The sequence below is a fragment of the Populus nigra genome, chromosome 3, assembly GCF_951802175.1.
Source record: "Populus nigra chromosome 3, ddPopNigr1.1, whole genome shotgun sequence".
NCBI lineage: Eukaryota > Viridiplantae > Streptophyta > Magnoliopsida > Malpighiales > Salicaceae > Populus > Populus nigra.
The window spans coordinates 14,024,413-14,168,591 of NC_084854.1; the positions used below are offsets into that span (position 1 = coordinate 14,024,413).

The 144,179-nt window shown below is 31.9% G+C and overlaps 9 protein-coding genes across 14 annotated transcripts; 4 read left to right on the top strand and 5 right to left on the bottom strand.

Annotated features, from left to right (window-relative positions):
* Nucleotides 1-8,573: 8,573 nt before the first annotated feature.
* On the top strand, nucleotides 8,574-12,060 carry LOC133689372 (protein EFFECTOR OF TRANSCRIPTION 2). Its single transcript, XM_062109213.1, has 3 exons — nucleotides 8,574-8,728; nucleotides 8,938-9,309; nucleotides 9,902-12,060. Exons 1-3 carry the CDS (start codon nucleotides 8,654-8,656, stop codon nucleotides 11,609-11,611), a joined length of 2,157 nt encoding a protein of 718 aa, XP_061965197.1. The 5' UTR covers nucleotides 8,574-8,653; the 3' UTR covers nucleotides 11,612-12,060.
* A 6,135-nt stretch (nucleotides 12,061-18,195) lies between these two features.
* LOC133689138 (RNA-binding protein involved in heterochromatin assembly dri1) lies at nucleotides 18,196-20,240 on the top strand. 2 transcript variants are annotated; one of them, XM_062108907.1, is made up of 5 exons: nucleotides 18,216-18,312; nucleotides 18,433-18,779; nucleotides 19,144-19,480; nucleotides 19,821-19,891; nucleotides 19,994-20,240. In XM_062108907.1, the coding sequence occupies exons 2-5, from the start codon at nucleotides 18,776-18,778 to the stop codon at nucleotides 20,005-20,007; spliced, it is 426 nt and encodes a 141-aa protein (XP_061964891.1). In that variant the 5' UTR covers nucleotides 18,216-18,312; nucleotides 18,433-18,775; the 3' UTR covers nucleotides 20,008-20,240. The 2 variants fall into 2 exon arrangements, with proteins under 2 accessions (XP_061964892.1, XP_061964891.1); XM_062108908.1 differs by lacking the exon at nucleotides 18,433-18,779 and having other exon boundaries at nucleotides 18,196-18,312.
* A 21,220-nt stretch (nucleotides 20,241-41,460) lies between these two features.
* On the bottom strand, nucleotides 41,461-46,395 carry LOC133689023 (uncharacterized). Of its 2 annotated transcripts, XM_062108725.1 has the most exons (7): nucleotides 46,092-46,395; nucleotides 45,781-45,913; nucleotides 45,558-45,661; nucleotides 44,982-45,153; nucleotides 44,747-44,887; nucleotides 44,418-44,619; nucleotides 41,461-44,317 (listed from the first exon to the last, which is right to left on the bottom strand). In XM_062108725.1, the coding sequence occupies exons 1-7, from the start codon at nucleotides 46,121-46,123 to the stop codon at nucleotides 41,745-41,747; spliced, it is 3,357 nt and encodes a 1,118-aa protein (XP_061964709.1). In that variant the 5' UTR covers nucleotides 46,124-46,395; the 3' UTR covers nucleotides 41,461-41,744. The 2 variants fall into 2 exon arrangements, with proteins under 2 accessions (XP_061964709.1, XP_061964710.1); XM_062108726.1 differs by lacking the exons at nucleotides 45,558-45,661; nucleotides 45,781-45,913; nucleotides 46,092-46,395 and adding an exon at nucleotides 45,438-45,552.
* A 2,262-nt stretch (nucleotides 46,396-48,657) lies between these two features.
* Nucleotides 48,658-50,809, bottom strand: LOC133688411 (probable phospholipase A2 homolog 1). Its single transcript, XM_062107889.1, has 4 exons — nucleotides 50,651-50,809; nucleotides 50,522-50,561; nucleotides 50,314-50,433; nucleotides 48,658-49,406 (listed from the first exon to the last, which is right to left on the bottom strand). The coding sequence occupies exons 1-4, from the start codon at nucleotides 50,759-50,761 to the stop codon at nucleotides 49,228-49,230; spliced, it is 450 nt and encodes a 149-aa protein (XP_061963873.1). The 5' UTR covers nucleotides 50,762-50,809; the 3' UTR covers nucleotides 48,658-49,227.
* A 4,543-nt stretch (nucleotides 50,810-55,352) lies between these two features.
* LOC133690357 (1-aminocyclopropane-1-carboxylate synthase 7-like) lies at nucleotides 55,353-57,429 on the bottom strand. The gene is made up of 4 exons (XM_062110626.1): nucleotides 57,132-57,429; nucleotides 56,892-57,020; nucleotides 56,611-56,771; nucleotides 55,353-56,522 (listed from the first exon to the last, which is right to left on the bottom strand). Exons 1-4 carry the CDS (start codon nucleotides 57,300-57,302, stop codon nucleotides 55,661-55,663), a joined length of 1,323 nt encoding a protein of 440 aa, XP_061966610.1. The 5' UTR covers nucleotides 57,303-57,429; the 3' UTR covers nucleotides 55,353-55,660.
* A 16,450-nt stretch (nucleotides 57,430-73,879) lies between these two features.
* On the bottom strand, nucleotides 73,880-85,996 carry LOC133689838 (uncharacterized). Of its 2 annotated transcripts, XM_062109905.1 has the most exons (17): nucleotides 85,724-85,996; nucleotides 85,579-85,628; nucleotides 85,424-85,484; nucleotides 84,866-84,961; nucleotides 84,638-84,787; nucleotides 84,385-84,516; nucleotides 83,873-84,000; nucleotides 82,692-82,734; nucleotides 76,950-77,033; nucleotides 76,138-76,179; nucleotides 75,958-76,028; nucleotides 75,273-75,326; nucleotides 75,067-75,172; nucleotides 74,900-74,968; nucleotides 74,593-74,736; nucleotides 74,179-74,281; nucleotides 73,880-74,071 (listed from the first exon to the last, which is right to left on the bottom strand). In XM_062109905.1, the coding sequence occupies exons 1-16, from the start codon at nucleotides 85,859-85,861 to the stop codon at nucleotides 74,183-74,185; spliced, it is 1,467 nt and encodes a 488-aa protein (XP_061965889.1). In that variant the 5' UTR covers nucleotides 85,862-85,996; the 3' UTR covers nucleotides 73,880-74,071; nucleotides 74,179-74,182. The 2 variants fall into 2 exon arrangements, with proteins under 2 accessions (XP_061965889.1, XP_061965888.1); XM_062109904.1 differs by having other exon boundaries at nucleotides 73,880-74,281; nucleotides 85,724-85,995.
* A 12,010-nt stretch (nucleotides 85,997-98,006) lies between these two features.
* LOC133687956 (protein arginine N-methyltransferase 1.1) lies at nucleotides 98,007-102,004 on the top strand. Its single transcript, XM_062107313.1, has 9 exons — nucleotides 98,007-98,417; nucleotides 98,604-98,614; nucleotides 99,097-99,252; nucleotides 99,341-99,404; nucleotides 99,514-99,656; nucleotides 100,349-100,436; nucleotides 100,684-100,799; nucleotides 100,938-101,088; nucleotides 101,504-102,004. Exons 1-9 carry the CDS (start codon nucleotides 98,171-98,173, stop codon nucleotides 101,707-101,709), a joined length of 1,182 nt encoding a protein of 393 aa, XP_061963297.1. The 5' UTR covers nucleotides 98,007-98,170; the 3' UTR covers nucleotides 101,710-102,004.
* Nucleotides 102,005-103,908: 1,904 nt separating this feature from the next.
* On the bottom strand, nucleotides 103,909-105,748 carry LOC133688796 (AP-4 complex subunit sigma). Of its 3 annotated transcripts, none has more exons than XM_062108409.1 (5): nucleotides 105,591-105,748; nucleotides 105,233-105,379; nucleotides 104,865-104,951; nucleotides 104,399-104,467; nucleotides 103,909-104,214 (listed from the first exon to the last, which is right to left on the bottom strand). In XM_062108409.1, exons 2-5 carry the CDS (start codon nucleotides 105,371-105,373, stop codon nucleotides 104,080-104,082), a joined length of 432 nt encoding a protein of 143 aa, XP_061964393.1. In that variant the 5' UTR covers nucleotides 105,374-105,379; nucleotides 105,591-105,748; the 3' UTR covers nucleotides 103,909-104,079. The 3 variants fall into 3 exon arrangements, with proteins under 3 accessions (XP_061964393.1, XP_061964394.1, XP_061964395.1); XM_062108410.1 differs by having other exon boundaries at nucleotides 105,233-105,376; nucleotides 105,591-105,711; XM_062108411.1 differs by having other exon boundaries at nucleotides 105,233-105,449; nucleotides 105,591-105,709.
* Nucleotides 105,749-115,850: 10,102 nt separating this feature from the next.
* LOC133690033 (CRM-domain containing factor CFM3, chloroplastic/mitochondrial) lies at nucleotides 115,851-121,325 on the top strand. The gene is made up of 9 exons (XM_062110176.1): nucleotides 115,851-117,185; nucleotides 117,501-117,981; nucleotides 118,062-118,192; nucleotides 119,051-119,401; nucleotides 119,495-119,651; nucleotides 119,731-120,023; nucleotides 120,118-120,177; nucleotides 120,289-120,378; nucleotides 120,868-121,325. Exons 1-9 carry the CDS (start codon nucleotides 115,923-115,925, stop codon nucleotides 120,904-120,906), a joined length of 2,865 nt encoding a protein of 954 aa, XP_061966160.1. The 5' UTR covers nucleotides 115,851-115,922; the 3' UTR covers nucleotides 120,907-121,325.
* Nucleotides 121,326-144,179: the final 22,854 nt, after the last annotated feature.

The following is a 144,179-nucleotide window of genomic DNA, read 5'->3' on the forward strand; positions in this document are numbered from 1 at the left end:
CAATTACATATAAAATATGGACATAATATTTTTGTATTTGTGTTTTAGCTTGATTTAATGATCATGACTTGTATTTTTAACAAAACAATGGTTTTATTCACTCAATATTTGGTTTAAATCAATATATTTTATTATTATTTATTGACACACATAATTTTCAAGATATTATTGAAAACACATTATCAACCTTTTATTTTTCAATGAAATATTTTTAATGAAACAAAAATCTTAAAACCGATCACATTTTCAAGTTTAGTTACAATGTCAAATAATTTCTCGCGACCTACATATTTTTTATGTTAAAAAAAACTTTGGTCTTCTCCTAATATAGTGCAAGCATGCAAATTAGTTTAAGTTTTCTTTACTAATGTAACATCATGTAACCTTTGCACTATCGTAGTGCAAGACATTTACACTATCTTCTACTAGCATATTCATTTTTCTTCATGTTTGTATGGGGTTACAGCCCAAACAAAGGTTGGTCAAACTTTAAAAACAAAATTGCTTAATTTTTTTATGTTTTTAAATCGTTTTAATGTGTTGAAGTCAAAAATAAATTTTAAAAAATGAAAAAAAATATTTTGGTTCATTTCTTATCGAAAAACATTTTAAAAAGCAACTGCTACCACACTCCCAAACACCTCATCCTTTCTGAAAAAACTCTTGTTTTCCAATCATTTTTTATATACCTAAGTACACATGTATCATTTTGGATCCAATTTTTTCCCATATATTTTTGAAAGCTAGACATGAGAGACTCACTATAAGCGTATGAGCCTAGATAAAAGCAGAAGGACTTATTGACCATTGGTTGGCCAAGGTTACCTAGCTGGAGCATTCAGAAAAATATAAAATATAATATTCTATTTATAGAAAAAAGCTAATAACCCTATTAATGATAAAATATCACTTTGTCCCCTAAAAAAATATCACATATATTATTTCATGATAATTTAAAAAATTTATGCAATCTAGCCTTTGATTCTTCTATTTTTAAAATCATAATCCTTTGTATAAATTAAATTTCAGTCCTTAATTTCTAAAATTTATTTACAATTAAGTTATACTTGATTATTCATCCAAGTTTAATTTCTTACCAAAGATTCTTAATGTGTATGACCTATTAGGTTTCTTATATATTGACCAAAATATAAATCATAATTTTAAATGAAATAGGATTAGATAAATTAAATAATATAACTTATTATCAATTTGACAAATTAATTAATTTATATTTGAAGAACAAATGCAGCATCTAGTAATATGTCATAATTCTTCAAATATTAGGAAAGTCATATGTAATTTGACTTAACATTTTAATGATCAATTTCTTAGCATAATTATTATCCCTCCATCAAGAGTGTTTTGATTTGTACATTTGAGCATAAAATGTGTTTGCTATGCCAAATTATGTTTATTCTCAACACTATATTAATTGATTCTTTGAATAAAATTGAAACCCTTTTCAAATATCATTCCACTTTAGGTAATGATTTTTCAATCACTAATATTTGAGAACAGGTGGAATATTTTTCCTAATTTACATATGATGATGAATCCTTATCACTCAAATGATTTTATATAGTTTATATTATATCCAATATTTGCTCGTTTGTTTTTACCTTTGATTAAGACAATGTATAGTTAGGATTAAAGCAATCCTCAAATAAGATAACTTGATGTCATCAAGTTTAAGGATCACTTACAACACTATTACGTGAGTTTTTCCATAAATACAAGTGATTTTTCTATATGAAACCCTTATGCGGGTTAGTTACTTAGTTTAGTATACATGTCATATGACAAACACCTATATATTAGTTTCAAGTACTCTTCACATCTCAACTTATGAGAACAACAAATTTTTTTCATAAAAAAAAACATAATATATATTAATCTCAAAGGTTCTATAGAATACAAAGTCTTAATAAAGCATTGATAAAGAATATTTAAGTATAATTTTTTGATGCAATATGAATCCTCGTAATTATAAGCATTTTATAATTTCTTTAAAATTTTTTTATTTTAATAAATTTATCTTTACTTTATTAATCAAACAAAAATAAATTTAAAGATAAAGCATGTCTCTATTAATGATAAATATATTCTGCATAAACAAAGTCAATATCACATATAGCAAACTAATTTACTTTAGAGCATATACACTATTAAATAAGTCATCCGATTACTAGAAAAGATGACAAGCCCTATACTTGGCTAACCTTCAAGTTCTCGATATGTATTGTGTGCCTTCAAACTAACTAACTACTAGTGAGGGTGAGTAATTGATATAACCAGCCAAACCAATCAGTGAAACCCATACTTTGTCACCATAACTCATAAGATAAGACAAATTGCCCATCTAAGAAGCTTTCCAATTAAATTACTCTAACAGAGTGTTTGACATTTTTCACCTATGTCTTCTCATCTTGGTCATTCCATTCTTCGCTTAAAATCAGCCAGAGAGGTCTCATGTTGAACAATAAAAAATTATTAAAAACTTTTCTTGATATCTCCAAGTGACTAACTATCCACATAAATAGCAGAGAAACACAACATCACATCACTTCTTTTCCATGTAGTCTACAATGGTTTAAGGATAAGAATGTTTTAGCTAAGATAGCTGAGGTATGGCTATTTTTTATTCGTTAATATTCAACAAAGGCATTGGCAGCTTCTAAAGGAAACAAAACTAACCCAAAGATAGGGAAAACAATTGCCTAGTATTTCTCTTCTCTTAGCTATCCCTTTTCTTTATCCATCTTCATCTTATTCTCAATCAACTTCCATTTAAATCCTCCATTCAACATCCTATACTGATCAACTTGGTCTAGATGCAATAATTTTACAACTCCAACAACACTATTCTTTGTTTGAAATATGCTTTATGAGGGTCATTTGGGAAATTTAAAATCTAGGTACACTCGTCAATGATGGGGGTCATGTCAACGTCTCCAAAAATGAAACATCTATAATCTAGATTCCAGAAGTGCATTAAGGCATTGATTGATGAAATTTGAACTAAAATCCTTATTAAGTGGGCAATTCTCCCATACTTTCTCTTAAATAAAGTTTCATTTACATACCCCAACATTGATATAAGCTTCTTTTATGTTTTTCATGGAGTAATATAATTTGGTCATATGTAATAATTCCCCAACCTCGATCCTTGATCAAATCCCTTTCAACTAATTGTATTATCTCGGATCTTTTCCCGAACTCAGAAAAGGTCATAAAAGTTATGGTTTTAGATTAAGAACCTTGTAGAGTTCAAGATTTTAATCAGGTTTACCTTAATGCAAAATGAATTATTAAGGAGTTTATGCTCTAAAAGTAGGTTTTAGGTTACTACATGAGGGGTAAGCTTTTCACCTAGTCTTAAAAAAGGTCTATAATCTACCCAATAATCACCTTTTATAAAGTTAGTATAAGGATTTACAAGGAATGGTTGGGGTACAATGTGATCACCATTTCCTAGTAAATGCTCAGCTTGGATGTTTCAATAAAATCTGAACCCCGATTGAAAGTCATGAGGCAAACTATTACTCTCTACTTAACCTAGAATTTGATTTATTCAAAAATTAAGATGCATGAAGTTATTATTCCATACCAGATGCATGAGGAGTATATAAAATACATGTTAGAGTAGAAAAATATACTAAAATTAAATAGACAAAATAAACAAATAGCAAATAAGTAAAGCTCAATCCAATCAAACAAGGTTTCCCTAGTGGAGTCATCATCCTATTGAAACGTGCATGATGTCGAATGACAGGGTTATATCCTTGAATTGAAATGGGGGTTTTGAGTTTAACTATAAAGTTATGATTATAGGATTCATGAGTCGTCATCTAATATTATGGTCACTAGAAAACTTAATGGTTTATAAGAATCTGGGTAAGGAGACTAGTTGTGCAAGAAGAAGACGCATTATCCCAATACACCTTATCTAAGATAAGCTGCATTGTTATTTGATTGTTTTTCTAGGTCATGTTTCTATCCTTTGGTCTTATCTAAGATTCAAGACAAATATTCTTCTGTGAGGAAGTCTCTATATTATTGAGTTAAATCCTAACTGTTCTCAGGCCCAGATTTATCATCGAATTTATTTCCTAAGTATAGCTAATTCATAACATTTTGAATAACAAACTAATTGTTATGGGATATTTGGTATTTTGACCAAACCTTAATGAATAATCATAAACCGGTTACGATATCTATTTTTACACTTCTTAAAACATGATAAAAATATGATTTTATCTTTTTTAGAAAATATGCATAAAAAACCTTTAAAATATTTTTTTGTTGTTTTTTTAAATAAAGTTTATTTTTGAATTTTTTGGATTTTTTTTTAAATTTTAGAGAAAAATTAGATATTTTTTATACTGAGTCTAGATCTTATAATGTAAGTCTATGGTTTGATATTCAAAACAATTGTTAAAAAATACACACGATGGACCCACAATAAATTTTCAAGAAAGGTTTTAAAAAAAATTTAAAATTTTCCTTTTAAAAAATAGGCCGGACCCGACCTAGTAGTGTGGGTTGGGCTGAAATGGTCCAACCCGTCCATGTCATATGGACGCTAGCCCAACCCAGTGACCATGCGAATTATTCTATTACAGAATGTAAATTCATGTTCTACATGCAGATGGTATAAGCAATAGAAGATTTATGGGGAGAGGAAGAGAGAAGAAGGTTACCTGACATGAAGGGGTGTAGCTGCTGTGGATGAGAGGTTTGGCGTAAGGATGATGGAGGTTGATGTGATTAAGAAGAAAAGAAGAAGCTGGTGTTGGTAAGATTACTCCTGTTGCCGGTGAGAAGAAAAAGTTGGAAGGGTGTTGGGTCGCTGTTAGTCACGGCGTAGAGGTTGAAGATGCTGGGATTCACGATAGAGAAGATGGCTGAAACAGTGGTAGAGAGGAAGAACAATGCTGAAAATGCTAAAAAAGACGTTTTTTTTTGCTCAATTTGCACTTTTCTTTCTTCCCTCTCAATGCTCGAAATCCACTTCCATTTATAAGGGTGAAAGAGGGACATCTTGTTATTATTAGGAACAAATCTTGGCCCTTGATTAAAACGGGAATGATCTTAACCATTGGTTCTAAGTCATCATCATGAGTTGCAAAAACTTGGTTGCTAAAAGTTGATAAGGTTAGCCTCTTTGGGCAGCGTCACAATTACTGTAGGGGCAACCAACAGGCAAGAATCATGCTGGGGTGTAGTATAATACCAAACCATCATGGTGGTGTATTATTTGTCCGATTTGGTGGAGATACAAAGCATTAAATGCTCTAGAAAAGTAGCCACCCGAGTAGCCTTCTGGGTACAAAAGCTTGAAGATTATAAACATTAGTCAGATGACAAGTCGTCTGACATCTTTTTTTTTATGTCGGTCAAAACGACATCGTTTTGTACCAAAACTAACCATTTTGGTCAAAACACATCGTTTCATTTAAATAAAACGAAACTATTTTGACTTTCTTAAGGTTTTAATTAGGGATTTGACTAAAGTTCAATTTAGTCCTTTGACTTTTGATTTCTTTTAATTGCATCCCTAATTGACTTCAAACTTTTAATTTTATGTGATTTTACCCTTGCCGAACTCCAATATCAACCCTGAATTTTAACGCCTTTTTCATTTTGATATTTGGTTTTGGATTTATGCAAATTGACCCTTAATTGACCATTAAACTTTTAACTTGCTTCAATTTTACCCTTGTTTTCAACCAAATTGAGTTGTCAGAATTTAGCGTTTTTTTCTCTTTCTAGAAAGGTCTTTGAATTTCTTCAATTTAACCCTTAATTGACCCTAAACTTTGATTTTCTTGAAATTTCATCCCTGATTTCAATCAATTGACTTTGTGAAAATTGAGTTTTGGTCATCTAAAATCCCAATTTCTCGATTAAGCCCAAATTGAGCTTTTAAACTTAATTTTCATCAATTAAGTTCCTAATAGAACTAATTTGACCAATTAAAAGTGTAATTAAATCGTTGCACCTAATTAAATCTTTTAATTTCAAATTAATTATTAAACATAATTAAAATTTTAATTTGGCTCATGATTAAATCAAATTAGCTTATTAAAAGTCTAGTTAAGTTCCTAAACTTAATTTTTATGCGGATTCATCTAATAATAATTTAATTTGACATTGAATCTGCATTATCTCTTAAATCTTAAGTATAATAGGGTATGATTAGGCTTATAATTCCATTCAAAATTTTAGCTTAATTCTTTTACATATTTAAAACCCTTCTCAACTTGTTTTTGTCAAGTTGTTAGTCTTCTTGTTATTATTACTTTTATTTTTGATTTTTATTTTGAAAGAAAAAAAGGTAAATTTGAGGAAGAACCCAAAAATGGGTTATGACAATATATAAGAAAAAATTAATGATATGCTATTAATTACTCTTCCAACCCACTTTAAAAAAAGAGATAGACATATGAAAAAGAAAAAGAAAAATCAAATTTAGAATCAATCAAAATTAATAAGAATATTTCTATCTAGGTTCTCTCTCTCATCTTGTATTTATTTCTTTGTTAAAATGAGTTAGAGTGTGCTTGTTTTTAGGTAACTTTTGTGGTTGTGATTTAAAAAAGTAAGTTTAAAGAAAGTGTGGTTAGTTGGATTTAGATACGTGTTTGGTAAAAATTATGGTTGAGGTTTATGTGGAGCAAAAAACTTGTATAAAATGTTTGGTTGTGGTTTCTTTTCAAAAGTGTTTTTTACTTGAAAATAAATCAAAATATTTTTTTTATTTTTAAAAAATTATTTTTGATATTAGCGCATCAAAATGATCTGAATATATATATATATAATTTGAAGTAAAGAAAAAAATAAAAATTTTTCAAATTTTGGAAAAAATGCTTTTGAAACGCAAAAACAAACAGAGTTTTATGAAACTCAGTTAAAAAACATGTAAAAACTTCTTCACAAAAACTGCATTTCAAACTCAATTTTTTAAGAGGCCCCATAGTATAAAATGTAATTTAGTATATTACCAAACACATAACTATATTTTTTACACTGTAAATATAAAAGCTACAACTAAATAAACGGACAAAGACTAGCAAATAGGAATAGATAATTTCTTAGCATTATAAATTTTTTTGAATCCAATTCCGCAGTATATATCCCCTCACAACCTCCTCTCAAGGGTTAGTGTGCTCAAATAATTTCTATGGTAGGCTAGAGTCATCCTTTAGAATTTTGTATTAATAATTGAGTGGGTGTTTGTTCCCAAAAATAATATGTATTTACGAAAACATTTTGCAAGGAAAACATTTTTTATTTTTAATAAATGAGTTATTTCTCAATATTTAGGTATTTAAATGAAAATCATTTATTGGTTGTTTTCTGTGCATTGGAAAATAAAAATCATTTATGGAAAGAGCTAAAAACTTCTTGTGAAATAGTGTTTTTTAAACTTATTTATTGATGTGGATCTCAATTGAGTGTTAGCATTAGGTGATTTTACAAGTATTTTTTTTTAATTTGTCATTGATATGGGCCTCTTTTAAAATATTTTCCTCTTTTCAAGAATTGTAAGTAATTTTTCAAAGTTCAAAGATGTGCGAAGGTCTCTTAGCATAATTATAATTATAATTAACCTAATTTTGTTTATCTTACTTAAAGTCTTTAATATTTATATTACATTCAAGTTCATAAGTTTAAATAGTATATAATCAATTAGACATTCTCATGGGTTGTGCAAGCAAAATATCTAATATATTAATAAGAAAATAAATAGATTAGCAAGCAATTGTTGCTTCTCGTAGAGACTATTGAGTATTATATTAATTTTTGTTTTTTTTGGCAATCATATAAATCTTTTGCACTAAGAGGGTGTTTAGCAGTGTGGTAGCAGTTGTTTTTCAAATAATTTTTTGTATAGAAATGCATGCCAATAATTTTTTTTTAAAAAAATTATTTTTGACATCAGCACATCAAAACGATCCAAAAGGTACAAATCATATTAAATTTTAACAAAAAAATTAAATTTTTTAGAAACGCGGTTTGCATCATATTCCCAAACATGTTCTAAATCTTTACACACAATTGCATTGCATATCATGGCTAGGCAAAAGCTAAAATAACCTGTTTTTTAATTATGAAGAAATGCTTTTATTTATTTTACATATAAAAATTTATTTCAAACTAGTTTTAATTAAATATATATATATATATATATATATATATATTTTAAATTTATCTTTTTAAAATCATAATATATATAAAGTGTTTTCCAATCACACATAAACACACACATATGTATACATAAATAAAGTGTTTTCCAATAAAGTTTAATATATATTTTGTTTAGAAAGTGAACTTAAAAAATTAATAAAAATAGTATGCACCAGTTTGAGATAAGAAATATTTTAAATATCATTTTAAGAATATTTTGTTCTTGATTAATATACAAATTAGTATCTTTTATTAGAGAATGGACATTTTACATGGATATTTTTTACCTCCTAATATGATTTAATTATTTGTTTTTCTTATTTAGGCCTTCCCCGACACAACCCAACCAATTCAGCAGGCTCGGAATCATGGGTTGGGCTCCGCTGTTACTTAAACAGAAAGGAAGCAGCGTATTAAATGTCATCTTCTTCACACAGAAATATGACGGGGACAGGAGGGCATGGATGTCGGTGCCAGATTGAAGAGGGAAGACTGTAAGCGAACCAAACACGACTCCAGCTTCTCCAAATGGCAGGTTTGATCAGTTCTTCCTTTACAATTTTGTTACTTTTTTAGTTTCTTGCTTGCCGTTGAAAATTGGCTGCGAAAAAACAAGTGTTTTAAACTGCTTAATATATATAATATGCCTTCCAAATGGAATCTGGGGTCTTCATAATTTTTTTTCCGGATCGGTTTCTCACGCTTTCAGTTTGTATACATTGATTCTTTGTATACATGATTCAGCTTCTCATTGGCCCTTCTGACTGGCAAGACTATTCCTTGGGGAAGGAAGGAGCTTCTCGATATAGGATCCACAATCTCCCAACTACTTCTGGCCCGGGACTATATGAGCTTGGTATTGCTGTTCCTCGCTCTGGGCTGTCGCGGCGTGATGGTGGCAAGCTTGTCCGAGATGACATAGTGGTGGTTTACCTTGGACAAGCTGACAATGTTAGAACCCGACTCCAGCAATACGGTCGTTCAGGTGCCCATTTGGGTAATACATACTCAATTGGCCATGTGAATGATTCTAAAGATGATTCTCTTAAAAAAGGGCTAGGTTTATTTGAAGAGATATTCTCAAGAGGCCTGTCCATTGTGTATAGATGGGCTCCTGTAAGTATTGCCTTTCACTGCAAGAAAAGTTTATATTAAATTTTCTCATTTAGATGTCAATGATAAGTACATTTATAGTGGCAGCTGAAATTATGCTCTGAATAATCATTTAGGTTTTAAACTTTTGTGAAATTATTGGGATAAACATGTTTTTCTAGGATCAAACATGTTTTTCTAGGATCAAACATGTTTTTCTAGGATCAAACATGGTGTTTGTTTAAAGAATTTCCAGTCTTCTATTCAATAATAGCATTATTGAATTAGATGTCTAATATTTCCTTAGTTTCCATTCTTTTGTGTGCATGGTAGTTATAAGAGCACAAAGGAGGCAGGGAGGTAGTACTCAATATCCTCCCTCTTTTAGAGTTCTAGGCTTCAAAGTTGACTTAGGGGATGAAATTATGCATGTCAACAGTTCTGCCAGATACTTGTAAATACATATAAGATAAATCCATATTCACCACCTGCAATTCTAGTGGTGCCTGCATTATAAATTCTTGGGCATATAAGAGGGAAACGTGCAAATCTTTTGGCATGTAAATTTGGAAATGTATTTCATCCTTCTACACTGTTTTTCCTGAATGTCGAACAGATGAAAGATAAGAGGTATGCTGAGGAAACGGAAGGTAAGCTGCTTGGCACTTTTGATTACGCATGGAATAAAGGTAGTAATGGTACACGCCGTCCCAGTGATGTCCTTCAGAAACTCAATTCAAGTACAACTAGACCTCCAGATATTTTTCAATGGCTTCCATTTTCCAGTCACAAACTAGGAGGTATTAAAATCAAAGCAAGCAAGCCTCTTTCACCAGAAAAGCATGCTGGTTTTGGTGATGAGGATAGCAAAAAATTATTCTTTGGAATTTTTAAGCTCAGGAGATCACAGCCTAGGCTAGTTACAGATAAATATGGCATTAATGAGGACTTCGATTGTATATGTGGATTCATCATGGTTGATGGTATGCCATGTAGAAGGCCACCAGTTCCAGGGGGAAAGAGATGCGAGGAACACAAAGGGAGGAGAGTTTATGGATCCAGTTACAAATCCATCACACAAGGAAATTTACATTATCCACATGGAGCAAATCTAGATTTCACAACTCACAATGACCGAGAACATGAAACCACATGTGGGGTAAATTTAGGTGATGGGACTTTTTGTAGGAAGCGAGCTGTGGCAGGGAGGAAAAGATGCGAAGAGCACAAGGGGATGCGGGTTAACACCTCCGTCTTAGAGCCAGCAGCAGAAGACAAAATCCGTATGTCTGCCCCCAGTTCGGTATTCAATTCTTTTGCTGACGGTGTAAACAACAATGCCTCATCTAAACATAAAGCAGATAGTACCTGGCAATGTGGATCTTCAAATAATCCTGTCAAGGAACATTTTCCCAATACTTGTGGAGTAATGTTGGGAAATGGTTCATTCTGCAGAAGGCAACCCATTCAGGGAAACAAAAGATGCTGGCAGCATAAAGGCCAGAGGGTTGAATGTAACTTGTCTGGGGTAGACAGTCTAGAGCCAGCAGCAGAAGAAAAAATCTGTATGTCTGCCCCCAGTTTGGTATTCAATTCTTTTGCTGACAGCGTAAACAACAATGCCTCATCTAAACATAATGCAGACATTACCTGGCAATGTGGATCTTCAAATAATCCTGTCAAGGAACATTTTCCCAATACTTGTGGAGTAATGTTGGGAAATGGTTCATTCTGCAGAAGGCAACCCATTCAGGGAAACAAAAGATGCTGGCAGCATAAAGGCCAGAGGGTTGAATGTAACTTGTCTGGGGTAGACAGTTCAGAGCCAGCAGCAGAAGAAAAAATCCGTATGTCTGCCCCCAGTTCAGTGTTCAATTCTTTTGCTGACAGCGTAAACAACAATGCCTCATCTAAACATAATGCATATAGTACCTGGCAATGTGGATCTTCAAATAATCCTGTCAAGGAACATTTTCCCAATACTTGTGGAGTAATGTTGGGAAATGGTTCATTCTGCAGAAGGCAACCCATTCAGGGAAACAAAAGATGCTGGCAGCATAAAGGCCAGAGGGTTGAATGTAACTTGTCTGGGGTAGACAGTTCAGAGCCAGCAGCAGAAGAAAAAATCCGTATGTCTGCCCCCAGTTCAGTATTCAATTCTTTTGCTGACAGCGTAAACAACAATGCCTCATCTAAACATAATGCATATAGTACCTGGCAATGTGGATCTTCAAATAATCCTGTCAAGGAACTTTTTTCCAATACTTGTGGAGTAATGTTGGGAAATGGTTCATTCTGCAGAAGGCAACCCATTCAGGGAAACTAAAGATGCTGGCAGCATAAAGGCCAGAGGGTTGAATGTAACTTGTCTGGGGTAGACAGTTCCTTGCTGAGGTTCGATGCACCAATTTGTGAGGTTACATTACGTGACGGTTCTGTCTGTTTGAGAGCCCCTGTTCAGGGGAGGAAGAGATGTGACCAGCACACGGGGATGAGAGTCTCCACATCCTATCACTACTGAGAGGTATTTGCCGAAATTAGTAGCCCCCTGAATAATGTAATTTGTAGCATGTTGTCCTTGATATGGTTGTGCGCTATGGCACAGAAGGAACCGTAATAGCCAATTTCAGCTAATATGAGTTTGGGGCATAGTTGTTGTAGCATGTTGTCCTTAAGAGATTAGGACAATGGTTGTATATTTTCAATTGCTTGACACTGTGCCTTTGTACTGCTGTTGTTAAATGTGAAGACTTTGCTGCACTGCCATTATCACCACCGGTTCTCAATACTCTTTGGTTCCACCTTTATTTCAATCTGTTTACCACCAGGTTCACATTTTTTGTCCTCAGAAAAGATTCATTCTACAGCAGCTTCAATGTCAAATGTGACAACCAAATCCCCTAAACCATGTATGTAGCCTTGTGATCTTGCGATCTGGTGTTCTCTCTCTGTTCTCGTCATTCCTTAAGCCTTCTCGCCTTTTCACTTCTACCATTGTGCCATTCAAACTGCCGTATCAGAATACCACAAATCTCTTAAACCAAAACCTCAACCGATGTGCCCAGCAACCAAAAAAGAAAATGTCGTTTTTTACCGGAGATTTATCAATCTCTAACATGAAAGCCAAAATCTCATATCATATCCATCATATTTTTGCTAGATAACTAGTACTTTTGACAACTCTAGAGCTTGTGGTGGAAATTTATGACTTTGTATTCAACTAGCCATTTAAGTTTAACATAACATGCTTATAATTTCCTTCATGTATTATAGTCTTGATTAATCTTAAAAATAAATAAATAATAAATGAATTTCAAAATTAGTTTCATCTTTATATTATATTTCACTAGTAAGAGCTAATATGATCTACTTGCATCTTTATAATAGTGTTGTGCATTTATGTAATATTCAAGCAATATTAAGCCTACATCTATCATGGATCAAACCTTTGGTAATGCTATTAAAACCATTCAAGAGCAACTAAAGCTCATAGAAACATATATCATCAACATGTGTGAAAGATTTAAGTCTCTGGATATTTTAAAAATATGTCACCTTAATGTCAATGAAAATTACAAAAATAACTATTATATACATGTTCACCATGAATATCATCAATATAACTAGTTTGTACAGTTCATGCAATGTTAGTTCACTTTTCAGCTTTAGTTTTTTTTTTTTTTCAATTCATACAATACCCAAGGCTTTTTCATGTGTATTAACCTCATTCTATCATAAAAACATTCATTTAATCATTCATTCATTAAAACATAATGCATATGACATTCTCATATGTAAAATACACTAATTTTCCTTAATAATTCAATATGATAGCTAATCAAGGTTCCTTAATTTTTAAACACATTAAATTCAGAAGACAAGAACAAGAAAGAAAAGTTTTCTACTCACTTCTTTCCCTTCTCCTGATCTTCTTCAAAATCGACCTCCCATAACAAAACAACCCTTGAAAATCTTCAATTTCCTTACTTAATTCTTTTCTAATCCCTCTTTGATCCTTTTATTAATCTCTCTTTGATATTTTTTAGCAAGAATTTCCCATAAATTTGCTTCAATATTTCTCTCTTTTTCTCCCACAAATGGTCGGCTAACTTTTTTTCTATTTATATTTTTCTTATTCTCTTAATTACAATTATGCTCTTGCTCTTTAGTTCAACTATATATTTTTTTTTGTTTTACCGAGCATTCCTTCCTAGTTTATAGGTTAGACTTCTACTATTTTTTTAATATCATAATATTTTAATTGGAATTTTACAAGTTAATTTAAAGACATTGAAAAATTTTCAACATAAAAAAAGGGACCTCGATTTCTCTCATGTAATTAGCAAGAACTAATTGAGGAGGGGAATTCATTGTTCCCCTCCTCACATATCAATGTTTATAAGAACAATGATCTATCTTTTATTTTATTTTATTTATTTTTATTTTTATTTTTTTAACAATTGGTTTATTGGTGTACAACTCTAGTTAAAAATATTATTGTGTTATAAAATATTGAAAAATTTACCCAAAAATATAATGGAATAATATATATATATATATAAAGTTTTTATGGATTAAAACTTCAAGGCAAGAGAAGTAGTAAAAAAATCATTGAGAGAGGATAATAGCTTTCTTGGAAGCCAAGAGCTTTCTCCTAGTTAGGGAAGAAAGGAAAGAAAATTTTCATGATTTCTTTTGTTTTTTTTTTTAATTAAAACACTTAAGAGAGGAAAATTCAAATATTTAAAGAAGTTTTAAAGGGTTAATAAAAAAAATATTTCAAGTTTTGGGAAGGGTTATAAGCTTAGATTTAAAGGTGCTAGAAGTTAGGCAGATAAAGAGAAAAAAAAGTGAAAAAACGCTTGGATTTCTCGTCAATTACTTTGTAATTTTTTGTTATTAGAAGGTATCAATCACTTTTACCATGATTAATTTTAGCTTTGGTATGTTTTGAAGCTTAGAAAGAATTATGTATATTATGGAAAGTTGAATTTTCGATAACGAATGAATTGTGGAAAAATAAAGAAAAATTATGCTCCCTTTTGAATGAATATTTTAGCCAAATTATTATAAATAATTTAGAAATTTTTATCTAAATTGACATGAAATTGATGTCTAATTATGTTATATGATGAAATAAATGATTTAGTGAAGAATTAATAAAAAAATAAAACTAAATTGACATCTAATATGCTGCATAAACCAGTCAAATATTTATAATCAAGTAGACCAATTGACTAGAGGAGCAATGAAATTGGTCTTTTTCAAATTCAATCGATCAAACTGGTTAATCATTTGGGATACCAATGAAATTAAGTAGAATTTAGTTGATTGATTAGTTGTGCCAATGTGAATCAGTCAATTGTTTTAACCGACAATGAACTATTACAATTTCAAAAGAATAACTATTTCAAAAGTGTGTGAGTACAAAAAAAAAAAATTTCATTATTTCATGTTATCTATGATCTTGAATGTGTTCATTTATGTCTTAAATATGAGGTCGTTACAACTAGTGATGAAGTTTTATAATTTCTTTTAATTTTATTTTTTATTGGGTTATCCTATCATTATGACCAGAGTCACGAGTTTAATGGGTTAACCCAGCTAATTTGAGGTTTTTTTTCTTTTTTTAATTGGTTTTCTTTTTTCTATTTCATCCTTTAACGATTGATTGAGAATTATGTTTTATAATTTTTTTATTTGTTTTTTATATGGTTATTTTAGTTTCATGATCCAAGTCATGGATATAGCGGACTAATCCGATTGACTTGGGTTATTGTTTTGGTTTTTTTTTTAATTTTATCCTTCAACATTGAGTGGATTAGAAAATAGACTTCATAATTTATTTCAATTTACTTTTTTATGAGGTTATTATAGTCTAATGACATAGATCACATGATCCAAGTCGTGGATATGGCGGGTTAATACGGTTGACTTAGGTTATTATTTTGGTTCCTTGTTTTATTTTGTTTTTCAATTTTATCCTTCAACACTAGGTGGATTAGAAATTAGACTTTATTATTTATTTCAATTTACTTTCTATAAGGTTATTCTAGTATAATGACATGGATCACGAGTTTGGCTAGTTAATTCAAGTTGACTTCAGTTTTTTTTTTTTTTGTCTCTTTTAAACTTTTTAAAATTTCATTATTCAATATTTGGTTGATTGAGAATTGAGATTCATAATTTGATTTGATTTATTTTTTATAGGAATGTCTCAATTTCATGATCTGAGTTGTGAGTTTGAGAAATTTGACATCTTAATATTTTAAAAATAGATACCGTCTTGAATTCTTTCAAATTAAACTATGTTTTTATTTGTTATTCATGTTTATTTAGATTTGTAAAGTTGATCAAGTCATATTAAATCAACCCTATATAATTTTAAAAAATTTCTATTAGAAAATACATTGATAGTACTTAAATATTTTTTTAAATACATTGAAAAAAAATGATATAACCCTAGCATACCACGGTCAATAATCTAGTATATATCTATCTATGAAAGTGGATTCTCAAAGTATTATTGAAGCGACAGGACCCATTTCCATTTCTAAAAGCATTCTAGGGAATAAAGTGTGGGGGCGTTGTATAAGGTTTTATTTTTTATTTATTTATTTTATTTTATTTTATTTCATGAGTGGAATATTCACAATGTCTGGTAGAAAATGGTGATTAGGATTCCTACTTATCGAACCCTAGCTAGGTCAACAAGCAAGCATCAAATGGAGTCTCTCTGTCTGCTTGCCATTGCAGCATACGTTTGCCATATCTGCTTAATTAAATTAAGAAACCTGCACTTTGGAGGGCATCCTAATCGTTCTTCATGCATCTATATATATTACTAGTCTGGAAGTCGTATAATAATAATAATAATATTATTATTATATAATAATAATAATAAAGTGTTGAAAGCATAACAAGTAGCTGTGTGTATTTATTATTTATTTGGCAATAAAATCTTCATCTCAATATCCATATTAAACACGTTCCTATTTGCTACAGTATTTCTTTATATTTGTTTTTTTTTTGTTTTGCTAGAGCATTTTTTTCCTTTTTCTTTTATTTTTCTATGAATTTTTTTTAATTAAATTGTTAGGAAACAAAATGCATGATTAATTTTTATTTGTTTTCTATAGAGATAAATATTATCTTGAATAAGTGTTTATTTTTAGATTAATACTTAATTTTATGAGCATATATTTTTATCATATAATTAAATAAAAATAATTTATAATAAAAGATTATTAACCTCGATAGAATCTATGACTCAGGTCATAGGGGACCAATGTTGATTTAAACTATCATTGTTTTCATATTTTAAAAAATATTGTCTTTTTATAGTTTTTTTAAAAGTTAAGTCATGTTTTTACTGACCATCAAGGTTGCATTTGAACCCATAAAATCAATCGATTTAAATCGAGTTACCTCTCACGTGATTTCATTAAAAAACCAAGTTAAACAAATAGCTGAGTCAGGAGATTATTAAATGGATTCACTTAGTAAAGTCTAATAACAGTATAAAACAAAAAATTACTGCACTCTTAATATTTTTTTATATTTTTTTTAAAATTAATTCAATCTGCTAGAGCATGATGATCAAATATACTAATAATTTATGTACACTATTCGACCCATCCAACTCAGCTGCCCCCTCTCTCCTGCGTCGGTCCGCCGCAATCCAAATGCTAGCAAAAAAAAAAAAAAAAAAAATTTGTTTGGAACATTCCCTTTTCATGATAATCAAAGGGGATTTTGCTAGCCAGCCATGTCGGAATGTAAATATGATAGAAGTGGCGGGATGCTTCAAAGCATAGCGGGATTGACTTGGTAATTAAAGATATTTGTTTTTTTTATCTTTATTTTTTTTTTACAGTTCAGATTTTATAATAAATGTCTAAGAAAATTTATTAATTTTTTAAAGAAATATACTAAGTAAATATTAAGAGTGATCTCTTAAAAGATTTATTAATGTATTTCTTTTTTTTTAAAAAAAAAGAAGCAAATGAGCACATCATATGTGTATAGATAGACACATGTCAAGCTTGCAAGCTCTCAATCATGGATGCCAGTACCACCGATGCTCAGTAGTAGTCGTGTAGTGTTGAATCTAGACATGTATATACGCTAAGTTAATGGACGCGCGGATAGACAAAGGTTGGCATTAGATATGAATCTTCCCTGTTGCTTTTGCATTATTGCAGAGAAGGAATCAAAATACAAGGAAGAGAATTTGGCATTAGATGTGCACTGTCAGGAACCGATTCCTGATGCAAAATCTCACATTTATGTTCATCCTTTTTACTCAACCAAGTGTGCCTGGACTACATAAAACCTACTCGAGTAAAGGTTTCTTTGCAACTTGGATCATTTATGATCAGTTCTAGCTAGCTAGCGTGTGATCCGCGATGCATGCATCCACATTCTATAATGATATATATATGCCACATAACTAATTATAATATTCTTGGTTTTAATCTCTTTTTTTATAGTAATGGAGGGAGAATATTAATAGGATTTAGCCAAAATGGCTTGTAAAAGAATCAAGTGGGGCTGGTAAAAACTTCGAGCTTGAGGAATTAGTACCATGGGAGCAATGAAGCTTAAGATTTGTTAGCCATGTCAACAACAACCGGCCTCTTTAAGCCAGGCCATGGCGTTACATCAGCCTTTCAAATAACATCTCCCCCTCATAATGCCATGCATATATAGTAGAGAAGTGGATATGTGGAGAAGGAATAATAGCTGAAGAATAATTGAATAGGCATAGCTAGGTAAGAGCAGGCTTATCTCTAAACCTCTCATCCCCTTTTGGAATACTATCTGAAGAAAAGGAAAATAATGATAAGGGGAGAAAATACCATCAATGGCCCCACTCGTGCTGTCAGGGAAGAACAAGTATATAATGCCTCCCAACCCATGCACCAAAATCACCAGCTATATTGATACTCTCGCACAACTATTGTATTAACCTCGCTGCTCTTCAGCTAATTGCTCTTCAAGGCTCAGGCCTTCAGTTCACATAAGGTTAGCTTCTTCTTTTTTTTCCTGCTTCCCATTTTTATAAACGTTTAAGCAACCGCTTGTACCATTTCACAACGTGTGTCCTCTGTGTGTGTGTGTGTGTGTGTGTGTATTTCTGTGCAGCTGCAATCCGGGTTGAGCCCAATGGTCTGGCATTCTTGCTGTATATGGTGCATGTCATAGGATCAAATGTTGTAGAAAAGAAGCTAGAGTCCCGTAATTAATCAAAACGCGTGTTCATATAGCTGATCTGTTCGTAGCTAGCTTAGCGGAAGGAGCTTAGTAGTATATTATGACCTGAGAATACTGCAATTCTATATAGCATGTTTACCATCAGATTTCAATGCCCTTGATTAGTAGCAGCTAGAACCAAGTATAAGTCGAGGAAACTGATGATCAAGGTCTAATTGTCAGCATGCATGCTCATTCAGTCTTAGGCTTCGAGGACCGATGAACACACAAAGGGATGGGTAAGCGTGTAATGTTTCATATATTGTTGGAACAACATTTTAGGTCCATGAGGTCATTACTCATGAAACGCATGAAATCAAGTAGAGTTGGTCGTTCAATTGTAGTAATAATTCATAAATTAAGCGGTATTGTGTGAATTATCCCCTCATCGTCGTAAAAAGAAGTGACATCGTAAAGTAGTTTTCTTTCACCACAACTAATAATTAAGTTGCATTGTAAATGGTTGTTAATTTGTTTCGCGAATGGATTTTTCATCATTAATGGTTGTTTGTGTCGTACATAATTGTTTGTACTATAATGTTTTATAATTTTTATTTCGCGCTGTAATGCATGTCTGATTGTAACTTGTGTTTTGTCCTGTAGGAGATAAAATGAGCTGGACAGCTGGAGGAGATTGGATGTGCAGCGCATGCCAGCACCAGAATTTCAAGAAAAGGGAAATGTGCCAACGTTGCGGGTACCCTAAGTACGGCGGCCCTGATCCGGCAACCTACATATGCAATGCAACAAAGGTTTTGGCTGGGGACTGGTATTGTTCCGCCATGAACTGTCAAGCTCACAACTATGCTAGCCGGTCAAGCTGCTATAATTGTGGTGCATTAAGAAATGATCATGCTGCAGGTGGGTATGGAAGCAACACTTATGGATCTGATGGAAGTGATCCTCCTGGATGGAAAACTGGTGATTGGATTTGCACCAGGTGAGTTCACATTGTGAATCTGATTCTGGTCTAGAACACAAATAACATTACATTCCGCTGGTATCATATGTTCTTGAAAATATTATTGTGATTTTCCTGCATTTCGCACAGACGATTGTTTTCGAAACAAGGGTTGTTTTGTTTTCCACTGAAAACAGAAATGATTGTTTGAAGCGGCACAGTCACTATTGCATGGTTTTACTTTTCTAAAAGGAATTAATTATAACTGGGAGAAGTAATAGCACGCAATTAGCACTCAATGTTTGTTGGCGACAAATTATTGCTATAATTTCATGGTACCCTACTGCTTTTCTTTGATTAATAATAATCTATTGGACAGATTGGGATGTGGAGTCCATAATTATGCTAGCAGGATGGAATGCTTTAAATGCAGAACACCGAGGGAATACAGTACGCAAATTTAACTCGCTGCTTCATTTGATTTCTTTGCATATGAAAATGGTTGGCTTGACGTTTCAGTCATGTTGAGAATTTTATTGTTCATCTTTCTAGGTGGTGGATATTGACAGAAAGTTGTAATTACAAAGACAACGTGGATCTTGACTTCCTACGACCCTGGCTTCTCCTCAAACACTTTCTCTTGGTTTCAGTTTTGAGTTAACAATAAGCTTTAGGCTGACATTGATCCAAGGACCTTTCCCAGAAGCACAGGCATGTATTGGAGCTGAGAAATACTCTCTGGCTTCCTTAATTGTGTTCTTGAAATCTATGAAGCTTAAGAATTTTTCCCTCCCTTTAATCGGGCACCTGCAACCAAAATCTGTATCACTTGGGTGTGCGTGTGCGTGTTTGGGTGTTCGTGTGATTGTTGTAACACCTGCTTTTATGAGGTGGTCCAAGGAATGCGTAGGAGTAGTAGTGGTTGCTAAGATTAAGTGAGAAATCCATGTCTTAATCAAGGACCGCCACTACAGGTTTGGATTCTACCAAGGTAGAAAATAACCCAAATTGATTTTCCAAAAAAAAAGAAAATAACCCAAATCAGACAACGATATTGAAGGAAAACAAAACTCAGACATGCATAAGATTCTAGGAATCCCTATGACATAATTTACTATGGAAGACAGGCTTTATCTCAAAGCAATAATTTACGGCCCCTTTAAGCATCAAATCTCCAAGAACTACATAATTATATATGCAGATAAGAACCTGATGCTCATTCTTTAAGAGCATAAAAGCAACACCAAGTTCAAAGTGAGTCCAGTCCAACTTTAATTTCCTTGCTTTTGCCTTTCTTTTTCATGGCTCATCACAGTTTACGAAAGTGCAGCCACAAGCTCACTTGCATGCGTCCTTACCAACTAAGTCCCTCAAATTTGCGCTATATATAACTCTGCTAAAATGGGAAAAGGTCTCAACTAAGCTTAGAACTTCATCAACTCATTTTAGGTTCCCCCTTTTGACTTAAGGAGCAAGTTGACTCTATCTCTCTCTGTTGCTGACGTTTAGAAAATGCCCCATTTCATGTGAACAAGTTCTCTTACCGTATGATTTGGGTCCATTCTCCAGGACCGGTTGCAAATATTGAATTATGCTCCTCTTACGTTTCTGTAGTTTTTCCTATCTAAATCGAGAAAAGATGTCTGATCAAGGAGCATATGATGTAAACGATACACGAGCTCAAAGATAATGAACGTAAAAGAGAGATTCAGCAGGCCGTTCTTCACTGATTCTGTAAACTTTGTCCTTCGCTACGCGGAAAAAAATGCCTGCTCTAGGAGTCCGTTTATTTTGCTTTACGTTGCTCAGACTCGGAATCCAAGCATATTCATATCTGATATTGGGCCGTTTTTTCTTCTTCTTTTTTTCATGTAATTAAAGTGTCCAAGTTATATTCATATCCATGTCCAAGTGTGTAATGTCACAAGTACTCTTAAGGAAAAATGAAGGATTGAAGCAACATTCTTTTGCTTTTAAAACATGAAACTAGAAATATTTTATGAAAACAATTCTTCATATATTTGCATGTTGAGCAATTAATAATATGAAAAGCTTGGTGGTGATGAAAATGATGTTGATGAAGCTGGTAAGGTGATGTAGCTAGGGTTTAATTCAGGGTTAAGGTCATTGGCCTACAAATTATTGGAACCCTTGAGAGAAGATGTTATTGAAGATGCTCCTCTCTGTTCTGAACTTTCAGGGTGTCAACACTATGCGGTGCAAAACTCAAGCAAATTAAATAATAATACAAAATAAAAAGGACTTGAAATATAAAATGGTTCAGCAAAGCCTACTGGAGCAATCTCTTTACTTATTAACCAATCAATTCAAGCCACCTTATTATTCATTTTAAGCCATAAGTGCCAACAAATCGTCTTAAATTGGGACAAATCATCTTCTAGTTAGGGCTTGTTTTTTAGAAGTATGCAACTTTACTCTTCTTCACCCACATTTTCTTGTTCCTCGCAAATTTCTTCGTACAAAAATCTTCATTACCACTATCCATCATAGCAATATTCACTCTCTTCTAAAGAGCTCTCAGTCAAAGAGAGAGAATCTAGAGAGAGATGCTCTCCTCCTACATGGAGTGGTTTCCCTCTTGTCCGCTGGCGACTCTTGCTGGTTGATTTTTCCTTGGCCTTCCTTGTTCTGTTCCTCCTCCTCTCTCCGATCACTGTCTCCTCTTCTTTGATTTTTCCCACATCTCGGTTCCCCCCCTTTTTTTTCCCGCCCATTGCTTTCCCATATGGCAAAGAGTAAAAGAAAGGCTACATCTACTGTAGCTCGTAGACAAGACACTTTGCCTGCTCCTAGTTCTGGTCCCAAGAATCATGATCACGATGAAGATGGTTCAGGGGTCCTTGCCATCCCGGTCGTCCCTGCTGCCTCACCCGATGCTGCTGTCTGTGCTCCCTGCACCAACCCTCTTCCCTTGCCTTCTTCACAGCCTCGGGATGAGGGTCCTAGTGCGCTCCACCCTGCTTCTGTGATGGGGGTTGCTTCTGTGATGGGGGTTGCTTCTGTGATGGGGGTTGCTTCTGGCTCTACGTCTTTGGATGTGGTTCTGGGGGAAGCTTGCTCTGTAGCTTCTGATGAAGAGATCCTAGATGAGGATCAGCTGGATTTCAACTTTTCCGATGAAGAGTGTGAGGACTCCCCTCAAGCCCCTGATTTGCACCCTACTGTGATTTTGGCTTCCCCACCTGCTCTGCGCCCTGCTGAGACAGTGCCTCCCCCCCCATTTTGCTCTCCTGCACCTCCTCCATCCACTGTAACAGGTAACCCTCTCTCCGTGCCTGGCAGTAGCAAATGGCGAGATCTTTTCTTTTCCAATAGATCTTCTGTTTCCTGTACCAAACTTCAAAACTTTTCGCTTAATCATCTTTCAAAAACTTGTGCCATATCTCCTGAGGATATTCAACCAAAATTTGAAGTTTGGAACCTTTGTGCTGTGGGTTATGTATCTGGAAAACGCCCTGGCTTTCGGGCTCTGAATAGCATTATTTCAAATGTTTGGAAGTGTGAGGCAACTCTTACCATTCATGATTCTGGGTGGCTCGTTTATAGATTTCAAACAGAGGAGGATAAGCTTACTATTCTTCGTGGTGGACCTTATCTTGTGTATGGCAGACCCCTTATTCTGCGGCCTATGACAAAATTTTTTGATTTCTCTAATGAAGAAATGTCACGGGTGCCGGTATGGGTAAAGTTCCCAAATCTTCCTCTTTGCTGTTGGTCCCCTGTTTGTCTATCAAAGATTGCTAGTGTCCTGGGGAAACCTATTCAGTGTGACCAGCTTACCTCCAATCTTGCTCGTATGTCTTATGCCCGAGTGTTAGTTGAAAATGATCTTAAGGAGGAGCTTCGACACTCAGTCGAGATCTCTCTGCCTGAGGCCTCTACCCTCCATCAGAAGGTGGCTTATGAAAACTTGCCAAAGTATTGCAATTTCTGTCATGCTCTTGGCCATTCTCGTTTTCTCTGTTCCAAAGCTGCAGCTGCTAACACTAAGGTGCCTAGCAGCCAACCACAGGCTGCGCCAGTAGAGAAAGGGAATGTTTTTTCCAGAGTGGGCCCTCAGCTCCAGAACCAAGGATCCCCCTCTCCCCCGGTGCTAGGTTCATCTTCTCCTGATCAAGGCACGCCCGTGGGTCCTGGGGCGGACACAGTACCTGTAGCTCATATCAGTGCCTTTGAAGGTTGGGTCTCTGTGGAGTCTAGGCGTATGGCCAGACAAAAGGCTTGTCACAATTCCAAGGGGAAGGAAGTGCTTGTAGCAGAGCCAGTGCTGGTTGTCGCCACTGGTAAAACCGCTCCCCCTCTCACCAGTGCAGGAGAGGTGCCTCCTGCCCCTTCTCTTCCCACTGAAGTATTGGTTGACACTCCCTGTGTGACAGAGGTTCAGCTCTCTTCACCTCTCCTCCCTGCCCTACCGTCAGCTCAAATTGGAGATAGTGCTCCTCCTGTCACTGCTTCTCTCTTGGGTGTTCCAACCAGGAGTGGTGTTCGAACCCGTAGCCAGAAACAGCGTGGTAGTAGTGGAAGGGTCCCCCCTTCCCCTGCAATCTTATGATTATATATAGCTGGAATATCAGGGGACTCAATAATCCCCTGAAACAGCATGAGGTTGTTAGCCTCATGAAGAAGCGTAGGATGGATGTGTGTGGTTTACTGGAAACTAAATTATCCTCCTGCAGAGTTGCCGGTATGCATAGACTTCGGCTTAGGCGCTGGAAGTACTTTACAAATGCAGATGCATCAAGCACTGCTAGAATTGTGGTGTTTTGGAATCCAGCTACGGTCATTGTTGAAATGATTGAATCCTCTGCACAGGCTCTCCATCTTTCTGTTAGTAGTTTGATCTCTTAGTACAGTTTTATGATATCCTTTGTATATGGGTTTAATACAATCTCTGCGAGACGTGCTCTATGGGGGGATCTCAAGAGATGGAACTCTAGCTGCCCCTGGATGATACTTGGGGACTTTAACTCTGTCCTTTCATCAACTGATAAGCACAATGGTGGGGCTATTTCTCTCTATGAAACCTCTGATTTTCGTGACTGTTGCTTTGATCTTGGTCTCCATGATGTCAACTTTACTGGCTGCCATTTTAGTTGGACAATTGGGCCTGTCTGGAGTAAGCTTGATCGGGTGCTGGTTAACCATTCTTGGCCTTCTTTGCAGCGCCTCACTCGTGTCCACTTTGGCAACCCTGGTGCCTTTACTGACCATTCCCCTGCAGAGGTTCGTCTGGATCCATTTGTGCAGGGTAAAAGGAATTTTAAATTCCTTAACATGTGGGCTTCCCATGATAGGTTTTTTAAGGTGGTTTCCTCTCATTGGTTCTCTCCAGTATATGGCACCTCTATGTTCATTTTATGTCGTAGGCTTAAACTCCTGAAAGGGCATTTGAAGGAGGTAAATCGTCTTCATTATAGCCATATATCTGAACGGGTATTGCAGCTGGAATCCGAGCTGGAGCACCATCAAACTGTATTGCAACAAGACATGGACAACCAACTCTTATTGGCTCAAGACAGGTCTCTTCGTGCAAAGTTGTCTACTATTAAGCTTGCAGAGAAACAATTTTTCAGTCAAAAGATAAAATGCAACTTTCTCAAGCACAGTGATAAAGGCTCCAAGTTCTTCCATGCTCTCCTGGGCCAAAATCATCGGAGGAACTTTATTCCAGCCATCATGTGCAGCCATGGCAGCCTTAGCACATCTTTACAGGAAGTTGGCAATGAATTCGTGTCTTTCTACCAACGGTTGCTTGGCTCATCCAAGGACATCATTCCACTTGACAGTGCAGTTATTCACTGTGGTCCATGTCTTCCAGCTAGCTCTCATGCCCTTCTCCTTGCTCCGGTTTCTCCAGAGGATATACGAAAGGCAGTGTTTAGCATCGGAAATGAGAAAGCCCCTGGACCTGATGGCTACTCTTCTTTTTTCTACAAACAAGCATGGGATGTCATAGGAGGGGATGTATGTGCGGCAGTATAGAATTTTTTCCATTCGGGCAGCCTCCTCAAACAGGTCAACCACTCAATTATTGCTTTGGTTCCTAAATCAGCACATGCTTCTTCTCCTTCTGATTACAGGCCAATTTCATGTTGTAATGTTATTTACAAAGTTATTGCAAAGATTTTAGCAGGTCGCCTTGCTCATGCATTAAAGGATATAGTCAGCCCCATGCAGAATGCATTTCTCGGTGGGAGATATATGTGTGATAACATCAACCTTGTCCAGGAACTCCTTCGCCAATATAGAAGGAAGCGCTCATCTCCCCGTTGTATGTTGAAAGTTGATTTTAAAAAAGCATTCGACTCTGTTCAGTGGAACTTCTTGGATAGCCTTCTCCGTCACCTTGGCTTTCCAGCTCACTTTGTTCAGCTTGTTATGGAATGTGTATCCACTGCATCATTCTCTGTTGTAGTTAATGGGGATATTCATGGGTTTTTCTTGGGGCAGAGTGGAGTAAGACAAGGAGACCCTTTGTCTCCGTATCTTTTTATATGTTGTATGTAGTATTTCTCTAGGCTTCTCAAGCTTGCCTCCCAGCAGGAAGGATTTCGGTTCCACCCGAAGTGTGAAGTGCATGGCATCAGCCACCTTGCCTTTGCAGATGATGTTTTACTTCTCTCACGTGGAGACCCATCTCCAGTCCGTTGTCTTCTACAACAGGTTGCTCTCTTTGGACAGACTTCTGGCTTGTCCATCAACCCGCAAAAATCATCCATTTTCTTTGGAGGTGTTGGTGCTTCTCAAAAGCAGTCTATTCTCACTGAATCCGGTTTCAGCGAAGGGAGCTTTCCCTTTACATATCTTGGGGTTCCTCTAAGTCGCCATAGGTTGCTTGCCAGTCAATTCTCACCACTTTTGCAGGACTTGAAATCTTCAGTCCAAGGATGGATTGGCAAACACCTTACATATGCTGGCCGTTTGGAACTCATCCGTTCTGTTCTGTTTGGGAAAGTCCAATTCTGGCTCAATATTTTCCCTATTCCTGATGTTGTGTCGAGGACTATAATTAGCATTTGCAGAAATTTTCTTTGGACAGGTGACATCCACAGAAGTACCTCAGCTTTGGTTGCATGGAACACTATTTGTTTACCTAAGACAGAAGGTGGTCTCGGCTTGTATGATCTTCGGGCCCGTAACCGAAGCTTTCTTGGCAAGCAATTATGGAATATTCATCTTAAAACGGATTCGGTTTGGATTCGTTGGATTCATCATTTTTATCTGAACTCTGGCACCATTTGGTCTGTTCAAGCACATCATTCTTCTTCTCCGCTGTGGAAAGCTATCATTTCTGTTAAAGACCTCCTCTTGCAGCGCTGTGGGGACTCTGAGTCGAGTATTACTCTACTGAGTGGTTGGTCTACTGGTGCAGGTCTATTCCTTTCCCATGCATATGAGTTTTTCAGACTTGTTGGTTTAGCTGTCTCATGGAGCCGAGTGGTTTGGGAACAATGGTCATTGCCTAAATACAGTTTTATCCTCTGGCTGGCTGTTCTGGGAAAGCTTAAGACTCGGGACAGGTTGAGGTTCTTCCCTACTGATCCCAATTGTTTGTTTTGTAGGCAAGTGGAAGAGTCCCATAGTCATTTGTTTTTTGCTTGTGACTGGACATGTCGTCTGTGGGATAGGATAAAATCTTGGCTGCGGATTGGGAGGACCATGCAGACTTTGGCCAGTGCTATTCGTGGGTTCCATTTTCAGAGGAATAATCTGGAGGCTCGAATGAAAAGGGTTTCCCTGGGTATCACAGTATATCTCATTTGGGAGGAAAGAAATAAGGGGGTTTTTGATGGGCGGTCTAGGGATGTTGCTACAATGTTCAGACGCTTTCAAATCCTTTTCTATATTGTCTTCCACTTCTATGAAAAGGATCATTTGCTTCTGAATGTGGGTTGATAGTTTCAGCATGGGTGGCCTTTGTTTTCTGGGAACCGTGGCTGCGTGTGTGCATGGTTCATGCAAAATGGTTATATGTGTCACAACTCTGCTGTGGGACCCCTCAGGCTTTGTATTTGTATTCGGGTGGCTTTGCTCTTTTATTTATTAGTGCTGGAATCCTGTAACACGAGCTCCACGTCATGTATATCTCCTTTATGATTTCTGCTGCGTGAATGCATGGTTCATGCATCCTGGCTTCACGTGAAACATTATGCTGATAGGTCCTCCTTCGTCCTCACGTGGTTCGTGGTCCCTTGCTTTGTCTTCTGGAGTTTTATGTAATGTGTGATTGGAGTGCCTTTATGGCTTGTGATCTCCTGATGTTTTCCTCGGTTATTTTTGGCACCTATTCATATGGGTTCCTAATATAACCGATGGTCTTTGTTTCTCTCGGTTGTTTTCTTCTTTTGTGCTTGCTGGGAGCCTGTTCCCACTGGCTTGTTATGTATACTTGTATATTTGGCTTGCTGGATTTCCAGCTAGTCTAATTTTTTGATCTATTAAATTCTAACATTTGATCAAAAAAAAAAAAATATTCACTCTCTTCTTGGATGCAATTGATGTTTTTTTAATACTTCAATGAACACTTCAATGCACGCTAGCTCCATATTAAACTACACTTGTGATCAGATTATTACCACTAGAAAAATAAAAAATATTGACGGAATATTTTACTTACCGATGTAATCAACAATAAAAACCTATCATCAAAAAGTGTCTCATCGAGGATTTTTGTTTTGTCAACATTTCCCTCGTAAATTGAAAATGGTAATGGAATAGGCATTAAAATAGTCCCATAAAAAAATTAGATTTTGCCGTCTATTTTTCCTCGACAACTTATTTGCCGCATAACCTTTTCCGCCTATTCCATCAGAAATCCCAAAACATTATATATGGTGATATCAAAAGTTTCAGAATGGGTGTGAAGATTCCAGTTAAATTGCCAACAGATATTCCAAAAAATTTGCCTTTCTGTTTATGAAACCGTTGGCCTTTTATAATTTTTTTGGTTTGTTGTTATAATTTTCAAGCCTACATTTATCGTATAAATACACAACAACAATAACAACCAATCAATAAACCATAACCATAATTCACAATAAACCATAACAAAAATGCATATTCAAAACAAAATGTACCTATACAAAACTCACATTTGTTATGTAAAAAGACTAGATTAGATTCCTTATATATTAAATATCTTATATAAGAATAGTTATCATGGGTAGTATATTCCACTCTTATATTGTACACAACCCTAAATGTATAAATATAAAGGATGGTTGCAGTTCCTAAAGAAGAATAAGTTTGCAATATTTTTTGCTCTGATACCAAGTTAAGTTAAGAGATTGATTGTATGTGAATTTCAATGATGGCTAATGGCTACAACCATCCTTTGTATTTATACCTTTAGGGTTGTGTACAATACAAGAGTAGTGGAATATACTACATATAATAACTATTAGATTATTAATGAGACATTGTATAACATTCAACATTTAATATAAAATTATAGTGGTGTAATCGTGTTAATAGTACTAAATGTTGGATCGATAAAATTGAATTAATGAAAACCTGATCCTCACGAAGGATGGAGACAGTTTATATTAGCTAGGAAGAATGTATGGAATGATGGATAAACTGATAAATTCAAGCTGTGAAATGAAAGATGGCCTTCATGACAAAAGGATAATGGTACAATACAAAAGTTGGATTAAAAATTATAATAATAAAATTTCAATGACTGTTGGAATACAGTATAAACAAAGGGTATTGGTGACCATGGTCACTGTATGACTTTGGTTGAGCAGAAGATCAGATTGTGGACCTTAACATCTTTTACATATGCTTGTCATCTACAACTGATCAAATCCGTTCTCTTTTCCATCCAGGTATATTGGTCTATTATGTTTATCCTTCCATCTTTTATTATCAGGAAGATTGAGGGCTTGTTAGCTGCTTTCTTATAGAAGGGTTCATTTATTTCCTCTTTAGGGTCAAAGGTGGTTTGGGCTTTGGTTTGCTATCCTCTATAGAAAGGTAGACTTAGAATTAAAAGAGTCAAAAGTTGGAATAGAGCAGCCATTATTAAGCATGTTTAGAGGCTTCTTTTAGACAGATCCTCTGTTTGGTTAGCTTGGGTACATTCAATACTGCTCAAAGGTAGATCATTTTGGCATGTCACGCTACCTTCAGTATCTTCTTGGTCATGATGGAAGATTCTTCAGAGTCAGGATTGGTGAAGGGGTTTGTTTGTCTCTTGCATTGGTTATGACTCTCGATCTTCTTTATGACTGAATTATTGGTTTTCAGATGGATAATGTTTTTGTAACCTTTTTCCCTTTAGGACTCTATCATCTACTAGATTGTCTTAGGATGCAAAGGTTACAGACATTATTGAGGATGGTGGTTAGGCCTTTTCTTCAGGTAATAAAAAAACCCCAACAAATCTAGGACTGCATTAGATTTCACCCCCAGTTTAGCTCCTAGGTCATTATGTCTGGATAGGTCATTCTACGGGGCGGTTCATCATTAATTCAACTTGGGAGGCACTTCGAGATACCATGCCCAAGAATACTATGCACCATCTTCCCTGGTTTCCAGGACATGTCCCACGATACTCTTTCATCTTATGGCTTGCCTTTTTGGGTCAGCTATACATTATGGATAGACTACAAACTTTTCATATCATTGACTCTGTGGTATGTATCATATGTGGTTCACATGTGAAGACCTATAATCATATATTTTTTGAAGGCTTCTTCTCAGCTTCAGTATAAAGAGAGATTTTAGACAGGACTTTATTATCATGGCTTTCTATATCATGACACCATTTTCTTTAGTGGTCTTTCTTTTGGTTTCGGGGGATGAAGGACTCCACGCATATTCTAGCACGATTGTCACTCTCTGCCACAGTTTACTTCATATGGTATGAGAGGAATACTTATGTCTTCAACCAACACTACTGATCACCACATGATGTGGTGGAAGAGATCTTTAGCTTGTTGAGATTGCGACTTCTAGACACATAAGTCCAATACTAGATATCTACAAAGATCAGATCTACTTGGCATGCTTGATTTTTTGTATTTAATTATATTGTTTCATTTGGGTTTGATGTTGTTTAGCTTTTTTAGTGTTCAAATACTGATTCATGACTTTTGAATCCAAATAACATACTCTTTGTATTTCTTGGGGTATGCCCCTCGTATTCCTGTTCATATTTTTTCCTTGTATGCATCTTGACTTACTCTAAAAAAGGGTATATTGTATTTCAAATTATTTTGATAAAATGTAATTGATATAATATGAGAACCATTTATTGTATAATGTAGAATGTCATATTAGTTGTTTTGTTTAATGTAATTATGTCAAAAGAGGGGTTGTATGATTGTTGAAATGTTATGAATTTGGTGGCAATTATAATAGTAGAATGAAATTCTACTAACAATGATGATGTCTATGTATGGTTAGTGGTTGATAATTGTTTTGTTCAATGTAAACAAAATAAGAAATTCAGCTACAATATTGGTTGTGTAAGGGAAAATTTGCTATGATATATTAATTCTATGGTAAATGAACTACCAATGTTAGAAATTAAATATGTACTAATTATGTGGAATTTAGTAGCAAGTAAACTTATTGAAGTTTAAATATTTATGTAATTATATAAGGTAATCATAGAACAACGATGTTAATGTGTTTGACCTAAATTGCTATGAAAGTATTGGGATGATATCCTAAAGTCAAGCATATCTAATTGTAATACATGGATATCTTATATTTTTTTCTTCGATTAAATTTAATTATTGATGACCAAAATTCTATATTAAGCACATCAAATGTTTTTTGTTTTTAAATCTATAGGTAGTAATTAGTTTATGATGGATTCTTGACTAATTAACTTAATTAGTAGGAGTATCTAATTTTCAAATCCTTGTTTGATTATTTTTTACTTGGAAAACATAAATATTGACTACATTAACTCCCTATGCTTGTTTAAATATCATGAATCAATTGCACATATCTTGATCTTGATTATATCATGTTACTAAATCTTTCATGTTTAATAAAAGTTATTATATAATTAAGGTTAATTGATGCACGGATGCTAGGTTAACTAAAAAATAAGGATAGGTAGAAAAATGCTTGTTTTTTCCATGGTTAATTTATTTATTATCACTAATTATATTAGAAAATACATCTAAATTCAATGATTGATATTTAATTATCCTTGAAAAATACTTCGTATAATAAATGTTTTTCTTTCTATTTTTTTTTTTACATTTTGTTAATTTTCCTCTTATTTTTTTGGAATTGATTTCTTTTTTTTCTTAGCTTTCTAAATTATTTTAGTTAGTTTAAATCATAAACAAAACTCTAATTTTAGTTACTTTCAAAATTGACGTGTGTTTGGATTTAAAATTTGCATCTTTATTTGGTTTGCTTTAATCTAAATATAAAAACTTGTCTTGATTAATTAAGTAATTAAGTTCTAATACTTGTTTCTACGTAGAATGATATCCTTACTTTCTATATTATAAATCATTAATTTTAAGTGTTCAAATTTACATGACTTTAATACTTGTCAAATTTTTAGCGTTGTTGTCATATATACTAACTTGAATCAATCTTGTATTTTTTTAGTTTAGCTTACTTAGTACTTTATCATATGGTAGAATATCTTTTAGTCTATGCACTGAACCAACTACTTTTTAAAGATAAATGATCAGAATATTTTTTTATAATATGTAGAAAGAATCACATAGACTAATATGTATTTTTCTTAGGCAAAACTAACTCCTTACTCAAATCAATTAGACTAATATGTATTTTAAGATTCCTAGTTTTTTTTAATTACTAGGTGGTGACTCTAATTTTTCACTTTTCCTTTTTAATTTAGGAGGTTGCAATAGTCATGTCGAATGTGTCTCTCTCTCTCACACACACACACACATAAGTAATGTTTAACTTCAAACTATAAATTCCAACACACATTGTCCTATAAAATCACGACTTCATTCACAATTAGAGTATAGCTTCTTTATATTGGTTTTCTCCTTTAGAATCTACTTCTAGACTTTAGACTTCACCTGTAATTATAGGAAACAACAAGACTAGCAGTTCATCTAATGTAAAAGTATCTTCAAAAGAAGAAACTTTTGTTAGAGAAAGTCATTACTAAAAACCAAAGAAAAAAGAAGTAAATTAGCAAAAAAGGCTTAACTTATGACTATAGGTATGAATGGTCATGCTTAGTTGAATAGTTGCTAACACTTCTTCTTCTTAGTGAGCTGATACTTTAATTCAAGAGTGTCCTCTATATAATTCCATACCAAGAAAAAAAAAAGAGGATCACTTTCAGCCTTATCCTTTGAAGGATTTTTTTTATCTAGTTTTTTATTTTTAGGGTTCGACATTGAATTCTTTGAATAAAAATAAAAATAAAAATAAAAATAAAAATATTGATTGTAAATAAGCTTAGAGAATTAGTAGGATATTTTTATGGCAATTAAAAGATAAATTTATAGAATAAAAAATATGGTAAATTTAACATTTCATTTAAAAGAATACACTAAGGGCCATGTTAATTTTTTCTTAGGCATAGCTAACCCTTTACTAAAATTACTTAGACTAGTAGTTATTTTAAGATTCCTTGTTTTCTTTAATTACTAAGTACTGACTTCATTTTTTTCTCCTTTTCCTTTTAATTTAAGAGGTCCCAATAGTCATGCCAGATGTGTCATATATATATATATATATCAAAATCATCTTTCAAAAGTTCTTATCTAATTATAAAATAAGTTCCAAGCCAAAGTCCTCATCTTATTCTAATTATATTAAGGTTATTCTAATTATATTAAGGTTCTCTTTTGTTTGGAGTAATGCATTTTTACTTTATTTAATTAAGTCAATCAATTCAAGCCATCTCATTATTCAATTTAAGCCATAAATTCCAACACACCTTGTCCTATAAAATCAAGACTTCCTTGAGAACTAGAATAGAGCTTCTCTATGTTGGTTCTCTCATTTAGAATCTATTTCTAGACGTCAGACCTCACATATAGTTATAGGAAGCAACCAGGTTAGCAATTCATTTAAAGTTATAGTACCTTTAAAAGAAGAAACTTTTGTTAGAGGAAGTCATTACTCAAAACTAAATAAAAAAGAAGTAAATTAAAAAAAGAGGGCTTAACTTATGATTAAAGATAGGAGTATCCATGCTTAGTTAAACCAAGCTCACAACTGACTCCTACTTGAACACCATTATAAAGTAAGTACTTGAAACTCTAGTAAAAATTTTAGTTGCTAACACTTCTTTCTTTTTGTGAGTTGCTATTTTAATTCAAAAGTGTCCTCCATGTAATACCATGCCATGAAAAAAAATAAAAGGCTCGCTTTATGCCTCATCCCTTCAGTATAATAGCATTGGTGCTAGTTTCTCCCACCTATCCCTTATTAACTTTCTTTGTTTTTCATAAATTATAGTAGAAAATACACTCAGAAGGATAGTATTAATATTTTCATTACAGTAATCTAATTGCAATTGTTATATTATAAATGGCTCTATAAGATTATACCAATAGATAATGAATGATTTAAGAGAATCACTCAAAGATGGAGATGAAGATTCATCTTGAGCATTTTTTAGAGTAGATAGAATTATAAATGATGTAACTTTGGGGATTGATACTTGAAAACAAAGAAGGATAAGGATAAGTGTTGCATTATGTTGTCGTATTCGGACATAAATACGATTCTCCAAAATAAAATGGGAAAAATATCTGTAAAATTCTACCTAGTAATTAAAGAAAAATAGGGATTCCAAAATAAGCACTCGTCCTAGAGATTTAGGTAACGAGTTGGTTATATTTAAGGGAAGAATGATGTCACCCTTACTGCATCCTTTCAAATAAAAGGTTATATTTATTACGTATTTTCTCTCAAATTTATCTTTTAATTGTCATTAAATATTCTAATTATTTTCTAAGATAATTTACAATTTATATTTTAATTTATTTCTAATTATTTATGAGAAATTCAATGTTAGTCTTTGAAAATAGAAGACTCATCAATTTGACCATGCACAGAAAAACAAAATTGACGTCGATCTTTTTTAAAAAGACTTGTCTTTCATGAAAGTTTTGACATCGATCCCTTTAAAAATGAAACTTATCAATTAGATCATTCATGAAAATTCTGACATCGGTCCTCTTAAAAAAAAAACGACTTGTCAATTAGGTCATTCACAAAAATTCTAACATCAGTACTTAAAAACAAAAAGACTTATTGATTAGACCATTTTTTAAATGATATTTACTCAACCCAAATTATTATTTCATAAGTGCAAAAAGTATTAAACAATGTTAAAATAGATTTACACTAATAAATAATATTTATTTATTTTAATTTTAAGAATTTTTTATTTAATTTTTTTATGAGAATGTTGTTACTAAAAATATTTGAGACTTGTAAAACATCGACTAATCGCCTTCACATATAAAAGTTCATACACAAAATCAAACACTTAAGTAATAAAAATATTCATTTGGGTGTCTAAAATCATTATTCAAGGTAAAAACAATTTAGAAGATGCTAAAAAGTCTAATTGGGTCACAAGACACTTATGTAGTTCACATGCTCGCCTATTAACTTTTTTTGAAATGAAGCATGCTTGTTTGTCATATGTCAGTTAACAAAACCTACAAAACATGAAAGATTGAAAAAAAAATCTAATTCTCTCATGTGTGGAATTTATGTGGAGAGAAAGTCTGAGGGCTTATAGGTCTTGGCTTTGATTTTAAACAAACTAAAACTAGGTTATGATATTGGTGTTTCTTCGGTAGTAATTTAGGGGTTTTTAAAGGGAAATTAAGGTTATGATCTATTAGTGGAAATGGGGTAGTATATGAAAGTTGGTTGTACTAAGAGATGCTACTATGACTAGAAGAGAGGAGGACTAAGAGTGTTTTTGGTTCTTGTGAAAAAAGATGATGGGTTTTAGGCATAAAGATTGAACAAGAGAAAAATTAAGGATTGTGTCGGTGGGTTGTTGATGTATTTTGCGTTGTTGGCATGGCTATTATGGTCTAAGACTGATGATTTGGTTTTATGTAGAGATGGAGGCTATAGAAATGATACATATTGGATTTCAATTCAAATGTGATAGGTGTTGACTCGATGAGTGTTGTAAACTTAGATCTAGTCCATTGTTGATATTATGTTTATCAAAGATGAGGATTAGAAAAGTTAAGGGTGTTTGGTGATTGGGGTTTTAGGTGAGGCAATTTATGGGGTTTGGACTCTTGAAACAAGAGTTCACTACTAGAGGTAAAAGATGTGAGTCTATTGGGACTTGCTCAATTTATGGTTAAAGGTTGGTTTAGGTGTGGTTATCTTGAGAAATAAATAATAAGGGATAAGGATATGAAGAAAGGGTCCATGAGGGTAATGATTGGATGAGAGTTTATTTAAGATGAGGTAATGCGAATTTTGAAAAATGATAGTGTTCCCCATCTGAGGAGGTCCAGGGAACCTACCATTTGTAAAGGTGAGGGGAAAGGAAATAATGGTGTATGTTGTCATGGGATTCTTATGGAGAAGAAAGAGACAATAGATTGTAGTGACTAGCTCTTTGGTTTTTGCAAAACAATATACCTGAGCTTAATATAGGTTCAATCAATTCATTCTTAATATTAGGTTAAAGTCATGTAATTTTAATGGTATTAACTCTACTTCCATATCTTGACCCCTAATAGTGACCTTAACACTCTTATATATATAACCCACACATACAACTTCTCCTAATTGTGTGCTAATAACAAAACTTTTCTATACTTTAATAGGTAGTACACTTAAAATATTCTCAAATCTTGCCACAAACAAATGTGTGGTACTAAGATCATTCAATGTATACACTTGTTGAGAATCTAACAGTAATGTACCTACTATAACATCAGTGACAGTTCACCCCATAATTTTAATCTAATCAATTTAGTATACTAATAAAACAATAAGAGAATTTAAATAATAAGGAAGAACATAAAATAAAATGTAATCACTACTTTAAATTTCAAGTTCTTTTCTAACAAAACATTATAGTTCATAGGCTCTAGTTTACATACCAAATGGAAGTACTTAAAGTATCATATTACATTATCCATAAATACAAAATTACATACATATATTTCTTATTAACTAGAACAAGAAGGCAATAACAAAAGTGCATTGTTGATGATCTTGTAAAGAACCTGAAACAAAAATTAACATTACAACGCATTACTCTAATTTTAATCAATTTTAATCAAATCTTCTTTTTTATGAATTCATTTCCATTCCTATTACATTTCTTTTTGTCCTAATAATTCAACAATAAATTAAATGTAATATTGCACTAGTTTCTCCTTTTCTATCGATCTATCCTACTCGAATGGTTTTATAAATCAACTACATTTCATAGTCGATTTGTTTGGTCATTCATTTCAAGTATTGAATGATTATGTAACACTCATTTAGTTACCCATAGACACAACAATCCTCATATTTATTGTTTATTCTGGCATTCCTATTTGGAAGGCAACAATTTCTGGTAATCCCAACTGGATACCAATCAATCTAGCATTTAGCTTGAATGCCAATTACCTCGACATTTCTATTTGGATCTATTAAATCCAGTAATCCCAACTGTATACCAATCAATCCAACATCTTACTCGAATCCTAATTATTTCATTTTCTATTAAAATTTCTTACATCAACATGATAATTGTCAATCATTACTAATTTCATAAACTCATTGATATCGAGAAAATAATAGTAACTATTGTCTTTTAAAAGAAGAATTAATAGCTACTGAGGTGTTAACTACCTATTTGAAATCTATTGTCGTTTAATCGTCCAATCGGTTAAGCAGCATCCACAGTTTCTCATGTATCATCATCATTATTTTTAATTCAAAATCTTTATTTCAAAATTTTTTGTTTTTTTAAATAAATTCTGATCTTATATCCAAAGGGATTTCATAATTATTAATTTATATTTTGTGTAATTTAAATTCGATTCATCTATAATTAACCCTTTTATCCTAGCAAATTTGTTTTCAACTTTCTTCCTTAAAAGAATTCATGGTTTTAACTCAAATTTCTTTGAAATCAATGTATTTCTTATTCATTAAGCATCAACGTAAGTCCACATGATGTATTTAACTATTTAAGCAAACAAATTGGATCCCTTTTATCATCGTCCTTAAAAGAATGCATGGTCAAACATTATGTTATGAAACTATGAGTTTCAAATTGAATAATAATAGTTCATTGTCAGTTAAAATGATATTGGTTCACATTGGCATAACCAATCAATCAGCTGGTTATTGCTACTTTTACTAGGGTCTCAAATGGTCAAACAAACTGTCAACTGGTTTGGTCGATCGATTCAAATAGTAGTAAATTCATTGTTCCTCCTATCAACCGATCAAACAGATCATTTGGTAAATCCTAATTGGTCAACTGATTAATTTTTACAGTTCATGAGATGTCATTTTAGTTTTCAGTTTTAGTTTTTATCTTTTTCATTTCATGCAATACTCAATGCTTTTTCATGCTTATCGACCTCATTCTATCATGAAAACATCCATTTAATCATTCATTCATGAAAACACAATTTATATAACATTCTCCTATGTAAAATACACTAATTTTCCTTAATAATTCAAAATTATAGCTAATCAAGGTTCCTACTTTTTAAACTTACTAAATTGAGGAGACAAGAGCAAGGAAGATAATTTTTCTACTCATTTCTTTCCCTCCTCCTCTTCTTCAAAGTTGGCCTCCCTTAACCAAATAATCCTTGATAACTTTCCATTTCCTTGCATAATCCTTTTGCAATCCCTTTTTAATTCTTTTTATAAATCTTCAATATTTATACATTATTATTCATTTCTTTTGATCGTCAGGTAAAACTTCTAGCATTTTTCTATTATTATAATATTTTAATTGTGATTTTACATTTTTGGTATTTCCATTCCTCATTAAAGTATTTTTGCATTCTATTAATCCAATTGATGTAGTTAGTAAAGTCAATGTTACGTGACGTTGGAATCATTTTTTTCTAGATATTTAAATTACTATGGTCATCTTGAAGTGGAAGTCAAATGAAAAGAGGTTATTTCTTTCTAGGACTACTTCTTTATGGTAAGGACCAAGACATTTTTCATTCATGTTTTTAAGGCATTACTTATGATTTTCCAATTTATATTAGGAACACAATCATTATGATTTTAGAAATGGGTGATAAGGGATGATTTTGGTTGAAAAAGATCTCATGGAATATGCTATTTTTATTGAACAAGTAAGGTTAGGATTTTTGAATTTTTTTAGTTAATAGAGAAGATTTTGAATTTGTAAAGGAAGATGAAGAGTTGGGTATTAATTGATTAATTATTAGAGACTCAATACAATAGTTCTTATAATTCTAAGTTTAGGCAACAATTCATTTGAAATTTCTTAGTTTGCTGATATGTTAGATAGAGGAACATGTTTGATTTATGGGGAAAATAATGCTTGATTTTCCACGTCGTCCATGATCGATTTGTCAATCAATTTAAACATAGAATGCATGTAAAAATTTCTTCATTTATTCTAAACAAAAAAAGAATATAGGAGGCATTGTTCATATAAAAAATAATCTATCCTTGTGTCATTTGATTAAGAGTTTTGATTGTTTACTTTATGTTTTTCAAGCAAGATAGTAAGGAAAGTTGAAATCAACCATCGATTGATTTGTCAATCAATTTAAACATAGAAGACATGTAAAATTTTTTTCATTTATTCTAAAAAAATAGAATATAAGAGGCATTGTTCATATAAAAAATAATCTATCCATGTGTTATTTGATTAAAAATTCTACTTATTTACTTTATATTTTTCAAGCAAGATAATAAGAAGAGTTAAAATCAATTATCAATCAACGAATCATAATTCACAATAGCCATCAATTATCAAGTTCTAGGCAAAATAAAAGTCTTTAGCAATTAAAATAATGGATATTGAAGTATGACAAAAGCATATACAGCTGTTATAAAGGGTGTGCATGAATAATAAATACAAATTATATTAGCATACAGATTGTAAAATCTTTATCTATCATAAATAATTTGTATAATATTAGAATTTTAAATTTTTGTACAATTCAATCTTTATAACTAACATTATAAATAGATAATCTAGCAGTTGAAAATAATGATTAACTTCATTTACACAATTTATTTAGAAGCTTTTTATAGTTAACTGTTTTCTTTCATTCTTTGCAATTTATAGCTTTTATTTATCATTTCCTTTACAACTTTCTTTATCATTATTTTTATTTCTTTCGTTTCTTGGCATTACTCTCTTCTTTTCATAACTTGTTAAACTAAGTTAAAAATTTTACATTATGCTTGATTTATCTGTCTCCGCTCATCAGCGTATTAATAAAAAAAGGAGAGAAGAAAATCAATTATACATCAACATATTATTATTATCTGATAGATTATACCATCTGCTAGGAAAGTAAGAAGACTGAATTTTTAATCTTAAAAGATATAACTCAATTCATCAGGTTCTATATTTGTTTTTTAGGGTCACCAGTTTAAACCCCACAAACCTCAGAACCACTAGAGGCTTACATGATCATTAATTTTAGAGCCCGTGAGATTAGTTGAAATGCGTACAAGATGGCTCGGATATCCACGTTAATAAAAAAAAAAAAACTGAATTTTTTTTATGTGGAGTACAGAAATTTTATTGAACCAAATATAAATCAAAGACACCTCTATTCCTAAACGTATTGGCTATAGAAACTAAAACTTAATAAAGGAAAACATATTAAGCAAAATAACTAACAAGAATAATGAAATATGATCTTTCAAGTCATTACTAGTCTTTGTTTAGACATTGAATTGAACTTTCTCATCATCCCTATCTACGGTGTCCAAAACTTGGACTCTCGTTGCATCTCACCTGGATAGAAAAGTGTCTAGTCACTATAAACCAAAGGACAAATAAGCCTCCCTACAAGGCTCTAGTGATGGGAGATCTTATCTTTTCATGATTGTTAAAGAATATCAATGTTTTTTCAAATCATCAAGTGTAATTGTCATACCTTTATTGAAATAAGAGAGAACCAGAGCACTGGTGGAAAAAACAAACAAAAACCAAAGTTAGATCTTGAACCATAAGGAACTGTGCATGTTTTTTTACAATGAAAATGAATAAAGATATAGAAAATGAGAAGGTTGTTATCAGTTCTTTAGTGAGAAAATCATCACTGATAGCTAGAATCGTTTCTGTAGGGAGGACAAGAGAGAGATCGAGAAAGAGAGAGAGAATTGAAATTATCCAACTTTTTGCAATTAGGTCTTGCATGATTACTCTTCACATAGCTTCTTTTTTTCTTTCATGTAATGATTGTAAGGTAATGAGTGATTATAGTTATAATCATTCATTGTGCAATGAATTTTGAAAGTCATACAACCAAACGTAGGAACAGGAGTGTAATGAAACATTACATTACATGATGTTAATTACAAGAAACCAGACATGCCATGCCATAACAAGAATTAGAAGTGAAGCACCTTTATCTAAAACAAAGGAAAACGTCAACGATAAGAACACTATCGATAATGCAGAAGGTTACATTCACGCAAGAAGTTGTAAATAAAGGTGTAACAAAGCAGGACCTACGCTACAAATGTCAAGCAAGTAAAAGAATCCAAGGCAAAATCTATGCTTACTAGTTAGCAACGCCTAACTGAATCGAGCTACCAAAAATGAACGTTCAGCAGGAAACCAGGCAGTACCTTGCGTCACGGCTCCAAGGTATTACCACTATGACACCTTTGACCATTGAGCTTTGCAATTGCAGGATTCATCATTCTGGAATTCCCTCTCATCCGTACTCGGCAGACTGCAGATTATGTACCCATTCTGCAATGGCACATCAATGAACAGCTGGACACAAGCAACAAAGCTACCCCAACAACTCTTAAATCAAATCTCAAAACAGTTTATCATATTTCCATCCAAATTAAAGAAAAAAATCCAACATTTCTCATATTACAGCAACTTATAAGTGCATGTTTCCTCGTTTTTTTGACAATAATCTCGAAATATATGATACAACAAGAGTGCTGAGAAGCATGGGAAAAAAATATATTAAATCCTAAAGAATAATAGCAGAGGAGAATATATATGTAACTGAAAGAATCTGTAATCCCTGTAACCAACTTCATTCCAGTCCTTTTCATGATGCAGAATCTAAAAGAATAACAAACCATAATAATTGTAAAGCTCTCATCTTCTTAAAATAAATTATTGGTGATTCTGCCGGAGAGACAGTAGGTGCGCTGCAAAGGTGTCATAGTCAGGAAGTTTTGGGTGAACATGGCTGGGTTTATTAATGGAATTCTCCCTGGATGGCGTCTCACCATGTGTACTGGAAGTCTTTGAACTTTGAGCACTGTCTGTTGCTACTGGCTTAGGAGGAGAACTAAATGGCTGTTCCCGAGCTGATGACTTAAGAGTTTCCTCATGCAAAGACCTCTTAGATTCTGAAATTTGCTTAGAAGCTGCTTGTTCTGCTGATCTAGGTGACTGCCTAGAACTTCCCCAGTAATCTGAACTCTTTGACTGAGATGGTGGTTTTTGCTGACTAGAAATAGCATCTGAACTCCTTGGGGATGATTCTTCATATGAGATCCTCTTGGACTGCTGAATTCGCTTAGAAGCTGCTTCTTCTGTTGACCTCCATTGCTCAGAACTTCCCTGGTAACCTGAGCTTCTGCTCTGGGGGATTGATTGAGCGTCAGCAGTGTAGGAGCTACTTGAGGATGGTGTTCTTTCCACAAAAGAGTCTGCACTCACTGGAGACTTGGAAAGCACTGAAGGCTTCAAAGAATAATCTTTATTAGAAGGAGATGCCTTTGTTCGTCGAGAAAACCTAGTGCTTAAATGAGTTTTGCTAGATGAATTCGGCTTAGAAAACTCAGAATCACGATTATCTGATGTCTTTGTGCTTGACCTATCATTCCCTTCAATAACTGATTTTCGGTCATATGACTTTGGACTATTGCTAAAATGTTGTTGTGGAACTTCCTCGTCAGAATCGTCATCATAATATGTAGCTGGGGTTCTTGAGCTTGCTTTTACATCTACTTTTGGGTGCAGTCTCTGATTGTTTGTCTCCTGATCACGAGCTCCAGAACCAATATCAACCTTGACAGGAGAAGAGGTCTGACCAGTCCTTGAATGAATATTCTCTATTGCTTGTTCAGATGATGAGGAATTATTTGATAGATTCCTGTGGTATGGCGGATGCCTATAACCCCTGTTTCGAAAGCCACCTGTCAATATTCCCAAGTTCAACTCTGTACCAGTTTCCAAATTGGATTCTTCAATAGGATCAGCATTCTTTGTGGTGATGGGTAATTCATAATTTTGAACATTTTTCACTACTGGATGCCCTGAAGTTTGCAGGTTGTCCTTCAAGTCATTAGAACTTGTGCAAGATTTCACAGGTATGGGAGAAGCTTGACTTGTGTCCAATTTACCATAAGCAAACTTATTATCCATTTCAACATCAACTCCAGTTCCCTGATTTTTCTTAGAGAATACTTCTTGGACATCTGAATCAAGTGAAGCTGTCTGTAAATGCGTTTTACGGTTGGATCCCAAATTTTCCTCGTCTGCAAGTGAAAATCTTATTGAGTGAGGACTCCCACTATGCATGGGGTCAGAGTTTCTGGTGCTAACACTCTTTGTATGAGCAAAAAAGCCAGTACTTGAACCACCAACCACCTCATAGGTATCCAGATCCACTTCCCTCTCTGAACTTACGCTGTCAGAATCATCAAAAGTCATGGGTAACAAGTCATGTGGTTGGGAAGGAACAGGGTCAGCGGTAAAATCTTCAGAAAAGAATACCGAGGTCAACGGTGTCTGCGAACTGGACTTTCCTTGAAACTCATCCATGTTTTCCATAGGGCCCCAAGCATCTGTATTTGCTAACAAATGAGAAGATGACTTTCTACCTTCAGATGAAAAATCCGAATCATAGTCTTGGTCATTATGTTCATCCTCCACATCGAACTTAATTTCCTTGTCTGAAGAAGAATCATCAAAAACCATGGCATTGTCATAAGAATTTGCTCCTTTTGCATCTCTTTGCTCCTTATCAGTCTCTTCTCCCATCCTCTGCTGGTTGGTATTGGAAAACACATTGTAATCATCACTGAAAGTTTGTGGATGCGAATGTGAGGAAACACTGCTAGACTGTTTTCTGATTCTTGCTTCATCAAAGTGACTGACATTCTCTGATGTCATTCCATCTTCCAGTTTACTCACAAAGCTTACCTCAGATTCCCTAGACTCTAGCTTTACACTAGATTCACCCAATTCGGAAGACCTCTTTTGAGAAAGCCTATCAGGCATTGGGAGATCATCAATTAATGGATAATCATCCACAAAAGAATTACTGGACTTTGAGGAAGCTGACTGACTAGGTTTATTAGGGCTCTTGAGATTGTAAAACCTTTTAGTCAATCCAGCCAGGTCATCTTGCTCATTGCCTTCTCTCTCCTCACGATGCAACCCTGGATGTCTTTGGTGCACGTTGTTACTCAATTGATCTTTGTCAACATCTTCACCTTGCAACTTTGAGCCAGTATAGTTTTGAGGTCCTACATCTGTTGACGCAAAAGCAAAAGCCTTCCGTGATTCTGCTAAATGCTGTCTGGTTATCCTTTCTTGATTTGAAAGTTCTGCAGCAGCTCTGGCAGCCATGCTTGCTCGTTCAGCAGATTCAGCAGCTGCCTGTGCAGCAGCTGTGGCATCCTTGAATTCCATATTCCAATTATGTGGACCAGATAAGACCTCACTATGGTTCCCTGCATGTGTACAAGGGTTAACAAGCAAAAAACAAGGCAAAGGACAGCTTTACACATATTTCATCTAACAACAAACAAGCCAGGCAAATAGTTGACAAACCTGAAGGCCTATGATCTGGATAGGAATGAGGTGAAGATCTTAAATCGGGGCCATGAGAGTTTGCAGGAACATCATGCTTTACATAGTGTTGCGACGGATCATGGAAATTATGAGATCCCTGATCAACCCTATTCGGTGAGGCTTGGGCATTAGTAGGTTCCACATGGACTCTACTAGCCTGCTCAAATGTAGCGGGTCCATTCTGCTCAAACATATTTACAGTTAATGCAAATATTGAGGAAATAGATTTTGAATTTCTGTGCATCCATTTTGCACCACAAAAGGCATTACCAAGAAAAAGTTGAATAACTTGTAACATTTTATCTTACCAGCATGTCCTCAGGAGGTTTGGTGTCTTTCTCTTCAAATGACATAGGATCCCACTTGATATTGTGTTCCTCAGCGATTGCAGTCAAAATTTTAATTTTGGTAGGGCCATCAGGTGATTTGGAAGATAATTTTTCCACCAACTACAAATATAACACCAAAAAAGTTTAACAACAAAACTGAGCTGCAGAGTTCCACTTATCAACACATTAATAATAATTAAAAAAAAAAACTTACTAGGCGGCTAACACCACAGTCTGGACGTAATTCAACTGCTGCAGATACAAATTCTTTCCCATATTTTGCTGTTAAATGCTTCCGAATGTCCATCAATTCTGGTACATCAGCACATCTTGGAGAGGCAAAAATTACACTTGAGATCGCTTCCTTCAAGTCAATGGGACAGTTTCTGAAATGATACAAAATTGATCAACAAACGTAAGCAGTCATCATAATAAGCCAACAAGATTTACCGGTACAACATTTTAGTCTGGCTGAATGAATAAAATATTAAAAAAGTATCATCCATGAAGAAAGAATCAAGAGCAGATATCGTATGATGATGGCAGGGGCAAGAGAAATCTAGATCAAACAATCTTTATATGCCACACCACTAAAGAGGTCATATTCCATCTCTAAAAAAAGATCCCAAAATAGTCAATAGACATGTAAGACTGCATTTCATCTACGAACCAGCAAGAGAAAAGGTTTGATGGATGATAGCATCAACACACAGGATCCTTCATTACATGGGATTAGAATTAAGAAAAATAAAAATAAAAATTATTCTGGATTTGGGAAAGGATTGCATACTTCTGCGACTCAATGATGGGCAAACGCGCCACAATAAGCTCGCAATATATCTCGATAAGTTCATATGCTGCCAAAGTCTTCTCTTCCCTAACCACATGTTCAACCTATGAAGGAAAAAAGAGAAAAAAAATCAAAAACAAAGAAAAAGAATTGAAACCACAAATATATATATATATATAATGAAAAATAAAATAAAATAAAAATCATCTGATAGGTAGCTTACGCGGATTCTGGCAGTCCGTTCTTGGCCAGCGTCCAGCAATTGAGCCAATTCTCTCTTGAGTTGCTTCACCTGTGCTTCTCTCTTATTCTTCAACAGCTTTATTCGCGAAGACGCTAACTTCAACGATGTTTTGCTGCATCAAGATTAAACCATGGAAGACTGTAAATTATTCAAATTATCTAATTTCATTCAACAACAACAATAAAAAAATCAACACAAAAACATGAATTCAATTATATATATATAAGCAATTCAAAACCCCAATTAATATCTCAAGAAATGAAATTGAGATAACGAGGAGAAGAACTTACCATTTGGCAGGCTTGAAACTCCGATGAAGCATACTTACTAGAATATTCAATCAGCGCCAAACAGAGCAATCTAGAAAGATTTCTTTAGGGTTTTGATTTTGGAGATATAAGAAGATCTACTCTGTATTAATAATTATTTATTTACCACGCAGATCCTGAAGAGGAAGAAAAGGAAGAAGAAAGAGAAATTTACAAGAGTGAAGTTTCGCGGAAATTTTCTTCCGTGTCGAAAAGTCTTTCTCCCAGTCGGTTTAAGAAACCGGGTCTAACTACAATCTGCCATGGTAAGACGCGTGGAAATCGTTCATTGAACATCTTTTTCCTCCACTTGATAATTAATTATAACGTAGCCCGCTGCATCACCACAAATTGATTAATCCGTGTGATATAAAAAATAATTAAATAATATCTTGATTAGTGTTTGACTTCACAGTATTTTTGCTAAAAATGCGTTTTTCATCGATTTGTCTCGCATCATCCTCCCAAACAAAACATTTTTGCTTGTTGTTTTACCATTTGTCTTACATGCATGCATGGTTTTACAGTTTTGAGCCATTGGATTTGTGTGTAGCTCTTGCTAGATGCATCTAATAGCCATGTTTAAGGCATTGAGCTCTCGGACTATTCTTTGCAGCTGATATGTTTTTTTTAGCCTAGGAGGAGGCTTTTAGATTTGTAACAACGTTGTTTCTGCTACTGGTGCTCAGGGCACCAGTTGTCATTCCTCCTGTGCTTCTAACAACAAGCCATGACTACTACCATGATATTTGCATAAACATGGTTTGAAAAACCACCTCAGCCACCTGATAAACCACCTCAGCCTCCCAGATAATAATAATTAAAAAAAGCCCATGTTGATGCAGAATAATAACAGGTAATGTGATTCTGAATAGTTATATCCAGATTTATTACAATAAGATAAAAATCTGTTATGTAAAAATTATATAGATAACCTAATAAATATATTTATAAATCAATGAAACAGGTATAAATTTAAAAAAAGGTTTATATCTGGTCACTCCAAATGATGATAATAGTTTAAAAGAGGCATAACTTTTAATTTAGTTCTTTAGATTAAATTTAAATTTTTATAGGAGTTTTCGAGACTATTTTTTACTATGAGAGTCTCCCCATAGAGCTACACAAACCGTGAGATATTTAGATATAAAAAAATCTCACCTTGAACCCTAGTTTGGGCCAATTTTGTATATTTTTTTCTTCTTTTCTTTCATGCATTGTTTTAGATTTTATAATTATTTTTTTGTATTTTTATATTTTTATTTTTATTTTTTAGTTGAGGTAGGATTTCTAACCCAATTAAAGTTTTGTGATTGCATTAGCATTATTTTTTGGAGAATAAAATTAAGAATTTAAGATTTATATCAATAATATAAATCATATCTTGGAATCTTACCTAACAGTTTAAGCTTTTGGGTTGAGATGGTTCTTTGATATGGTATCAAAACCTTGATGACCAAGCGGTCACGAGTTCGAATCTCACTATCCCTATTTATTTAATAAAAATTAAGCACCAGGTAATGTAGGCATGTGCAAGTTTCAAGCTCAAATAGCTTTTACTTGAAGGAGTGTGTTAAAAAATAATATAAATCATATCTTAAAACCTTATCTAACAACTTAAATTATTAAATTGAGATGATTTTTTTGACAATATCATCACACTTTTTTGCTGATTAAAATTTATATGTTCATATCTCTGCATTTCTTGGCAACGTGTCAATCCATCTTGGTAAGGAAATGTTTGTACAATACTTTTGATTGTAGGTCAATATTTGATGCCGTGCTTTAAAAATTATCTGTCTTTTTACTTTTTAAAATGTTTTTTATTTAAAAATATATTATTTTTTAAAAAAATATTATTAATATTAATATATTAAAATAAAAAATAAAAAAATATTAATTTAAAATAAAAAATAATAAAATAAAATTTAATTTTTTTAAAAACACTTTAAAAATAAAAAAAAAAAGCACACAGCTGTTATAACCTTATAAAGGAGATGCCATAACCAGACTTGCTTAATACGGAACTTCTGATTGATCGAACCATGAAATGTTAGGCCTATTGGTCGCCTTCACATATGTACTTTAAGCCTGCTTTTTGTGTTTCTTGCTGGAGGTTCTAAATCTTGTTTATTTTTGTATTTTAAAAAAAATTTAAATTTTTTTATTTTTTTTTAATTTCAAATTAATATTTTTTTAATATTTTTAAATTATTTTGATATACTACCATCAAAAATAATTTTAAAACTCGAGCAGGACTGCTGCAGAGAAAAATGAAATACTTCTCTACATTTCCAGTCTCTATTTGAATCTACTTTCGTGCCTATGTTAACAATTAGCAGTAGCCTATACTCTATATGGATATAAAATGTGGACTATTTTGAATTGCTTTGCCCTGCTGATTCAATCATGCACTGTTACTTTAATTTGTGAATGATGTTACTGTCGGGTTAACCATGCTATATCACATGGTAGTCAAGACATAGCACGAGACACCTAGCTAGACTCGATACTTTTTAAGAACGCATTCAATCATCAACAAGTCCTGTTAAACAATGACAATAAATATTTTCAGAAAGAAAATAAGGGGTAGTACAGGAATAAACTGTGCCAGAAATCAAGTTCAACTTCAGAACATAAAGTTGACAGGACAAATCCTAACAAGCCCTGCACTCCTGCTACCACTCAATTTCGGTAGTTTCAGCACACTACCTTGCATTGATCATCCTAAGGAAAAGGTTATGTAAGAATTGCAGTCTAATTCCCAAAAAAAAATATAGCGTGAGGCTGGAATCATTACTGATATACAAATGAGTGTCCCAATATGATATTTTTTTTTCCATTCTGGCCTTGCGGGTTTCCCCTTGTTGATGATCCTGCTATCTCATCTAGGGACTATTTGCTGGAGATGATAAAAGCCTAAGATGATAATATCTAAAATGAGGCACGCTAGGAAAATTGGAGGATGAAGGACCAAGACCTGGCTAAAGATCAGGATTCAGGTAAGGAAACTTCACGTTCAAGAAGTCTTAACGACTCGAATTGGCTGAATGAAAAAAAGAAAAAAGAAAAAGAAGAATACAATGCCTGGTATTGCTCTTTTCGACTTTTGAAAAGTTTATAGTTCAATCTTTGAGCTGCCTAACTGGGAAAGTAAAATGGCCATATCCATTCCCTGCACCATAGTAGGAACAGCTGTTTCATAAGTGCAATCCCGAGAAAACCCAACCTTACCGGATTTCTGGACTTTCTTTATGCAAGATTTGAACTTCTCGTGGCACTTGATATTATTCAAACCTGAAAAAACAGCATTTGTAAGATAAACCATTACCAATACCATGATTCACGTTGAGGCATAAAAAAAAGCATGCATTGTTCCGCTATGATAAAGTATGTCACTATAGCGCGGGCACATTGCATCATTTTTTACTCTTTTCACAATAATAATGGGTAGTCATCATGTCATAAACTAGCCCAGTATCTTTGGGCTAGTTTTTTAGCACCAGAATTGAATCCCACACGACCAGGTCTGAAGAAGGCCCCCATGGCCATACCCCTAGCGCATTCACAAGATTTTTTCTTTTTTTCTTTTAGCCTCTCTAGGATTCAGATGTTGAATGATGTGGGAGGAAATGCAGTTGACAGCCAAGCTAAGCCTCCAGGAGTAATATAATCTCTTTCGTCAACACACTATAGGAATCCTTCTTTATATGCTGGTGGCTTAGCCAATAAAATCCAAATTAGACCACGTGTGTCGCAAGTTCTTCTTCACCCTCTTGCCCCCTCTCATTTTCTGTTTCCTGGTAAGTCAATTCACCTTGTTCTAGTTAAGGGATTATTCTAAATTCTCAGAATACTCTAAAATGAGGAAAAGAAGAACCAGAATGGGTAAACCTAGGATTCGAGTGCCTTTCTAATCGCCTCACGATCTTTTCTATTGGTATACCTACCGTGCGCGGTCTATAAACCTCAGCCCTTCATTTTTTTTTCGTCCTATTGTAAAGGAGGGAACCAAGCCCATTTTTAGATGGATATAACCATCATCATATGAATGGGGACCGAAAACAAAAATCCTGTGAATTCAAGGCCTTGTTAACTTTTTAACTACTAACTAAATTATTAATCTACCAAAACAAAAATGGCCTCCAAAAGGCAAACAGCAAATTAAAAAAAGAAAAAAAAAAGGAAAGAAATTTAAAGGTACCTTTCTTCTCGACGCACTCATCGTGAATCTTACAACAGGCATCGACATCATCACACGGTTTCTCTCCAGGACACCCAGTCCACCCTACTCCACAATACTTCCCGTATCTAATTCCAACCGCTTTTGTTCAGAAAACAAAATTATTAATAGAATTATTCTAATTCAATAGGGGAGCAATAGTTTTTTTTTTTTTTGTAAAGCTACTTACAATTACAGTTCTGGGCAACACAGGTTCTACTGCATTTCTCCTGTAAAAACACATCAAATCAATACAAAAATCCCCATCGATATTGATCCATAAACAAAGGATCGAGAGATAATCAGCCAATTAAATTACCTGAGAATCGTTGTTGTTGGCGCAGTCAGCGAAGAGGGAGAGGAAGATTAATACTGAAGCCAATGCCACAGCGACACGGGCTCCAACAGAGAAGCGCCCGCCAACGAACATCCTATCAATTTTCGCTCCCTCTTTGTTTCTTCTCCAATTTGCCTGCTACAGTTGCAATAAAACGACTCCCTCTCTGGCCCATGGTATGACGTGCTTCCCTCCAATCACGTAATGCCACTTCAGCTTTACAGTGGAATTAACCCACATGGCTAAATAACCGAGCACTCAACCAATGGGCCTAATAATAAATAACAACAGAAACTATTGGATGTAGCCCACCAATGATTCTCTTGTGTTTTGTACAAAAGATCTTTCATATAATACTAGCAAACAGTGTCTTTCTTTTCATTTCTTACTTTCAATTATTAATTAATTTTTTAATAAATAAATATTTTTTTCATAAATTTGGGACAATTGTTTTTATAAAAATAATCATATAAAATGTATTCATATATTTCTTTTTTTTCTTAAAAAAAAAGAGAGAAGGTAATCATGCTTGAAAAAGCTTTATTTCAAAATCCAGACATAGAGAAAAAATAATTCCTAAAAAGGAAATAGGGAAAAATTAATTGAATGGGAAAGATTTATAAAAAATCATAAATCAAATCAATAATTTTCTAATAGTAAGAATAATATAATTTGAAATATATATTTAGTCTAAAACATGAAGAATTATCATAAATATTTTTTTTATTTCATAAGGCTGTATGGACTACAAAAAAAAAATATCGAATAAATTTTCATAGTCTCGGCACAAAATCAAATAATAAAAAAATGCAAAATCAAATTACTAAAAAAGAAAAAAAAGAAAAAATTGGCATGCATGGAATGGCTGTGCAAGTATGGGTTAGATGCACACGGGCCACCCAATACTAGGCAAAGAGACAGATGGATTATATGTCGTTTGCATAAAAAAATTCATTTGAAATCGAGCCTTGTTGGTTTCACTGCATCCAAACTCAATTTAATCATCTTTTTAGCCTTTATGCGTTGGATTAAATTTGTTTAGAAAAAATTTAACAAAAATTATCAAGGTTATAAAAAATCATTTAATATTCCTATTAAAATGGGGATAATGGATCAACCTTTAAACGGTTAGACCTAACTCTTTTCCTAACATGGATTTTAAGTAAAATCATATGGGAGTTATCTTAATATGACAAGTCGACTTTGTCATTATAAAAACAATCCGGTTGATTGGTAAAAAAAATTTCAAGAATAAAATTGAGAAAAAAATGATGAAAAGAAAAAAATATATCAACTCAACTTCTTACCTAACTTTGGTTTAAAATTAAATCAAATGAGAATATTTTAAAAGCGACCCAATTAACTTGGCTGACTGACAAAAAATATTTTGAGGATAAAAGTGAAAAAAAAAAGAAACCTCTCAACATAATTTTTTTGTCTAACCTAAATTTAAAATTAAACCTTGCAAGAATTAACCCTATGTAATCCAATTATCTTGGCTAATATAAAAGTATCATGGATGACTGTTAAAAAAAATAAAAAGAATAAAAAAAAACAAATGAAAATGAATAAAAGAGAGAGCACCTGCTTTGTTGTTTATATGAATAGTAAAGCAAGTGCAATGCACTCAAAATATTTTAGTATGTTTAGCTAGTAAGTTGTAGTACATAAATTTTATAAAAAATAAATTGTTGTTATTTGGGCTATATGCCAAAACATCAAAAATTCAAATGTTGTTGTTGTTAAGGCCACAAGCCCAAACGACAACAATTGTGGCCTTGTCACCTTTTGGATCATGACTTAAACAACAACACTAATGCCATTTAGGCCAGACTCAAATGGACTACACCCTATAAATTATTATTATTTTTACTTCAGCACATTCCAATGTGCTTTTTTGAGTTTCAATCAATTAGAATGTGACATTGCACATCATCCATGCACATAATATTTTTTATGATTAAATGATATACTTCCTAACAAATTCTTTGTAAATACAAAATTTTATGCCTACATTATACTTTTTAGCCAATCATCGATAGTTCAAACACGAATCATTTTCTATGCAACTCATACACCTTTTTCTTAAACAATGACTATTTCTTGCCAATATATAACCAATACTCACCAGCCTCTTAATTAATAATAGTGTTAGATACTACAAATGTTGGGAACCAAAATTGCTACCAATCTATCGTAACATCCCTCTTCATGTTCGAGGTAAGCCGACATGACCAAGATTTATAAATACTTTAAGTCACCAAGTAAACAAAAAGTTCTCTAAATCAATATTTATTCTACAACCAATTACTCTACATATTTTCTCTCATGTTGAATTAAATTGATAGAGAGGTTTGTGAAGGCTTTGAGAAAAAAAGAACGATGGTGGTCTCATTAGAAATGAAGGTTGGAGGTTAGATAAATCAAAGAGAGAAATTTAGGTTTTAAAGAGAGAAAGATGAGGCTAGGGGTTTTTTAATAGAAGAAATGTAGGAGAAGATGAATAGTTTTCTTCTATGGTTTATTTTCTAAATTTCAACTTATATTCTTTCAAAACAAAGTTACGATGGCTCTCTCTATGGTGGCTAAGGTTTTTGGTTAGGGTTTTAGGAGAGTGTAAAGGATGAAGGTGATGAATAGTCCTTTTTTTTTCTTTCTTTCTTCTCTTTAAAAAATTATGATGACTCTCTCCTGTAGTGTTTAGGGCTTTTGGTTAGGGTTTTGAGAGAGTGTGGAGGAAGAAATGATGATTAGTCCTCCTTTTCTCCCTTTTCTTTCTCTATAGTATAATTTTCTATCATTTTCTCTATGTTACTTAGTTCTAAGTTATTTAATTATGTTTTAGTTTCTTATTTTGTACTTTACCCCCCCTTCTGCTTTGCTTTATAATATGAGTTTTTGATTATTTTTTTGTATTTTGATTTGTTTTTGAAAAACAATGTCAACGTCAATTAGATAAGATACCAAGATTACAAAATAAACATAAGCGCATTGAAAATATATCTTTTCAAATTTATTTTTTCAAAAAGACATCAACAATAAAAAAATAGTTGAAAATTACAATAATGAATGAGAGAATGGTTGAAATGCATCGAAAATACATTTTTTGAATTTGTTTTTTGTATTGATGGAACTTGTTTTGGAATTGGGGCTCAAATTTTGGGTTATGACACTTATGATGTTTAAGATAAATAGAAATCCTAGAGTATGGGTTGGGTCCTCCATGCACGCCTTAGCTTATTAGTTTGGGTTAAGCAAATAGACTCCTTCTTCTAAATCTGAATACACCTAACCTATTTGTTATGTCTTGCATTTTTTAAAATAAAATTATTTTTAAATCAATTTATTAAAATTATACTTAAATAATGATCCATATGCCATAACTTTCAAGAACATTTGAGTCTTTAATGGTAAATTTTACAATTATATATTTTCTAATAATTATATACTAGCCTGATTTGTAGAATTTTTTTAAAATACCATCTCGTTAATATTAAATAAGAATATAATATCTATTTGTTATTTATTATTAAATATTTTTATATAAATTTATCAAATTCATTATTTTTGGAGTTATTCATATGAGTGTGTGAAAATGATCGATTCATAATTTTCATATGTGTTTATTAAAACTTAATTTTATGATCATAATAAATAAATGTTTTTGGATGTGTCAAAACATGTTTTATATATATATACACACATATGAACATGAAAATGGTTTTTTTTTTATTAAAAAGATTAGTTTATTGCTCTTGGATTCAAGTCATTAGAGTTTTGATGAATATTTTTTAATTACCAAGAACTTTTATTCAATTAATCATGCTACTAATAAAATGACATGCTATTGTTAGAAAAATTAAACTTACATGAATAAGAGATGGTAATTTTGAATAAGTTTTTTTTTTCCAGCTAAAATCTTAATCATTACTTTTTTTTATGAATATCTATTTTATTTTTTATATAATTAAATAGAAATAGATTTTTAAAAATATCATACATCATGAAGTCAAATATTTGTATTTGTATATGTATTTTACATTTTGCAATGAAGATTAACTTCATGTTTAGTCTTGAAGCAGCATTAGTCAAATTTTTTACAATTTACTATTTCATAGTTTTTTCAATTCATTTTAACAAGTGAAAACATTATTTTTTCAATACTCAACTAGAAAATTTCATGATGCTGAATAAACATTAATAATGATGATAATTGTATTTTTTTGTATTAAAAATTAACTTAAAATTATACTCCAGCACGAATACAGTGATTAAGTGCTAAACAAACTCATTAAGGCAAGGTCTTCAATACAAAACGTTGAAAAGACAAACTCAAGAAAAATCATTGGAAAAAATCCCTTTCCCTCGACTGGGCTCTCGAGTTGGATGCAATTAAACAAATCCATATTTAGTGATGAATTTGTGACTTAGATAGTATTTAAAATAATCCATTTCAAAACTGGATGCCCTTCAAGATTCATCATTATATATATATATATATATATATATATATATATATATATATATATATATGATCGATGGGCCCTTTTTATTAATTTTTTTAATTTTCTTTCTTTTTCTCTGACAAAAAATGCATATTATTTGGAAGAATATATAGTTCAAATGACATTAGAGTCTGCCTTCTTATGGAGATTCTCAAGTCAAATCACTTTTATAATAGCAATAGCAATAAATAATGATGATTATGACATTATGTTATTTAATTAAAGCTCAAAATCAAATACATTGCTTGCTTGAGAAAAAGAACTTGTTCAAGTAGTGTCACAATTATACAAATGGAGTTTGTTTATAGAGAACTTTCTTAGCAAAGCAGGAAAACAAGAATATTTTTATATATGCGTGTGCTTTCAATCTGACATGCACTAGAACGAGACAAACCCAACTCTGGAAAGAGGTCTTTGTCATCTAAAAGAATCAAAATGGCTGGAGCCTTTGGGAAAAAATGGAGACTAGTACTGCTGTAGAGGAAATTCAACTGCTTGCTGTTTTCCTTTGTTCCATGAAATTATGTATTCTCTTGAGTGCGACTTCAAGTGTCTCCTCGCTCATGTTAGCGAAGCATACCCTAAACCATCCAGGTTCAGAGCAATGGCAAGAAGAGCCTGGAGATATATTTAGCTTCACTTCATGAAGGATAGACTTCCAAAGAGCCACTTCACCTTCTCTTGTTGGTGTCTCCAACAATGGACTTAAATTCATCCAGCAAAACAGTCCGGCATTACCTTTCAAACACTCTATCCCGGCACTTCTCAATCCTTGAATTATCATTTCATATCTCTTCCTTAGCCTCTCTCGATTTTCTTTGATGTAATTCTCGGTGAACTTCTTGTTAGACAACATCGAAGCCAGGAGATGTTGTGTTTGAGAAGAAATCAAGGTGAAGCTAGACATCCTTCTCGCAGTGGTGACAACTTTGTCATTATATGAGTATATAGTTCCAACTCTAAAACCTGGAAGACCAAGATCTTTAGAAAGACTGTAAACTATGTGAACTCTTTCTGAATCTTTATATCCACGGGCTTCAAGGATCTCAGCAATGCTTATGAATTCAGATGAAGAGAAGGTGGATCCTGAGTAGATCTCGTCGGACACAAGATGGATGTTTTTGCGGGTGGAAAAATCAAGAATCTCTTCCAGAACAGAGCGCTGGATTGTGACTCCTAGTGGATTTGAAGGATTGGTTATAAGTACCCCTCTCACGTTGATGTTCATGGCTACTGCGCCCTCATATGCAGCTTCCAAGGCTTGAGTAGTGACCTGGAAATTGTTTGAGATATCACAATGTATCGGTACAATTTTTGCACCGGTCCTCCACCTTAAATCCCTGTCAAATCTGAAACAAGAGTACCAATTGGAGATCAAAAACTAATACTCATGAAATGATGTCCTTTCAAGAGAGTTGATCGAGGACCACTTCTTACCCTGGATAGTATGGAGTTGGAACTAGCAAAGCATCACCAGGATTGGCTAGAATGAAGGTTAACAACTCGTTAGCAGCAGTTGCTCCTGCTGTCAGGACTACCCTGTCAGGGTCAAATTTTGCTCTTCCACCTCTGATTTGCTCCATGAAACCTGCCATTGCCTGCTTACAAATGCAATTGACATGTCAGGGTTTTCTTTCTACGTACTATATGTATGTTTTGGAATACAAAGCTGCGAGTTATCATGGTTTTTTTTTTTAAAAAAAAAACGAAGGCAGTACCTGTCGGAAAGATTCGAGTCCATGGTAATCTTGAAACAAGGCATTTTCTCTAAACCCTGGTGATCCTTTTCCCCAGCTAGATGCTTCTGAATGCTGTTCCAAGTACTCTTCTAACAAATCAAACGAAACCTGATCAAGGAAGAACAACAAAGTGCATTAGCTTAAGTGAGAAACTCTTGGAAAGGTTTAAAATATAAAAGCTTTAGTCCTTGCATGACATATTGTCTTGCAGGGACTCACTTGATTTTCTGCCAGTCCCATCTGTATGACTCCTGATGGATTAGATGATTCATTGTAAGGGTCTTCATTATATGCTTTCCAGCCTGCGAAGTACGGGGAGTCCTCTCCGTGAGTTTCGGAAACTGCAACTTTTGAGAGTCCAACAGAGGGTTGCTCAATCTCTATGGCCATAATTCGATTTCTTGCACCTAACAAGCTTTCTTGCACGAGATAGAGGCCTCTACTCTAAAATTAAGAAACCTGCTAGGTGTGGAAGTTGAGAGGGAAAAGGAGAAAGAGAAGGAGCGAAGAGCAGAAAAGGAATAGAATTGTTGAATGAAAACTTTGTCACTAAACCCTCTTTATATACAGGGAAGTCTTGGAGGCTTTGACGTAGAAAAGGTCCCACAACTTTCCTGGTTCTTGAGAATATATATATAAAAGAGCACAGTATCAATCACCGATTCTGTAATGCAAGCAATAACAAGAATCTCACCCTTTTTTCACACGATATTTTTTATCTCCAATGACAACTGTTCATTTCTGTCATCTTGTTAAAGCTTCCTTCATCTAAATCTTTCTATACGATCCACATCGAATACGGTGGTTGATGGCGGGTGGGTGTTAAATTTTTTTTTTTTTGAAAGGCTCAAAATTAACGATGATCGATTCTTTTAAGGCCTTATTGTTATAATAATAATAGTGGTCTTGTTAACATTTCTGCAAGTCCCCACTTCCCAACCTATGACTAACCAAATCCAGGATGCATGAAGGAGCTTAAGACTCCAAAATTCCATACTAAAACCAATATCTACAGCATGCAAGTATTTCAAGAGATCTAAGAGTAGTTAAGCTATGATGATCTGACCAAAGATATCAATTTACACAAGATTAGATTCTGATTTGGGAACAAAGTTGGGATAAAATAGAAGGTTTGAGAAGATCTTACGGGCCTACATGCAGCAGAACTAATATCAAGCAACAGATTTCATAACATCATTAGATTTTCAAGTATCGTAGTTTCTAATAATCATGTAAACTGATCTAGTTTTGCAAGTCCTACTTGTGTCTTGGCAAATTAAGACATGTTTATGGTAAACATGTGCAGAATGCATAGTGTCACGTACGTAGAGATGAGGGATTATCCAGTGTCGCTGAAGTCAACGTGGCAGGAAAGTGTGTGCATGCTCCATCAACAGTGTTAATGATCAGCAACATAATATAATTAATGAGCATAGGTCATTAATTAACTTGCTTAATTAATCACTTAACCAATGGCTTATATATATCACAAAAATGCATGCATGTTGAAGATGCATATCTATGAATATCTATATAGTTTGTCTGTTGCCTTAGCATGCCATGGCAGCATGTAATTAAGGGTTAAGATACTTGTCTTGCGGATTTCAACTGACAAGCCCAGAGGATAAAAAACAGTTGATGGGAAGGAATAAAAACAATAGAAAATTAGAAGTAAGAAAAACACATTGGATAATTAAGAAAATATTGTGCTTCCTTTTCTGCTTCCTCTTCTTCTCTTTTGAGATGGAATATCATGTTTCTTAATTTAAATCATATATCGACGCGGGGTTCGATGAATATCCATCTGTGTATGTGTCTATGTGTGTGTATATATATATATCTTGTACTCAAGAACGTGAAAGGAGTGGTCGATGACGGCTATTCGGCGGCTTTGGCCTCTAAGACAGAGACAAGATATGTATATATATATAAATGTGTGTGTGTGTGTGTGTGTGTGTGTTTTGTCCGGAGTACTATTCTTGCTGTAATTACCAGTTGCAGCGTTACATTTGCCTTAAACTAGGATGTACGGTTTTTTACATGTGGCTGAATGATATAATTTCAAGAGTTTGAACCTTTTTTAAAAAAAAAATGGATAGTTAGAAGAATAAGAGTGCTAGTATTGAAACTAATGATTAAATAAATTATTATTATTATTATTATTATTATTATTATTATTATTAAGATGCTAGTGAGAGGGAGTGTTACAACCACAGATTTCATATTGAATAAATAAACAAATATAAGAGTAATATATAAAACTGTGTATTCTATGTGTTTTCTGATTTTCTGCTACTTTTATTCCACAAACCTTGTTAACTGCAAGAGCTGCTACTGAAACTTGGCATCACAGACGGATCACCCCAGTTTGCGAATTTTAATTAATTTATTTTTGAATAAAGAAATCCATGTTCAACAGCAAAAAAAAATAGTTTTAGTTGTCCAGCTTGTTCTTTAAGCAAATCTTGCACGTTGTATTTAAATCTTTTGAACAATCAGTACTCTAAAGTTCATTTGAGTTTACTTTTCGGTGATATATATATATATATATATATATATATGTCACACCCGGATATCACGGCAACCGATTAAAAATCACTCGATTGAAAAAAAAAGAGATACTTGATATCTTGTTCTTTTAGGAAAAAAAATCTTGTTCAAAGAGTTACCACCTAATATTATGGTCACTAGAAACCCTAACTGGTCAACAGAGATTCTATGGTACGAGACTGGTTACACAAAAGGAAAGATGCTATCACCCCTTAAATGTCCTACCTAAGACAGGCTGCATTGTTGATTTTGTCTAAAATTGCTAAGAATTTGTTCTCGTTTTTCCCTTTTTTTATTCTTCCTTTCATGTTCCTGGCTCTGGCATCAGTGAACAATTCCTACGAATATTTTCAACTTTGGCGTTGGTAAATATCGCAAAAATCCAAAAAAATACGATACTCCTGACTCTAGCGTAAGTGAATATTTTCGCAAAAAATGAATTTGAAGAAGAAATTTTCTATGTCATTTTTTCTTGTTTATCCTTTATTATTATTTTTCCTTTTTAGATGGAAGTAAAAAAAACATTGCACGACATATTTGCATTTAACAGTAATAATCCACATATTGAGCACGTCTACAAAAAATACAAACACAAAGAAAAAAATAAAACAAAGTATAAGGGGCCCACAAATAAACCAATGAAGACCCCAAATATTTTTGGAATTTTCTGTTATCGAAAAGGAGTTTGTTTGGTCAAATATCAAATTAGAATGGGCATTAAAATTATGGTCAAGGCATAAGGGTGTGTTTTGCCAAGCACATCCTTAGCAAACATAATTTGGGTTGGCGAGGCCTAAAGTCCAGACCCAGCCCACTTTTTTTTTTTTTTTTTGGGCTGGACCTAACCCAACCATAAGTGAAAAGTTCACGCATGCATGCAACAGTAACCAGTTAATTATTTTAGCAAGGAAGGAAGGAAACTTACCTAGGCGTGCGGCTGCTGGAGGCAAAGTTGAGGGAGACTAGGCTAAAGAAAAGGGTTGATGGGGGCGGCGGCTAGTATAGAGTTCGCCGCCCCCTTCTTTTTTTTTTCTCTCTCTCTCTTTTAGGGTTTCTGGTAAGGGCCTTCTCTTGGGGTCTCTTCTTTTAGGGTTTCTCTCTAATCGTCTCCCTTTTCTGCCTACACTGAGATCAATATTTATAGTGCAAGAGCCCTTCACTTGTGAGAAACCAAGTTTCAATCAAACTCATTCTCTTCTTTGAAATTTGAATTTGATTAAGAATAAAATTTGAAAGCAGATAACTATCATTATCTTGAAGACAAGGATTATTTTGAAGAGAATGATTATCTTGAAGATAAAGATAGTATGACAAAAGCACATTGTAGTCCTTAATTTTCACGCAAGTTGACAAATAACACTTTTCATTGAAATAAATCTCTGATATTTAATTTTACATTTGAAACCCTATAAAAATTAAATTAAAAGTCAATGGATCAAAATTGAATTACAACAATATATATGAACTTCTCCCGCTCTTTCATTTAATGGAGATCAATTATTTATTTATTTTGGTTATTTTCGTTGATCATTATGAAACTTATTTGGTTCTATCATCATGAACAAGATGGAACGCCAAAGTTCCCAAATTGTTTTTGTTATGGGCATAAAATGGATTATCGACCAAAATCATGTCTTTTTGTGTTATAGCTCGTATCATTAAAGGTAACGATATTTTGATATTGATTCTAAACGTATTTATATTGCTATCATGATCGTTTTCATGAAAAGTGTGTTCCTTTCGCATGAGCAAAGCAGATAGCTTCTCCTGTTCTCAGTAGCACACCTGTTCTCAGTAGCTCAATTGAGACCACAAACACCATACCCCATTAGTACATCGTACGTGTTCTAATGTAACTTGCAGGCTACGGTAAGTCCTGCTTGTGTATTTTTTTTCAATGTAGATATTCATATTTACGTACATTTTAATTTTAAAATTAATAACTATATAAATCTCATTACCCTTAAAAAAAAACTCAAATTTATGACCATTCAAGAACAGTCCCACTCATGTTTTGACTATACACGTTATGGCTTCTTCTACATCTGCTGCAACACCATTACAAAGTACAGCTCATCCCGGAAGCAGCCTAGAAGTTGGGACTCGGAAAGGAAAAGGATTGGTCAATGGGATCAATATAAAGGACAGCTTAATTACAACTGGCTAGCATTGAAGTAGTAGCATTCTTCAACACTGCACTGCGACTGTGTATTTAAACTAATTGCTTTTGGATTATACTCTTAACATAATAAACTCTTTTTTAATCATCAACAGCTCACTGTGTCAACATCAGTTTAGTAAAGTGTTGCTTTGGTCACTTGATGTTGTGGTTACGGGCTACAAAATGCTTTTCTGTCTGGATTTACTGAAAATTGCCTCCCAACATTTGCCGCGGGTTCCTTTTTATATGTACTTTTGATTAAATAAGATCAGCATGCATCGTAAGCATCCAGTGCATGCTGTGCCAGCATCAAATTAATTAGTCTAAACATGAGAAAACCGACCCAAGTCTAGATAAGATAAGGGTACTTCTCCTGTAATCTTTTTGGAGTGAAAAATGATACTAAGTAATTGATACATTTCCTCAGACTTTCTACATGTAAAAATGAATATTCATTGAAAAATAACCAACTTATCACATTCCTTGATTATGTTGGGTTTCGAAACACAGCTCCCCTCACACACACACACACACACACACAACAAAAACAATAAATTTAAAATCCGTAAACAAACAAAATGTAGCGGTTGTATATATGATATTATATAATAGATGAGGATTACTTACAAAAATACATAAATTAACTTCATCACTTGAGTTCAAGTAACTAAGATTATGCCACAGATACATTATTTTTTAAAAAACAAAATACGAGCAAGCATGCTTGCTTGCTTCCTGATGATAATCTTCTTGGAAGATGCATGGAGAGTACCTCCCAAGTGGGAACCTTGACAGTACTAATCACGAAGAGATGATGTCAAGGAAAAGATGACATGAGAATATTGGGTAGGTCAGATTTCTAATACAACGATTTTTGCAATGGATTTCATCGATCACAACTACGTTTCTTCTACCTTCTCTCACTTTGATGCCTTCCTTTTTTCTTTATTCCAGTTTTTTAATAGGTCCTTTTTCATTACATCGCATATATTAATTATTCCTACAAGCGTGTTCGTACGAACACGTTTTGTGAACCCCAGAGGGATCTGTGACGTTCGATATATAAAGTCCCAATTGAGCATGGCCATGGCGGTGCTCATTGCAGTCATGTTTACTAGTCACATTTTGAGGGGAAAAAAAGTGCAGAAAAACGTCAATAATATGCTGGAAATTTCCGAAAGCTTTCAAAAATGGGACTTACATTGAATTAGTACACGAACGGTAGCTATAACGACACTGCTTGCTTTGACTGGCAATAGTAAATGAGAACATATAAAAACAAATATTAATACTTTAAAGTCTTTAAATATTGTTATATATGATCATGATTAGTTTCCATTTAATATTCTGCTTTGAATTTCTTTATGTAATTGTTTTTCCCTCCTTCCCAACCAATTAATTATGTTTGTGTTACATCAGTCTCAAACAAGTTGATTGGCTTCCACTTCCACTTATGTGCCAAAAATAAACTTTTCAATCTATTTATTTTTGTATTTTAAAAGTATTTTTTTGAAGTTTTTAGATTATTTAAATGTGTTGATATGAAAAATAATTTTTTAAAAGTAAAAAATATATATTCTTTTGATGCATTTCTAAATAAAAAAACACTTTGAAAAACAACAGCTATCATACTCTCAAACACTTTAATAAGCTTTCAATAAAAAAAAAAAAAAGCAAAGGACATTAAGGAAAAAGTCACTACCTAGTTTTATAACAACTAAGAGCTCTAATTGATTTTTCTACATAAAAGGACGGTTATGCTAAAAAAAATAAATTAAATCACCCTAAAACATTTTATCTAAGATAAAATGCTTCATGTTTGTTTTTAATAATATAGGTACGTTTGTTTTTAATGATATACGGTATGTGTACATGCTAAAAAAAAATTCTAAACTGGTATGTGTATTTTAGTCATTAAAAGTGTAAGACTACTAAAACCTAAAACATTAATTTATCCTGGCAACAAAGTATAATCCTTATTTTTTGAATACGAGTGTTGGACCCAAGGATGGCTATGGTTTTTTAGACTTTGACCCATTTTTCTATTTTACTTGTTAAAGCGCAAAACATATTCCACCTACATTCATAAAAAAAATACGAACTCCCTTAACTTTAATGTGACTTTAAAAGAAAAACCTAATTAGAATTCATAATCTCGAGACAATTTTGGATTATGAGGAAAATACAAAATATTTCAAATTAAATGGAGGCTAAAATATGAAGATAAATCAACATTCACCTACACAACTTATCTACCTTTGATACGACATTCGAGGAGAAACCTTATTAAGATTTATAATTTTTGTACTGATTTTAAGTTACCAGGGAGTTTCAAACAACATAAAATTAATGAAAAATTAATATTCACATACAAAGTCGACTCGCTTACCTTTAATGCGACATTTAAAGAAAAACTTAATTACAATTTGTAATTCTTGGGTCAATTTTAAGTAATGAGAAAAAGAAAGGCAAGTAATGGGAATGTTTCAATTAACTCTACCCGATTGGCATGCCGACAACTCAGCTTCCCTTAGCATTTAATATGTTTCAATCACTCATGATCGGTATGGATAACAAACTTCTTAGGTCACAAGTAATGTTGTCAAGTTTTCAAAGTTCTTGCTAGAGCATAAAACTCTTTATCATAAGTATGATAATTCAATCCTACACCATTGAGCTTTTCACCATTGAGCTTTTCGTTAAAATAAGCTATAAGTCTTTTTTTTCCCTACATTAAAATAGTTATATTACCTATCTCTAAGATATCATATTCAATTTCAAAAGTTTTTGTAAAATCAAGCAATGATAATAATAGAGCTGAAATTATTTTTTCATTTAATAAACTAAAAGCATGTTCTTCTTCTCTACCCAATTTAAAACCCACAAATCTCTTAACTATCTAAATTAAAGGTGCACTAGAATACTAAAATCCTTAACAAATCTTATATAAAAAAAACTAGTCAAACCATGAAAACTTATTACCTAAATGATTGACTTAGGTGTGGGTCATTATTGGATAGTCGTAACATTTTCCTCATTCATCTCAATACCTTTTATACTAGCAACATATCCAAGAAATATATTTTTTTTCCATAAAGTCACACCTTTTAAAATTAGCTTATAAACATCCTTTTTGCAAAACAACTAGTATATTCCTCAAAATGTTCAACATGCTCAAATTCAAAACCACTGATAGATCACCAACCAAAAAACCATCAAAATCTCTAAACCACATCAAATCATAAAGCAGTTTACCTCGGGTAGGGTGCGCTAGGGGTATTAATATCTTTTCTAGCCACAATCAGTCCCTTACCCTCGAATCTCTGATAAGACCAGTATACCTTCCTAGTGACCCTGAACCAAATAACTAGATGGTGACTCTTTCGGTCCCTAAAATCCGTCTTTCGCCCATGTGTGACATAAATCACAACCAACATTTTCTCATTGATTAAGTTCAAATGTTCATACTAGATTTGACCTATTCTGACTCATCTAACTCTGTATTTTTTTTCCAGTATCTTTAAAAAAAGATAGTTTCACTTTGAAGGGCATCATCGCCTTTACGTTGTATACTAGAGAGTATGGGGTTTCACCTGTAGATGTTTTTACAATAGTACAATAACCATGCAGTGTATATGGAAGTATTTCATGCCAACATGTATAGGTGATGACTATTTTCTTCACAATGTTCTTTATGTTCTTATTCACCACTTTTACTACTTTATTAGTCGATAAGGCAATGAATTAATATGTTTGATCATCTACTATTAGCATTAATCCTTAATCATCTTTCCATTGAAATTATGAGCATATCAATTGTTATCGCTTCTAGCAAACCATATTAGTAGATGATGTCTCTCTTAATAAATCATTGGACCACTTTTTAAATAACATGGATGTAGAAAGCCACTTTAACCCATTTTGCAAAATAGTTTATTATTGCTAAGATAAATCAATATTGGCTACTTGCTTTTGGATTATTGATCCAATCACATTTATTCCTCACATCATGAATGGTTAAAGTATTGTCATGTTGTGGAAAAGAATTGATACTGCATTTATCTTGTTAGCCAAAATCTAGCATTTATAACATTTTAACATATAACCATTACAATCTTTCTCTGTTATGGTCTAGAAGCATCCACTTCTTTGCATTTATTGTGTCATCATATGTCCATTAGCATGTTTGGCACAACCATCCTCATGTATTTTTCCATAGCTTATATCATTTTTTTATCCAAACATCTCGGTATAGTCTCATCAAATCCTTTCTTGTATAGTATATCTACATCTAAAAAGAAATCCATCGTTATACTATATTCATTATGTTTCATCGACTTGATGAATTCTATAGCCTCCTCGTCATGCACCAACCTTTTTCATCTCAGAGGCTACTAATTGAGTGGTTAGTCTTTTTTTCTCACTTTTTTGTTTTTCAAGCTCTTCAAAAGTGTAATATCACCTCCTTTAAGTTAAGCCACATATCTTTTTCCATTTCATCCATATAAGCTTGCATGATTAGAAGCTATTATCCACTGTAGGAATAATAGTTGTAATTGTAAGGCATTACTTCTTTAAGATTAGCCTAGATGGTCCATTCTTGTTGTTTTGTTACTGATAAGCCATTAAATCCACATCTTTAGTGACTACCATATAACCTCTTGTTTTTCTCTATTATTTTCAAATTTAAGGAAACCAAACTTTAATCAAGTTTGAACCTTATGGTGAAACTCCTCGTAATCATCAATGTCATGTCTCCAGTCTAGGTGTAACTTGCCAAAATGTTCTATAATGCATGTTGGGTTACCTTTGGGCTGTTTATATAACTAGCGACTTTCAACATATCAAACAAAGTTGCAATTAACACTTGTAAAGCTGCTTGGTTCTGAACAACCATCATATTCTCAAATGATGATATATTCATACCTCTATTATTATGATTTGAGAGAGGATTATTCTTCATGTTTAGATTTTGGAAATAAAATTGAGTGTTTTGGTAATCAGGATTTTATTAGGTGTTTTATGGGTAGTATTAGGAGAACTGTAAAGTCTATGAAAACATAGCAAACACAATTTCAACTAAATGTTTAATGGTATGGGGTACGTGGGGTAGGATAGGTTATATGGTGAAGGAGTGGTATTGGTTATGTTCTCTTGAGAGTAAAAAAGTATATCATGGTTATTCTTATAATTTCTTAGTCGATAAGTGTAATTATCCACATTTGCATTTTGCATCATTTTTTTGCTGAAGTTTCCTCCTTTTTATTATTCAGTCATCTCATTTACCCTTATAGCCTTAATATATTTCTTTACTTATTCAGCAATTATTACAGTGTCTATAAAACTAGCAGACTCATGTCCTAATAGATACTCTTAGAATGTGCTCTTAAAAGTATTAATGAAAAGAGTGACCAACCTTTTTTCTATAAGAGGAGGCTAGATTTGAGATACAGTTTCTTGCTAATATTGGGCTTATTTTTTTACTGACTCTTTGGTCTTTTTATTCATTGCTTGCAAACCTCTTTCAGTTAGGTGTCACTTTCATATTGAATTTATATTGGCATATAAATGCATGAACTAGATACTTCCATTCCTTAATATTGTTTCTATTTCAACTTGTGTACTAAGAGATAGCCATGCCACTCAAATTTTCATGAAAGAAATGCATAAGTAGTTTATCATCTTTGATCATCTTTTCCATTTTACTATAGTAAATCCTCATGTAAGTCTTAGGTCATTCAACATTTATGTACTTGGTGAATTTAGGCACTTTAAACTTTCATAAAACAACCATATTTAACATCAGGTATATTTCAGAAGCCTTTATAGAGTCATACAGTTCATGCCCTTAATTGCTCTCATGTTTTCTTCATTTACCAAAAACATTTTAGCCTCTATTTCTTTCTAAAGCTTTTCATTCACAACATCCTTTTTAGTAGGCTCTAGAGTTGGAGAAAATCTTATCTGTTGGTAAGATGATAGCACTAATAAAGGATGATGAGTTTTTAGCCCCCTATAAGAACCCTTGATTAGTGTAAACTAAAGCTTCTTGCTAAGGTTTATTTGATATGGGTGAAAACCAAGTGGTATGTTTGGAGTTCCAAGAGCCATAGAGACATGTTGATTTCTAAAGCATTCTTTTCATTAGAGGTCTCTATGAAATTTTAGCCTTTATTTCTTCCTAAGGATTTTCATTCATAACATCCTTTTTAGTAGGCTTAGTAGGCTCTAGAGTTAGAGAAAATCTTGTTTATTGGTAAAAAAAAGTAGCATTAATAGAGGATGATGAGCTTTTAAAAACTGGGTATTAGGTATCACTCCTAAAAGCTCTTAATTAGTGTAAATTAAGGCCTTTTGTTGTGGGTAGCATTAATAGAGGATGAGGAGCTTTTCAAATATAGGTGAAAACCTAGTGGTATGTCTGGAGTTCTAAGAGCCATAAAAATATGTTATGCAGTGTGCATTTTTAGAGCATTCTCTTTATTAGAGGGTCCTTCTTCAAACAACCAAGTCTAAAGGGCTTGTTCAAGCAAACTAGTGAGGTTTGTTATCTCGTTTATCATTAATTCCATATCCCTCTGGTGAATTTTCTTCAAGAGAGATTTCTCTACATTTTCCATTTATGTTCTAAGTCTAGTATTGTAGACGTACAAGGTGAGTTTGCCCTTTTAGGGATAAGCTCTATTTTTATTAACAACAATTAAATAAATAAAAATATAAACATGTATGCTAACATAAAAAGACTCGATTGGATTGGATATGGGGTAGCCTTTTATAAAAGGTGACAAGATGACTTTGAATATCTGATGATGATGATCAAGAGTCTAATAACCCAATTGGCATCTTAAATCAAGATACTTTTACAATTCTTCTATTGAGGGGGATATTGTTCAATTTTTTTGTTACTTGTACTGAAACTAACATTTAATATATGAACACTTCTTTGTAGATTCAAATAGCATTACACCCTTAATGTATATCGATACATCCATTTTAAGTGTTATAACCCATTTTTACCCTTGAGTTATTTTCAAGAATAATCAAAAATACTTTTAAAAATATGTAAAAAAAAGAAAATCCAAAAGAGAATTTCAAGTTGACTGCATAAATTTTTCAGGCTTTAATCAAACATGATTTTTTAAAGGTGCAATTGAATTGATATCATTTTTAATTGGAAGAATTGAAAGACCAATGACCAAAATTATCAATTTAGAATGAATTGCAAGGTCCTATTAATTCAATCAATGGCTTAATTGAATATAAAAAAAAATGTATACAACTAATTTTTTCTTCAACTAAAAGGATTTTAAAATCTAATGACTTTTTGAAAAGCAAAGAAATTAAAGTCTTACTTTGAAATCAAGTTAGGAATTCAATTTGAATGTTTTTTTTTTGTTTGGCTTAAACTTTGGCATGTTTAAAAAACTTTAAACTGCAGGGGTATTACATTTGAAAGTGGACTAATATTCAAGGAATTTTGAAACTTGTCAATGCCAAGCAACGTTATTTAGAGGCCAAGTATACATCTCTTCTATTTTTTGTCTTCTTCCATAAACCATTTATAACCCTAACGGCTAAAAACTTAAAGTCATAGTTGTATTGTCTTTTAGTTTCGTTTAATCGATCATTCCCTGTCATTTCATGTGTTTCCTTTCATTTTTTTTTATCATTTCATCATTATCCTTCACGTTGCAATATGTTGTTTTTCTTTATGTATGAACATTGATATATTAAATAATATGTATTGACATGGTCTTTTGGTTCTAAATGATAGAAAATCAATGTTTATTTATACATTTGTATTGGGTTTTATAACTTGTTTATAAAACCCAATAAGGGTTCAACTCATATTAAAAGGCCTATTAGGCTAACATCTCAAACCTTTAAACAAACTCATCCTTGTTTTCTTCTAAATCATGTCAAAAATATCTTATTATTCGCATTTAGTATTTACAGTAAAATAGACTAAACATGGTCCATTACCTTAGATATCAAGATGATTAACTCGTTCTTTTGAATTTTAAATGAAAAATAAGTCTTGGAAATATTTAAGTTCAATATTCACCAAAACAACTAGGAGTATTGGTTTTTTTTTTATTAGTTTACACGTATGCATAGGCACAAGGTTGTTCAGTTATTGTGGATATGCATGCACAAGTTATAGCACTAGTGTGTACAAACACTGATAAGGGTTAACCAGCAAAAAGTTAAATCATAAAAAGGTGATTGTTAAGTAAATGAACCTTAAAAAAGGTCATTTGTCAAAATTTTATCCATAAAGGACTTTCATGTCACTAGATCCTATTTCGAGTAAATGAATTCATGATGGTCATTACTTGAGAAGGATTGGGGCATACGATTTTCATTTATTTAGCAAATATTATGAGTGAATCTTGGGCACCATAGGATAAATAAACTATAACAAGGAATTATCCATTGACCCTTTCTAAGATCTTATCTAGGTTCAATGAACCCAACATAAACTCATTGATTATTCATTGGCATGCCTTGATAAACTGTTAGTCACGAATCATAATTAAATGATACATACCTTTTGATCATGTGATCAAGCAAACCTTGAAGAAGTTGAAATACAACTTATAAAGCCAAAAAAATCAGGTTTGAATGAACTCTAACCTAGAGATAACCATGTACCTAAGAACCAAAGGTATTGGAATAAACTTGAACCAAAAGATAACCATGCACTTAAGAAATGAAATACAACTTATAAAGCCAAAAAAATCAGGTTTGAATGAACTCTAACCTAGAGGTAACCATGTACCTAAGAACCAAAGGTATTGGAATAAACTTGAACCAAAAGATAACCATACACTTAAGAACCCGAAGTATGTGAATGACACTATAAAGTCAGTTGATCTTCAATAAGTTAGTGTACGGTCTTCGTCCCTGCAAAAAAGGTTGTTTGTAACACATAAAACAAATGAAAAAACTTGTTTATTCTAATTATCACAGTTGCTTAAACTTGCAACCATAAAAGAAATATATAGTCCTTTATCCCCTCTAAATAAACCTAATGAACCCTTTTTGGGTTGCTAGAAAATGAGTCATATCTAGTAATTAACTAACACAAGTCTAATATTGAAATAAACCCTAAAATAATATCTAATTTAGAATAAAGTCCAAAGCTAATAATTTTCAACACTAAAATAAATCGATAAAAAAAAACATCATAAAACAAATTCCTCTTGCTTGAAACCTTTATGCATGGCCAAAAATTCCTTTTGCTTTCATAGAGTCTTTGTCGAAACTTCATGCTTCAAATTAGCTAGAAACTTTGTTTTTAATTTCTGGAATTTTCTCCCTTAAATTGCCTCCCTTCTCTTTGATGTACTAGGAAATCCTATAAAATAAAATAAAAAGAACAACAACAAAATCTCAAGCCTCTTTGCCATAACATACATTTCATAATAGATATGGAATCCTTGCAAATTATGTATAATAGTTGTTGTAATAAATATCTCCTTGTTTCACATAGAATCTTTTTAGAATAGGTAAGTCAATAGCTGCCACACATGTTTCCAAGAGCATTAAGGAATCCTGTTGTTGACTAGAATCCATAATACGTAAGGAAACAATATTTCTCCACTTTTCCCACATTCCTGGAAGATTTCTTTCTTGACTTCAAACACGTTGTTATTTCTTGTATAGATGAATTAGAACCACATATCACTAGAAAGGTATGGATGTCTACTTTCCAAATCAATTAGAATCTCAACATAATACTTTTTATAACTCTATATATAGTCCAAACAATAGACAAAGGTCCAAACAGCAAATTTGATAAGATTGATCCAGTAACTTTGACTCTCTGAAATAATCTTTTACCTAACTTTGATTTACCTTAAATTTTAACCCAATGTAGAAAAGCATGTTTAGAATATCTTGTAAAAGTCATAGACTAATCCAACGTTGTTTTTTTAAGTTATGTTTGATAGTATAAAATTGGACAGTAGAAAATTTTACACCAAAACCTAAATTTGACCTTGCTTAGATTATATCATTCCTCTCTTTTCATGGTGACTCTTCATTGAATAACCAATAGGTATAATGAACAATTATGTAGCCTCTTGTTGCCTTTAGAGTTCTTTTTTTACCTATACTTGCCTCCAACAATATTGTATAAAAATTAGGGGTGATCATTTTCGGTTCGGTTCAATTCGGTTTTTACCTCTAAAAAACAACCAAACCGGAAAAAAAAGAGGAACCCAAACCGAATCGGAACCGGTCCAAACCAACCGGTTTCGGTTTTTGAGGTCCAAAACCAAAAAAACCTATGGTTTTTTTTCTGTGACTGAAATGTGCCTCAGTTCAGCATCAAATTTACTCCCACAAAACCTCATTAACATCATAAAAGGAAAGAAAGAAAAGGAAAGGAAGTTATGTTAATTGTTATCTTCTCTGAAAAAACACGATTGTCAACATCAAATGTTGGATACATGGACAGAGAAGGAATGAATCTTGGCTCTGCTACAAAAAAACAAAATGCAAGGGAAACAACAACAACAGCAAACACAGTCTTCACATCATCAACAATGAAATTTAACCACTCTGCCAAAATCCCATCTTTTTTCTCTATTTTCCCATCGCCATCACCATCATCCCCACCTCCACCCCCACCTCCCCCACCACCAAAATCCACCACTGCTTTAGTCTCTTCATTAGAATCCTTAACCCCATAACAAATTAATCTCTGAAATTGAACCGAAAGTTTTAATCTTAGTGAGGTTTTAAGTTTCAAGTTGGAGTTTTGAGGGAAAGAGAGGAAATGGCTTGGTTTACTTATAGACATTGTCTGTGTCTCTAAACTTTTTAAGGGAGGGGGCGGCTGTTAATGGGAGGGCGCGAGGGTAGTGATTGTGTCACTGTGGATGAAAGGGTTAATAGGAGGGGAGGGGGCGGCTGTGTGAAATTGAAAGTGAAATAAATGAAAAATGGTTTGTGCTAGGGTTAATTGTTAATGCCTAATGGCTAATGGGAGGGAGGAGGCGGCCCGCGGCTTTTTTTTTTCATTTCTAAACCGAACCGGTTCGATTCGGGTTGGTCGGTTTAGGCACACCAAAACCGAACCGGACATTTTTCTAAATATTTTAACTGGTTTAATCGGGTTTTTTTACCAATTCTGTTTTTTCGATTAAATTGATTTTTCAGTGTTTTTGCTCACCCCTAATAAAAATAGTAGCCGATAACAATTTCAAATTAGCATGCATTGTTATCCACTTGTGTACATATTTTTGAATGATAATCACTACTCCTCTCTTTCATTTTTCATCCTTTTACCACTAAACTAAAGCTCTTCATTCTTTACGTTCTTTATTTGTTTCTTTATAAACCTTTGCAATTCGTTCAGCCTCGCGCTCTTTATCTAGCATCATAACAGCATTATGATCATAAATATTTGAAACTCATAATCTCAGTTTCTCTTCCTTATCGATATTGAATTCCCTCGAATCAATCCTATATCGAACTCCACCATTTTCATTAGCACTTCCCTTCAATCTTTTCATCATGGTACAATCCAAGAAGAGTTTGAACAAGAAAATTTAGATTATAGCGTAATTATGCTTATTGTTTAGTTTTATACTATTGAGCATAAATTTTAATTTGATCGTTAGATCGAACTAAAATTTTACCAGGAGTTTCCACATATATTTTTCTATATTAGATTAAAATTTTAAATCAATCGGAGTTCTAAAACATAACTCCATACAAGTCAGAATATAAAACATGAATTTTTTATTTATTTATTGTCTTTTTAACTTGTGAACTTACTATTTAGAGATAATTCATTTCTGCAATGATATTCAACAACTAATATTGAGACATTTTATAATTCAATCTTTAATAGATAATGGCATAATTTCCAAATGTAGAAAGAATTCCTTCAAATATTTCAATCTTACTAGGATTTTTTTGCTGATTTTTCTTATTATATAATTTTATACTACCAAACATAATTTTTATTCAACCACCATTGAATTTAATTAAAACTTCTCCAAGACTTCCAACCCAACACCATAGCTGACCAAAACTACGTTTCTAGTCCCTGGATCAAGCATTAATATTAATACAAAGGAATTCACTGCACGAGGAACGGATCTATTCTCATGTTTGTCTATGGCGCAATTTTGTAACATATTTGATTTATTTCCCCTTCTTAAACATTCATTTGTAGTTGATGATCGTTTCTTTTGCTAGGTATTAGAATAAGAGAAAAGGTGAACGAATCATTACCAGATAGTTAAATCAAATTACTTTGTTACTCGAGAGGTAACCATGCAAATTCCCATCTGCATAATCCAAGATATGTTTCTAGTCAACTTCCACATAAATAATATCTAGGCACCAAGGCGTCTCCATTTCCCCTTCAAGCTTCGACTCCTATGAAAATAGTTGTGTTCCAGCTATCTAGCCTTGCTAAATGTTCCAACTACAGAACATTGTTATTGTCAATGACATGGAGAGATGGCTCGAGCAATACCATGCATACTTTCATTTTGAAGTACTTCAGCTATATTGTTTATTCAAATGACAAACCAGATCAGTTGAGTGGCCATGGTGATCCCGCCATCACTGCTTCAATTTCCGAAATCTGTCGAGGACATTTGGTCATGTTCTGACAACCACCAGCAGTGACATGCTACAAACATCAACAAGAAAAGAAAAAACATTACAAGAAATACCAAAATCAACTTCAAAAATAAGCATGATATTAGCTGATATACAGAGTGGACTCGTGTTTTGTAATCTCAGCAGCATGGCATTTTTATTTTTATCTTTATTTATTTATTTATAGCAACTTCCTAAAATATGCAGAAAAAAAATGAAACTAAGATAGTTATTAAAAAAAATTAATTCATTGTTATTGGAGCATAAAGCAAAATTATAATTGAAATATGGAATCAATAAACGCAGAAACCATCTCCATTTGAGTGTCAGGAAATAAAGTACCACGTCACTTTCAATTCGAACCCCACCAAAACCTTTAAATCTGCTAATTGCTTCACGATCGAAAAACTTTGCAGTATTTGAACTCTCCATTGCTGGAGCCAACAAAGCATCAATGAAGTAGCAGCCAGGCTCCACTGTTATTACCTACAAGAAGAGCTCCAGGCTTAAGTATTTGGTAGATTTTTAATGCTGTCTTTCATTTCTAACTGTAGATGTTCACATGAAAGGTCAACGCATTATTTTGTCAAAGATCTTAATATCAGCAGTGTAGATGCATGGTTCTTCATTGAACAAGGCCATCACTAACCATTCCCTCTTGAAGACCACGAATAGTACGCAAAGCTTTCAATCCTGGTCCTTTTAATTTCTCCAGTCCCTATAATTTGTTTCTGTCAAGATCCAATCCTTGGAGAAAATGAAGCAAAATAGGAGGATTGAAAGCGGAGCTTTGGCAGATAGATTAGCAACAAGTACCTTTAAGTAGCCACCAGGATCATGAGTATCGATCCCCAGGAAATGCCCCAGACCATGAGGCATGAAAACAGCACCTAATCGCTCGATCATCATGTCATCTACATTGCTAAAACCAGAAATCACACTTGCATTTAAATTAATATTTATCCTGATCATGTCAAATAGTTAGAAGTGAAAGAGATGTCACCGGGGAATTTAAAGTTTACCCAACAATAATGCACCCATTTTTCAGAGACTCAAGAATCACCTTCTCTGCTAATCTGCAAAGAATAATAACAATAGTAATGTACATGCAGTAGCATGGCCTTGAAAGTTCTACACAGCAGGTAAAGTAGTTGCTGGAATTTCATTAATAAAACGACATTACTTTTCTAATATGTAAATGCATTAATGAAAAGCATCCAAGTAATGCATGTTTGCTGAACATCAAAAGCTCAGAGTCAAATTTCAAAATACCATATTGGATTGGTATAGTGGACATCTATCCATCTATGGAAAATTATTCTATTTTTGATGTTTACCTGCTGTTTTTACAATATATAATGTCATACAACTGTTAAAATAAGTTCTCAATTCTTCCTTTATCAAAATCAAAATGAGCTCAACTCTTCCTTTACCCTAGGTCTCAATTAAAAGCCTTCTTCAAACTATTTGGTATCAAAATAAATGAACCAAATATTGTTAAGCCATAACAATGGTTTTCTCTTTTTCTTAGATGTAGTGATTGACTGCACCCACCCACCAATTATTCTCTGAAGCATCTATTACAAAGGTAAAGCTAGCTAACTAATTTTGTTTAAACTTGTTTATGACAGAATAAAAGCAGTATTTTCAACAAAAAGAAAAGTAGTTTGTAATCATTAATGAAAGTTAACACTCGTCTAATCTTACTTATGCATATGTACCCAGCTGACTCCAGGTTTCATTGCAGATATGACAGCATTGTGAGCATCAAGGACAGCCTGCAAAATGTGCCATTTAGAAAAAATTCTAAGACAACTGACTTGATAAGAGACTAAAAATCTGAAAAGGCTCATGTGGGGTAAGCAAATGAACTTTGAGTAGTCTTACATTGTATATAAGGGATTGATCACTTGTAAACTTGCCATTCACCTGTATACAGGGGGGAACGGCACTTTTAGACAAAACATTGAATTGAGGAAGCAAATAACAGAAATTCAGGTGGCCTACCCTCTTGACTACCCTTTAAAATCCATAGCCACAATTGCCATAATATCAAACACTTTAATTTTTATATGTAATTTCTAATACCTAGAAACTTATGAATCATTTCATCTGTTTGCTTCCATGAAGAATCTGTGACACTACTTGATAGTATTAGTTAAAATATGTTCAGTTGTAGTAGTGTAGTGGTGGTCGTGCCAGTGAAGAAGAAAATGATGCTGATGATGATATGTGTCACTATCTCTATATAGATGATCTAATCATTCAAAAGGTAAAACTGAACATATCTCCTCAATCACAGTTGTCTATGAAAGGCATAATCATTAACAGTTGGGAGCGACTAGGCCTAGGTCTATCTAAAATCCAGAACATGAGTTCAACAGAAATCAGCTTGGTTATCCTTATTGCTCTTCATCATAATTGTTGATACAGGGAACTCTCTATTCACCAAAACATGTGAACCATGAAGACTTCCCAAAAGATAATAAGAAAGAACTGATATCATGTCCACATAGGTGGTAAGATCAGCCTACTGATAAATGGATGTATCAGAATAGTGCAGGGTAGTTTTGTATTTGACACAAGTAAAACACTTGTCCTCAATTAAGATGCCTGCATTAGCTTCTGCTCAAAAGGTGGAACAAAATAAACTTGGAGATGATAATTTAAAAAATGCAAATGGAAAATTTTATACTTACAGGGAATGAACAAGTTATGTCAGACCCGTAGAAATGGTATTCAGCTCCCATATCAAACAATGCCATATCTCCATCTTGCAGGGTCTGCATAAAACTCATTATAAACATTTTTTTAGACTAAAAGATAATTCTTCCAATTTAAAAATTTATAAACAAAATAGGAACTGTAACTTCATCTTAGCAGTTGCAAAATTTTCATGCAAGGGATATAATCATAGCAAGAGTAGAATTTCATACAGGTTAACGACAATGTGATCACCATCAATTTGCCAAAATCTCAATTCTAAGCTAAGCCCACATCTACAATTGTAAAGTCTAAATAATCTGTCACCAACAGCAGAAAACACAAATTGCCTCTCCCACAACATTATACAAAGGGTTCTGACAATCACAAGACCCATGGCCTATGCTTTGCACGCAACAGTGAACATTCTAGAGGTAACATAATAGGAAAATGGGTGTGCAAACAACACATTCAGAAAATCAACATATTTTCCGGGCTAGCTTGCCTCTTAGATATACATCCAAAAAGCATCTAAGTTGCACATGTATAGCTACTACACATATACTCCTTTCAGTAACAACTTTTTTTCCCAAAGTAACAGAAAATAGAATTCACAGTTTATAAGCAAAATTAATGTTCAGGAAACCTATCAATATAGTGTATGTCATCTCAATTGTATCATAATATTAAATATAAAAAAAAATCAATCAATCATAACCTTTAGTTTATCGTATTCTTCACTTTTTACTGATACACGTGAACGCGCACAAGTGCAATATCAAAATAATGATTTGAAGGTCAAAACACATAGCACAAAGTCACTTTTTTTTCAATATATTTATATTCTTCACTTTTTAGTGTTGCGTGGAAGTGTAGGTGTGTGATTATCATGTAGAACTGTAGAGGCGACTTCCTCACTTCTAGGTAGCAACTTCTTATAAGAAAAAAAAAAGCAAGGTGCATGATTACACTTTTCTTTGGTTGATAATAATTTGTTTGGATTTTTACCTTAATTTTTTTTCTCACTTCATCATAGATGAGTTTTAGGTGTGATTATCATCTAGAAGCCACTCTCTAACGTTTGTATTTTAGCAACAAAATTGGAAGGAAAGAAAAAAGATGAATATTTTACTATCATATCATTTTCTTTCTTTTTCTTAATATACTATTTAAATTTCTTCTTTGCATCAATAGATGCAAATTCCTCAATTTTTTCAATTTTTCCTCTCAATTTTTTCTTTTTCTCCACGTTATTTCAATTTTTCATATTAGCTACTCACACAATCATTGTTCAATTTTTTTCTCTCCTCTCATCTGAATATCCCACCAGTTTTCCTTTACATGATTTTTTTTTTCTTTTTTTATTGGCAAATCAAATTATGGCCAAAGCCAAGACCACTATATTGGCTAGAAAAATATATTTAGCACCAAACAATTTTACAATAACATGGCCATAAAAATTGTGCCCAAACTTGTAATCCTACTTAAAGTGAACATGTATGATTGAGGTTATTTTCTAATTTTTCATCATATTACCTCCCAAACATCAATGACTTGACCATTAAAAATGAAAACAATGTGCTTTAGTGCTTAAATTTTGAGCCAAGATGGGTGTGGGACTGAGGCACAAAATTGTAATTTGACAAGTATGAGTCTCCAATACCCTAAAAATATAATATAAATTACATGAACTATGTTTAAACCACCTAATGAGCAGGCATTAGGCTAGGTATACATAAATTGAGGATCTTCCTATCAATGATGATGTATGCTTGAAGAGAATATTGATTGAATTAGAGAAATTCTGTAATCATTAATAATTCTATGTATTTGAATAATAATAATAATAATAATAATAATAATAATGTATGTGCATATGATAGTAAAATCCTTTCTAGAGAAGAATTAAAGGCATGCATGTGGTAAAATGTAACATCCTGCTAACAAAGTCCACACTATGGCCATATCTAATAAAAAAACTTAAAAGTTGTGTTATTGAGATAGAAGAGCATAATTGTATATTTGCATTCTAGTTATGATTATTGTAAGGAAGACTAACTTTCAGAATTTCATAATTCAAACAAATTAAATTTTTATATACAGTAACTTCATAAAAATTAGCATCAAGAAAGTAAATAATACTATCATATTCTATAAACCGAAGATTAAAAAGAACAATTGTTTCTTTTACCACATTTATATTTTTCTAATGCCCATTAATAAAATAACATGATTGGCTAGTAATTGGTGCATGAATCATAAAATTAATTTTGATTGGCTATTATTGAGTGAAAAATGTAAATTTATGTGCAAGACTAGAAGCTGAATTTTTTTTCTCAATATATATATATATATATATATATATATATATAGTACAAGTATTCATAGCACTTGGTTAAGAAGTTACAATTAACTTGTATTCATAAATTGATTGATAGACCATTTTAAGTGATGATGTATGCTTAAAGAGTAAAAAATATTGATTGAATTATAGAAATGCTCTACTCATTAATAATATCATGTGTTGATGACCAAACATTAATAATTTTATGTATTAGTAAAATATTTTTTTAGTAAAATAAAAGACATTCATACGGAAGAACAGAATGCCATAATGCTACTTAAGTAAAATCTATGGCCATATCTAATAAAAAATTATTGACCTTCTACTATTGATTAAGAAGTGCATAATTATATATTTCCATTTTAGTTACAATTTTTAAAAGAAGATGATTGACTTTTATAATTTTAGGACTCGAACAAATTAATTTTTTATATAAAGTAACTTCAGAAAAAATAGCAAATAGAAAGGTTGTAATGTTACTGTATTGTTTATAATGAAGATTAAAAAAAAATCATTTCTTTTACCATATCTATATTTTTGTAATGCAAATCAATAAAATATGAATGGTTAGTAATTGGAGCATGGCCTAAAAATTAGTTTGATTGGCTATGATTGATTGAGATGTGTAAATTTATGCATGTACTTAGAAGCCAATCATTTTTTTTCTTTTTGTTAAGTTAATCTAAGCCTGTACTAGAGAAGTTAGAACTAGCTTGAAGGATACCAAGATACTCCACATATTGAAGGACCCTCCTATCTATAATAATGTTACAATTAACCTTAATTGCTTTAGTTGTATTCTATAATACCCATAAATGGATATTATAATTGATTGATATAAAATTAACTTTAATTGGTTAAATGGGAATGATAGAGGATCTCCATATCTAAGTGGTAGGTTTTCTCATATTATGAATCATTGAGTTTTTGACAAAAAGCTCTTTTACAATTATGATAAGCTAACTACAATAACTATAAGATAATTTATAATTGATTGCTTCTTTTTCTCATAAACAAAATTTAACAAAGAAAATGCAATGAACTTTTTTTGTTTGAACTATAATGAATTGATTACTATTATAAATTATCAATTCAAATGGTTAAGAGAGAAAAATATTGATTAAATTACATAAACAATCTAAAAAAAGGGTTTTTTATGGTGCTTTACTGTTCATATTTTTTAACCATTTGATAGTAATTGCTCTTCGTAGTTCAGTTGGTAGGACGCAAAAATGGAACCACAAGGTTGTAGGTTCGAATCTTGCTGGCAGCATTATGTTCAAATAGTTAACATGTTGTCTGACCGTTATTTTTTAAAGAAGAATAAAAAGGGTGAACGTCAAAAATAACACAGGGTCATGCACACGGGTCTAGCCACCTACCCTGCTAGTGACCCAAGTGCGCTTGGCTTTTTATGGAACTCCAAAAAAATTACCAGATTCACTTACTCTTCAGGTATGACATGATTCTTAAATACTATTATAAAATTTTATTTGAATTTTTAAAAAAAAATCAATTATTAGGTGTGATATAAAATTATAATAGTAATAATAAATTGCTCATGAAAGTCAATTCAAATATTTGTTTTAGTCTTAAAATCTTTAAAATGATTTTTAACATAATTTTATCATGTTTATGATGTTTTTAGATTTCAATTACACAAAATATGGATATAATATTTTGATATTTTTGTTAAATTGCTTTAACAATCATAAAATATTTGTTTTCTAACAAAAACAAAGATTCCAGTTAAAAAACTTGTGTTCCCTCAGACCAACAAGAGACATTTTAATAAAAAAAATATATCTTGATTAAAAAATAGAAAAACCAAAAAGAAAGTATTTTCAAGTTTAATAGTTGTGCCAAACAATTACTTGAGACCTATACTTTTTTTTTGCATTCAATAAAATTTTAGTCCCTGCACTGTGCGTGAGCATACAAACTAGTGGTATAGTAAGTATTAAATATACATGTTAAAGGAAAATCTTTTTTATTCAAGCAAAAAATATAATATAATACTCATTAAGAAAAAAATATAGCAATATCTAATAAAAAAATGCTAAAAAAGTTGTGTTATTGAGATAAGAGTACATAATTATATATTTACTTTTTATTTCAATTTAAGAAGATTAACTTTTATAATTCTAAAATTCAAAGGAATTAAATTATTATAGAAAGTAACTTTACAAAATTAGCATAGAGAGAACATTATATTGCCTTGTTACCTAAGCAAAAGAGAGAGAAAACAATTTCTTTTACCATGTTTCTATAAAATTATAAAGGTTGACCATGAATTTTAAATTGTTTCCTTTACTCATATTAGGTCATCTTTTAGATTATTTAAATGTTTTAGATTATTTAAATGATAATTTATAAAAAAAAAACATATTTAAATGTAATTATCTATTTAAATTAAAATTTATAACAAAATATTAAAAGGTTGAATTAGGTTCTTTTCATTATTCAAACTCAGCACACAATAAATTCTTTTTCTCATTAAGCTATCAAGATTGTATGGTATAGTCTATACTAATAATGGAAAGAACAATGAACTAATTTTAGTATAATTTGAGATTATTTATTATATCTAAGACCATTGAAAATTATTATTTTTGAACATTATTATGAACAAAACTTTATAACTATATATCATGATTTTAAGAAGAAGAAAAAAACCTTCAGCTATATATAATACAAGTATAAAATATTTTTAGAAAGAAAAGATTATAGGTGATCAAATATTAAATTTTTGATAAAAAAAATTTATTTAGAATCTTATATTTGAATCAAATATACCAAAGAATATTAAAAATTGAATTATATTATAGATTTTAAAGAATACTCAGATTTAATAAAACATCATTTTCTTACCATAAAAAATTACAACATGAAACTTGCTGACATTAAATGTAAATTTTTAAACATATTATAGCATCCAATGATAATGAAAAAAATAATGAAATAATTTTAGTAAGCATTAAGATAGATTATTTTCTAAACATTCTAACTATTATTACCAACAAAATTACAAGAATTTTACATCATACTTGAAAACCTTTATGTTCGTTGACATAGGAAAAAGTAAAGTATTTTTCGTTCTATATATAAGCAAAAAAAAATATAATTTAAGAAATGAATTAGAAAACTAAATGATTTATAAGTTATCATTTAAATTAAAAAAGTAGATAAATATAATCTAAATCATTGCTAAAAAGTCTCTTATGTATTATTATTTGAATCATCTAGTAGGAGAAAACAATGTGATTCAAGTATGAAGCACATATCATAACAATTATTGTTTGGAAATAAGTTAGGAGAAGCTGAGATAGATTCAAGCAAATTATAAAAACAAAAAAATAAAACAAAACATTAAAGACAAATCTATAAAACTTACCCTGTCATTAGGAGCAGCTGCATGCCCATAGTGAAGAACAGCACTGTACAATGAAACATTAAGGCTGTTAGCTCCTCTTGGAAATACGTATGAAAAGTTCTACTTCAATGCATCCATATAACTATAGATTTTTCCAAACAACTATATATCAACGGCAGCATGAATCAGAACTTCACAAAAGAGGATGCAGTATTCCTTGTCCTTTCCAAATATTTTGAATTAGAAATAATGACAATCTTAGCCTCCAATCCTATCTGCTAGTGAACTGGTCAGGAGACAATTTCTTTCAAGTGCACTTGCAAAATCCAATCAATGATATAATTAGCAGGGTACTATTGTCTTTGAGAGACAAGTTAAACTGAAGTCTGATTCTCAAACTTGTCATAAGAATGGAGACAACCTTGAGATAGACTTGGCTCAGCACATTGTTATGTACTTCAGTTTGACTCAAACATAATGAATGAGGACAAGACCTTAAACCAATTAACATTCATCACACAGAATAGGAAATCATTCAATATCATTTATTTCATTGGTTCAAACTACCATGTCAATTTATTTTGAGGATGAAACAAAGATATGGAATCCCACATCAATAAGAAATAGAAAAAGAAAAGGCATGTCCTAATAAAATGGTTCCTGTTCTTATTCAACCATGGGTATGTTTATATTGATTATTAACAAGAAAGAGAGGGAACTAATACCACTAACAATTCACCCTTAATTAGCTAATACAGCCAAGCACACTTAAAACATGAGCTTTACCTTGTGAAAATTACTCTTGTAACAAATTCACCTTCATGTTTTAACTTCAATGCAAAAGCAACTTACATACACACTCTACATATGTATGAGTTTTCTGTTTTCGAGGATGTTAAACACCAAAACTCCTGAGCCAAGCTCCAACCAACAAAGTGACTTGATGAAGCTCGGGCACACATAAATTTAGTCTTTTAAACCCCTTCACAGCCCTACCCCATTGGCCATGAAAGCTACATGGCCTGTACCATATATGTTCTAAATATTTCTTTCCACCTTTTATTGATCCACTCTAGATTGCTTTCAAAATGGGTTACCTATCTATTTTTGAGCTTTTCAATTAATGGACCTAATATTTCAGTTTTGCAGTTAGTTTACACAAAAACTAATCCATGCAGAATAACAATCATCAAGAACCTCACCTATTTTCTCCAGTAGCACATATACATGTGTATGAACAATGCCTACACCCGCCATACATGTAGGTGTGATGAAGAAATATGCTTTCCAATTGATACTCTTCCATGCCAACTCTAGTTTTTCTCATAACCTAGTCAAAACAGCAATTCTTTAGTATGACAGTAAACCATGATATATAATTTGAAGTGTTGATAAAAAAAAAGTAATGAACAAATAACATCAATGATAAACTAATCATCATTCAAAATGATGTCTTTCACATGTAACTCCAGATGGAGATGCATGAAAATGAAAGACTCATGTTGCATGGTAGTTTTCATTCATGAGTCGACAATCCCAATTGCAAAAATAAGCAACAGATGATAAGAAATTCCCAACAATGGCGCAGCAGCTGCATATATAAAATTGTAACCCATTTATATAAGTTTATGTGAAGAGTAATACCTAAACGAAAACTATAGTTTAAATTCTTGCAAGAAAATCCAGTCAGTGAGAAGTTTCGACAAATAGCTACCTCAACATGAGCTTCGGAGCTGATGTCATTGGCAAACTGAATAAGTGCTAGCTCCATATCTGACTTTAAAACACGGCATTCAGTCAAAATGGGATGCAATGTAGTCAAATCCTTCTCAAACTTTTCTATCCCCTGAAAAGAGAATTAAAGAAAAGGAAAAGAATGTTGATATTTATTTCATGATTGCAGATGTTGTAGCTCTATGTGAGGTAAGCATGTGAAATGGTAAGGTCAGAGGCTTAGAATGTAAGACCTCAAACTCTGCTGGTTTTGAGAAGTTATTACTGTCAGTGTTAAGTCCGTGCAAGAGAAAAAGCAAAGGTTTTTCCAAAACATTGCTGAGCTCATGTAAAACTCCTACAATCTCATCTGTGTAATAGACCATGCTAACCATGTATTGTTGCTGCAAAAAAAAAAGAGTGGATAAACATACATAGTACATTGACGTGCATCAAACCAAGAAGCATTGAAGGAAGGATACCTGAAAGCAAGATAATGGCTTTATTTCTCCTAACCAAACCGCATAATCAGCTGGTAATCTTGGAGCAAATAGAATAGATTTCCCTGTTGCAATGTCCTTGAGGACAGCATAAATGACAATCAAAACCACAAACAAAAGGCTGTGAAAATTATAATGATTGTTGAAGTGACACAAACAATAGAAAGCATTCAGTTTTAAAACAAGAAATGAAGGTTCAAACTACCATGTCCAGGCAAAGTAACACAGAATTGTTAATTGTTTGAATGAAAGGTGTAAGCTAACTAACATGCCAGCACATGCCCAGATGAAATAAGAAAAGAAAATGTTCATAAAACGATCCACTGGTCCACTATAGGCTGGAAGCATGTATCCTTGATAGTACAATACAGTGATCTAAGAAATTAAACAATAGCATAATTTGTTTGAAGTAAACTTTACAGAATAATAAGTATGAACCGCAATCCATTTTCATTCCGGACAAGAAAAATAATAAAACTAACCATGGCAATTTTCCATTGAAAGAAGAAGGGGAAAAAAAAGGAAAAGCCAAGAGCTTACAATAGCGCCATAGAAACCAGGCTCTTTTACTCCAAACAGATAAGCGAAATAACTCTCCTGCCTACACATCAAAATATACATTTTGTTTCTAGTAAAATTGAAAAGCGGAGCAAATCGCCGCCATTACAGCTTACAAGTGCAAAGAAAAAAATTACCTGAAGAGTTCGATGTGATCAGTGCAGTAGCGAGTTTTTTCCTCGCCTCCCTGTTAAATTCAGTCATAAAATAAAAAATAATAACAATAATAGATATCATCAATCAATCAACAATACATACATGCATAGATAAATAGATAGATACCTGAAGAAAGACGAAGCCGTGCAGAGGACGAGAGGTTTCGGTGAGATGTTGACGGAGGGATTTTAACAGCTTTTCACGGTTCTTGGCGTGAAGCTCCATCGGTACTTTTGGGGGGGGGAGACGACACGAAGAAGCCATTTGCGGGCTTCTATGTCGTTAGGTTTCGTTTCCGCTCCCTTGTCTTGGTTTATAATCAAAATTAAAAGAGAGAGAGAGAGAGAGAGGGCTTAGTGATATACTGTGAACTACAAGAAAATTTTCGGTTTTTTTTTTCGACTCTTCATTTTATTTTATTTTATTTAGTTCTTTGATGTGGGATTTGTTTTAGTGATTCTTTATTCTGAATAACAGCTTCATGAGCTGTAATAAAAACTACATACGTGATCCTCTCATTACCTCTGCAACTTCTTTTAGTAGATGAAACAGCAGGTATACATACCGACAATAGACGTGTTTAAAAAAACCGAGGTATTTGTAAATGTTTAATTCTTGTTGTTTTTGTATTTTAAAAGTGTTTTTAAATAAATTTAATAGTATTTTTATTTTTTTATTTGCTTCCATGTAATTTTTTTTTTGTATTTTTAAATTATTTTGATGTACTGATATTAAAAATAATTTTAAAAAAATAAAAAATTATTATTTTGATGCATTTCTGAGTGAAAAAACAACCGCAACCACACTCTAAACAGACTATAAAAACCAACCAAGGTATGTATAATAATTATATTATTCAACTCACTCAATCCGTTAAAATTAATTAATTTTAATATAAAAAATAATAATAGGTTAAAAATCAAAATTGGATATCATAGAAAAGATGTTGTGTCTTTTAAATCTGTCTATCTCGACACAACTCTTCTGCTCAGTAAAAAATATAATAAAAAAATAAAAACTTAAAGAATCTATATACAATTGTTAAGAAGTTATGTAGTCGGCAACATGTATTTTTATTATTATTATTAACTTAAATGTTCATATTAGTTTGTATGTATCATAATTAATTTTACAAACTCTAAAGTTAACGAAAATGTATTCTTACAACATATATTCTTGTATATAAATACATTGAGATTGAGATGATATCCTTTGAGCTTCACAAGCATTCTTATATTTATTACTGTAACATGCATCTTTTTGATTTAGTTGTTTCCGGAATCAACGAATGGAGTGCGGACATCAAATTATTCGATTGTCCATGTAATCGACCCAACATGTCGAATGAAGAGACAGTTGGAGTGAAAATTATGTGACAGCTCAGCCTCGCTGTTCTTCGTGAGTTGCAAGCTAGTTGGATTCTCGGTGACTATTAGACCAAAAGGTGTTTCAGTAGTTAAAAGAGAGAGCGTGTTTGGCAGTGTGGTTGCGGGTGTTTTTTAAATAACTTTTCGTGCCAAAATGCATGCCAACGATGTTTTTTTATTTTTTAAAAATTATTTTTGATATCAGCACATCAAAACAATCCAAAACGTACAAACTATATTAAATTTTATCAAAAAAAAAAAACAAAAAATTTTCAAATTTTTTAGAAACGCGGCCGCAGCCGCGTTCCCAAACGGTGCCTAAGTTTCTTGGTCTGTAAGCTATTTTTTTAGTGCGAAAGAACTCATATATTCCAACTCGCAGATATCTGTAAAAAAAAACAAGGTTGAATTGACAGAATTTATATTTTTAAAAGTTTTTAAATTTTAATTAATTATGATTATGGACCATAACTCGACTCATATCCACGAACACACCTTCCCGGTAATAAAACCTGGTTGGTAATATGAAAATTTACCTAGTTGGTAATATAAAAAGATTATTAGCAAAGCAAAGAATGATCATAACACAACTTGCTTGGATAAAAAAACCTGATATTATGAGGAAATTGAGTGGAGGACTCAAAACAACCCACTAAAAGGCTGTGAAAAGGCAATTTGTCGAGCACATCAAATCTGTTAGTAATCATAGAAGACCTGGTAAAAAAAACATGTCCAGCCCAGGGTCCAGTAGGGAAGGAAGCAAAGCAAGGTTGCTCACATTACATTACAAAAAAAACCTAAATGGCATCACTGATTTGATTTGCTTCTGGTCCTACACACAAGTTCCAATTTCCTCAACATTGTGTTTGGGATTATGATAGTAGTCATAATTATGTTTGGGATTGTGATAGCAATAATGATTTAAAGTGTTTTTCATTTCAAAATACATCAAATAAAATTTTTTCATTTTAAAATTGTTATTTTTAACATCAACACATCAAAACAATGCGAAAACATAAAAAAAATCATTTTAAGAAAAAACAATTTTCAAAATTTGAGGGAACACGGTTTATGACAGTGTGTTTGGTACTGCGATAGTTGTTGTGGTTGTGGTTTGAAAAAAGTTGTTTTATAAAAAGTTCTTTTAGTTGAGGTTGGTTTGGAAAAATATATGTTTGGTTAAAACTGTGGTTGAAATTGAGGTTGAACAAAAAGTAGTTTAATATGTTTGGTTAAAAGAATGCTTTTCAAATTTAAAATAATTAAAATACACACACACACACACACACACTAATATTGATTGTTTTTAATTTAAATATTGTAAATTTAACTACTGTTATTACATCATGAAATAAATAATATTGATATCAAATATTTTTTTATTGTTCCATTAAACTATGTGCAATTTCATCACGTACGAAATCTATCCAACAAGAACTACATTTTCTATGGTTTCTTAAGCTCGCAACAACATCAAGTAAAATATCATCAAAAACAAAATTAGGATTGCGATCAAATTCTGCAAATGCTACGTCATCAAGCGATCTCCGTCTAATTTACGTAGTGTCATTGAATAATGTTTAACACTAGTTTTTCGAATAAAACACAATTAAAAATAAAAAATAAATTTTTTATTTATTTTATTTTACTGGGTCGTACACGGTTCAATGCATTTTTAGCTTTGAACCGGACCTAGTCCGACCTGCACGTGAACAATGGAGCATGGCTACACTGTTTAGTGATTTCTCTGCACGCAAGAAGCAGCAAAATACAGCTTCTGGTAAACTTGCAGCATAACCTTAATAAATGGTGGGTCCTACCAAAAAAATTGTGGCTTTTGCTTAACCAAACAATAAAAACTATGGTTGCGGCTCACCCGCAGCCACAATAAAAACTGTGGTTGCGGCTCACCAAACGACCACTAAATATGTTTCTATCTTTGATAAAAATAAAAATAAAAACTTATTTGGCTTGTGTGGTACATTAGTCATTGCAAAATCGACTAAGGACAAATTAGTCAAGACATTTTTTAAAAAAAATAATGAAATGACTATTTTGCCTTTAAAAGCAAAAACACAATTAAGCTTTCAATAAGGAGCTCTTTGGTCTTTTAAAAACAAAACACAGCAAAGTTACGGTCATGCTATTTGGAGAGAAAAAATAAACATGCATAGAAGGGCTTCTCCATCTTTTTTATTTTTTTAAATCATGAGATGTTGAGCTTACCCTTGGGATCCAAAAAAAAAAAAAAGCTTAGTTTCATGTGTGTTTTAGTCATTATCTTCTATTTTTATTTTTCAATATGGTTAAGGGTTGTTTGGTAATTCTTAGTTATTAAATATTATTAAAAACAATTGATGTCGTGTGTGTCAACGCATGAAGAGTCCCCGTGCCATTCAGGTGGTGCGTGATGGCCTGTCCATTTACCAAAATCCTGCTTCCGTGGTAGCGTTGGGAGCGGCGACTCGTCCTCTTTCTAGTGGTGTGACATGTGCTCATAGAGGAGGTTTGGTTAGGCTACAATTGAGTTTTTTTTTCTTTCTTCTCTATTTTCTCTCTCATGCCCTTGAAATTCACATCTAACCTTCCAAAAAACAACTGTGTCCTCCGGTTTGTAGTTTTATTGATTTTGGCCCTCTTTTTTTATTACTATTTATTTAGTTTTTGGTATTTTTTTTAAGTTTAGTTGTTTTTCAATTTCTTCCTTAATCATTTTATTCAATTTGATTTTTTTATTTGATTCAGTCTCTCTACTTTTGATTACTCTATTTCTATGTTTTATACTTTTCTTGATTATTATTTTTTTGCAATTTTATCCCTTACTATTTTATTGTATTTTTTTGTCCTCATTCTTTTGAATACATATCCTTATCCTTTTCTTAATTTATCTTTTTTTTTAATTTTTTTTCTTTGGCATTTAATTTCATTTGATTTTTTATCCAGTTTTGGTCCTCATTCTTTCAATTACTATTTTTATCATTTTCTTATTTTTTTTTCAATTTATCCCCAAATTATTTTATTTCATTTTGTTTTCATACCATATTTGGTCTGTATTGTTTGTGTTTTAAATTGTTTTACGGTTTGATGTTTTACTTTGTTATTTTTTTATGGTTGCCTTCTAGCAGGGCAATCCTTTATTGATTTTATTTTTTTCAAAATTCATCGTTTGACATTGGTTATTAGGCCTTTAGTTTCATTGTTTGTTTTACTTTTCTTTTTTAAAGTTATCTCGATCTTATATCTTGAGTAATAAGTTGGTCAGGTTAATCACGGTTGACTCAGATTTTTTTCCTCAATTTTCTTATGAATTTTTTTTTACAATTTCATCCATTGGTGTTAAATTATTGGCCCTTGAGCTATGCGATTTTTTCACTTTCTTTTCTGTTGGATTATCCCAAGTGCGAGTTAGTCAAGTTAACCCGGGTTAACTTGCATTTTCTTACTCAATGTTTTTTTATTTAACTTCGGTCTTTTTTGTTATGTCCTTCTTTTGCGAGTTTAATTTTTTTTTAATTTTGATCTCATGTCATGAGTGGCAGATTGGTTAAGTTAACCCGGGTTGACTCAATTTTTTTTCCATAATTTTTTATGGCTTTTATTTTTTTTAATTTCATAATTTGGCATCAGATTATTTTCCCTTGACCTTTGTCATTTTTTCGCTTTTCTTTCTATTTTGTTATTTTGAGGGTGAGTTGATCAAGCTAACCTGGGTTAACTTGCATTTTCTGTCTCAATATATTTTATTTAACTTCGGTCTTTTTTGTTTGGTTCTTGTTTTTGAAAGTCTATTTTTTTTATCCTGATCTTATGTCGCGAGTGGCGGGTTAGCCCATGTGGACTTAGATTTTTTTCCATTGATTTAAATGACTTGTTCACTTTTCTTTATGTTTAGTTATTCTGAGAGCGGGTTGGTAAAGTTAACCTGGGTTAGCTTAGGTTTTTTTAATGTTTTTTTAATTGAAATGTGGTCTTTTTTACTAAGCCATTCTTTTGAAATTCTTTTTTTTTATCCCGGTCTCATATTACGGGTAGTGGGTTTGTCAAGTTAGCTCGAGCTGACTGAAGTTTTATTTTTTGACATTATTTTTTTGAAGATTTTTTTTGTTTTTATCTTTAACATTAGGTTATTAGGCCTTAAACTTTACAATTTTGTTTTGCTTTTCATTTCTGCAGGTTGTTTCGGTCTCATATTTTAGGTTACGTTTTAGTAAATTTAACTCGTGTTGTCTCGGATTATCATCGCCTAAATATTATCTTAGCATTGAAAAAAGTTTGGCTACATCATGGGCCACCTATCTAGTTAGTTATAATCAGATGACAGAAGGACAAAAAGGGAAAAAAGTCAAAACAAAAGAAATAGAATGAGAGGCAATCCACTTATATGGTTAGAGAAGGACCATGGTTGTGTAGAGGTAACTAAAAATTAAGAATGTTGTCTAATTGTAACCATACCATAAATGACCCCTCACATCAAGAAAGCTATAGCTTCTTCCCATAACAATAGAAGACAGTTGTAACACTCGATGTTGATATTTAGTTAAGCAATTGCAAATATTTCTAAAATCTCTCATTTTCCTATTACTTAAGAAATCTTAACTTTCCATCTATATTAAATGAACACCCAATGCACTCAATGTTGATATTTAATGAATCATGGATCATAAATCCGTTTCAACAAAAAAAATATAGTTACAAAGAAAAACTTTGTTATTTCAGGATTTAACCATAAAATTTGGTTCAAAACCTAAGACCTTCTAAGACCTTTATTCTATATACTTCTAAAGCCGCCTACAAAATCTAGATTGAAGTAAAAAATGGATTGACCCATTATATGTATAAACATCTGAAACATTGTCCCTATCATCTTTTCAGGTGCAAACAGTGCTTGCTTTAGGCCATCTTTGATAAATAAACTCTTGAATATAATCAAATAAGCATTCACATTCCTCTTTATAATTTGCTTCTTAATGCAAACAGAAAAAAGGAAAATAGTATTAAATTAAATTAAATTAAATTAAAATTACAATTTAAAAAAAAACCATAATGATGTTTCACTATAAACTAAGGCACAAAGGCATAACTAATAAACACTATTATACATGGTTTGACATCATTTTAAATTTTTTAGACATGAAATATTGTCATTTCCTCAAATTTTTTAAGTGATTTTTTGTCAAAAAATTCTCACTTTAGTTTCTAAGTTAAAGTGTTATCCAGAATGTTTCTTGGACTTCATTTATGTTAAATCAATCCTGAATAGAGAAAAGTTAGGAGAAAGGACAAGAGAGAAAAATCTCTACTAAGCTATAATACAAATATATAATCAACAATATTGATGTTGATGTATTCCTTTTCAATATAAAGTTCAAGAAGATGATTTTAGCATCAAAAAAGAACTAATTAATTGTAAATTGAAAGAACAAGTGGATTTTTATAGGTTTGCATTGAAAAAAAATAAGAGTTGTAAATGTACAAACTTGATGAAGATGCAATGAAAAATTCAAAGGAAAAATGCCTAAAAAATTCAAACAAGAAGGTAAGCCCAAATTAAAAGAAAATGACTAAGTTAAAATAAAAGGTATGCCCCAAGAAAATAGAAAAGGGCAAATCAAAGAAATACAATAAGAAAGTTAAACAAAATGAGATGATCCTAAATTTGTAAACTTCTCAAACACTCTTTGAGCATATGAATCCCTTTTTGTTCATAGCCAAAACCTTAACCTACATTTTGTGTCTATATAAAGTCTTTTTTTAAACAAGCAAGCAATCAATCAGAACTAATAAATGGCATTCTTAAAAAATGTAAATGACTTTTTTTATAAGAGTTATGGCTTCATGAGCATTATATATATTATTATTCATATTGTTAAAATAAATGATCAAATAAAGGTGAAATTTCTTGACAAACCTCAAGCATTTCCTTAAGCCTCTTAAAATCTAAAACCAAGACAAAACATAACGTCACCTCACCATATCCTTTCATCAGTTTCAATCTAGTCTGTATGAAAAACCAAAATCATCATTCCCCAAACCACCTTATGAATTGCAAGAAAAATAAAAATAAAATTATTTTATTTTTACATCAAAATAGTTTCTGCCTTCAAAATATAAGATAGTTAAACTTTTAGAAAAATCATCCAGAGCAAAGGACTCCTCATAAAATCTAAGAGAAAAAAAAGATGAAAAAAACCATGCTACAAACTATGTTTATCTGAGCTACTAACAAGCACAATTAGAAGGCACAATTAGGCCAAATGGGATTATGATGATTAAAAAGGTAGTTGTTCCTTTTTGAATGGTCAGCAAAACAAAAACTTTTTACAGTAAGCACAAGAGGTAGTAATCATTGTAAAAAACCCAAGTTGTGTAACTTATAAACATTCAAACAGATGATTGCATGGGCAAACTCAAATGGGTTGATTGACAAAGAGACCATGAGAGGCCAAATCACAAATAACAACCCCTACCACCAACGAAAAAGATGAATTAAAAAGGAGGAAGGGCTAAATTCTAAAAAGGTAAAATGCATGTATGTTATCTAACCTCAAAATACTAGTATTTATGCAATGTTTAGCAAACATTTTATGGGTAATAACCCTTAGTGGAGTCCAATAGTGCTCCAATGAATCCAAGTCAACTAAGATTTGACAATGTTTATTTTAACATAATCTTACATCAAAAGATCTAACCCTATAATTAAGGAACACCAAGAATTTGATTTTTAAAAAAAAATCCTACAATAGAATTTAATATATAATGAGAACCATATTCTTTCAAAATGATATCATTGAGTTATTGGATTTAAAATGGATTTCAAACCATCACTAAAAGTGCTAAGAGGTTGATCCGAAGTCGCTAGATTTCAAACTAGTGCTAGAAAATAATCTCGTGTTTGTGGATTTTAAACCATACCAAAAGTACCTAGAGGTAGTTCTTGAGTCATTGGATTTCAAGCCAGTAACAGAAGACTGATTATGTGTTGGTGGATTACCATTACCAGAAGTGCTAAGAGTTAGACCCTAAATCATTGGATCTCAAACTTATGCTACAATATTGATTCTGAGTTGATGGATTTCAAACCATCACTAAATGTACCAAGAGGTACATCCCAAGTTGGTGGAGTTCAAACCATCACCAAAAGTTCAAAATGGTATCTAATATATCATCTCGTGGTAGAATTTAACCTATACCAAGAAGAATCACATTTGGAGATTTCAATTCAACTAACATGACAGTTAGATAAGTTATTCTTGCACCATAAAGCAAGTCACCTTTCTAAGTGGCCAAAATCTCAAATCCCGATAAAGTCTTTTAGACTTTGAAAATCTTTCAAAACTTTTCACAAGCACTATTTTTCTTTACAAGTTTACTATATAAGCAATGTAAAGAATGAGCAACTGTTATAACCTGTTTTTACCCCTCCATTTTATTTTTTAAAATACAAAAATACTTTTAAAAAACATAAAAAAGAAAAAAGTCCAAAGATCAACTTTAAATTGGGTCGGGAAAAATTTTCTGGGTTTTATTAGGCATGATATATTTCCTAAGGGTATAATTAAATAAAAGATGGTTGCAATTGAAAACAACTAAAAGACTAAGGACCAAAATTGTTAATTTGGCATACTTATAGAGGTTTTATGAATCCCATTAAAGGCATAATTGGTTAAATTTTTAATTTTATAATAGTTTTTTATTTTAATTAAAGGGATTTTAAGTTTGACATGTTTCAAGTTTAGCTTTTTCTTTTTTAGTCTATAAAGTCAGCCTATACTAACCAAGATAGGTCTTTTTTAAGACCTATATATCACCAAAGTTTAGTCTTGTCAAATTATTTTTTGTCTAAAATGTTTTCCATGTATATGACCGAGACCCATACTTCAAGCTCCATCATGCATTATTAATGATTCTTGGACATTTAGATAATGTTATAACCTCATGTTCTAGTTTTAAACTTGAAATTATCATAACATCAATAATTGTTAGTTATTTCCTTTTAGTTTTCAACTAAAAGAAATCAAAATTGTTCACTCATACATCATTAGATTTTGGGAAAAGTTTGCAAGGCTCATTGGGTTTCATTTCACATTAAAAGACCTATTGGTTCAACATTCAAAATTTTCAAAATTATTCATCTTTGTTTTCAAAAGAATCTAAAATGTTTTGTTATTCATTCTTAGTGTTTAAGGTATTTACTCAATATAAGCCATTATCTTGGATGTTAAGAGAAGTAGTCAATTTTTTTAAAATTTTAAATGAAAAACAAATCTTAGAAATGTCTAAGTTCAATATTCGCCAAACAACTAGGAGTGTTGGTCTTTTTGATAAATTCTCATATATGCATGTTAATAAGAATCCAAAAAGTTGTTCATTTGTTGTGGATGTACACATATGAGTTATAACATTGATATATACAAACACTAATAAGGAGCTAGTTAAACTAAGGTATTTGACAAAAGTAAATTAATAGAACAAAGAATAAAACTTAAGGTTACAAAGATAATTAAAAAAATAAATTTAGAGCTTTTGATTTTATCTAGTTAATCCCATACAATATTATTATTCCTTGTTATAAAATTCCAAAAGTTAATGTTGATGATTAAAAGATCCCGTGATTATTCAATATTTTCTCTTAAACAATATTAAAAATATCCCCACCTAATAATTCAACATATTTTTAAATTAATTGAAGATTCATTAAGTGCTTTGGGTTTTTCTTAATCTAAAACCACATTAATCATGATAAAGTATCTCTATCTTTTGTTTAACTAATGAAGGTTAGTCCTAAAAGCCTTTAATAATAAATTATCTCTTGGTTTCATTATAATCCAATAGATTAAACAATAATTGGCTAGAAAATTATAAACAATAAGATTAAGAATAAACACTTAACATGAAAAATTTAGAAATTAAATAACTTGGAATTTAAATTGTGTAATCAAAACCAGACTACATCAAAGCCTTATAAAAAATAAAATTTAATTCATAATGAATATGAAAATAAATCATGTTCTTATTGGAATACATCAAAGGAAAATTAAGATGAAAAATAATTTTTTTTTGCTTGAAATCGGTTAAAAAAGCATTCCACTATAACATCTGAGTTCTTCTAGTTCTCTCTTTCTTGTTTTCCCTTTCTTTTAATGGTAAAAAGAACCTTATTTTATTAGTTTGGCCATGATCTATTTCTCTACCTTTTCTCTTTTTTTGGTCCAAAATTTTCTTTTATTTGTTTTCTAATTTTTTCCCCAAAACTAGCAGATTTTAACCTCTAACTTCTAGCTCTATTTTTTATACCAGATGGATTTATTTTGAGATATTCATAAGAATTAAAAGTTATAGATATTCCTTTTAGCTTTTTTTTACACCAAGATGACTTAATTTGGATATTTACAGAGAAAGTTATGCTTGATTTACATATTCTTTTGAAATTTCTTACAAGAAAATTTCCTTTTTCTTACATTAATAAATTTCACTTTCCTCATTCCTTTCTTTTTCAAAACATTTACACAAGTCAATCAGACCTCTTCAAGGTAGATTTTATCATTTAATTAGTTTTTAAATGAGCTTCTTCGATATCGTAAGCTTTAATCCAAGTAGGGCTAATGTTTAGTTAGAACTCAAGGATTGATGTTGAATTTTCACTTCAAAGCCCATGAATCCATGGATTTATTTATTTCTACATATAAAAATAAATAAATAAAAACTATATAAAATATAAATATTTAAGATAAACTAGAATAAAATTAAAAGTAATAATATGTAAAAATCATATAAAAATCAAGTACACCATCTCGATAGGTGACAAGTTACTCGTTTTTAAAAGCAAAGAGTAGACAACGAGTCATCTGATCTTAAGGCTAAGGGTGGGTTGATAACCCACAACAAAGGGCTAAAATCCAATAAGTTGATTTGCTTATTGCTCCTGTCTCAAAGTAAGAAGTTTATGCTGCTATTTAGGCAATGAAACGTCTTGGTGGTTTGGGCATAGGGAAAAGGCCTAACTTCCTTTCTTGTTCACAATCCCTTTCAGGTTTGAGGGAAGAAGACGGTGCTATATAGAATATCTTCTTGTTGAAATAACCACGAGGATGGATGCCGCTCTCAAATGGAATTTGTTTCAGTTGAATTTGCTAGTATCATAAATAAGATAAAGAAGTAGTTGATCTTGTTAACGGAGTTCTATGTCTGGCTTTCAATTTACGTGAAAGAGATAGGGTAGGCAACTCCCTAGGCAAAGTCTCTTCTCTAGTAAGAACCAAGTGATGGATAGGTCAAACTAGGAGAAACAAATAGAAAAGAAAGACCAAGTAAGATCAAATAAATTAGCAGACTGATCACTAAATAGATACAAATAGGTGCAATCAAGAAGTGACCTTTATTTTGGCTTTTTGTTAAAGGCCTAGGAATGTTGGATCACAAAGGCCACATGCTGGCTTTTTTTTTTATTTGTGTCTTTTTTATCATTCAAACATTTGGTTCATTTTAAATCGACCTTTAAAATTTATTTTGGTTTTTTTTAGATTATTATAATCTCAAATAAATATCACAACATTTGATTAATGCTCAGTTTTATAAATGTTAATTTTTGTTATAATATTATTAAGTAACAAATATTCTTTTTTTTAAAAGTAAAGTTGTTAAACTTAGTAGAGTTCATTATTCTAGTCATAAGTTTGATAGGTTAAACCGCGAAACTCGAATTGATATAATATGCTGTTATCTTAATATTTTTAAAAAATATTATTTTGAATTTTTTTTAGAAACAAAATCATATTTTTATTATCAAAATTATCTTTAACTTGTGAAATCAATTGAATTATATAAAACAATTCCTGCACACATTAATTTTGAACCTAATCTAAACAAAAAGTTAAACTAATCGATTTCAAAATTAACACTCTAAAATCAAATTTAATAACTTTAGCAGGTAATTCTTTCTCACTTAAATATTTAATTTACCTTAAACATTTTTTGATCCAACGCGCGTGTCTAAATGAAAATCAGGGAACATCGAAGAGCACGAAATACGAAATACAGTCTCATTGTATTTCATAAGCTCGCAAACAAATAGGAAATCAAACTCCCATAACCCTTCCGTTATTTCAACTGAACAAAACCCTAATAAAATTCCCTCCCTCCCTCCCTCCCTCCCTCCTCTTGTCAAGTAGTAAGTAAAACCCTAAAAGGAAAAAAGAAAATTAAAAAAATGGGCCGTCGGAAGAACAATCAGACCTCAACGAGCCTCAACAACACGCAGCACCAGGCCACCAAAGTCTGCTTCGACGACGACGAAGAAGAAGAGAACATCAATCTCGATGACTCTATTGTAGCCACTGAAAAAGCCATTGCTATGGATGACGTAACTATGTCTGACCCGAACGCCCCCTTTGTTGACGGCGGCGATGATGATAAAACCAGCGCCGATTATTACTTCGATTCATACTCTCACTTTGGTAGTACTCTCCTTGATTCGCTTTACTTTATTTATTTAAATCTTCTCTTGTTTTTTTTTTCCTTTGGTAATAGTATACTAGGTTCAGTTGACTTGAACAGAAGTTTTAGACTCCTAATGAATGGTACTCTGGCATAGAAAGTTTTTTGTATCTGTCTTAACCTTTTTTTTGTTTGTGTTTTTGCAGGTATTCATGAAGTAAGTGTCGTAGCCGGATTCAATTCAGCTTTTTACTGGGTTTCCTAACTTGGTGTTTTTTTATATATTTATTTGTTGGGTTTTAGTTTTGATTATATCTTGTTTGTGCATTATAAGTGATGATTCAGAAGCTTTTGTAACTCAAAAGTGCTGCCACATTTTTTTGTTTTATTTACCTCACAAAAGCCCCTTTTGAATCAGCACTTGTTATTATGTGATATACTTGATTTGTTTCCGAGTAATGCTCTGCATTTTATCAATTGATATTTTATTGCTTTACCATTTTGTGTCCGTAGGTTTATTGTTTTGACTTTGTGTAATCTATATTATTTCATCATTTTCAGCTGAGATCAAATTTTTCTTGTATGATTTTTTATATATCTTGAGATCTGGATTTCTAAAACAAATTGTGGAGTTGATTGTGTATCAATGCTTAAACTAAGCCAGCTGTTGATGTTTCCTTGCCCATCCTTACACTGCAGGAAATGCTGAAGGATGGAGTGAGAACTAAAACATACCAAAACGTTATTTTTCAGAATAAATTTTTATTTAAGGATAAAGTAGTACTTGATGTTGGTGCTGGGACTGGAATTTTGTCATTGTTTTGTGCCAAAGCTGGGGCCGCCCATGTCTATGCGGTATGCCTTCCTCCCCTTTCCCATCCTGCACCCACCAAGTGGAGTTTATATATGCTAAAAATTGGTTTGCCAATGTTTCTATTTCCAGGTCGAGTGCTCTCATATTGCTAACATGGCCAAAGAGATTGTTGAGTCAAATGGATTTTCCAATGGTAATTCTATTCTCTTTGCGTGTTCCAGTAATTTTTTTTTTTATCTCTCTCTGTTGCCTCAAATGCCAAGTCTCACTTCTCACTGCTTACTTGTGTTTCAATGTCATAGTTATAACAGTTTTGAAGGGAAAGATCGAAGATATTGAGCTACCAGTTGCTAAAGTGGACATAATTATTTCAGAGTGGATGGGATATTTTCTGTTGTTTGAGAACATGTTAGACTCAGTCCTGTACGCACGTGATAAATGGCTTGTAAGTTGCAATTACATTTCTCTTTGCAAATTTATAGCTTGTTCTTTGATAAATGTTTATACCTAGAGAGATAAATCAAACAGGCATAGCTGACTAACCTGTCAAAGTCAAATCTATAAGTTTCAGAACCCTGGAGGCACATGAATGCCACAGGAATCTAAGAAAACCATCATATTAGATTTGACTTTGACGGGTTAGTTGGCTATGCCTGTTTGGTTTTTCTCTCTAGGTTCTTGATTGGGATTTCATACAAGTTTGAAAATTTTATTTAATTCTGAGGGAACTGTTCATTGGCATGCAAGGAATTTCCTTCTGGATTGAAGGGTTTTGTTCATGCTATTCACATAAAATTTACAGACCAGGGAATATTTTGGAATGAAAGTCTCTTGGATAAGAATAGAGCTTTCTTGGGATAATGGTGTGTGCTGGTATTATAACATTAACAGAAATTAAAGTCACCAAGCTCTTTGGCTTTAGGTCAACTGGACGTGTGCCCCTTTGGAAGGAAGGGGGAAAAATGCCAACCAACATTTAGGTCATTCATGAGTCTGGAACTACTATACTTGTTTAGTAATTGAAAGTTCTTCTGTTAGCTATTATTATACTCCATGGGATCATCATTGGTGATGCTGAAAAACTTTGCTAAATCAATAATGTCAGCCTTTTTTACTCTATTCTTTGCTTGACTCCAGGTCAATGACGGAATTGTGCTGCCAGACAAAGCTTCTCTCTATTTGACAGCCATTGAGGATGCTGAATACAAAGAAGATAAGATTGAGTGTAAGTCTATTGTTTGGTGTCATATGTAGATGAGAATCATTTTCATGTGGATCCATCAAATGTGTGGAATTTGGCAGCACAGCCAGACTCCAGTAGTAGGTAGCTGTAGGGAATTTCACTCACATTAGTTGCATGTGTGGTTTCATGTGCTATTTGAATTTGTTTTCCAACTCTAAATGCTTTAGGGGGTGGCATTTTAATAGTTCTTATATCTGTTTTGTTGCCTTGGCTTGCATGCTTGCTCCAGTTTGGAATAATGTCTATGGCTTTGATATGACCTGCATCAAGAAGCAGGCCATGGGGGAACCTCTTGTTGACACTGTAGATCAGAATCAAATTGTTACAAATTGCCAGCTGCTCAAGGTTGGATATGCTTGCATATGCATACAAAGCATTTGTGTGTGCGTTTGCATTTGGTCATCCACATTTCTCCAGTTTGCTTTCTGTCACTGTCTTTACTTGGCTGATGTTTTTATTCTTTTTTGCCTTTTATCATTTCAGACAATGGACATCTCTAAAATGGTTTCTGGGGATACTTCCTTCACAGTTCCTTTTAAGCTTGTAGCAGAACGTGATGATTACATCCATGCATTAGTAGCCTACTTTGATGTATCATTTACAAAGTGTCACAAGTTGATGGGATTCTCTACAGGTCTAACTTTCTACTTTGCACTCTTCAGTTATATTTTCCATATCTTCCAGTGTAAAGTTTTGTTTTAATACATACAGCGAATCAAGTGGGTTGAGTGTCTTTAACACTTTAAATTCCATGACTTGATTATGGGAATATTATATTTGTTAGACTAGAAAGTAACTAGCTCTAACAGTGAGGCAGGAGTACTCCTTTTCAGTGTCTTAGAGGGTGTTCTAAGCGAAATCATAAAATAAACATGAAATCAAAATCACAACCTGCATTTTTATGTTCTCAGTCGCATGTACGCATCAATTAAAAACAAAAAATAGTTTTCAGATTGTTCCTATGTGAAGGGGAGGCCAGTTGGGGTACATTTTAACAGTCTAGTGAAATGCCTAGTTAGCCTTTCTGATGAATTTGGAAAATGATGCAGGGCCAAGATCACGAGCTACACATTGGAAACAGACAGTCCTATACCTAGAAGATGTGCTAACCATTTGTCAAGGGGAGGCACTAATTGGGAGCATGACTGTCGCACCAAACAAGAAGAATCCTCGTGACATTGATATAACGATCAACTATTCATTGAATGGCCGACGCTGTGTGGCCTCAAGAACTCAACATTATAAAATGCGATGAGTTGCATGAATGGCTCTTCAGATTGCAAGTGTCACTGGGCAGAGATTGATGATGCTCAAACTGCTTCCTTGTTAGTGGGATGTCTTCCGAAACAAGCATGTATTTTAGTTATTTTCCAAGAATGAGGGCAATGTGATTGGTTTCCATAAAATGTCACTTGTTTGAAGTAGTAGTGGATTTTTCAAATTTTGATTTCCAAAATCTTTACAACCGTAGCTGTAATATTAACGTGATGATTCTCTTACTGATAAGTGGCTTCAGCTTATTCAGCTTGGGCCTTTGTCCCTTTGCTTTATTTATTTCCCTCAAAGCCATGCAAACAATATCCTTGCATTATCTTGTTTAAGTGCCACCCATGTTCTGAACAAAAATGTTTTATCAAAAAAATTATAAAATTATTATAATTATAAGATTTTTATTGTATTGAAATATTATTTTTAAATATTTTTAGTCAATATTTTATTAAAACATGATATTAATTAGAGTTGTTGATATTAATATATATTTATAATTTTTATATATATAAGAAAATATCTATTTTTATAAATTGATGTATTAGTAATATTTAGAGTTAATATATAAGTGTTTGTGAGATAATATATATACTCAACTGCTTCATATAAGAATTTCAAAAGAAAAATCATGTATTTATATAAAAAAATTTATATAATAATTATATAAGTGATAATTAAATATTAGATCACTGGGTTATCTTAATCGTAAGATCGGCGTTTGACTTGGAGGACTCTTTTCCAACCTGCCATAAAACTTGACGGATGGTTTTGTTGTTGCTTCTTATCCTGCATTTTCCATTGCTGAAAGTGTCAAGAAAATCACGAATGATCCTGACTTGCGACAAGTGTTCGCTCCGAATGCCAAGTTGTTAAAAGCGGGCGATAAATGCTGTAATTTGGAGCTAGCCTAAAGCCTGGAGGCAGTTGCAGAACAAGGCCCACAAGCTTTTCATAATGGCACTGTTGGTGAAAAGTTAGTGAAGATGTGAGAGAGGCTGGCGGGATTCTAACAATGGAAGATCTAAAGAATTACAAGGTGGATATAATGGATGCCTTAGCTGCAAACATTCTGGGCTACACTGTATATGGAATGCCACTACCTTCAAGCGGAACGCTTGGATTATCTCTGGTAGGTTATGTTTTCTCGCTTGCCCTTTTATATCTGTGTCAATCAAGTATTTCTTCTGTCAAATCAAGTAATATTCCGGCCGTTTTGATGAATCGACCTCTGGCTCTGAAGGACTGATATCCAGCAAAACTAGGACTAATCAACAAGCTGACTTCATGATAATGATGTTGCATGTTGCTCTGACTAGGATATAGATGAATATGAACAGGAATGACTACTTACTGTAAAGCTTTTACTGGTATCAATGTCACTGTGTCGTGATTCTCAAGATCACAAGCTATAATTAGCAGGTGGAGTAGGCTTAGAGATCACGGAACTAGCTACTCTTGCGTTGTGGAAGCAGAACGGAATGCTGTGTCAACGACAACAACAATAAATTATGGTTTTGGAGCTGGAATTCTCTCTCCTTCTACTGGAATTGTGCTCAACAACACCCACAGAGATAACCCCTGACATACTCCCTCCTGCTCCAGCAAATTTTATCGAACTTTACAAGAGAGCTTTATCTGCTCCCATGACACCTTTTATTGTCGCCATGGTTTGGCAGGAGGAGCTGTTATCCAGCTTCTTGTTCAAACCCTCCAAAACCCCATCGACATGGACCGTGAAAATGCAAGAGATTCTGTAAATACCCTAACATTCCACGGGAGACCTGCAGCAGTGAGCGATCCGAGAAAGGATGACAGGCCTGCAGCCATTTGATCTGTCAGATTTTCTAATCGAAAAATCCATGGAAAGAAAAACCCATTGGTAGCTAGCCACGAAACGTTTGTTCTGTAAAAGATTAGGCGATTTGTTCTCAACTCTTGAAATAAAACTACATTTTCTTAGCAAATTACATGTTGCATGATGATACTCCAACTTTCAAAATCCACTTCAACTTGGAAGTCTCCAGATTAGAACAGGGATGAAGCAAGCAAGCGCGCTAATGAGAGCAATAGGTGCAAGCTGTTGGAGGATCCATCTTTGCTCCAACATTAATATATATCCCAGGGTTGTGGGGGTAATAGTGGTCATGATTGAGGCAAGTGAAACATATTGGTAAGGTTTACGAACTTGTGTTGAAAGAGTGATTAAGGTATTAAAAATAAATTGTGCTGACAACAACAGAGTTTTATACAGGGAAAATGTCTCAGATCGAGCTTATTTTACAATACACAGCAAGATAAACAAAAAATACTAACTCGTCACAAGTCCAAGTGAGAACGATTGTGCCTAATCAATCATTTATGATGTTTTGTCCATCAGTTGTATTGGGCTCAGAATGTTAGACTTGCTTGTCTCAACAATGCAACCATTCATGACCATCTCTTCCAGCATGAAATGAGCTTTTTCTAAATGGAACATGATGTCTAGCTCACACTGGTGATAAGAGAAACAAGTTAAAAACAAAAGTTAACTTCCATGCGAGGGTAATGAAGGAAAACCAAGAGACAACTTTGGCGACATTGAAGGCAGGACAAAGATTAGTTCATCCTACATTCTCAAAGGAGACGTGAAGAAAAAAAAAAAAAAAACCCCTCATCCTTAGCATTAGAGGACTTACCACATTGCCAAAATGACGGTCCATGGTTTCAACTAAGAGATGTATGAATTCCAAAATCGCAAGCTCATTCTGCAATTGCCAGAAACAAAGAATATTAACTAAAAAGAGAGTAAGGTGAAGATAGTGATTACGTTAATAGCGAGCAGGCATCAGAAAACTCTAAGAGCTGCTCAGTTTGTAAATCCTCCTATCCATTTCCTCCAATATTGACATTGTTCTTGACCATCTATAGCCATGTCAAAGGATATCAAGAAGATAACTCATGTAACGGCATAGAATAGAAATGCTGCTGAATATTAGTGATTCCAGACTTGAGCAATTGAAGCATAAAACTAATAAGTACTGTTGGCTTGAAAGGCACAAAATAATAAATAATAAATAAACAAATAAAATTGAGTATTGTTATGGGTATTACTCACACTGACACTAAAATTGAGTATTATATAGTTGAAAAGATAAAACTTACTTCATCATTGTCAACTCCCACCAAGAAAAACAATGATGCGTAGCGTCGGTATACAATTTTGTAGTTGCGATGCTCTACAAAGGAACACTGTTATCAAGCAAAGGATGAAAGAAAACATGAGAGTGTGTTTCAAATGTTAATATAACTATAATCATATATAGTAACATAATTATTTGTTAGTTTTCATTAACAACAACAACACAACTCTCAGATCAGATGACGTTCATTAAAATTTCAAAGGAAACCCAAAGTTTTTTCCAAACAGAAAGTAACATAGATGGATGGATGGTACTTACTCCAAACAAAAATTAATCCACTTCATTCTTTCCAGTAATCATAATCATAAAAATGAAAGGAAAAAAAAAAACCTGTTGGTCGTTGCGAGCAAGGCATTTGCGAACAATTTCTCCTTCAAGGGCACGGCGTTCTTCGAGAGTGAGCCATTCATAGTATTGAGCTAAACGAGTTTGTCCTTGCTTGTTCACCATTAATATGAATCTTATCCCCATTTTCTTCTTTAAACCAAAATTGAACCGAACCAAACCAATTAATAGCAGTTGAATTCAGACACAATCCCATTTTCTTCTTTAAACCAAAATTGAACCGAACCAAACCAATTAATAGCAGTTGAATTCAGACACAATCATATCGAATTTTTTTATCAAAAAAATTTAAACAACAATAACAGGATCTTTTAGATCCAAGATGAAGGAGAGAGAGAGGTACCTGGTGATGGAGGTGATGACGACAAGAGTGATTTCTAGAGAGAGAGAGAGAGAGCGCTGCAACAAATATGGTGAGGGACGGGGACGGGGACGGGGACGGGGACGGGGACGAGTTAAAAAAATAAAAATGAATGATTCCGGTCTTGTGATAAATATATTTTCTCAATTCGTTAAAACTTAATGGTTTTAACCAATTGTATCCCTAATTACTTTAACAATACTCTAAATCTAAATAGCGTTGGAAAATTACTGTTTCCCACACCAAATCACCGTAGATTGCAACATTCCATTCCCCCTTTTTTTTTTCAACTTTCCTTTTTTTTTTTTAATTTCAACTTTCCTCTGTTTGCTTTTTTTTTTTATTAATTTTACTTTTTAAATATTGAACTGGTTAAAAATTTTGCTTTGCAATTTTTTTCTTTAAAATACTGTAAATTGCTGTGGTGTTTTATCACATAGTTTTTCTATTTTATTTTTTAACTTTTCAAAATTATATTTGTTGATTTTTTAATATTGAGCTAGTTAAAAATTTTGCTTTGTAATTTTTTTCTTTAAAATACCGTGGATTGCTGCGGTGTTTTCCCATATAGTTTTTCTACTTTATTTTTTTATTTTTCAAATTTATATTTGTTGATTTTTTTAATATTGAGCGTATTAAGAATTTAGTTTTGTAATATTTTTTATTTAAAACATTGTTGATTGCTACAATATTTCTCCGCATGGTTTTTTTATTTTCTTCGAAATGATCTTTTTTAATTTTATTTTTTAATATTGAGCTGGTTAAAAATTACAGTTACAATATGTAAGGAAAGCACTGTAACTTTCTTTGCAAATTACTGTGGATTGCTATAATGTTTTTTCCCACATGATTTTTTTCTGTTTTGTTATGTTTTTTTTTTAAATTGTCTTTGTCAATTTTATTTTTTAAATATTAAGCTGGTTAAGAATTGCAATTACAAGTAAATACAAGTTTTTCCTCACAAAACACTATGGATTGATACAGTTTTTCCTCACATGGTTTTTTTTTCCAATTTCTTTTGTGTTTTCTTTTTTATAATATTCTTTTCCAAAATTATCTTCATTGATTTTTTCTTTCATATTGAGTTGGTTAGAATTTAACTTTGTAATAAAGCTTAATCATGTGGGGCAGTGTAACTTTCCTTACAAAACATTGTGGATTGCTACAGTATTTCTCCACATGGTTTTTTTTTTCTTATAATTTTTTCCAGATTATCTTTGTCAATTTTATTTTTTTAATATTGAGTTGTTTGAGAATTACAATTACAAGTCATTAAAATAAGGGTAAATCATGTGGGGAAGCACTGTAGCTTTCATCATAAAACATTGTGAATTGCTACAGTGTTTCCAACATGATTTTTCCTCTTTTTTTGGTGTTTTTTTTGTTATTTTATTTTTTCTAAAATTATCTCTTTTGATTTTTTTTAATATTGAGCTAATTAAGAATTTAGTTTTGTAATTGTTTTTCTTTAAAACACTGTGAATTGTTGCAGTGTTTTCCCATATGATTTTTTTATGATTTTTTCCAAAATTATCTTTGTCGATTTTTTTTAATATTGAGTTGGTTAAAAATTATAATTATAATAAATCTAAATCATATAAGGAAAGCATTATAGTTTTTCCCATAAAACACTGTGGATTGCTACAATATTTTTCTAAATAATTTTTTATATTATTTTATTGGAAAAAACATTGTAGTTTTCCTGACAAAACATTGTCAATTGCTACAACGTTTTTTCTCATGGGTTTTTTTCCTTCCAAAATTATCTTTGATGGTTTTTTCTTTTAATATTATGTTGGTAGAGAATTTAGCTTTATAATTTTTTTTATTAACAGAAAAGCTAAATCATGTGGTGAAAGCACTGTATCTTTCCTCACAAAACACTGTAGATTGCTACAAATCATTTTGTTCAGTCTCTAAGTTTTTGATCACCAACACAACTTTTTTTTTCCGTCATGAAATATTTGCTCCATCATACCTTTAGTTTCTATTACTTATTTAGCGTTGGTTCATAATTATAACACTATCAAGTGCATTTGTTTTATAAGCCCGCGGCAGCGCGTGGGCATGCCATCTCGTATATACTAAAACTCGTGGGATTTTCACTGTACTGTGCAAAATTTTATTTATTTTTAGTTTAGTCTTCAAACTTTATTTTTGGGTGATCAAGTCTTATTTAAGGAGCAATTGATTTTAAATTCTTGTAAAATGATGAGATTGGAAAAGGGGAGATTAAAATTAAAAACATGGCAAACATAGGTGACATACCATAAGTTTAAAAAACATTCATTTTGGTCCTCCAACTTAAACAATCACACGAATTATACAATTATGGTCTCTCAAAATTGTTCTAATTCTATTTTGGTATAAAGGTTTATTTTTGTTTTTTTTTCTAGTTGAGAGAGGAGAGCGAGGGGTTGTTGAATTCCAGCAGTATAGAGAGAGACTTGTCTTTACATCAATTTAGGACACCAAAATGAGGGATTTTTACGTCAAATTGTTTCATTTGATGCGAAGAGTTCACATTAGGTGTTTTTATACCTTAAAAGTTTGTGAAAAAATAGATTTGAGCTTGGTTTGATTTTTAGTTTAGGGTTTGGCTCGATTTTTGAGGTGATTTTTTTGTTGTTTTGAGGCCATGACTGAGTTTTTCATGGTTTATAGGGTGTTTTATAAGTATTTTGGGTCAAAATAGGTTGTAAAACAAGTTTTGGGTCAAAAAAACATAGACCCTGATTTTTTAGCCACCATAATGGCCGGAATCTCGGCAAATTAGGCGGCACATCGTCTACCTCAGTAGGCGATGCATCGTTTGTTGCTAGCATACCTGAGGTCTGGCATGACCACTAGACCCAAGGCTTTTGGGTTTGACATTCTATCAGCCTCAAAACACTTCGGTTTGACATGACGCCACATCCAAGTGTCTTGGACCCAGCATGGTTACTATGGAAATATAACTTTAAATAATGCAATTGAAAAGAAATAAAGTGACGTGACCGGTTAAAAAACTAAGAACAAAAAAAATGAACAAAAACTCCTCTCTTTTATTTTATTTTGAGGGTCTCTTTTAAATAATAAAATATAACTTTGATTCTTTTGTTATACATTTAATTTTTAGAGAGGCTTTTCTGGTTTATCTCTGGTTTTGTTTTTATCTTTTATATAAATAAACTATGTTTTTAAAAATAAAAAATATTTATATTGAGATGATATTTTTAATATGTGTGGCCTTATATGTTATTTTTTCTTCTTTTTATTTTATTCAATCAATTTAATGTCCTATTTTTTAAGATTAAATATCTTGATCTACATCTATCTCTTAATTTTTCAAGTTTTGTTTTTAGATGTCATTAATAATTTTTTATTTATTTAATTGAGCATATAACTCTTAGTTTATTTTTTAACTACAAAAATGCATTAAAAAAACCTGCAGATATAAATTTTTATGAAAAATAAAAATATTTGACCCGCGACAAGGCATAGGTCACGCAGCTAGTTTATCTACAAATTGTCGATTGGTATTTTTATAATAATATTTGGTTACTATTCTATTATTAAAAAAACAATAAAAATAGAAAAGGCAAGTTAGGAAAAAAAAAAGATACAACTGTGTTTGGTTGTGATATTAAAAGACAAAATGATTGTTTATGTATCTTATTTAGTTATGATGAACAAGATAAAATAAAATATGAAAAAATATATTTTATTTTTAATATGTATTGTTATCAAACTTATATATTTTAAAAAATAATTTAATGTTTTTTTAGTTTATATTGAATATTGAAATTAGTAATATAATAATAATCTTAGTTATAAAACAAGGATTGACTTGATAGGTTGAATCGAGGCTTAGACTAGTCCGAGTTTAAGAAAAAATAGAGGAATGATTGACTCGACCTAACCTGATCAAAAACCTAAATCAATCTAGGATAAAATATTGATCAAAAACCCATTGATTTTTTTTTAGAAAAATGGTCAAAATAAGATTTCATTGATTATTTAAAAAACAAATTAGGTCAGACAGATTGATCCTCACAACCAGTGACCTGAACCTTGCCTCGAGTCAACTCTCAAATCGAGTTTTAAAACTATAATAATAACCACTTTTATTCTTACATTGACTCGGGTCAGCCTGACCCATGATCCGAGCCTCGACTAGTGACATAAGTTTTGCCCTGAATCGGCCATCAAGTTGGGTTTTAAAACTATAATAATTATTATTTTTATCTTACATGTCTTAATTGGACAATTTGGAATTAAGAGTTTTCTACAAAGATTTTTAGGAATAAAAAATAAAAAAAATATTATCTTTGGAGACATGTCCTTGTTATACTTTCTGTTTAAATCCACTCTAAGATTGTCTTAAAGACATATTTATTTTTATGTTTTTGTCCTTGTTTCTTTAACCAAACACATTTCTATCTCCACTATCTCAATTTTTTCTATCACAAGATAATAACCAAAAGCTATCTATGCTAACAATTGTTTCTAAGGGGGTGTTTATGATTGTGATACAAGGTAATTTTAAAATAGTTAGGTTTATATTTACAAAGTTAGCCAAACTAATACTTTTTCCTTTGAAAATATATTAAAATAATTTTTTTCATATTTGGTTTTGATATCAACACATCAAAACCATAAAAACACTAAAAAACACATCAATTTAATGTTTTTTTCAAGCCAAAAATATTTTTGAAAAACATTTAAAATAAAAAAAAAACAAAAGTTATATCAAACACTCCCTGAACCTTTACTCAATTGAGTCTCTAACATATGGCCATAACATATGGCCACTTCATAAAATAAATGTTAAAAAAATAAAAACATTTCATTCACATGTATCATCTACTTCCATTAAAACATGGTAAAATAAAATCAAATCATATAGAGCAAATAATGACTTTATGCAATAGCAGGATAGGACATTGTTTTAAAACCAGACCTGACTTAATGGAATGGCTTATAACCTAGTAAGTTAACTTATGATCCAAATGACTTAAGACATAGGCCGGGTCAAGTCTTAACAAAAATAAAGAGAGAATTGATTCAAGGTGATCAAGTAAAAAACCTAGATTGATTTGTGACCATTTAGCCTAGAAAACTCATTAAAAACCTGTTGATTTTTTTTTTTAATTTTTTTTCAAAATAATTTCATTTTAATTTTTTTATATAATAAAAAAAATTAAGTTAACTTGGATCAACCCATCTGACCCCGTGATCTAGAACTTGTCGTAGACTATGTTTAAAAACTATGAGATAAGCTTGTCAATGGTGAGGGGGAAGGATTGTAATGTAATTGCTTGAAATTGGGTAAATGAGCTTGAAGTTCCATGCACCATAGGTAAAACTAGAATTATGGCTAGCTTTGAAACTGATAGCTCTAGTCATGAATTTAAAACTAACTCTATAGATAGCAAACCATAAAAAATAATAAAGCAAAAATCTAAAAAAGAAGAAGTTAAAACATAAGAAAACATAAGCTTTAAAAAAGAAAAAAAATTCAAGCAAACTTGACGTGATCCTCCTAAACTTGATCTAGTCTCTAGAACCTGTAACCTGTAAAATCTTGGATCCAGTTTTAATCAAGAAGTTCAACTTCTAATCAATTTATTTTTAAAAAATGGAATCATGAAAAAATATTAATCTAAAAAAAACTTGCTAAAGCAAAAGGATAGCAACAAAAAGAAAAGGATCAAATTTGATAGAAAAAACCCAAAGAGGATCAAGCTGTAAAAAAAATATGAGAAATGATCCCAAATAAAACAAATAACAATAAAAAAAATAGAAACTAAATTGGAAAGACTAAAAAATAGTATGGGTGAAATTAAAAAACAATTGTAATTTAATAGATTATTCAAAATTTTAAAAATAGTAATCAAAAGGCATAGATCAAATGTGAAGGAAAACTAAATTACAAGGGCTGATATTACTTTTTGTAGGGATTCACGCAAAATTCAAGGGGAAAAAGGAGAAAAATGAAAAAAAAATAGTTATTGACGTCAAACAAGAGACGTGTCTGGTGTAAGCACCACCCTATCATGAAAAGGGTTTTGAGACTTTCAAAAACCGCCATAGAAGGCAACGCTTGGTAGCTGGACAACCTCGTACGTGTTGTTTAAAAGGCGTAAAGATTGTTCACTCGATGGTGCGTGTGTAGTACATGCTACCATGTTTTTTAATTAATATTTAATATATGATCAATTACAATAATGCCCTTGATTAACCTTTAAATTAACAATAAAACCAATGTAAAAGGATAAGAAAAATCTTGTAAGAGAGTTATGTTGATTTGTATTTAAGGGCAATAAATTAATTTAACTATTTTGAAAAAAAATAAAAAGACCATAAAGCCCTTGAATGAAATGCATTTTTTTTAATTATAGGGGTAAATCAATAAATTTATTGTGCATAAAAATTAGAATTATTAACCTAACTCTGCATAAATTATTAAAGATAATTGTATCATGGTGAAAATAGCTTCTTACTTTCATTGACTTAGGCCTCGTTTGTTTGGCGAAAAGTGGTTTCTAGGAAATTACTTTTAAAATTTTTCTGTGTTTGTTTGCCATTAAAAAAAATTGATCAATGAAAAACACTTTCCATTCATAAAAAAATTTAGCTTGATTTTTAGGAAAATATTTTTCTTTTATTTTGGATGAAAAACTTTCCAGAAGTAATTGATTGATAGAAACAAATTTTCGCTGAATATATATGTGTCACATTTTTATTGGACGATGCGGGGCTCACGAGATATTTTCCATTAATAATTTTGCATTCAGTTTACTCCTATTGCGTTGACCACCGTTGAAAAAAATAAAATAAAAGCAACTCTCTTAACAATGATACGAGAGTATTACAATTTATACATTAACATAATTTTATTAAGTTATTAGATATGTACCGTTATCGTCTGGACCACACCTATGTTTTTTTAATAATAAAAAAATAAAGACATTGTCAACATGTTTAATTAATAGCAAGAAAAATATTAATTATTATCTAATAACAAATTCTTAATTAAAATAAAAAATTAAAGTTTATTGTGATGATATTTAAAAAATAAAAATAATACAATATTTGCGTGTTTTTACAATAAACTCTTTAGAAGTGCTATCAATAAACTCTTTAGAAGTGCTATCAACCTGGATTCGCAGGAAAATCTTCTAAAGTGCTTTCAACCTGATTTCGTTGGTCTAGTTTGAAATCTCTGAGTTTAATCCCTTGTCCATCTCAGGTTTTAAATTAAATCATATATGGATTGACTTGAAGTGATCATGTTAATATGACAGGTTAAAAAACAATATAAAAAACCAAGGAAAAACATGTCTAAACTAAAAGATAATTTTTTTTTTAATATTGAAGAGGATATATATTAGATTGATCTAGGTAATTCATCAGACTCGTGACCTAGATCATAAAATTAACTGGGTTATTAAGTTCACTTTTTCTAAACTATTATTTATCTAATCATATGATAATAAAAATAGGCAGTTATAATATTGAAGTTTATAGAAATATTTTTAGAATAATAGCAAGTGATACTTTTATATCGAATTAAGTAACTATATTTTTGTTAAATGTGGTATGTTTTCTTTACGTGAGTGTAACTAGTTACCCTGTAATAGAACTAGTGCCTTGAAATAGATGAATGAAGTAGTTGTCTTGTAATGAAATTACTACCTAGTAATTGGATGGTGAAATTAATTATTTATTAATTTAAATTATGTTCGGCAATTCAAGAATAAAAAGGATATATAACTTAGAAAGATGATTCAAGAAGACAATATTATTGACTGAAAGATATATTAGGACTACAACATATCATGATATTTGTATTAATTTTGAATTATCTTACTTTTATAATATTATGAATTATTTTAGTACATTAGGATTAGGAATGCATAAATTTATTTTAAAATGTTTCCCTATGAATTTGTCTAAATGTATTGTATTTGTAATCCAAAATGTTTTCTTTTTACTGCTATAGTAATATTGCTACTAGTTATACTCTTTTTTTTTTTAATTTTAGTTTTCAAAATAATTTCGTTGCTACTATAAATAAATTTGCTTGTTGTTTTACAACAATATGCGAGCATTTAAGCTAGTTTTAATGGAAATAATTGTGAAGGGTATATTAAAAAATAGGTTAATTATACCAAGCCTCCTACAGTTTGTTTATTGTTTTATTTATTTTTATTCTTTTAAAAATTATATTTATATCCTGAAATTTATATAATTTCATAACATTTTACATCCTCATATTAATACAAAAAAAAAAACAATAAAAATTATTTAATTATTTACAAAATAACCATTATATTTTGTTTAATAACTATTTTTTTTTATATTAAATATTATAACTTCGCTATTAAATTAAAAAACCTAGCCATCAACCCGACCCTTTTCTCCTTGACTGAACCCGGCCACCCATTCCCACACAATTGTCTGGAGACTTCGTTCAGTAATGGTCTTTTAACGTTTGTGGCTTTTGGCTAAAACTTCTTAAAGCGACGACAACTATTTTTATGGAAGAAGGTAATACTTCTAGTTCGGGTGTAGTTACGATTTTTTTTTAAGTATTTTTTATGTTATAATATATTAAAATAATATTATTTTTATTTTTTAAAAATTATTTTTAAAATCAATGTATTAAAATGATTCAAAATATAAAAAAATTTAATTTTTAACAAAAAATATTTTAAAATATTTTTAAAAACACGGATTGATTCACGTTTCCAACTATAAAGCCTAGGAGCAGCAGTAACGCCTGCTTAATTATTTTCTAAGTTTCTTTTGATTTTCTTTACTTTTTTAGATTTTGAACACTCAACAGAAGAAATGAAAGAGAAAAAAATAGGAAAAAATTGATAATAATTGATTATGATGTAAGAGAATATACATTTACGTGTTTAGCGGATTTTTTTTTTGTCATTCTAACACAATTTAATAAAAAATTTAAGAAAATAACATTTGTTAAAAAATAACAAAGTTTGAATATAATTTTTATTAGAAATAGCAGTTAGATAATTAAAAATAATACTTGTTTTAAAAATCAAATTTAAATTTTTATAAAAATTCAATGGTCAAGAAATGAAATTTAAAATCTAATGGCCAAGAAAGAAAAGGTCACTAGAGCATATCAAAACTCTATTTTCAACACAACCAGTATTCTTAAAAAGATCTCCACGAGATGATTCTAACTACATTTTGAAATGCCATTAAATGTGGATCTAATTTCTTTAGAGTTTTATTCATGGTTAATTACGACCTTATTTAATGGTCTTCCAATATGTAGTTACAATTATCTTGTCAAGATCTTTCTAACGACTTTGAGAGTGTCAGAAATGGATCCCTAGTGATCCAATTTTTCTTTCCATTTTTTTCTTCCATCATTTTTCTTTTCTGCCACATCATTTTATCTCCTTAGCCATCAAATCTTAAATCTTATCTTTTAATCATTAGATTTTCATAAAATTTTGAGTTAATTTTAATAAGGCTAATTATTTTGAAGAAGAGGAAACATCACTATACAACCACGGGCTTTGTATAAAATTGATATTAAAAAACGAAGTTGTGTTCAATCATCATTTTTAATAATGGTTTTGTACATGATACTGAAAAATACAATTGTATTCAAACTGTAATATTTTCTAAATACCTTTTAACCTATGTTATTCTTCCAAAATTTTTACTCAGCTATGTCAATTTTTTTTAAAAATAAGTGTTTCTGTAGAAATAAATCTTTTTTAAAGAATCTTATCTCACTCCTTTTTATTCAATGCTTTAACAAGTGAAAGAGCATCTACAAAGATTTATATAACAAAAACCCATCAATTCAAATTTAAAAGAAATTAAAAAAATTCTAATTAATATGCTTTCTTTTTATTACACAGGAAAATTAACAAATCAAACCTAAAAATCAACATTAAATTGAGTCATCTAAACCCTAAAACTCAAAAACTTCTATTTTGATTGATGGTCTACCATGCTTATGCTTTCCCTACTAAAAAATTATATATTTTTGATATATTATATAGAAGGATAATTTGATTATTTTATTTGAATTAAAAAACTACTTTGACATAATACATAAAGTGTCATTTCTATATGAATAAAGATATAATTTTTTTTGATAAACTATAAGGAGGCTTGGTGTTTTTAATTAAAAAAAAATATAAAAATTAAATATATTACAATTTATTAATATTCATCTAATGATATAGTTGATAATGTTGTAAATTGTAGCGTACAAGGTTATTGATAAAAAATGATCTGTTGTGAGATGAAGTAAACCTCACACCAAGAGCCACAGCTATGGCGCTCTCCTTCCACACTTGCATTTCATCACTGAACCCTCTTCTTCTCCAGCCACAAAACCCCTCTCCCATCACTTTTAAATTCACTACTTACTGTCCTTCTAATCGCACAGTTCAGGTTCATGCAGCTAAGTCTAAGAGAAAGCCCAAGCCTAGTTTCTTTGAACAAATTCACCATAAATGGTCTCTCAAACTCACTTCAACAAGAGACAAGTTTCCCTGGCAAGAACAAGAACAACAGCAGCAACAACAACAACAAGAAGAAGAGGAAGAGGAAGACATAAAAGAAGTTGATGCAGTACCATCCGTGAGTGATACTGTGAGTTTCAATTTACCAAATCGCTTAACTACACCTCCTTGGATTCATGGAGCCACACCCAAACAAGCCCATTTCGATTATCAACCTAGAAAAGGAGATAACTCTATTCATGGGGTTTTTGAGAATCGTGAAGATAATGTTGTAAATGGGGTTATTGATAAAGAAGAAAGAATAGAGAAGGAGGTCAATTTGGATAACAATTTTAAGGAACAAGTTGTCGACTTTGATGATGCTTCTGTTTTTCAGTTACCAGAAGCTAAGGAGATTAAAGATTGTTCTGTTCATAGGTATGCGGAGAATCGTGAAGAAGATAGTCGTGAAGATAATGTTGCTAATAAAAAAGAAAGTGTAGGAAAGAAAATTAATTGCAATTTAAACAAATTTAAGGACAACCATTATTATAATTCAGTTGAGTTACCAGGAGATAAGGAGAAGTCAATAGTTACGGATTTAAATGACGTGGTTTCGCTTACTGAGAAACCTTTTGATGGTGACGATGGAGAATTTGGCAATATTGAGGTTTGTAATGATGGTCATTGTGATTCATTTGAAAATTTGTCATGCAAGGATTTAAATGATGTAGTTTCTGTGACTAAGAAACAACTTGGGGATTTCGAAAACGTCGAGGTTTCTAATAATGGTGTTAGTAATTCAAATGAATTGCCATGGAAGCGAACAAGTGGACTAGACTCTTTGGGAGAAGATAAGAGTAGGAAGAAGAGCAACACGGATTTGGCAGAGAGAATGTTGCCTGAACATGAGTTGAAGAGGCTAAGGAATGTGGCATTGAGGATGCTTGAGAGGATAAAAGTTGGGGCCACAGGCATTACGCAGGATTTGGTGGATGCCATTCATGAGAAGTGGAAGCTGGATGAAGTGGTGAAGTTGAAGTTTGAATGGCCGCTGTCATGCAACATGAGAAGGACACATGAGATTTTGGAGGTCAGTTTTTGTATAAAGTTTGGTATTTTGCGTTTTTTACACCTACTTAGATATGAAACAATTTTGATTATCTCATAGCTTTCAGTGACTTTGGTAATTCGCTAACACTTGGCTGAATTGTGTTGTTTGAAACTTTTCTGAATGGAAATGAATCATGGTTTTGGAGTGGATTTTTCCTACAAACCGTGCTAAAATTTCAATACCCTGCTTATTCATTATTAAGGACATCCTGAATGTTCGTGTACTGCTATGCTGGTGGTAAATGCAGTAGATTCTGCTAGAACCTTATACAGATTTTTTAATTTGTTCTATCAGAGTAGAACTGGAGGTTTGATTATATGGAGATCAGGCAGTTCAGTGGTACTGTACAGAGGAACAACCTACAAATTTCAATGTGTACAGTCATATACCAAGCAAAATGAGGCTGGTATGGATGTTCTGCAATATGCGGAAGAAGCAACTAATGGTGCTACTAGCAGTGCAGGAATGAAGGACTTGGCTAGAACTATGGAATCAATTATACCTGATGCTGCTAAGTATTTAAAGGATCTATCTCAAGAAGAACTCATGGACTTCAGTGAACTCAACCATTTGTTAGATGAGTTGGGTCCACGGTATAAAGATTGGTGTGGTCGTGAGCCATTGCCTGTTGATGCAGACTTGCTTCCTGCTGTGGTTCCTGGATATAAATCTCCACTCAGACTTCTTCCTTATGGGGTAAAACCTTGTTTAAGCAACAAGAATACAACAAATTTCCGCAGGCTTGCTAGAACAACACCTCCTCACTTTGTGCTTGGTATATAAGAGCTAATTTGGCAGTAGTTTTATTCATCAAATCATGTTTCCTTAAAGAGTTTGTATTACTTATTTTTGTAGGAAGGAACAGGGAACTGCAAGGTTTGGCAAATGCTATGGTGAAGCTATGGGAAAGAAGTGCTATTGCAAAGATAGCCATCAAACGTGGAGTACAGTATACACGTAATGAGATTATGGCGGAAGAACTCAAGGTGAGATGAAAAGAACTGAGATGCTTCTTGAATGAAGATGGTATATTAATAGGACTTTATGCTTAAGCATATTAAAGTCGATTTGATATTCCAAGCAAATTTGTGTGATTTAAAATTGTATTGCTACTTGTAAAACCAGTTATCCTTTGTCTCTCTTGCCTGTTGTAAGCATCAATGTAAAAGGAAAAGGCTACGATATTTAGAGCTGTGGGCATGCTCTTTTTTTTTCTTTTTCTGAAGTTCCTCACAAGAAAGGTGTTTTCTTTGAAGATGCCACTTTGGCCAACTGATCTTAATCCCTCCACCTGCACGGAAATGGTCTGAGCATGGCCATATATTGAGTGTGTCACACAACTCTGCATTTTCAAAGGTTGTTCTGGTATGAATCAGAAATTTTAGAGACTGTTTATTACTTGGCATTTAATCCTACAATTCATTTGGGCATTGAAGATAGATTCAAGATGTTATAGTTTTTTGGGGAGTACATATCCCATCTTCAGGTGGGACTAACATCGCTTCAAGATTGTAACAATTACAAGTTCACGGCTTCCATTTTCATGACACTATAAAAGGAAAGTTTTCTTTTGTACCAGGTAAAATAATTGTTTAAAAATAGAACAAACAAACCTTACACTGTTTGCATGGTTAATTTTTATTGGTTTTCAAGGTTTGATGTTCACTTTTCTTTGAAGTAGCTTGAGGCTACTAAAAAATCTGTTCTGCTAAAGTTTGACGCCAATCTTCTGGTCTTGCCTGCCAATTCCAACTACACCCTGTAGCACATAAGATTCTGAATGCATTGTGGTTGGCAGCACTGTTTTGTTTTTCTATTATGAAAATTGGAATTCTTGCATGCAGAGGTTGACAGGGGGAACACTGCTTTCCAGAAACAAGGAGTACATCGTATTTTACAGGGGTAATGACTTTTTGCCACCTGTTATTAATGAGACACTGAAAGAGAGGAGGAAACTAGCTTTCCTCTATCAAGATGAAGAAGATCAAGCCCGTCAGATGACCTCAGCCTTTATTGGATCAAGTGTCAAAGCTACTAAAGGCCCCTTGGTTGCTGGAACACTCGTTGAAACTGTGGCAGCTATCTCTCGCTGGGGGAACCAACCAAGCAGTGAAGATGTGGAGGAAATGATAAGAGATTCATCTTTGGCTAGACATGCTTCATTAGTGAAACATCTCGAGAATAAACTAGCTCAGGTAAGTTAAGAAAGTACTATAATATGCAGAATATTGTGGGACACAAGGAGCTCTTCAGAACTTACTGTTTTCTGGGTTTTGAAATTGTTCTAGGCAAAAGGAAAACTCAAAAAATCTGAGAAGGATCTGGCAAAAGTACAAGAGAATCTGGAACCGACTGAGCTCCCAACAGATCTGGAAACCATAAGTGATGAGGAGAGGTTCTTGTTCCGTAAGATTGGTCTGAGTATGAAACCCTATCTCTTTCTAGGTAAGAAACGCCACTTCAATTCTGGCCATGATGGTTTCTTTAGGGAAAAGTGAAATATCCCTTGTGATTTCTATTTCAGGGAGGCGAGGTGTCTTTGATGGTACCATAGAAAATATGCACTTGCACTGGAAGTATCGTGAGTTGGTGAAGATAATTGTGGAACGAAAAGGTATTGCACAAGTCAAGCATATTGCAATTTCTTTGGAGGCTGAGAGTGGTGGTTTATTAGTCTCTGTGGATAGAACTACGAAAGGTTATGCCATAATTGTCTATCGTGGGAAGAATTATATGCGCCCCCAGGCAATGAGACCTGAGAATTTATTGACGAGGAGGCAGGCATTGGCCAGATCAGTGGAACTTCAGAGATATGAGGTAAGACAACAATAGATTACTCTTGTAGTTGGTGGTTTTCATGATTAAATAAGATACACCATCTGTCTTTCCATCTTATTTCTTTCTTTTCCAGGCTCTGAAGCATCATATCACAGATTTACAGGAAAGAATTGAGTTGGTCACGTCTGAACTTGTAAGACTCCTTATCCACATTTTGTTGATGTGCTCTGATGCGTATGAGAATTAACTGTGTTAAACCATTGACATTTCTTATGAACTTTTAAATATCTTATGTTAATTCCAGGAGGAGATGGAAGCTGACAAGAAATCTAAAGTGTACAAAGCCTTGCACTCAAAGTTTGATGATGCTTCTATTCTCAATGAAGATAAAGAGGTAAATGACTATTTAATATACTTTTCTGAATTGTGCATTTAGAATTCGTTTTATGTAATTTTATGAAGCACTTTTATGTTTGTCACTGTCACTTAGTTGCAAGCTCAGCATGGCTCTCAGCTGTGATCAGTAGTTTTAACTTTTGATTCTCTGTTTTGGCACCAGTAGCATTTAATCATTTTGAATTTTTTTTTGATAAATAATTTGAATTTATCATCCTTGAAGGGTGTTAAAGAGTTATATATATAATTCATGCAGTCATTCCAAATAAGTTGTTATGTTGGTGATGTGAAATTATGAACAAATCTTTCTTGCATTGGCAATGAACCTCAATGCCCCCATACTGATGGAAACTTGAATATCTAGGCCGGAACTTGCCCGCCTGACTTTTTTGTTTAATCAACATATTAGGGTAGCATACTAGAAATTAAACATAGAATTTAAGGTAATTATCGGACATGAAATTTTAATTGCAATTATGTAATATAGGGTGAAGAAGAGCCTATCTTTAAAAGTAAAGGACCCTAGCAGTGAGGAGGACAAGCTAGAAGACCAGTCTATGATTCCAACTGATTGCAGCTTGAGATATCAGGCATTATAGATTTTTTCAAAGGACAACAAGTCGTATTTGCCAAGCAATGGACAAGATAACAGTGAGCAAGCATTTGAAAGAAAGGCTTCCCAAGATTATAGTGCATTGGAGTTCAAGGAAAGAGTATCCCATTTCTAGCAGGAAAGTAGGCGAAGTAATCATCTTCTCCTGCTATCAGTGGAAAGGGTAGGAGATAGTGTTTTCACCACCATATTGTGGGACGCAGGTTGGCACAACATGTAATATATCAATGTAAACTCTTGCCATCGCAGTGATCTAATTGAGTAGAGTGCTCTTCCCTTCATTCACGTGTATAAGATCTGTTTCTATTTCAATGAAAAATGTGTTCAATAGAGATTGCAAGCGTAGGCTTCCTGGCAACAGCAAATTGAAGGGGCAAACAGCCGCGTGGGAGAAGCACATGCACGAGTGAATTTTTAAGGCTGGCAGATAATGCATGCAAAAAATTATCTTATTATAATACATACTGTGGTTTCAAAATTAGAACTCTATTATTATTATTATTATTATTATTTTCTTCAACTAAATTGAAATGATAAGAAAAATGATACCAAATTCCAATAAAGAATTAGATTCGAAATTTTCAGATTTGGATGTGTCATTGCTTTAACCAATTGTGTTTTGGATGGCTAACACTCTGATGTTTGGACAGTCATTAAATAGTTTTCAAGCAAATTAAATAACATCTAGTAAAAGCTTGCCTTAAATAACATCTAGTAAAAGCTTGCCTTTTTTCAATCTGTTCATGAAGTTTAGGGTTTTTTTTTCTTTTCCTTTTGATTTATTTTCTACGGACTTCTTTCAGTCTTGTAATCTAAGTTTGATAGGTTATAAACTCGGGTTGATTTAGGTTATTTTTTTAATTAAGTTTTTTCTAAATTTCATCTTTTAACGTTACATTGATTGAGAAATGAGCTTCATATTTTATTTATTTTTTTCTATTGGGTTATCATGATCTTATAATCCGGGTGATAATATCACGTGAGCCTTTCCACAGACATAAATGATCTCTCCATATGGAATTCTTATGCAGGCCAATTTAGTGTATATGTCTTATGACAAACACTTACATATTAGTTTAGGAATTTTTTGTACCTTAACTTATGAGAACAACTACTTCTTTTCATAAAGGAAAGAACATAATATGTATCAGTCTCTACAACTCTTATAAATATTTAGTATTTAAGAGAGTATTGACCAATAACATTTTAGGAACAATACTTGATGTAATAGGAATCCCATAATTATAATAATATTATAATTTTATTTGCAAAACATTGTTGTCTCATGAACTTATTTTTACTCTAGATTCATAAATAAAATATTAGGTTTATTATTAATATTATATGAATATTAAAGATAAATTAAGCCTTTATTAATAATAAATATGTATTTACATGAATATAATACTACCACGTGTAACCAATAATTGACTACATAGCATATTAAACCAATACTGTGACATAAGTGTTCAGATGATCGAGATATATCTTTAAGTAGTTGATCGATGGGTGACTAGTGACATTTGTGTTCAAATGATCAGAAAAATCTTATTAGATTAATTGATTAAGGAGGGCTAGTAAAAACAATATATCTAATTGTCGGAATAATAAAACTATTCAAGTTTAAAAAATATATGTATGTATGATTTATAGGTGGATTTTAAATGGTGGTGTTAATTTTATTCGTAGCATTAATGTAATGAGTTACATATCAATTAATTTAAAAACTTTGTAATTTGAGAATGTTAAATTGATATGGATTATAATTTGGATATTTCATTTTGGGTTTGTAATTATGTTTTAAAAAATATGCACATTAATATCTTATCATGGTTAATTTGTAATATTGTTCATCAATATTGAAATTCATATTATTAATTAAGATAAAACCCTAAAGTTGATTAGATTTTGAATATTAAATATTAATGTCTTTTAATCATTTCGGGAACAAATTTCAAGTTGCTGTCTCCTCTCTTCACCTAACCAGAACAAAAAACTAGAAGTTTGTCTTCATGATCAGCTTATCATAACTCTTGATTGTGTACAAACTAGACTTTTTCTAGTTGCTTTGTATCCATGGGTTTACTATTAGGGAACAAATTGAGTTAGACTTAGGCCTTTTCCATGATCATGGGGTAGTCCTTTATGGATCCATCTATGTGTCGTGTTTCAAAAAAGAATTTAGCAATGTGAATGATATTGAGCGCTCGACAAGGATTCTAAGAGAGATTTGTTTTACTTTTAAGTTGTTCTATATATGGATTTTATTAATTCTTGCTATGTGTCCAGGGCCATAGCTTTTTCCTTCTAAATTTACATCCTTTAAGATATTCTTTTAGGGTTTATACTGAAGTATATTTGAACTTTCGATTATATTAGTATTTGTTTTGTATGATGTTATACAATTTCTTGGTATTTTCTTCAGACTGTCTAGATCGAGCCCAGCATCAATGGGACCTTACATGCATTTTCATGCAGTTTAAGACTTCTAACTTCGCTTGATTGTGCACACCTTATATTGCTTCCCCATTAATTACATCTATACATATTTTTTTTATTAATGTGGGTGTCCGGGCCAGCTTACGCGCACCTCGACTAATCCCACGAACTCTGAAGTTAACAACCATGTAAGTCTCCGGTGGCCATTATATTAGCAACCACAGGGCTCAAATTTGAGACCACAGGGGAAGCAAACCCCTTGATCCCAAGCTTTTACCACTGGACCACCTGTTACATGGTTCCATCTACACATATTTTGTTGATAGAATAGATCCATGCAGTAAACGTATATGGTTTGATCTTTTTTTATGTATTCTTTTTTTTTTTGTTTCTTGGTTGTTTCTTTGTGGTATTTTAGTGGGTGGTTCTTTTTGCTCCTGGTTTTGCTAATCTCATGTTGCATTATTTGTGTTTAGCCTTTTTCTTGGCCTATGGCCCTCCTCCTGCTTTAGGCTTCTGGTTCAATGCTTTTGTGTATGTTCTTGCTGCTTATTTGTTAGTTGCTCTTCAAAATTCTTAGGACTTCGACTTCTTTTCATGTTTTTAAAGGCACTTTCCCGCTGTCAGCACATTGTTTTTTGCTTTTTATGGTTGTTTCCGCTCTGTTTTTTCATTATGAGATTTCATAATTTTACTGACGAATTGAATATGTCGGTATGAGATTTAGACTTCGTCGGTAATTTTTTTATCGATTACATCATCGATGGAAAGTGTTCGTCGGCATGTGTTTCATCGATAATTCCCCATTCCATCAGTAAGATTGTCGAAAAAAAAATTCACCGATGGTTACAGACATAAAATAAGCGCCAAAAAAATAAATTCCGCTGGAAATATATCGACGGAAATATTCTATTGGTGATAGTGACATACAAAGTAAATAGTTTTCAACTCTCATTGAAATACCGACAGATGACATCCGTTTGTAAAGACGTCGGTGATTATGATATTTGCAGTAGATATTTATCAACTCTCAGTAAAATACCGACAAAATGTTTTCGTCTGTGATGACATCAGTAATTGTGGCATTTCCAGTAAATATTTTTCTACTCTTTGTAAAATACCGACGGAAACACTCCATCTGGAAATCTGTCTGTGATGTTTTTTTTTTAAAAAAACTTTTTTTAGAATAAATAATATAAATTAATATAAATTAATAGTAAAAAAACCAATTATGTAAATAAAATTATATTAAACATAAAAAATATAAAAATAAAGTTAAATAATATTCATAACAAATTAATGTGTTTCCAAAAAAAAATTAAACTAGAACAATGATGGAGCAGGAGGAGGAGGAAGAGGTGGTGGAGGCTGGTCATTCCCTGAACGAAACGACCGAAAAGGAGGCATACATGTATCATCACCTATTTTTTTTTATCTAATGTCCATGATCATTTGGAAGAGGAGGAAGAGGTGGTGGAGGCTGGTCATTCCCTGGACGAAACGACCGAAAAGGAGGCATACATGTATCATCACCTATTTTTTTTTATCTAATGTCCATGATCATTTGGAGGAGGAGGAAGAGGTGGTGGAGGCTGGTCGTTCCCTGGACGAAACGACCGAAAAGGAGGCATACATGTATCATCACCTATTTTTTTTTTATCTAATGTCCATGATCATTTGGAAGAGGAGGAAGAGGTGGTGGAGGCTGGTCGTTCCCTGGACAAAACGACCGAAAAGGAGGCATACATGTATCATCACCTTTTTTTTTTTTTATCTAATGTCCATGATCATTTGGAGGAGGAGGAAGAGGTGGTGGAGGCTGGTCGTTCCCTGGACAAAATACCGAAAAGGAGGCATACATGTATCATCACCTATTTTTTTTTATCTAATGTCCATGATCATTTGGTGGAGGTGTTGTAATCCACCGATAGTTGAGCGTATTGTTGTTTCAAGGCCATGAACTCTTCAGACTAGGTGCTCGATACTGATTGAGAGCTCCCGACGATTGAGACACTACGGGTCGCCTATAAGTTCTTGACCTTAGTGTTGGAGAGCTCGTACACCTAATTTTTATCGGGTCCACCGGATAATCCTACCTCCATCCACAAATCCAGATCGAAATCCAGATAGGTCGAAGGATCGTCCCCATATTTCTCCCTCAACCGTCTATTATAGGTCTCCTGAAAATGAAAAAAGAAATCATCATATTCAATTCAAGAAAAATAATAACTTACAAAATAAAATGGTTGAACGAACATACCACGAAGTATTGAACACGGTTGTCAACGAACTGTTGCACCCCCTTTTGGCGATCTTCATTTCGCACGTGCGTCTCTACAAACAGCTCCATTGGGCTCGGCTCACGTCCAAGAGACATAGCCTGTAAGAAAAAAATAATAATTAAGTAACAACAAATTAACTAATGATATATTTCATTTAAATTAATCTTACCATCTGTTTCGCATGTGCAACAAACGAAACGGAGCTGTCGGTGTGCGATGTCACCGAACCATGAATTTGCCGGTTCCGGTTGCTAGCACCGGACTGTGAGCGTCGTGTGAATCGCTCAGACATCACATGCTCAATATATTCCGACCATATATCTCTCGAGATGTATAACGGTTTGAAATCCCTCTAACCCGCCATGTTGTTCTAGCTTTGGAGACCGTTGTCTCTCGCGTTTGTTTTGGCCCTTTTTTATGCTTCATATCAAAAATCACGCAACCTACTTTCATAGTGACAAATTAGATTTTAAAACATAATTTTTTTTAAAAAAATATATCGTATTGTTTTCGATATTACTTAATTGCCACGTGATTTTCGCACACCCTCCTCATAACATTGTTAAATATGTTGTCCTAGTCGAATCTATGATATGTATAAATAATTTATTTAAAATAAAAATAATAATTTATTAAAAATAAACTGGAAATTAGAAATTAACATCAACCTCAAATGTGTCAAATCATGCATCGATATAAGGTCTCCATTTAGGATGTCTGGTAACACGATCAAAAGATTGATGTCTTATCCCAAGTGTAAGAGTGTCAAAGTAATAAATAACCTGACAAGACCGGGGTTGAACCACAGGGAGGTGAACTATATAAATTACAAATAATAAAATGATATTGATGTTGAAGAGAACTTTGAGATGTGATAATGATGAAGAGATTAAACAATGATAAAACAATTGTCAAGGTTAGAGGATCCACTAATGGTATTTCAAATAAGTATAATATAAACTCTTTTTATTACTCAACTGGAAACCACACACAAAGGAGGTTCTAATCGGATTATAAATTGTTAACATGATTACATTGGTTATTTTATTCGAATAATGTTAATACTTGTAAATATTGTGAAGTATTCATGATGTTAATTTATGTTAACAACAAATCAAGTTCTTTTCATAGCACATGTGTCGGTTATACCATACAGTTGGGCTATGAAAGTGCCAAGTATTTGTTGTGCCAATGGTTATACAACATAAATCTAGATCAACCATTCAACAAGCAAAGTATTAAGAGTGAATAAGATAACAAATATGAAATATGTTAGTATCAAACATTAAAGTCCATGTTGAGTTTATATTATACTTATTCTTATACTTTTAGTGTACCCTTTTTACATTGACATGATAAACTTAGCTAAACATGATTAAGAAGAGAAACATAAACAAACTAGATAAGAACATAGTTATGATGAAAAGCATAAATAAGAGATTAATGGGAGCAAAATTTAAACATCACAAAAAATATAAAGAAAAAGAGCAAGAACATGATCTTGACCTATCTTGAGTTCTAGAAGTCCAAATGCACCGATTTTTGTTTTGTTAGAAAGTTGAGACAATTTCCCAAAACTTTCATGAAGACTATCTGTTCAAATTATAATGTTAGAAATGACTTTTTCTGTAGACAAGAAGATAAGGATTGTTACCAAGTCAAGAGGTGGCCACCCACTCAACAATTAGTCATCAAATCAATAGTTCCGAATTTTGGCATATAAAAGGAGGCATTTGCCATGCATTTAGACATCTTGGTTTTCAGATCAAGATCATGTTCTTGCTCTCTTTCTTTATATTTTTGTAATGTTTAAGTTTAATGGGCTGAACACTGAACAGTATCTAGGCTGTAGGACAGATTCCGACTTCTTCGTTGTTGCTACTATTTGAACTCGAAAATGACACTTTTAAATCTTGTACTCTTCATGAAAGTTTTAGGCCTATGTCGTAGCTTTCCATACAAATAGACCAGACCCAAATCCAAGTTCTATAGCTTCAGTTATGATCCAATAACCAAATGGTGTTTCAGTTTGGACTGAACCAACATCTCTTTTCTAAGCTTAGCCTTCTCTTTGTCTTTTAAATTTAAGGTGTTAAACTCATCAATCAATCCTTTGATTTGTGTGATAGGCCTGCATTTAAAATGAACATTTACCATAAATTAAAGGTATCTTATATTATTAGACATGTTATTATAAAACATGCTCTAGTTAAGGAGTTATTGATACTTTAAGTGCAAAATGATGATATAAAACCTTGATAAAAATGCACTTTTAAGTACTAATCATCTAGAAACCCGACTCCATTGAAATAATAGAATCTCCATCGATGATTTAAATGATGATAATATTACTCAAACGACCTCAATATTTGTGAACCTGAAAATAAATTAAATTCATGAAATATTGATTAGTTATTATTAAGTTATGTTATAATTAAAAAAAACTAAAACCGAAACAAACTTACATTGAAAGGTTGTCCTTCCAATGTGCCTCGTATTTTCAGGTGAATTGATTTCGCTGTGAAAGCACACCACCTCTGCACTGTGAAACCACGTTGGAAGAGGCAGCATTGCGAGTCAGCGCAAGTGCCTCTTCTTGATCGGCACCTAAGGACATGGCATCTTCACTGCTTGAAGAACTAGCTGCGACCATATGTGAGCGACGAGCTATTGATTTTGTTCTACGCATCTACATAATTTTATACGAATAATTACATAATTAAATTTGATTATTAAAAAAAATTCGGCAGCACCTCCCCTATACTGGAGACTACCCAAAGTTTTCAAATCTGCAAATATTGATAATAGCCACAACCAATTGACCCCATTCAAAAATCTTATTTATAACCTAACATCTATACAAATAACAATTAAAATTAATGCAAATAATTAAACACATATCATGCAATAATAGAGTAAAATTGAGATAAAATAAGTAAATTGAATCCTATATATTCAATTACTATTTACAAGTAAAATTGAACAATAACAATTAAAATTCAATAAAGTATTTAATTAATATGGCAATTTAAACAATAAAATATATTGAACAAATTAAAAAAAAAACTATAGACTTTAGAAATGAAAAATTCTTACCTTAATAATGTGTGTATTTCAAGACTTTATCTACATTATAAAAATACACCAAAACAAAAAACACAACAATAACTAAAACAAAGAAAAAATAAAATCATTATGCATATTAAATAGAAATACATACCTTTTAATTTGCTGAAGATTGAACTAGAGATTACAAGCTAAAAAAACAAAAGCTTTGAAGGAAATGAGTGGAAAAAAATGAAAACGAGAGAACTCTCTCTCAAACGAAGCAGAGAAAAAATGAACTAAAGGGGCAGTCGCTGGGATTTATAGCGCAATTTTACCGACGAACTTACTGATGGACTATTTAAATAATATTATTTTTAATTATTCCGTCGGTGTATTTTCCAAAATCCATCGGTAAATTTTGAATTTCACACTAAAAATTTTAAATGACCCTTTAGAATTTTTGCAGTTCGTCGGCAAATACACACGGTCAGAGATGCATTAATACCCACCATTTGAAATTTGCACCGTCCGTTAGTGAGTTTGTCGATAATTGTGAACTGCTACCGACGGATGGTATTCGTCTGTAAGGACGTAGGTGATTATGGCATTTTCAATAAATATTTTTGCAACTCTTTGTAAAATGCCGATGAATGAAAAAACCTAATACCATCTCCAAAAAAATATCTGGGAATGCGAAATTAATAAAACCCTGAAACCCATTACAATAATCCATCCTCCGCAATCCTTGGGGTGAATCTCGATACATCCATGATCATCCATGATTTCTATCGAACCTCTATAAAATTATGATGACAACATGTATTAATTAACTATGTTAGGTAAATAAATTTGCAAAAATATTGGTTTACCTCGAGATTATCTAACAAACTAATTAAAATTTCTCATAAATATTCATTATTAATTATCAAGCTATATACAAACTTATGCATATCAATTTACGAAAATTACAACTCCACAATAGCATTGATAAAAATTAAAACGGACCCGTTAAACAAGCTATTAATTATTTCACCACAACACATGTAATTCGGTAATTCAACAAAGTTTTAACAATTTACAAACAAATATAATTTTACAAAATCTAAAACAAACCATAACAAGTACAAAATTATACATTCATACTACAAGTTTGTTTGAGAAATAACAATAAAACATGTACATACACTAACAAAATACATATACTAAAAAAACAATAAAATTGACATTTAAATGTTAAAATTAAAAAAAGATAGATTTACTTACAAAAAATAATAAAATACAGAACGCGAATGTTGTGACCACAAAACTTAAAAAAATATGACTTGTGTTGAGAAGATGGGGATTTTTTTTAGGGGTTGGTTGTTTGCGGTTTGGGAGGGGAGAGTTGGGATGGGGAAGAAGAAGGAGAAATAGTAGAGGTGATAGTCGGTAGAGTGGTGATATATTAACTTTTGCTGATGGAATCACCAATAGACTCATTCTGTCGGTGGTTTCGTCGGCCATTCTGATGGTGAATTGGTCACGTCACTATATGAAGATCTCGTTTTAAATCCCTCGGTGAGTTCGTCGGTAAAATCGCCCACAAAAACTTCAACGTCATCGAACCGTTTGTTTAATTATATCTATTCAGTTTGTAATGCCGTCGGTATATACCTATGGCATTATAGATGAAATAGTATTCGTCAGTAATTATCACCGCAAGTTACCAACAAAATTATTTCGTCAGCAATTCCGTTGGTTTTAGGCGAATTTCTGGTAATGTTTCCAAACGACTAGTGTGAACCGCTTTGATCATTTGATTTTGTATGTTAATGTTTTTCGTTCCTTTGTTATTTGATTTTAAAACATTTGTTGTCATGTTTTGCTTCAGCTTTTGTAGTTTCTTTCTTTTCCAAAGATATATACACAATTGCTTTTCTTTTTAACATCGGAGGTAAAGTTGAGTTTGTTGGGGTTGAACTTTTCCCCACCCTGGTTTGCTACTTACTTACAAAATTCTTGTTTTTTATTTTTTTCTTAGGTGTGGCTCATTTGATGTGTTGGTTTTCATCCATGTGAATTTCAACCTTTTTTAATCTCTTTTCCCCCTCTTTCTGATATATTTTCTCTGTTTTTTTTATTATTTCTTCATAGGTTTTTCTACATCATAAATTAATTGTACATAACATTCTTTACGAACTACCACTATCCTTTAAACCTAATCTCACCTTGCATTTCTGCTCGAAGCATGATAGCTTTTCATTCTTTTTTTCTTTCACTTATTCACCTTTTCTGCACAAATTGTCACCTTTGGTAATAATTAGTTCCTCGTATAATTGCTTCATAGTAGAAGAGTTTGTTGAAAGTAAACTAGATATTGGATTTTAAAAAATTTAGAAATGGTCAATCAGTTTAGTCGGTAGAATACAATTTTGTTCAAATTAGGATTTCTCTATATTAGTTTAATTCCTTGATTGTCTAGGATTTTATGCCTATAAAAAGGCTTATAATTGAACATTATTAAAAAGCACAAAAAGAGAGAGAATAGCTAAGAGAGCTTAGAGAGAAACACTTAATAAAAATATACCTGCTTCTCAATCTTTTTAATTCTTATTCTTGAATTCTTGACCTTGCATTGTTGTGCTAATCTTATACCACATCTGCTTTACTTCCAACAAGTGGTAGTAAAACTTAGGTTTGATTATTTAACATGACCAATCCAAGCTTCCCACTTCAATGTCTTAGGTTGACAAAAGACAACTATGGAACTTGGTGTATTCAAGTAAAAGCTTGGCTAGGTTTCCAAGATGTATGAGAGACAGTTGAAAAAGGCTTTGAAGAGCTTATAAATGGAGCAATGTTGACTTCAGCCTAAAGGGAGGCCATGCAAAAGGCACGAAAGAAAGATCAATAAGCATTAAAAACCATCCACCAATGTCTGGATGATGTCACATTTGAGATAGTGATCAACGCAAACACCACCAAGCAAGCAAGGAAAATCTTGCAAGAATCAAACTAAGGAGTTGACAATGTGAAAAAGGTACGTCTACAAAAAGCTACGTGGTGACTTTAAATAGTTACACATGCTTGAATCGAAGAATATTTTAGAATACATTGCAAGAGTATTGGCCATATACAATCAAATGAAGATATATTGAGAGAAGATTGAAGAGGCGTGTGGTAAAAAAGATCATACGCTCGCTGTTAAAGAAGTTCCATTATGTGATGGTCGCGATATAGGAATTGTAAAATATGGATGTTCGTTCAATACAAGGTCTAATGAGAAAATTAAAAGTTCACGAGGAAACAGTCAATGAGATTCAAGAGGATGTGGGTGCACAAGTAATTTGTTTTTTTTTTCAAAATAAGATGATTCTGGATATTCCCAAGGAGGTAGAGGACATAAACAAAGTAGAGAAAGAAAAGCAAGAGGCATATTTAGAAGAGGAGGCCGAGACAACCTCAACAAGTCAACCGATCAACCACATAAAGCAAACTGGTCAACCAGTTACACTGACAGTGGCAATCTGAGATCCAGGTTTGACAAATCAAAAGTTAGATGCTATAATTTGCAAAAGGCATGTCATTATACCGGGGATTGCCTAATGTTTGACAAACTTTACCATGATGTTAGTAAGGATATTTTTTAATTCATTTGGTTCAGGTTCATTGAGCATGCACCGCGATATCAGATCCCAGTTGCCCTCAAGTCCATATGGTGCTTTCTAGTATCATGAGGTACCACCGTGGTGTCCTTCAAGATTTAGTTCACATTTTTGCTCCTTTTCATAATCAATTGACCGGTTTCGAGCTCTACCAGAACTCAGTTGATGGGTTTATGGGTTTTTTTTATAGGTTTTTATAGGTTTCTTCTTATACAACCGATCGACCAATTCTAGGGTTTCTAGGAACTGATCGACCAGATACCTAACTATTGTTCAGGCAATTTGTGTCTTGGACCTTTTGATTTTTTCTTTGGTTTGTTTTATACCTTTTGCCTGAGGTCTATCGACTCTGGGTAATGAGTCTTTGTATTTCTTGGGATATACCCCTTGTTTCTTTGTATAATTTTTCTTTTTTATACAAATTACTCTTATAAAACTCATAAATATTTAATGAGAATAATTCTTGTATTATTTTTTGTTGTCTATTTTTATATGATTTTTTCATTTTAATTATTCTTTTAACTTTTTATACTGTTTGTAAGGACATGTTTTTATATATATATATTTTATTGGAAATTACTTTTCAAATCATAGTGATTTAAAAAATAAACTCAAGCTTCTAATAAAAGAGGCATGTTTTCCTTTTATTTTTCTTTTAAAAAAAATGCATGAATAAGGAATGAGAGTTTTGATTAAAGAATGCATTTAAAAAAAAATTAAATTGTTAAAATTTTATGAATATTTATTTTAATTGGCTACAATTTTTTTTTTAAAAAAAACATGTTGCTAATAAAAAATATATCCGCGGCAGTGCGCTACTAGCTAGTTGCTAATTTGAAACTATAATCAAATAATCCATCAGTTGAATCGGCAAATAATTAATCATGGAATGGTCACCCTCTGAAAATGAAGAAAATTCTCCATTGGCACGTGGGAACACATTCAGAAGGGTGATTGGGTCTTCATCGATATTTTGAAGTGTGAACAATTTGAAAAGTATTTGAACGAATCACGAGTGGAGAACCCTTCCAAATACTTTATATCATCATTTTCTCTCTTACGTGTTCACATTTGTCGTCTCATACGAGACATTGACTTTTGTCGTTTAATAACAAGCAAGTTGGGCTGAGGATGATGAGAAGTGTACCTCACAGTAGGGGATCAATAATAATATGTTTGTTTTTACGTTTCAAAAATAATTTCAATAAAATTTAAAATTTTTTATTTTTTTATTAATTTTAAATTAATATATTTTTAGTATTTTCAAATCATTTTGATGTGCTGATGTCAAAAATAATTTTTTAAAAATAAAAAAAATCATTGACATGCATTTTGGCACGAAAAACTATTTGAAAAGCAACCGCAACCACACTGCCAAACAAACCCTAAGAAGACTATAATAAAGAAAATCTCAATTAAAGCATGTGCATCCTTCGTCTTGCCTTTGCAATAATTTAGTTTTTTTTTTATAAAAAATAAATTATACAATTTTTCCATTCAATTTCAACTAAAATTAACTCAAAAAAGATTACCCCCAATCATGTTTATTAATTTTATCCTTTATGTTATCCAAAATAATAATTATTCCAACAAGATATTTTTTTTCCAAAATTTAATTTGTTTTTTTTTCAAATATCTACTTTAATGATAAAAAATTAAACAAAAAGCGATCTCGATAATTGGCCAATAGCATTGTGCGGGAAAATAACTATTTTTTTATTTAAAAACTATTTTCATCCTTCATGTTTTTAATTTTACATTTTGATCCCTGGAAGTTAGTGATTATGATTTGATCCTAAACCTTGTTTTCAATTTGATCAATGATTTTTTTAAAAAAGTTCAATTTAGTCCCTTAATTTCATGAAATTTTCATTAATGACCCTTGTAGCCTTAGTTGTTCATATTTTAGTCTCAAAACTTTATCTTTTTATGTTGCCTTTGCATGTTGAAAAAATTTCAATTGATTCCTTTAAGTTTTGTAAAGGTTAAATCTCATCCATAAAGTTTCTATTTTCATTCCTTATAGTTTTAGATTTTTATGATGTGGTTCTAGGACTTCATTTTATTCACATTTTAGTCTTGAAATGTTGAGAAAAGAAAAGGAGGAAAGAAAAAAACAATCTTTGTGTCAATATATTTAATGAAGAGGAGTCTTCCCTTTAGATCATGTTTTTTTCAAAGTTTTTTAAATAATTTTTATTTGTAAACTGATTAATGACCGTGTTGAAGTTTAACATGGGGTTATTATGGTTTCAAAACTTTTATTTTGTATGGTTTTTGATATAATAAATTAAAATTTAGTTGTTAGCAATTGAAAAACTTGTTAATAAAAAATACATATTTCACTAGAACAAGAAACAAATAATTAGGATTATGATGAAATAAATAATTATTTTCCTTCAAATTTTAATATTTCAAACACCTTTGAATATTTATTGTAATTTCGACAAAATTAAATAAAAATTGATTTTGAGCTTTAGTTTTCAATCAATTGATTTGTATTAACGCCATCTTTGATTAACACAAACCATCCTTTCATTCATTGTTTGTATGACACAAGATATATATGTCCTAATCAGATTACCATCCATGAGTTAGAACAAGGAGCCAATTACTCTTTCTTATTTCGCTCCCTCTTTGGATGACTACCGACGAGAGAGACATCCACTGGTTTTGGTTTCACTTGATGGGGAGAGAGAGAGAGAGAGAGAGGATGTCTCTCTTACGAAAAACATAAAAAAACAATGTTCTAACAGGGAAAGGCAAGGAAATAATATTAGAAAATTAAAAGATTTGGGTTTGCGTTGCTTTCAACTAACAATGACAGAGTAGAAAGCAGGCTCCATATGGAAGTAGAATACATGCATGTGCTTGGCTACTTAGTGGAATCAAGTTGAACAAATCACCATGTTTAATTCAATGTACAGCCAATGGAGACTAATCTTTTGTTCAAGTAAAGAAAACAATAGAAAAAAAATATGAAAATGAAAGTGAGGGTGAGAGGTAGATTGGAAATGAATTAAAAAACAAAATTTACTATACAAATAAATAATAATCATAACATGTAACATGAAAAATGGAGTTTTTATTTATTTATTTTTTCTTTCAAGTTTAAAAGACATACAAAATTTCTCTCTTGAAGCCTTACATTTTGCTTTGACAAGAAAACACTCTCCATTGACTTATTTTTCAAGAGTCACAAAATAATAAAAAGTGTGTATTCTAAAAAAACCAATTTGTTGCAAATAAAACAACGACTTATCCTTTAATTTCTTACCCTAATTCAAACACAATTTAAAATGTTTACAGTCATCAACAAAAACCTAAAAGAGCTTAATGTTTCATTATAACCTATAAGAAGAGATATTGTTCATTTTAATAGGGCTTCATCTTTTTTTCATCACTAGGATTTTTTTTTATCCCTTAATTTTTTCCTTCTTATTTGATCATTTAAGATTGCTTTGATTTGTTATTAATCTTAGTTATTTATTCTTCATAATTTTTTTTTATTTTTTTTCTAAAGAGTTATCTCGACCAAATAATTCGGGTCGCGGGTTGACATGCTATCTTGAGTTGACACGGGTTACTTTTTTTTTTAATTTCATCGTTTAGTGTTAGGTTGTTTCAGAGTTGATCTTCATAATCTTTTCATCATTTTTTTTAAAATAAAAATTATTCCATTTACTATCATTGCTTCTTTTTTATTATATAATAATAAAAAAATAATTTATTGGACCAAGTCGGGTATATGACCTGAATCACAAATTTGTTTTTACTTCTTTAAAACACACTTACAAGGCTTGAATATTTTTTTAACATTTAAATAAATTTCAGTCTAGTCTGTGGCGTAGCGCATGCCACTTATAGTTATAAACTAAAAAAATACAACCTTACGTTATTTCTTTTACTTTTGTTATATACCGAGGCATATTGTAGACTATTGTAGTGCATCTGGTTCATCTCTCTCTCCCCCCCCTCTATCATTGAAAAATGATCTGTTTTGGACAATGAACTTTATTTTATCATTTCACATGTTCACATGATTTAAATTCAAATAATTCCTTTTTGTTTGTATGATACATTGTACTTGTGGTATTTGTAGTGTTGAAAAATACCTCAGTTTCAAATGATGTTTGATCTTATAGGTTAAAAAAAATTTGAAACCATAAGAAACAAGTTTAACATATAAACAAAGAAGACATCCTTATACTGTTTCTTTTACTATTGCTATACACCCAAGCATGGTATGGTTTATTACAATGTGTCTAGTTTGTCCTCTCTCTCTCTCTTCTTTTCAATAAAAAATGAGTTGTTTTGGGCATTTTTTTTAAATTTTATCTTTTCATATTATGTTCATATGATTTAAATCCTGATAATTCCTTGTAGGTCGTGTGATATGTTGTATTTGCAAAATTTGAAACATACCTCAACTTTGAATGATGCTCGGTCTTGTAGAATAGAGATTAATTTTATTGATTTAAAATTTTTAAAAAATAGGAAACAAGTTTAACACGTAAAGAAAGAGGCAAACCGTTTTTCTTTTTTTTTTCTTTTTTCTATTGTTCATGAGGATTTGAAAAGAACAATTTGGTCCTTGTATTTTTTATTTTTTAAATCTTTTTTAGTTTTGATCCCTTTTTGAGGATTTTATATTTCAGTCCTAAACTTTATTTATTTTTAATATATATTTCAATGAATAAAATTTAAGAGGAGAGAAAAGTTGCTAAAAAATAAAAGAGAAGATAGAGAGAAAGTGGTCGATCGAACACATTCCATGCATTAAAAAGGCTGATCTTGGTGTTTTTCGAGTTTCTCTTGATGAGAAAAGTTACATCGAGGTATTTTTGAGCTTTTGACTCACTAGAAAAGGTAGATTGGGGTAAGAAGAACTTTTTTATTTGATTTAATTTTATAATTTTTTGAACGATTAAGTAGAGTTTTTAGGTTATAAATCAGTTTATGAGCTTTGTAGGGTGTTTATTAAGTGTTTTTTAGGTGAAAATATGTGAAAAATGATATTTTAAGTTAAAAAAACTTTAGAATGGTTTGCTAGCCACGAGGTGGTAGTTGGAATCTGGACTACTAGATAATGAGTCACCTATTTAATTTTTGTTGAAAAAAATAAAAGTGTGTATGATCATTCGTCTTAAATATATAAATGAAAAGGAAGGCTAAACACATGAGCCTATCCTTACAGGTCTATAGGCGCGAACCCTTTTTTTTGTTGGGACAGACACATGTGCCTAATTTCTTTGTCTTGGGCATCTAACCTTTATATGATCATCATCTTCTTCTTTCTATTTTTCTTTTAAAGATTTTGATTGAAATGCACTATAAATAACATACCTAACATTATATTTAAATTATTAGTATCGTGCAATCATAATTAAAGTATAACATTCTCTATATAAGATAACTTAGTGATTTCAAGTATAAGGATCACTTACACAACTATCACATAAGCATTTCCATAGACATGAGTGATCTCTCCATATGAAATTTTCATGTAGGTCAATTTAGTGCACATGTCATCTGACAATTACTTGTATATTAGTTTTAAATATCCTTTATACCTTAGCTTATAATAACAATTGCTTCTTTTCTTCTTCCTTTAAATAAGAAAAGAACATAATATGTATCAATCTCAATAACTCTATTAATGTCTTATCTTAATAATTAATTAACCAGGAAAATTTAGAAACAATTCTTTAATACAATAGGAATCCTTATAATTATAACCACTTTATAATTTTTTTTGCATATTGCTCACCTATATGATGTAATTGACATGGTTAATGATTAGCCAAAACTGGAATTGACTTATTCATTGTTTTAAGATTTACATGGTTTTCTTACAGGGAATTCTCTTTCTCAATTTCTAGATAAAAAAGGTGGTCTTCCTCTTCTAGTGGCAACTTTTCATAAGCAAGTCTTTGGAATAAAAAAAAACTTGTTGAAATTTAGATGGAAGCACACAGCTTCTGACCTGCTAGGTATAGGACTCTAACTAAGTCAAAGTCATGTAAAGTGATAGTTTGCATCCCATACTTGAAGATAAAGATGTTGGATTTTAACCAAAATAAAGAAAAAATGGCTAACAGTTACCAATTAGGCTTAATGGTGATTTTAAATAGCTAAATAACATTGAGCACCTTTTGATGCTTCTATTATTCACTAAATCTTTGTTGCGTCCTACTCAACATACGATCATAATATAATGAAATGAACATGAGTAGTGATTGGCTATATTGGAATTGATTTATTCCTTGTTTGAAGACTTACATGGTTATCTTACAGGGAATTCTATCTTTCAATATCCAAAGCAAAACAATGGTCTTTCTTTTTTTGTGAAATCTTTTTTAAGCAATTCTTCAAAAGAACTTGTAGAAATTTTGACACGAGCACAAAGCTCCTTACCTGTTAGGTATAAGCATCCAAAAACAAAGACATTAGTTTTTCAAAAATAAAAAAAGAGTTATTAACAGTTCCTTGTTAGGTTTGGTGGTGATTTTGGATAGCTAAATATCATTGAAGATATTTAGGTGCTTCCATTATTCAATGAAGCTTTATTGTATCCTACTCAACTATATGATGTTATTAACAAGATTAGTGTTTGGCTAGATCGGAATTGGCTTATTCCTTGTATTAAGATTTATATGGTTGTATTAGAGGGAATTCTCTTTTTCAATATCCAGAGAAAAATGGTGATCATACTAATCTTGTGACATCTTTTCATAAAACTAGCCATGACAATTTCCATCTATGTCACCTAATGTAACACTAATGATAGACCATTTGACTTTGGGTAAGTAGTTTATCTGGTATTGACAAGGAGAGATAATATGGGTTTTGATGAAGAAGAGCTTAAGACTATTATTCTTGTCTTTAAAAAATAAGAAGGTTGTTTAAGGTTTTTGGTCAAATCTTTATCGGAGAATTTCTAAGTGCGTAACAAAAAGTTAGGAATTTTTCAAGTAAAAAATAAAGAATTGGGAGTAGTATGAGAAACTTAAAAAATTGTACCTTAAAAGATAGAACAAATATATTTTTAAATTAATCCGAGTGACTAAAACATTTAACATGTCAAACATATGTTTATACATTATTAACGATATTAAGTGAACAATGCAATTCCACCTCGTACTTGATTGATTTTATCAATCAATTTTAGTACAACTATGATAGGGTTAATATTTTTTCATTTGAACAATAAAGAAATATGAGGTTATTGCTTATACTTAAAATAAATATACACATATTAATTATAGAGAACAATAATTTTTCATGAAAAAATAGGGGAAGAAATCTAAATCAATTATGAATAAAAAGAGATGACCAAGTGACCAGAAATCAAGATTAACCAAGAGAAAGCAATTGACCTATAAAGTTTGAAAGCATATGGATAAACTAGAAAATGTAGTTCTATTTAGAATATGAGTCTTTAATAAAATAAAAAACCAAAACTCATAAATTAGCATATGGTTCATATAAGTATCAATAGAAGAGGAGTTAAGTTTGTATTAGGATTTATAAATCTCTTTATCTAATACTGAATATTTACAATATTAGAAGTACTTGTGTAATTAGGACTCAAACTCTACAATAGTATAAATAGAGCCATTAGTACAACTATAAATGAGGTCTTGCTCCACATATATAATTTTCACTTTTAAATTTATCTTTTCTAACATAGGATTTTTGTTGTTTTTCTTTCTTTCTTTTATTTACATTTTTCTTTTATCTTTCTAGTACGTTTAAATTCATGCAATTTATTTCCTTAAACTCTTGTTCTTTTCAACATGGTGATGCGTATTGCAATAGACATCCTTTTTTTAGGGTATAAATAAAACACCCTCAAATAGTAGATCCAACACACCTGAATAAAAAAATATTAGTATAATAATAATAAGCACCCTCAAATTATCTACCACCATTAATATAGACAATAGTCTTATAAGGATTGATGAATAAATAATGATGTAGACAACCTGGTTCTTGAGATGATGGTGGACTCATTACATAACATATATAAAATGCAGATAAATAAGAAAAAGCAAGTATTATAAATAATCATACGACAACAAGTAAAGTATAAGCAAACATGTCAGGGTTTAATTATTGAAGCATAACCAGTTTCATAACAAAATCACCAATTTGTTTTGAACATATATGTGCACTACAAATTAGATTGAGTTGACTTAATAACCAAGCATATATACAAACACAAAATATAACAATTCTCATAATTAGTAACCCACCTTCAAAAACTTTTTAATTCTTTTAAAACCTAAGATATAATGTGAAATGATAAGTATAAACATATAATAACATATGCAAAGTAATTAGTTTTTATCAAAACAAGCAAAATATCAATAAGCATGAAAATGGACAAAATAAAATGAAACTAAAGAAATAAGACAAAGCCTAACGACGATGAAACACAAACTTTTAAAATGATATGAATTGAGTGGAATAAGTAGTGTAGTTTATCCTGAGGATTTTAATGTACCCAAAACTATTGGTATTATAATTAATATTATAAATATTATTCTTGGGTCAGGCGTAGTATCTAGACTCACGGCTTTTAGGTCTAATTTTACAAATATACCTAATACTCTTGAATATTAACATTTTTTGATATTTTTTATGCCTAAACAATTAACCCTTGGCGTAACGCAAGCCACCCCTACTAGTATAAAACTAAAACAACTTAAGTTATTCCTATAGAAATGTTTGTTTGCAACAAACTATAAACAAAACCAAGAACGAGAACCTAAACAATGAGAGTTGATGTGAAATATAAAGTATGAAATTGTAACTAGCAAACATATTAACTTAAGAAACAATGATTTTTTTGAAGCCTAAAATAGATTAAAAATTGTTCGGACATATATAAAATATTTTATGGTACTTAGAGAGTAATTACTAATACTTACTTAATAGAAATGAGATATACACAAGGAGAAGAAATAGTAAAAAAAAAATATTTTTGTAAATATTGTTTCTAACACCTAAAAGAGTTTTAATTATTACAAACGCAAACTAGCCATTGCAATAATTGCTAAAAAGAAAACTAACTATTGATACTAAAATAGACTCTAAATCATTTTAAACTAAAGTGACAACCATGAAAATTAGAAAATTATTTTTTAAAAAAGATTTTTGGTTTAATATTGAAGACATCATAACTTCAATTTACAAAAGTTACAAACACTAAAAAAAAAAAGATTTGGTCTCACTTAAACACACTTAAATAATAACAAACAAGCATGTAATAGGCTTAAGGTAGTCTTACAATAAATTATAAAATAAACACTCAAATAATCAACCAATCAAACCAACAAGAGATAATTACATCTAAATAAAAGGCATAAAATATACATCCACCTAACCTTTTTAAGATATATTGACAATAATCCATAATTTTTATTTTATAAGTGTGGATATTTGAGGTCTCTATAACAAACATGCTAACTAAAGCATGACATTAAAAAACTTTATTAAATAAAAAAAGACTAAATTACAAGAATAATAAGAATCTAATTGAAAAAGAAAATAAATTTATGGGCATATTCAATGTAGCCCAAGCCTTCAAGGACTAGATCAATTCAATCAAAGATATTTATCTATGATAAAACACTTAAAAAGTTTTTCCAATTATACCAATAACCAAGAATTGAAATTTTGAAGTAGTTTTGAATTTAAATTTGAAAAGATTTGAATTAAATTTGATTTAAGACTTAGTCATGGGTTTAAACTTTAAAAGTTGTTATATCATATGTCAAATAGTTATGGACTAGTAAATATCCACCGTCCACGTCACCTCCTTTTTAATCTAAGGTTAAAATTAGACCTTAGGTCTATTACACTACCTTCCCATTCAGTAAATTGTCCTTAAGGCAAGGGTAGCCAAATTTAAATTCTCACCACCAAACTACAATTGCTTTCCCTATCCCTTGCTTGTATTTTAAATGACTTGTGATGTTTGTAAGTTAACTTTTAAGATTTTGTTTTGGTACATGTTCAATTGGCGATATAGCTTAAGCTTAAATTATACTTAGTCTCATTCTTTTAATTCTAGTTATTTCCTTTAATACTCTTCCAGTATTTTCTTCCTATTTTATACTTTACGTAAATTTGCTTTGATATTTTGTAATAATATTGCATTATATTTTAAATGCTCCTTTTCAACTGGAGAAACCTGTTTTAGATTTATTAGTGCTTCTATGGGATCATCATAGGTTGATGCCTCAAATCTAATATGCAATGGATTCTCCTTATTAAACCCTAGAAATTTAATTTAATTGGCCTTAATTGAATCTAGTTGTCCCTAGATGGTTCGGCTTCGTGTCAATGATATACATTGAGCAAAGTTAAAGGGGTAGTAGAAGGAAATTCTATAGGTTTTTTCTTTGAGTTTTAACAAGTTGTTGTACCTTGACTAACATATGTTGTAATTATTGAGCTAGTTATTCTAAAATCCATTTTTGTTTCATAATGCCAATTGTTTCCAACTATTTTCAGTAATTGCGACATTCATCCGCCATTGCTCACCTAAGTTTGACACCTATTTGTAACAAACTCAGAAATTAAAACTAGAAATCAAAAAATATTTTTTCCATGTTGAAACACTCTTATACTAATAACCAGCTATTTAAATTTTGAAACAGATTTGAAAAGATTTGGATTACATTTAATTTAATACTTATTCTTGAATTTAAATTTAAAAATAATTATGCCATATGTTGAATTATTATGAACCAGTAAACATCGACTATCCACCTCACTAAGTCTTTGATCCATGATTAAAATCAGCCCCCATGTCCATTATAGTATCGTTATCATATGCCAACACACTATTTCCTCAAGTCCAAGCCTCTTTTTATATAAATGTATTTTTAGGGTTGGAAAAACAACACACCTATATGTATGTCTCTTGTTCTATACAGTGTGGGCAGGTAAAACTACACTACCACATACAACCATACCATCTCTTTTCAAGTATTAGCCTATTTTTTATTGGTTCTTTTAGGGTTAGAAAAGCCCACCCTTCCATGCTTACGAGTGCCTAACTATCAGCTTTTTATACTTTCTTTTTTATTTTTTATTTTTTTTATATTATATGGTAAAATTCTCTTGAAATAAAATTATTAAAATGACAATGTCATCATTTTCAAATAAGATTAGAGATTTTTATTGTAATATCAACAATTACTTGATGAAGGATTATACATGAATCTAATATTCAAATTGTTTTTTAATTGCTCATGAATATGTAATGAGAATAAAATATATATTTTATCATTTTTCATTGTAAATTTTTTATATATATTTTTTAAATTAATTATTCTTTTATCTTTTTTCATGCACTGTTCACATTAGAATTATAAACACATTTTTTTAATTGAAACTTGTTTTTCACTTTGTGATAATTCTTTATTTAAAAAATCATGCTTCTAATAAAAAAGATATGTTTTTATAAAAAAAAACCATGAATATGGAATGATAATTTTTTCCCCTTAATTTAAATCATTGGGATTCTTCTAAATATTTATTTTCATTGTCTTAAGTTTTTATTCAAAATATCATGTTATTGATAAAAAAAAACATTTAGCCTAAAAAAACAAAAATGTGTTAATAAGAAGATAAATTTTATAGTGTTCAAATAGTAACTAGTGATATCCTATTAGATATTTTATGTTTAGTTTACTTAAAAAAAAAAAGACAAACAACAAAGTCTAGGTGGACTTTAGGGTGACAATCAACATCTGCG

Excerpts from the sequence above, each read along its gene's own strand:
- LOC133689372 (XM_062109213.1), top strand. The coding sequence starts at position 8,654 with ATGGATGTCGGTGCCAGATTGAAGAGGGAAGACTGTAAGCGAACCAAA. Across the intron at positions 8,729-8,937 it reads CCAGCTTCTCCAAATGGCAG|CTTCTCATTGGCCCTTCTGA; the intron begins GTTTGATCAGTT and ends TACATGATTCAG. Across the intron at positions 9,310-9,901 it reads TTGTGTATAGATGGGCTCCT|ATGAAAGATAAGAGGTATGC; the intron begins GTAAGTATTGCC and ends AATGTCGAACAG.
- LOC133689138 (XM_062108907.1), top strand. Across the intron at positions 19,481-19,820 it reads GGTGATTGGATTTGCACCAG|ATTGGGATGTGGAGTCCATA; the intron begins GTGAGTTCACAT and ends TCTATTGGACAG.
- LOC133689023 (XM_062108725.1), bottom strand. The coding sequence starts at position 46,123 with ATGCTTCATCGGAGTTTCAAGCCTGCCAAATG. Across the intron at positions 45,914-46,091 it reads AGTTTCAAGCCTGCCAAATG|CAAAACATCGTTGAAGTTAG; the intron begins GTAAGTTCTTCT and ends ATCTTGATGCAG. Across the intron at positions 45,662-45,780 it reads AACGGACTGCCAGAATCCGC|GTTGAACATGTGGTTAGGGA; the intron begins GTAAGCTACCTA and ends TTTCCTTCATAG.
- LOC133688411 (XM_062107889.1), bottom strand. The coding sequence starts at position 50,761 with ATGTTCGTTGGCGGGCGCTTCTCTGTTGGAGCCCGTGTCGCTGTGGCA. Across the intron at positions 50,562-50,650 it reads CCAACAACAACGATTCTCAG|GAGAAATGCAGTAGAACCTG; the intron begins GTAATTTAATTG and ends GTGTTTTTACAG. Across the intron at positions 50,434-50,521 it reads TGTTGCCCAGAACTGTAATT|CGGTTGGAATTAGATACGGG; the intron begins GTAAGTAGCTTT and ends TCTGAACAAAAG.
- LOC133690357 (XM_062110626.1), bottom strand. The coding sequence starts at position 57,302 with ATGGCCATAGAGATTGAGCAACCCTCTGTTGGACTCTCAAAAGTTGCA. Across the intron at positions 57,021-57,131 it reads TGGGACTGGCAGAAAATCAA|GTTTCGTTTGATTTGTTAGA; the intron begins GTGAGTCCCTGC and ends TTCCTTGATCAG. Across the intron at positions 56,772-56,891 it reads GACTCGAATCTTTCCGACAG|GCAATGGCAGGTTTCATGGA; the intron begins GTACTGCCTTCG and ends ATTTGTAAGCAG.
- LOC133689838 (XM_062109905.1), bottom strand. The coding sequence starts at position 85,861 with ATGGCTTCTTCGTGTCGTCTCCCCCCCCCAAAAGTACCGATGGAGCTT. Across the intron at positions 85,485-85,578 it reads GATCACATCGAACTCTTCAG|GCAGGAGAGTTATTTCGCTT; the intron begins GTAATTTTTTTC and ends TTTGATGTGTAG. Across the intron at positions 82,735-83,872 it reads TGTGCTACTGGAGAAAATAG|TGCTGTTCTTCACTATGGGC; the intron begins GTGAGGTTCTTG and ends TTCATTGTACAG.
- LOC133687956 (XM_062107313.1), top strand. The coding sequence starts at position 98,171 with ATGGGCCGTCGGAAGAACAATCAGACCTCAACGAGCCTCAACAACACG. Across the intron at positions 99,405-99,513 it reads GTCAAATGGATTTTCCAATG|TTATAACAGTTTTGAAGGGA; the intron begins GTAATTCTATTC and ends TCAATGTCATAG. Across the intron at positions 101,089-101,503 it reads GTTGATGGGATTCTCTACAG|GGCCAAGATCACGAGCTACA; the intron begins GTCTAACTTTCT and ends AAAATGATGCAG.
- LOC133688796 (XM_062108409.1), bottom strand. The coding sequence starts at position 105,373 with ATGGGGATAAGATTCATATTAATGGTGAACAAGCAAGGACAAACTCGT. Across the intron at positions 104,468-104,864 it reads TGGGAGTTGACAATGATGAA|AATGAGCTTGCGATTTTGGA; the intron begins GTAAGTTTTATC and ends TGGCAATTGCAG. Across the intron at positions 104,215-104,398 it reads ACCGTCATTTTGGCAATGTG|TGTGAGCTAGACATCATGTT; the intron begins GTAAGTCCTCTA and ends TCTTATCACCAG.
- LOC133690033 (XM_062110176.1), top strand. The coding sequence starts at position 115,923 with ATGGCGCTCTCCTTCCACACTTGCATTTCATCACTGAACCCTCTTCTT. Across the intron at positions 117,982-118,061 it reads ACCTCCTCACTTTGTGCTTG|GAAGGAACAGGGAACTGCAA; the intron begins GTATATAAGAGC and ends TTATTTTTGTAG. Across the intron at positions 119,652-119,730 it reads GAAACCCTATCTCTTTCTAG|GGAGGCGAGGTGTCTTTGAT; the intron begins GTAAGAAACGCC and ends TTTCTATTTCAG.